Source organism: Clarias gariepinus, chromosome 21, assembly GCF_024256425.1.
Source record: "Clarias gariepinus isolate MV-2021 ecotype Netherlands chromosome 21, CGAR_prim_01v2, whole genome shotgun sequence".
Taxonomy (NCBI): Eukaryota; Metazoa; Chordata; class Actinopteri; order Siluriformes; family Clariidae; genus Clarias; species Clarias gariepinus.
This window is the reverse complement of record NC_071120.1, coordinates 10,392,063-10,536,241: the sequence shown is the minus strand read 5'-3', so window position 1 is coordinate 10,536,241 and position 144,179 is coordinate 10,392,063. Positions and strand designations below refer to the sequence as shown.

Genomic DNA, 144,179 nt, shown 5'->3' with positions numbered 1-144,179 from the left:
GATTTCTTCTTTACAATATCAGAAGAATTCGCCCATTTCTTTCTTCACAGGCTACTCAGGTGCTTGTTCAGTCCCTTGTTATTTCAAGACTGGACTACTGCAACTCACTCCTGGCAGGCCTGCCTCTGTCCACGATTCGTCCTTTGCAACTGATCCAGAATGCAGCAGCACGTCTTGTTTTTAACCTCCCCAATTTCTCCCACACCACCACACTCCTCCGCTCCCTGCACTGGCTTCCTGTAGCTGCCCGCATCAAATTCAAAACACTGATGCTTGCCTACAAAGCTAAAAATAGCCCAGCACCCACTTACCTCTCTGCGCTAATTACACCACGCACTGCACCACGTTCCCTCCAATCCTCCAGCACTGCTCGCCTCATCCCACCATCTCTCAGGGATCGAGGGCGGCATTCATCCAGGCTCTTTTCTGTTCTGGCACCTAGGTGGTGGAATGAACTTCCTCTAGATGTCCGTACATCAGAGACTTTGACTATCTTTAAACGACGACTCAAGACTCATCTGTTTCTCCAGTACTTGGACTAACCCCCCCCCCCCCCCCCCCCCCAAAAAAAAAAAACTCTTCTTAGTTGTGTTGGTCTAATGGCACTTAGTTATTAACCTAGTTAACCCAGTGTAAGTATGTATCCAATTATGTAAACATTAAAGCACTTTTTGTAAGTCGCTCTGGATAAGAGCGTCTGCCAAATGCCTAAATGTAAATGTAAATGTAGATTAAAAAATTACAAAATAATTAATGATAGCAATTAAATCAGACTTAATAGTTGGATTTAATACTTTCCTTTTTATTTAATGTTTGGACAGTCATATTATGCTTTCTCTATGTTATTTCTTTCTCTCTATATATATTCTCTTATTATGACTTGAACAAATCAGCTCACATCGGAGCACGCTGGTGTGTTGGAAAAGCCAGCGTTTATCTAGCAATTAGCCTATATATTTGTGTTTGTTGTATTTTTGGGGGTTAGGGTTATGTCTGCATTTTTATAGATAAATTTATAAAATTAAATAGCCAGGTGTATTACGAAGTGAAGACCTGTTGTTCAGTTGTTCCCTGGACGGTGTATCTGCACGAAGAGATTGTGTGTGTCCGCGCATGGGTCTCATACTGTAGGTGTGTATGCACGAAGAGTTTGTGTGTGTGTTCGTGATGTTATCTTCTCCTTCAAACGTGCTTTCAACCAACCAACCCTGGCCTCCAAATTTAGAAGGCTATGTGTCATAGCTGATAACTGCCCCTTTGATCTGCTACTGTAGTTACAACGGGATGCTGACTGTTGATCAGTGTAAAGTAGCCTGTACAAGCCAATTCCTTCCACCAAAAATAGTTTGAATGTCTGCAACAAACACTAACCATTAAAATGTTATGAATTTATTTAAAAACGAATATATAAATTAGATTTTCTTTTTACATAATATTTTCTTTATATATATATATATATATATATATATATATATATATATATATATATATATATATATATATACATACTACCGTTCAAAAGTTTGGGGTCACTTTCCAACTCTATGATAAGTCAGGAAAGCTAAAGACGTGCAAAAAAATGCACTAATCTCCTTTGAACAGTTAATTGTAGGATGTGTCTGCTACTTATGCTTTGTAAAGATTTCATAACGCCTCTAATCTGAGGTGCTGTTAATTTTCGGGCTGATAACTCTAAATGAACTTCTTGTCTGCGACAGAGGTAGGTTTTGGTCTCGCCCTCCTGGGATGGCCTACATGAGAGCCAGTTTTATTATGGTGCTTAACGGATTTTGCACTTGACAATACTGTTCTTGCAAGAACTATTACAGAAAGGCTGACCTCTGTGTTTTAAAATAACAACTAACTGTTGTAATTATCCAATTCCATGTGTTATTTTATAGTTTTAAAATCCTCAGTATTGTTGTAAAATGTAGAAAATAAATCTGCAAGTGAAAAGAAATTCGCAAGTGACCATAAACTTTTGAACGGTAGTATATATATATATATATATATATATACTGTATATATATATATGTATTACAGAATGTGCGAATTGACGCCCATGCACCAATCACTGACCATTAAAATGTTAGATTTAAATTATAATGCGACTTATATATATTCGTGTTTAATTAAATTCTTAAATCATCGTGTTTACCCATGGGTTTACTGCATAAACACCGGAACAAAAGGTCTGGAGAGGAAATTGAGACATTTCTTTTTCTGTTTTTTGCATTGAGTTTAATCATGCAGCTCTTTTAGTATTCATAGCAAAAGCAACCCAACAGTGTGATTAAAGTACCCGAAATAACACAGATTTTTGACCCAGCATAAACAACCCAACGATGTGTTTACATAAACCCAGCATTTTTTTGTGTATAAATAGAGAAAGCGCAGTCAAAGCCCAGGGATTCTGCGTGCTGACGCCTTGTATTCAGCGGGTAGCACATATTTTTGTATTTGTTTCATTTTATGTCTGTAGTTTTATCAAAAATCTGCTCATATTTGCACACGCGTTTATCAGCCTTTTGATCAAAAAGCCGCACACTTAGCAAAAGGCAGTGTTAATTGTTTAGTGTATATTTAAAGCGCATAAACACAATAAAACAATAATGTTTTAGGCTAACATATCATACATTTTTGGATTTTTTGTTATACCTTGTCTTTTGGCACACACATGCGGGTGCGTTAAAATAATAATAGGAATAACAATAATAATAAATTCGGAGCACTACTACTACTAATAATAATAATACTGAATGGAGAAAGCGCAGTCAAAGAATTATCATCATTGAAGGAGAGAAGAAAATGAAGAATAAATACATATCAGTATTTACAGTTTGAGCTTGACATGTCTATGAGCTCTGCCACTTGCTGTCAATAGCCGCATAAGGGAGATAACACATTTTTGGCTTCAGTAGACACGCAATACTTCAGATTGAAACACGAGTGCCCCCTACAGGTAATGAAGGGCATTTTCACAGGTTGCCATGGCAAGTCGCGGGATCCCTTTTTTTGAAACATGCGTTTTTAATGGCCAGATCTGTATGTTGTGTTTTGGTGCTGGTATGTTGGGCACCAGCATCAGTAAGGCATAACAGCACCAGCATCATGGTCGCTATAATGCTGGTCACCAGCACCTACATCAGCATTATGATGCTGGTCACTTGCATCAGCAGGGTTATTAGCATTCTAGCACCAGCATCATGGGGCCAGCTGTTCCAGCGGTGGGACCACTTGCATTTTTTATGGTAACCGTGAAAATAATTTTTAATGCTCCATCATTTTTTTTAATACACATAAGTGTAATACATTATTTGCATCTGTAAAGGGTCTTTATTTGTTAATGTACACTCACATATTAATAAAACATTGTGCTTTTGTAAAATAAACAGGGTGCGTTTTCTGCTGTTTTATGTTATGGTAGCTATTTCAGTTTTTGGTTAGCTTATGACACTGCTATCTATATGCTATTTAGCACAAACACTTTAGCTATGTATCTTACAGATGTTTGTGATATTAAAGTGTAAATGTAAATCATCATGCAATAAGTATAAATTGTTGTATAACATTAGAAAAAGCTTTTGTTAATAATGCATGTAAAATAAATTGTTCTCTTTATCCATGGTCAATAGTTATTGATGATAATATACAGTAATTTTATTGTTATCATGCTTATGTTTCTTTTTCCTGTTTTTTATAAACAGTTGTGACCCTGAAAATGTTCAGCCACCTGTTTTTATAGAGACCAAATGCAAACAAGCAGGCAAGATACAGCAGGATACCATCACTATGTCATCGAAAACACAGACTCTGCGATTCCTGCCTGCATGGGAACCTGAACCAAGGTTTTAACTGTGACTGCGCACAACCAGCACATGGATTGACCTCAGATGCCAGGAATGTTACCACTGCTGGTTACAGGGTCTGTGTGCATTGCAAATCCGTTTATGGTAAGCAGCAAAAAACACCATAGAAATGCCAGGTACGCAATGTTCACTTATGGCTTGAGTTATACTGTGTATAGGGTGTAAAACACCCCTTCTTTGTAGTGCACTGTTCCTGTTTACACTATTTTGTCCTGAACGTCTGTTTGCACTGCCATATTTACAGGATGCCATAAATCTGCCTTTTGTGTATAAGATTATCTGTGTCTCTCTTCCCTCAATCCTGGACATTTACTTTGCACTAGGTGAAGGAGGTTACATTTATATGTAAGAAAATTACACAAATTTCAGGACATGTCAGAACTACTTCAGGGCTCACAAACCTGCAGACCCCTAAATAATGAGTAAGGGCCAAGCTCACTCATTTACACTACTGTGGTGTGAAAGTAAATGTGTCCCTGAGAGGTTGGTCTCATGTTTTGTTTATGTTATTTTTTTTTATTATCATAACTTGTTTGCTGTTCATTGGGAAATGATCATATTGTTACAAATGCGCATGTTGTATATACTGTTACATATTACACATTGTACTGTTTGTATTGGCCATTAAAGCTGATTATTTACTGATTTTATTTTATATTTTACAGAGTTACTTGATGACCATCTTGTAAAACCTGAATTTTATATCTTACTTAACTTTACTTTAGTTACTAGGGAGTTTTTAGCATCCCTGAAGCAAAAGAAGCATTATAATATTTGCATGTATTTCTGACTTTTATATCATACCAACATTTGATGGTGATTTTGATGGTTAATCACACTGTTTATTAAAAGTAAATTGGGACAAACTATGGCCGAGTCCGATGCATGAGCTGAGGAAGGGTTGGTAGCTTACAACTTTACAGCAGGCCCTTTAGTGATGCAGCAACTGTGTCAGACAGTAAAAAAGCATTGTTAGGAGAAGTTGAACAACGTAGGCTATTCCATGGTGGAGTGCATGAAGAGGCGAGACTCACAGTTAAAAGCCATAATAAGTAAGCAACCAGTCGCTACCTCCACTCCTCATCCTCCCTCCCCTAACAGCTGCTCACACCCTCCTGCTTTCTAGGCAACTGTCTCCCTTTATGTAGTCAATCCGTTGCCCCAAGTGTCTGATGTCGCCAAATCCACCATCTTTAGTCTGGTTAGCAACGCCTCCCTGTCAAAAGAACACAAATATCAGTTTCAGGAGCTCTTGTTAGAGTGGCCGACTGATGAAATGTGTGAACTGATTGGCCACACCAAGGCAATAAACCACCACATGTGGTGTACTCCACCACATCTGGCAATACGCCACCGACGAAAGACCGGTCAGAAAGTAGACTTACCCTGTCCACAAGCAGCAGGTTGTGGAGGAGGAGGTCGCCAAAATGCTGGCAGCAGGGATAATCAGACCATTGGCTTCCGCCGTCATGCTAGTGGGTAAAAAGTAAGGTGGGTGGTGAAATCGCTGACAGCTGCGCGCCGGTCCTTTTCCTGCCTTTTCCAAACTGCGATTCTCATTTCTCTCAGCAGATGGCGCAAGGGAATGCGCATACTATCTATGCGTCATTCAGTGTGTACTATGTAACTATCTCAGGTTTCATTCCATATATGCAGTTTATATATATAAACTATTCGGGAATGTGGAAATGTGGGAAAGATGTGTGGCCTCTCAATGAGAACTAAACCTAAGATTTCGGTAATCACACATAGTGACACTAAACAGGCTAGTCGTGTATAGTTGGCACTCAGTGACAGCCAATAAAATTAAAGCATTTTTGCTGCTTTCCAAGGTGCTGAACCACACCAAGGCGTTGCTTAAATAATATTATAAAATCGTCCAGACCCCAGTTTGAATCCCGCGCTGGGTGAACTTTTAATTAATTTTAATCCTATGATGTTTTGCACTTTTTGCATATGATCATTATAATCAAATTATAGCAACTGTGAGGTGAGTGCTAATGTGTTTTATAGCTTAAGAAATTGCTATCTCAATTGCTAACATGCATTTAGTACTGAAGCATAACTTGATAATGTGATTCAATGGCATGATTATATCCAAAACTTGGTTTGTAGCTATTAAATAATAAGACTGACTTCACCTATTCAGCTGAAACACTTTTAATTGAAATTGCAATTACTTGTTACAATCTCCACACTCAATAATTTGTTTTACTTCTCACTATACATTATTCACTTTTCTTAATAAAGCATGCAGAAATTATATATATATATATATATATATTATATATATATAATAATTATTATTATATATATACACTCTTGGCAACAATAACAAAAACTATAAAGAACAAGAAGAAGAAAAAAATACACACTTGAGAAACCACTGTCAGTCTCCCCCTTTCTTACATTATCATTTCTGTCTTTTCCCATCTTTGTCTTTTCATCTCATTGAATGTATAGTCCTGAATTTCTCTCCATTTCATCTTTTTCTCCATGCCCAGATCCTTCCTTTTCCATAATTCTACAGATTGATGAAGATTTGTGGGATGCACATCCAGGACACGAAGCTCTGGTTCCACCACATCCCAAAGATGCTCTATTGGGTTAAGATCTGGTGACTGTGGGGGCCATTTTAGTGCACTGAACTCATTGTCATGTTCAAGAAACCAATTTAAAATGATTCGAGCTTTGTAACATGGTGCATTATCCTACTGGAAGTAGCCATCAGAGAATGGGTACATGGTGGTCATAAAGGGATGGACATAGTCAGAAACAATGCTCAGGTAGCCCGCGGCATTTCAACGATGCCCAATTGGCACTAAGGGACCTAAAGTGTGCCAAGAAAACACCCCCACACCATTACACCACCACCACCACCACCACCAGCCTTCACGTGGTAACAAGGCATGATGAATCCATGTTCTGATTCTGTTTACGCCGAATTCTGACTCTACCATTTGATTGTCCCAAAAGAAATCGAGACTCATCAGACCAGGCCACATTTTTACAGTCTTTAACTGGCCAATTTTGGTGAGCTCATGCAAATTGTAGCTTATTTTTCCTATTTGTAGTGAAGGTGAGTGGTACCCGTGGGGTCTTCTGCTGTTGTAGCCCATCTGCCTTAAGGTTGTGCGTGTTGTGGCTTCACAAATGCTTTGCTGCATACCTCGGTTGTAATGAGTGGTTATTTCAGTCAAAGTTGCTCTTCTATCAGCTTGATTCAGTCGGCCATGCCACGCTCAAAATTGCTTAAATCACCTTTCTTTTCCATTCTGACATTCAGTTTGGAGTTCAGGAGATTGTCTTGACCAGGACCACACCCCTAAATGCATTGAAGCAACTGCCATGTGATTGGTTGATTAGATAATTGCATTAATGATAAATTGAACAGGTGTACCTAATAATGCTTTAGGTGAGTGTATTTTGTTTCATTAAGCATCACAGACAAGCATAGTTTTTATAACAGATGTTGACAACAAGGATTATAAAGATTAAATATCAGTACAGGTATTTTACTGTCTGCACTATCTAATTCTAACTGTCTAGGTTCCCTTCTACACAAATTAAACAAACAAATTATCTGTAATGCTGGCAAAGGCCTGACACTGGCATGAAAATCCCTCGGATACATAGGAGCTTTCACGAAAACTATATATTTTTCACAATACAGTTTAACTTACTGTGCACAAACAGTACAGTTATGTTTATGTTATGGTTTTCTGTGAATACCATGGTACTACTAAAGTTCAGTGGGTATTTAATATGATACTGCTTGTGCTTTGTGTACATATCTACTGTGGTACTGTATGAACAAAAATACCATATTAGGTACCTGCTGAACTAAAGTAAGTACCATGAAATTCACCCAAAGTGGATAAATATACTATAGTTTACAACAATAACATTTCTTATGGGATAAACACATTAGAGTTAGATGTAACAGAATGAAATTTAGCGTTTTTTAATTAAATTTAGCGTTTTTGTCTCATTGCTACTTTATCTAAATGACCTTTAACTAAATGAATGAATTATGTCTTCAGTGTGTTTAGACGTGAACACAAGCGGTCAGTGAATGATAAAGGTTAACGCACACGATAAACTTTGCAAAAACAAAAAGATTACAGCGATCGCGGCGAGAAATGTATAGGAAGAGCTAAGATAAGGTCTATTCATCTGTTCGTGTCTTGTTCAAGTTAAAATTAATAATAATTGTACGCATGGGCGTCGCTAGGCCATTTTTAGGGGGGCTTAGCCCCCCTAACATTTGTACTCAGCCCCCCTAAAAATTCTCTATAAACTTCACACAAACTGCTGGTCGCCCATCGTCCCCTTTAAATTTTATTTAAAAGCGGCGGCAGACCTAGGCTCCTTCCGCTCCTCCCCATTTTTCAGCGTGGTCTAAGGATTAAGGTGTGTGGTTCGATAAATTGTTATAACTGCATCAGTGCAGTCCTTTTTCAAAAATAAAGTTTACAAAATGTCATGACGGATGAATCAGTTAAATCTTCGCTGTGTTCACCCTCATCACACCAGCTGTTTCCTCTAGTAAAAATGAAGCCCCTAATACACACTCTATGAACCTATAGTCTACTTTATAAAACAATCATGCCTTTTCTTTATCTTCCAGTCGAACTCCTTCCATATTTGACTATTTATACCCTTATAACAACTGGCACATATTCTTTCCCACATCTCATTCTCTATGATAGTGTTTAACTCTACTGTAATTCCCTATTTCTTTTGATATAGTAGGACTCATCAAATTTATCCTGCATTCATTTTAATTATATCCCATTGTTTATGGTTTGTGATATAGTGTCATAGTTGTAAATATCAAAAGAAATCATTCAATTTCAGAGTAAATCTGCTGGATAATTGAGAGAAGGATATTAAGGTCTTCCCATCAAAAAGTTGATTAATCATCTTTAATCCATTCTTTTCCCATCTGCTGAAGAGACTATCCCTTATAGATGGTCGAAAATCTTGGTTATCTTTAATTGGTATTGCATGTGATAAGGCTATTGTTCCTCTGAATGTTTTTTGTACTGTTGACCAAATTTTTACAATGTGTTTTATCCATATACTGTATTTGTTTTTTTCACTCCCTTTTGTGCGTGCAAATCCATGAATGGCAGGATTTTCAGAGATATGTGATATTTTTACATTGACACGTCATTGTCTAACTGCGATGGCCAGTATCCTGATATCATCATTGCTTGAGACTTATCTGCATCTACTTTTTTATCCAGAGACAGATACATAATCTTCAAGGCATTCTAATAGGGCTGGTATAGAAGTAAGAGGGTTTTTAATAAATAATAACACATCATCTGCATATAACGATATCTTGTGACATTTTCCTCCTTTATCTTTTATCCCCTGTATTCTACTATTACTCCTTATTAATTCTGCCAGTGGTTTGATACTAAGTGCAAATAATACTGGGGACATTGCGTCTCCCTGACGAGTTTCCCTACCTAAATAAAACAATTCTGAAAAATGACCATTGACTTGAACTCTTGATTTAGGATTCTTATAAAAAAACATTACTCATTTAACAAAAGTGTCATGAAATCCCATGTATTTTAAAGTCTGTTTCAAAAACACCCAGTCTACCCTATCAAATGCCTTTTCAGCATCTAAGCTAAGAAACATTGAAGGTGTTTACTATCTTTTCCAATCGGCTGTAGATTTAAGGTTTTTCTTATATTATTTATTGCATACCTTTCATTGATAAATCCAGTCTGATCTGGACTTTAATATGTTTTTGAATTCTAATTGCTAATATTGAAGTTAACATTTTTATATCTTGACATAATAAGCTTATTGGTCTGTAAGCCATACATTGTGTAGGATCCTTTCCGTTTTTTATGAATTACAGTAATGATTGCATCAGACCATGAATGTGGTGAATCTTTATTCCGTAATACATAAATATATACCTTGCATAAATTTGGAACCAATTAATTTACAAATGCCTTATAAAATTCCCTGGGTAGTCCATCTACACCTGGCGACTTATTATTTTTTCATTTTATTATACTGTAGTTTCTCTTATTTCTTCTTCTGTAATAGGGGATATCATTTGCTTTGCCTCTTCTTCTGTTAATTTATTGAAATTAATTGGTTGCAAAGATTTTTTTTACTTTTTCTTCCTTATTTGCAAGGTTCTGACATCTTCCCTTTTTTCATTCATGGAAATTATTATTAATTTGCTTAGAGAAATTTGCTGTATCGAGAAAGGATCAATATCTCTCCCTTCATAAATTAAAAGTGAAGAGGTGGTGTTTCAAAACACGGATGGAATAGACCAAACTAATTAATATTGAGGGAGGGCAATACATCCGCATGCGAGGTTACATTAACACACGCTCTTTGATCGACGCACTCATCTATATGCGTAGTTAAAACTGAGTATATGTTTAATGTTAGCCGATAACTGCTAATTGCTAATGGCTAATCTAGCCCTTTTAAGAGCTAAAGAAGGCTTTTAAGAGCTGTTTCCTCTAGTAAAAATGAAGCCCCTAATACACACTCTATGAACCTATAGTCTACTTAAAAAACAATCATGCCTTACTGTTTTAATTGGAAAACCTAACTGTCTATATAAATTATTGCACAGTTAATTACCATAGAGTTATGCACATAAATGATTAAAAATAGTGGCAGACAGCATTCAGTGCACTCGCTTTAACTGCATAGCAGTGTGATTTACAGAGATAGAAAAATACTTTTTTTTGTAATAAATGTATTGTATTAAATAATGTCCTAAATCGTAAAATACATTTGTTAGCCTTAGAATAGGGGCTTTGTCACTTTGATTTAGAAAAAGTTACTTTTTTTTATTAATAGTAACAAAAAAAGAATTATATTAAAAAGATGCTTTGTGTAATTATATAAAACAATGTTTGTCTATATTAATGAACTTGAATAAATAGCCTAGTAGCTATGAATGTATGTAGCTAAAACACTGAATTAAACTAGATAACATGATTATCAAAGTTTCAATAGGTATATTTAACTGTAGATGGAAGGTTTTTCAAGTCACATGAAAAAAAAAAAAGATGTTCTATTCTTACCTGCTGCTCATTTGGAGACCTGCTCCCATGTGACTTAAAAAACCTTCAATTGTCAAAGAATTAACAGATAAATGTTTGCCATTATTGGCACCCACACAGTTTATTCCCTTGTCAATCCTCATAGGTGTGTTGTTTATATTGCTAATCAATGTAAGTTTAAAGTTATATGCTGTTTTCTGGTTACATTTTTCTGATTGTACCTGTACTTTAAAAAAAAGTTTATACGGTAAACAGAGTGTGTGATCAAGAAGACTCATTTGAGTACTGATTCTGAACAAGCCAAATATGTGTTAAACCTCTATGGGGACTGGGCCCCCCTTAACTGAAAATCCTAGAAACGCCCCTGCTGTGGTGCATTAGTGATGATCAGATAGACATTTTATTATGCAAATAATTAATTAAAGTGCAAAAAATCTTTTTATTAATAAAAAATGTTATTGGTTAATATTAGTCATTAATATCTAATCAAAACTATACTGGCTCTTTATCGTTTGACACTGTAGGCCTGTAACTGTGGCGGCGGGTCACTAGAGGGCGCTCGGGAACCTTCCAAGAGATTTTGAGTGTAGATTTTGTCTGCAGTTGTTGGGGCTTTAAACATTAGTTTATTTCTTTCTTTTTTAAACATACCGGTGTTAAGTCAGTGTAGCACATCCCTACATACAACATTTTCCACGAGCCGCCACTGCTGTACACACAGTACTAAGATAATATTTACTATTTATATATTGTTAAAATATAAATATGCTACATACTGTGAATAAAAAAATATACAATAAAATATAAAAACCCAAGGGAAACATGTTTTTTTATGTTAATAACTGAATAGAAGATAATATGAAGGAACAGCGCGTGCCGCTTGTCAGGTTGCCATGGTGACGGCGTCAGTTCTGCGTCTTGTTTATTTTCTAACTGCCGTGACGCGCTATATCAAGCCGAGTTTGACTTTGTGAGCATTTCTGCAGAGACGTTACTACACCGTATACGAGATTTTCTGCGCCGACTACAATTTATCAGTGAAATTAATCTTTAGATTACTGAGATTTAACAGCAACCGAGATGAGCGTGTGGAGGTGGAGAGACTCCCCGCGACTCCGGCAGGAGGAGAAGAAACCTCAGACCTCAGGTGAGTTTATTACCGAGTTCTGTTTGCTCTCTCTCTCTCTCTCTCTGTAGCACAAAAAGGGTTAAAACAGGAAACTAATCAGGAAAATGAAAAAGAGGGATAATTTTGTGTAGAAATAAAGCACTCGGCTAATGTTGGTGATAATGATTATGGCTTGCTTATATTGTATATAGTTTTATTTTGTTCAAAATATATATGTATATGTTCTTTTGTACTGGTCTTAAAAATAAATTCAACAATGTAACAATGATATTACATAGAGTAAGTGCACTGTACTTTTGTTATAATTTTAAACAACTTGCATTTGTTTTCTAATAAATATAATTTTTGTAAGCATGCTGCTTCTTTATTTATTAAAAGAGAATAAGTAGTGAGATTTAATGGGTTGAAGTTTACAGGGTTTGTAATGACATCTGTCAGCTATTCTCTGCTACTTCACTATGCAGGTGAAAAAAAATTACCAAAGGCACACTGTAAAAGCAACCCAAGAAGTGGACTGTTATACAATGACTAAGTCTGTCACTTGACATGGATAAAAGATGCCAGTTTTAGGTACATCTGGCTAAAAGTGTAATTATTCTGTTCCCTTTCAAAAGCTACACTCGATGCTGCGCGAAAGCGCTATGGGAAACGATTCCTCGTGACCGGTTGTGAAGCACGTGTGTGTCAAACACGCCAAATATTTTGGCATCTATAACCTCAGGCAGGTGACGTCAACCGATGAGGTGCACCTGGAGGTTATAAATAGGCATGAACCGGAAACACCCTCAGATCATTTTCTCTTCAGGATCCATGTTGTGTGTGTGCGTGTGTGCAAGCATTTGAACAGAAAGCGAAAATAGAAGTGTCTTACTACTCACCAGAAAGATGGCCGAGTAAGACACGAGTCCGTCCCTCCGTGTAGAAGAATATCTCGCTGAGGGCGATCTTCGCGTTTCTGTCTGAGTGTTTGGGGGAGGAGCACGCTATCTCGGGCTTCAGGGAGCAGGTAAGTATTGCGATTTTTTTCCCTATTAAAGTCCCGCGCGCTCGGGTTCGCCGTCTTAAAGTGAAACCGCGACCCGCAGCGCATTTCTGGCGTGCAATCTGGCCGAGGTGCGCGAGACAGGATTTTCCTTTTCTCTCGCTCTCTCGCCGGATTATGAGTCTTTTACCTTCCACTTCTCCAGCGCGCTTCGGCGCTTCTGGTGAAGGGGTAAAAAAAAAAAAAAAAAAACTTTCTCTCTCGCTCCCGCGGAGATGGAAACTATCACTCCAGACCGCTCCTCTAGTGATGAGCCGGTGTGTTAGTTTGTGTTAGAGGTGGTACGCGCGGTCCGACGCGTACACCTCGATTCGCGAAAAATAAAAATAAATTAATTAAATAAATCCCCCAAACGCTCACGGTCAGCCGACAGGTGTCTGTCGGGTGGCCGGAGGAGGAGGGGCCTCAGTGATGGCCCCTCCCCTCCTGGCGACCTCCATGAGTTAACTCTTTCATGGAATAAGCCATATTTATCCTGTGTTTTTGTGCTATTGACATTTGGTTTGTTCCAATGTCATGGATGAAAGCGCGGTCCTTTATGATGATGTCCCAGATCAGAGAGACGCTCACGGGCTATCTCTCCCCTGGGAGCTCATCCTCTTGGGAAAAATCCACACTCCCTACCAAGCGTGTAGACTAACATCTTCGTTGGTGGGAGAAGATTTTTCAGGCAGCGGGTCAGCCTGGTGCAGCCCTGCACACGATGGCTTTGCAGGCAGACCAGACTGACCTACTGAGAGCTGCACCTTTTAGAGCGGCTGGCAGCGGGGAACCTACTGCCAGCTATGTCTCTTTAGGTACGAAGCTATGAAGAGGACCAGCATCCTTAGGAGGCCGTGGTTCAATCTCCGCCACCATTGGTGTTTCGGAGAGCAGCGGTCTCCAGTGACACACCCATCTAGCCGAGGTGGTAAAGTTCGTGCACCTTTAGAGAGGCTGGCAGCGGGGAACCTACTGCCAGCTATGTCTCTTTAAGCACGAGGCACTATAAAAGACCACCACTCTCAGGAGACCGGTGTTCAATTCCCGCCGCCACTGGTGTTTCGGGAGATAGCGGTTTCCAACAAAGTGTTAGGTGCTCGGTTCCCTCCTGTCGTGTTTTCAGGACACCAAACACCTAACAGCCACCACCATCACCACCACTCCTCTGCCTAGCTGAGCAAAAAGCTACCGCCCCTTTGGAGAAGCTGGCAGCGTGAAAGCTACTGCCAAGCATGTTTCCTGGACTACAGGATTCAGCCATTGTGTTTCTACGGCGTGGGTTTCCACCTCCGTGAAACCACAGTGAGCACCTCTGTTAATTCAAATCACAGGCTGGCTGGCAAAGGGGGCCATAGCGCATGTTCCCCTCCCAGACGAAGCCATCCGGCGCCAACACGTCGCCCTAGCTCACCTATCTTTCTCTTCAGGGCAGAGTTCTAACGCCCAAAAGCGTTCTCCTTCCTGCACGAGATATGAGCTTGAGTGTCATGCGGAATCCGAGCGCAAGGCCGGCACAGCTGTTTCCTGCGTGCGCCGAATTCCATACAGCACTCCAAAAGAGTATAAGCTAGGCCAGGTGGTAACATTACTGCTCCCAGAGTGGTTTCAGTGGTGGCTCAGTGCCGGGGGATTTCACCCAAGGGCCAATCCCCAGAGGCAACAAGGGTTACGCGCCGGGAGCTTCGTACCCTTTCTATGTGGTTCAGACCCTCGTCCTTGACTCTGGGTCCCACTCTAGGTCCGTGCTGTCGTCGCGAGTTGCTAACAGCAGACATTTTTCCCTTAGGGGCCGGAGCGCGACCTTAGATGGCCGCCCAGCCCAAGGGAGCTGGAGAGGTCATCTTCTCGTGTGGCACACTAATTGCCCCGAAACGATGACTCTATTTCTGGCCCTGAAATACTCCCTCCAGCAACTGAGAGGCAACAAGGGTTACGCGCCGAGAGCTTCGTACCCTCTTCATGGAGCTAGCGCCTTGGCATTAACATGTCATCGTAGCTCACCTTGTTTTCTTTAGGATCGAGTCTCAACGCCATGGAAAGCGTTCTCTTTCCTACACAAAGCATACATTGAGTGTCATGTGAGATCCGACCGCACTGCGGGCACAGCTGTCTCCTGCGCGCGTCAAGTCCATTCTGAACACTCTAAAGGAGTTCAAGCTAAGCAGGAAGTAACTTTCACCGCTTCTGTGGTGGCTAAGTGCCTGGGGATTTCATCCAAGGGCCAATCCCCAGAGGTAATAAGGGTTACGCGCCGGGAGCTTCGTACCCTTTTTATGTGGTTCAGACCCTCGTCCTTGACTCTGGGTCCCACTCTAGGTCCGTCCTGTCGTCGCAAGTTGCTAACGGCAGACGTTTTTCCCTTAGGGGCCGGAGTGCGGCCTTAGATGGCCACCCAGCCCAAGGGATCTGGAGAGGTCATCTGCTCGTGTTGCACATCATTTGCCCCGAAACGATGACTCTATTTCTGGCCCTGAAATACTCCCTCCAGCAGTCAGGAGGTTAACATGTCCTAGCGTGGAAAACTACACTAGGACATGGCAAAACATGCAGACCCAGTCCACTGCCGAACTGCTTCAGTGCTGGAGCTTCTGCAAGAAAATTGACCTCAGGCTTTTGCCCTAGTGCACTCAGAACATACGTAGCCGCTCCTCGCCTACGTCCTGACTGATGGGGCTGGTGGAAAGCACCCCTTAGTTGCAGGCTTATTCACGGGCCTCATCAGCCTTCTTATTGTGCTTAGGCTTTGCCATTGGCTAGCTTGAGCTATTCTGCATCCTCACCCAGCTATCTTCTGCAGTTGTCTTCGAAGCTTCTGTTCTCCGCCGTTACAGCTACGGGGCAGTAAGACTTCATTAACTGCGTCTAGTTCATGCTCATTAGGATTTACAGTACACCACCGCACTAGCCAGTGGCGTAAATCAGAGCAGATTTCATATGTCTTGGGGCCGCAGCCGGAGGGCAGCCGCCATTAGACGAGTTGGGTTAAAGATGCTAGCGCTCTAGCCTAGGAGTACAGGAGAAATTCTGTCCCTCGGGACCTTTTACACTCCAGCCCAACTATCTTCCACAGTCGAAGCCTTCTGTCCTCCGCCGCTAGCTCCGGAGCAGTTAAGACTTCAGTCGCTGTGTCCAGCTCATGCTCTTCAATTTACAGCGCACCTCTGCATTAAGCCAGGGCCGTAAATTAGAGCAGGGTTTCATACGTCTTGGGGGCGCGGCCGAAGGGCAGCCGCCATTAGACGAGTTGGGTTGGAAATGCTAGTGCCCTAGCCTAGGAGGACAGGACAAATTCTGTCCTTCAGGATCTTTTACATTCCAGGACATAAAACATGTAGACCCAGTCCACTGCCAAACTGTTACAGTGCTGGAAGTTTCTGCAAAAAAAAAAAAAAAAAAAAGCCGTTCTGCATTTTTACCCAACTATCTCCCACAGTTGAAGCCTTCGGTCCTCCGCCGTTAGCTCCGGAGCAGTAAGTCTTCATTCGCTGTGTCCAGCTCATGCTCTTCAATTTACAGCGCACCTCTGCATTAAGCCGGGGCCGTAAATTAGAGCAGGGTCTCATATGTCGTGGGGCCGCGGCCCAAGGGCCGCCGCCATTAGACGAGTTGGGTTAAAGATGCTAGTGCTCTAGCCTATGAGACGCGTGGCATACTTCGCCTCTAGTGCTTAGGGCCGTTCGACCAGGAAGCTTGCCTTTGTCTATTGCTCCGGCAAGAGGGGCTTCCAAAGATGGCATGCGGCAGGCTGCCTTTCCGCAAGACATCGGTCAGGCGTCATGGTTTGATGCCATGCTTACGGGGTCTAGGACTCCTTGGGGGTACTGTGCGCACACGACACAACCCTGGGGGTCCAGACACTTGCAGTGCGGCGGAGTGGGTATTCTCGTTCCCATAGCGCTTTCGCGCAGCATCGAGTGTAGCTTTTGAAAGGGAACGTCTCGGGTTACTTTGCTGTAACCCTGTTCCCTGAAAAAGCGGGAACGAGATGCTGCGCTACAATGCCGCACTGCATGCGTGACTGGACATCCTTCAGACAAAATTGACCTGAGGGTGTTTCCGGTTCATGCCTATTTATAACCTCCAGGTGCACCTCATCGGTTGACGTCACCTGCCTGAGGTTATAGATGCCAAAATATTTGGCGTGTTTGACACACACGTGCTTCACAACCGGTCACGAGGAATCGTTTCCCATAGCGCTTTCGCGCAGCATCTCGTTCCCGCTTTTTCAGGGAACAGGGTTACAGCAAAGTAACCCGAGACGTTCTGCAGCAAATCCTCCTATAAGAAAGTGATGTTCAGGATTAGGTAGAACTGTATGATCATTTAGGAGGCTGTAGTTTGTGCTGCTGTTGAACTGAACTCTTATTACTCATTAGAAATACAGTTGATTCCAAAAAACCATAAACAACTGTTTACGCTTGTAGGAGGTTTCTGGATGTACTGTAGTGCTGTCTTTAAAGATTTTGTCTATGCTTTTGTCTGGATAAATTATGTTTAAAAAAAAAACTCAAACCAGCAGTCACCTCTGACCCGGTCCCACAGTCCATAGGAAAGCACAACAGTCCTGTGAATAAATCACAGATAAACATAACCTTTATAAAACCATTAAACACACAGTATTAGTACTACATCCCTAAAGTGACAACAAAACATTAATTGAGTGAAGTAAATGTAAAATACTGTACACCTTCATATCTTGTGGACTTCATAAGCATGACAAAAAAAAGGATTAAAAATGTTTGTTTGCCAAATAAATTCTGTAATAATTTCCCGCTAATGTTTTTATAAAGGTATTTTTAAGGGTTTGTATCCTAAGGACCCAACACTGGGTTCCACCCTTAAAAGTCTGGCAACCACTAATATAAGTATTTCAAATCAGCACATTCTCATGAACAGTTTGGGAGTAATGTGGGAGTAAAAGCCTCCAAGTGTCACTGCCACACAGCTCCAAAGCCTTTGCTTTGATCCTAAGCTCAGTTTATTGTCTGTGTGCACATTTACATGTTCTTCCCCTTTTCTGTGATGTTTCCTCTGGGTTTTCTGCTTTCCTTAGACTTGTACACATGGAATGTGACTCTGATCCACCTCTCTGTATGAATTTGTGTGTGTGGTGCCCAGTGATTCACTGATTTCCCATTCAGGGTGTATTCCTACCTGTACCTCCCACCTGCTCTTTCTGGGATAGACATGTTATTCACCCCCACACTAGGATTGCTACTGTAACTGTCCCATAAAGTAAGGACTCGCCCCATGTTTGGAAACTAAAAGATCAGTAAAATAAAATAATCTAAAACTAAAATAATCAGTTCAGTGAAATCTGTGGGAGAGAAGGTTAGCCGACAATGTCTACCAAAGCTTATCATCTGAGGATGAACTTGGCAGCAACACTGTAGCATTCCCGGCTGAACATAAGCACTTTACTCTCTTGACTGATGTTTAAAAAGATATTTTAATATCCAAAACACCGTAAGAGCTGAATAAATAAAAACAAAGACAAACAACAAACAAACAAACAATAGACATTGCTTGTAAATGGTATGAATCATCACCAATGTTAACAATAAACATGTACAATAATGTATACGTATTTACCATAAATTAAATGAAAATGTCATCCCTTTTTAATATATATTAAATTATATCCTTACCTTACAATATTTTAATTAGACTTATTTTAACACTGATGATTTATTTTTAAATGTATATAAAGCATTTGCAACATGTAACAAAATGTACATATTTATAAATTTGAAACATTGACAACCTCTGCTTAGGAGTGCAATTAAGAAACATAAAATATACTAATGTTGAAATTAACTATGAACTACTGTAAACAATATAACAGCCAAAAACTGTACCTTGTGCCCTTTATCAGCCAGGTGCTGAGAGGTAGGAGAAAGCCTTAAATCTAGCAAGGTAATATATGCTCCTTTGTGCACACCAGCCAGACGCTTATCACATGTGAAGTACATATAAAGTGCGCATTCACAAACAGCGCCACTGCACTTCCTTTTATGAACGTCAAAATAAAAGTCTGTGATATAAAACGCAAACACAAATGTAAAACAAATAAGAATAAAGTCTCCATATTTTAATTAACGTCAAGTAAGAAACAAAACACAACCATTAAAGAGTTTCTCTTATAAATGTTCTTAAATAAAAGGCCTTCTTTGTGAAACTTTTAAGTCATTTATGGCAACACTGCCCTCTATTCCTGGAGGTAAAGATGACGTCCCACTTCTGTGCTTGGGGGTTTAATGGTCATTTACACTCCCACCAAATCATGAGGAATTTGTATGACGTTAAGGAATATAAATTACAAATGATTTTTAAATAAAGTAAGAAAAAATGACCTTTATTTCTGAAACGGACAAAAGTGTCCATACTACTGTAATACTAGAATTTAAGTAATATGATAAGGATACACTTGGTTGCTTCCGAAATCAGCTAGATGGCCTCTAGCAACAGGATCAGCTTCTGGACTGGGCGTTCCATGACGGATAGCTTGTTGAGACGACGACCATCCCTTTCCAGATTCCGGTCACCAAAGCATACCTTGACCTTTCTCACAAGCCCATCTTTATCTGTTGCAGTCTCCGTGACTCTGGCCAGCCGCCACTCACTTCTGGGAAGATCATCAGCCCTTTCCATGACGATATCTCCTACTTTCAGGTTTCGCTTTGCTGTGTGCCAGCGCTGTCTGGTGGCAATGTTAGATAGATATTCCCTTCGCCAACGACTCCAAAACTGCTCTGCTAGGTACTGAACATGACGCCACCTTTTTCTTGCATAGATGTCTTCTTTAACGAATCTGCCTGGCGGTGGTAATGCTGGAACAGACTTCATAGTGAGCAAGTTATTAGGGGTGAGAGGTACCAGACTGTTGGGGTCGTTTAGGTTGTCAACTGAGAGTGGTCTACTGTTTACAATTGCCATGGCTTCATAAAACAGTGTTCGCAGTGAAGCATCATCCAGTCTGTCAGAAGAAAGTGAGAGAGTTGAGCGAAGAACATTTCTCACTGTCCTGATTTGCCTTTCCCATACCCCTCCTGCATGACTTGAATGGGGTGCATTTAGGACAAAGTCGCACTGCCTTTCAGCTAAGAACACTGTCAAACGATCTGCATCCATTTCCTTGAGAGCATTTGTCAGCTCATTTTTGGCTCCTACAAAGTTGGTGCCTTGATCGCATTTGATTTGGCGCACTGCTCCCCGTAATGCAATAAAACAGCGCAGGCTATTGATGAAGGCATCTGTAGACATGTTATCTAGCATTTCTATATGAATCGCTCTGGAGCTGAAACATGTGAAGAGGAGGCCATACCTCTTGTGCTCTTTTCGTCCCTGTTTAATGATAAAGGGACCAAAGCAGTCCATACCACAGTATGTGAACGGTGGGGAAGGACTAGTGCGCTCTGAAGGTAGGTCGGCCATTCTTTGCTCTTCTGTGGGTCTCCTGAGCTTTCGACATGTCACACAGTGATGTACATAGGATGCCACTGCTCTGCTGATTCCTGGAATCCAGTAGCCTTGTGATCGGATCTCATTCATTGTGAGTCCCTTCCCTTGATGCTTGACATTCTCATGACATTGAGAGATGATCAACTTTGTTATATGGTGATCTTTGGGAATGATTACTGGGTGTTTGACTGAGCTGGGTAGGGGTGCATTGCAAAGTCTTCCTCCCACCTTGAGTAACCCTTCTAGATCTAGGAAGGCATCAAGGTGATACAGCTTGCTGTTAGGTGACAGTTGGGCACCCTTGCTCAACAACTTGATATCCTTCGCATAGGTGTTACCTTGTAAATCCTTAAGGATGATACACGTAGCATGTTCTCGTTCAGCTACTGTGCTGTAACTGCTGGACTTATTTCCTTTAGCTCGGCGAATGAGGCGAGCCACAGCTTGGACAGCTCCAGACCATGAAGAAAGCTTTGACAAGCGGTCTGAGAGTCTGATTTCTGTTGTTTCTGTACTCAGAACCTGAGCCTGTCTCACTTCAGGATCTCCAACCTTTAGTGCTGTGTCAATATCTGCAACAGGAGGTATATCCTTTTCCCATAAGAAACTCGGCCCGGTCAACCAATTGGTTTTAAGAATCTCATCAACGTTTAAACCTCTTGACGCATGGTCAGCAGGATTTTCATTGGTGGAAACATATCTCCACTGTTGAGGAGAAGTGCTGAGATGTATCTTCTGCACTCTGTTCGCCACAAATGTGTGAAAACGACGTGCTTCATTGTTGATGTATCCTAAAACCACTTGTGAATCAGTCCAAAAGTAATTTTGTATGTCTGCATACTCCAGCTCCTGTTTAAGCATATTGCTCATGGCAACTGAGACGACAGCGGCTGTCAGTTCAAGCCTAGGAATAGTCTGGACCTTAATGGGAGCGACTCTGGATTCACCTATTACCAAGGCACAATGAATGTTTCCTTCTTCGTTTGTAAGTCTTAAATAGGAACACTGGCCATATCCCCTGTTGCTGGCATCGGAGAAGTGATGCAGTTCTCTTTTGCTCACCTTACCAAAGTTGGCAGGTACATAGCAGCGGGGTATATTAATACTTTCCAACTTTAAAAGATCAACTGTCCAATGCTCCCACCTTGGCTGCAATTCTCTCGGAAGGGGGTCATCCCAGCCTGTTCCATGTCTGCACATTTCCTGAAGCACCAATTTTCCAATGAGCAAGAAAGGAGCAATAAAGCCCAAAGGATCATACAGGGATGCAACTGTCGATAGTATGCCACGACGTGTTGCGGGTTGGGTTTTGAGGTCAACAGAGAATCTGAATCTGTCAGAATCAACATGCCAGTGGATGCCTAAAGCTCTCTCTAAAGGTGTGCCGTCGAAGTTGAGGTCCAGTGATTTGACATCAATAGCTCGTTCAGACATAGGAATGCTATCCAGGACAACTCTGTCATTTGAGACAAATTTGTGCAGTCTAAGACCACCTGAGGCACACAATTGGCGAGCCTCCCTTGCTAACTGAACAGCTTCCTCTGTGCTGACTACACTGGTGACACCATCATCTACATAAAAATCTGTTGTGATGAATTTTGAGCCAAGAGGATACATACATTCATTCTCTTTAGCGAGATGTTTCAGACCATAGTTGGCGCATCCTGGTGATGAAGTTGCACCAAAAAGATGAACCTTCATGCGATATTCTTGTGGGTTTGAAGCTAAGTCTCCATTTTTCCACCAGAGAAAACGTAGATAGTTTCGATCTGCTTCTTCCACATGAAATTGGTGAAACATCTTTTCAACATCGCACATGAGGGCCACAGGATGTTTTCTAAATTTTACAAGGACGCCAATCAGATTATTAATTAAATCTGGACCTTGAAGCAAGTGGTCGTTAAGACTGGTTCCCTGGTACTTAGCTGAGCAGTCGAAGACGATGCGGAGCTTGTCCGGCTTCTTAGAATGATACACCCCATGATGAGGTATGTACCACCTTTCTCCCTCCTTTCCTTCATCATGCACTTCTTCTGCATCACCTCTCTTAATGACCTCTTCCATAAATGCCACATAGTGTTCCTTATACCTTTTATCTTTCAGCAATTTCCTTTTTAGATGATCGAGCCTTACAATGGCAAGCTGCTTATTGTTAAGCAAGTGAGGTCTCGCTTTGAAGGGAAGAGGCATCTCGTAATGCCCGTGGTTGTTCTTCCTTATGCACTGCTGCAGTTTAGTCAAGAAAAGGATGTCATCTTGTGACACGGTTCTATTATCTTCACCAGCATCTTTGAAGTCAGATTCCAATACTTTGATAAGATCTGCTGGAGTCACTGGGGGGAGTTCTTTAATGCTAACTCTATGACAAATGGTGTTCAAGCATTGAGATTCATGGTGTGAAGACTGGCGACCAACAATGCTCCATCCAAGATCTGTATGGACTGCATAAGGTTCGTCGTCTCCTCCCAAAATCACCTGTTTTGGTGCCAAAGCCCTTGGACAGCTGTAGCCTATCAGGAGACCAACCTCACATTCTTGCAGAGGTGGAATTTTGTCCACTACTGTAGAGAGATGCGTCCAGTTTCGTGCTGTTTCACAGGTAGGGATGTGAGTATGGTTTACAGGAATGGAGTCCTTAGTGTAGGCAGGAGGCAGATTAAGAACAACGGGAGAACTGTAGCCTCTTACTTTGAGCCCTGTTACCCTTTCACTTGGAATGACGACATCCTTTCCTGTCATAGTTGTCAACTTCAGTTTTACAGAACAAGAGTCAGCTTGTAACTTGTTGCTCAGCTCTCGGTCGACAAATACAGTATCGCTTTGGGTATCAAGCAGAGCATAAACAAGTGTTTCGGAGCATGGATTCCTATCGGTTGATACCCACACTGGTACGATCATTGATGTATTGGTGGACTGCTCATTATTTGTAATTTTGAGAGATGTAGAACTAGCAGTTTCTGTGTTACTTTGGTTTGGGACTGGTGTAGAGTTAACTTTCCTTGTGTAATTTTCATCATGCAGACATGTTGGGTGTCTACCCTTACACATGTCACAGGAGAGACGGTACCGGCAGTCCTTTGCACTGTGGCCTGGTCTCATGCACCCATAGCAGAGTTTGTTCTCCTTCACATATTTTCGTTTCTCTTCTAAAGATTTAACCACAAATTTAGGACAGTTGTAAATCTTATGTTTGCTATCTTTGCAGAAGAAACACATTTTAAAATTTGCTTTAGTGTGTCTTTGTTCATTCTCATGATTTTGTTTATTTTCCATATCTGCTTGAATATGAAAGACGTTTGCTCTGTTCCTTTTACTGTCCCTAAAGATCCGTTTTTCTGAAGTGGGGTCAGAGGCATGAAGAGCGCTAAAAGATGTGACCGGATTACATGCAATCTCTGCTTCCATAGACATGAAGGCCACAAAATCTTTAAATTTAGGAAAGTCACAAGTCTCAATCAGTGTCTGCGTGACCTGGCGCGCCGCTGCCCAATCTGGTAACTTGTGTACAAGTTTTTGATTCTCATCGCAGTCATTTAGTATTTCAAGCCCTTTAACATGTGGCATAGCTTGGTGACATGCATTTAAGAAGTCAGAGAATTCTCTGAAACCTTCGGAATCCTTAGGTTGAATCTTGGGCCATTTGGACAGTTTTTCTCTAAATGCCTTCTGTATGACGAATGGATGCCCATATCTTTGGTTCAGCTTGCCCCATGCATCTTTATAAGCCTCATCATCATTCCTGTAGAAGATGCCATCAAGAGACTTACGAGCTGGCCCACCAACATACCTTTTTAAATAGTGCAGTTTGTTAGCAGAAGAAAGGGCCTTTCCATCAATAAGTGATACAAAAGCAGCCTTCCACTCAATGAACTGGATAGGGTCACCACTGAAAACAGGTGGTTCTGTTGCAGGCAGCCTGTTCAGAGATATACTATCTTGTACAGCTTGAGCAAGATGAGATATATCAGATTTTAGAGATGAGGATGTCGCTGTGTTGTCAGTAGGATGTTGAATGGTACTCGGAACCACATGCTGCTGTAATATACCCCTTACATCCTGCTGTTCCCCTGTATTCAAGTCTAAAGAATGAATGCTGGCTTCCTGAGCTATTTCTTGATCATAGGCCTGCAGTCTGGCTCTAGCTGCCTTTAGATCCTTCTCTGCCTTTAGCTTTTCCAGTTCACATTTCCTAGCTTCTATCTCTTGTATCATTGAGTATTCCGCTTCTTTGGCAGCTAATTCAGCTGCTGCATCTGCTCGCTTAGCTGCAATGGAAGTATCTGTAGACCTTGATGACGTGGGGCGCGATACTGTGGATCCATACACAGAGCGAGCGTAATCATGATGGAGTAGCTCACGAAGGCTGTGTCTGACATTTTCTCGTTCAAAGTCCTCAAGGCATGCCATTCTGTCAAAAATGATCTTTGAAATATCCTTAGTTACAGCTTCACAAGTATCAACTCTGCGTCTAGTGTCACTGGATGGAGCAATGTAATCTCTGATTTCCAAGTATATGTGCATAACATCATCCCTTCCCTTCTCCAGTGTATTAATAAGCGTTACCAGTTGACTCTCGCTTACATCTGATTTTAGCTCCTCTCTTGTGCTGCGAGCTAGGTCCTTCCATTGTTCATACAACTGAATCAATCTTCTCTCCTTTTTTAGGGCCTCCTCCTTTTTATATGCACGCATCTTTTCCGTAGGTTTCCGTTGCCGACCAGAAACACAAAGCTCCTCCTCTTCCATTCCATTGTGAGGGGCCTCCAACTGCTGGTCAGGATCTTTATGTTCAGAAGCGTCCATTTTCTTTACAGGAGTACCACAGACTTAAATAATGACTGCAAGACCTTTGATGCTCATTAAACAACTTTCAGATGTGTGACAGGACTAATGACGTGAAGCTGTTCGTTTTCTATGTAAAGTGCTTACTCTCCAGAGTAAGGTGAAGCTCTTACTGTAGCATTCCCGGCTGAACATAAGCACTTTACTCTCTTGACTGATGTTTAAAAAGATATTTTAATATCCAAAACACCGTAAGAGCTGAATAAATAAAAACAAAGACAAACAACAAACAAACAAACAATAGACATTGCTTGTAAATGGTATGAATCATCACCAATGTTAACAATAAACATGTACAATAATGTATACGTATTTACCATAAATTAAATGAAAATGTCATCCCTTTTTAATATATATTAAATTATATCCTTACCTTACAATATTTTAATTAGACTTATTTTAACACTGATGATTTATTTTTAAATGTATATAAAGCATTTGCAACATGTAACAAAATGTACATATTTATAAATTTGAAACATTGACAACCTCTGCTTAGGAGTGCAATTAAGAAACATAAAATATACTAATGTTGAAATTAACTATGAACTACTGTAAACAATATAACAGCCAAAAACTGTACCTTGTGCCCTTTATCAGCCAGGTGCTGAGAGGTAGGAGAAAGCCTTAAATCTAGCAAGGTAATATATGCTCCTTTGTGCACACCAGCCAGACGCTTATCACATGTGAAGTACATATAAAGTGCGCATTCACAAACAGCGCCACTGCACTTCCTTTTATGAACGTCAAAATAAAAGTCTGTGATATAAAACGCAAACACAAATGTAAAACAAATAAGAATAAAGTCTCCATATTTTAATTAACGTCAAGTAAGAAACAAAACACAACCATTAAAGAGTTTCTCTTATAAATGTTCTTAAATAAAAGGCCTTCTTTGTGAAACTTTTAAGTCATTTATGGCAACACTGCCCTCTATTCCTGGAGGTAAAGATGACGTCCCACTTCTGTGCTTGGGGGTTTAATGGTCATTTACAAACACACTACATGTTCATGTTCAGGGGCGGACTGAGACCAAAAAGTGCCTTTGGACTTCCTGGCCCACAGCAGCCCACATCATAATACATTGGCTCATTCATGTAGAGATACATTTTTAACACCAGTTACTTGTATAAAAATCTAATACAATACAGAAATCAATGCTATTTAAACATATTATTCGAAGTAACACTAAATATATATATAGGGTCATATTAGTAAAACAAAGAAACAAGGGAAAGAACATCAAGACAAACAACATATAAATCTATAAAGATAATATTTTTAAAAGAATGGCAGCTGAAATAAAATCAGTAGCAGCATTAGCTCACTCTAGTAAACTAGTTACTTATCTTAATTATTATGGTAGTCAATATTAATTTAAAATAATGCTGAGAAACGTTATTTTGAATTAATATTGACGACCATAATAATTACTAGCACGAGTTAATGCTGCTACTGATTTTATTCCAGCTTACCTGTTCAGTTTGATTGCCATTCTTTTCACTCGGTTCTGGTAGATCAGGGGAGAGGTGTTGGTCATCATCAGCAGGCACTGGTTCATCATCACTGATGAGTGGTATATCTTACACTGCATGAAGATGATACCCCCTGCAGAATGTGCATGATATCTCACAAACAAAAAAGCCAATTTGTCTTTTCCTTATAAAGTGTTTAGGTGAAATTCCACCCATACAAGTGTGACAAATATGCAAAGAAAAAAATCAGAAAGGGGCAAATACTTTTTCATGGCACAGGTGGATTTATAGCACTTTCAAAATCATACTAACTTTACTCTGATCTAAAATATAAATAACTTTGAATGATGAATGCTTTTTAACACACCTGTGACTCAATAAGAGTCAATGTAGAGAACATTTTCTACCAGCCTGTAAATTATGCATTTTGCATCTTTTAAAATAAATAAATAAATAAATCACAATACTGCCAAAATGTCTCATTTTGCCTTCAAACTGTTTATAAGCCTCCTGGGTCTCTGTGAGACTGGTGCTACTGGACACTGAAAATATTGTCATCATACGTGGTTTTATACGTTGTTTGTCTTATTGTTCTTTTCTTTGTTTCTTTGTTTTACAAATATGACCCAATATATGTTCAGTGATACTTTTTTTTTTAACTTTTTTTTTATTGTGTTATATTTTTATACTAGTATGTGGTTTTAAAAATTAACCTCCACTTTAATGAGCCAATGTATCATGAGGAGAAATGTGGTGCGCTGCTGGATCCAGCCTCGCTGTTCCTGACCAGTTACAGGCAAAATCCGTTCATTTGAAGCATTTAACAGCATTTACCTCTAAAGCTTTTTCTTATTTTCGCATAACTTTTAGCTCCACCTTTTCTTCATCCTCCTTTTCTTTTTTTTAACTGTGTTTTTAAACTTTTTAACATATAGTACACATGACATTTAAAAATTGACAAATAATAAAATGAATGAATAAAGAATACAAACAACTTAGGAAAATAATACATAAAAAAGGTTAATAAATAAATAATAAATCTTTAATATAAAAATAATACCTATGACAAAGCCCTTGACAACATTTCAAAGATCAAGTAAATATGTTTCGATTAATGGCCAGGTCTGTTGGAAAAAGTCTAATTTCAAACTGCAAATCTTCCTAGCTGTTGTTAATAATATATGTAGTACGAAAAGGTGAGACTTAGGCCTTGTTCACACGGGCGTTAAGTTTTTGGATAAACGAACTTGCTCTGAACGTCCTAGACGTTTATGTTGCATTTTGTAGTGGCGATCGATTGACTTCTACACCGGCGTTCGTTTGTCTCTGTCTAACGTCAGCCTGCAGCCCAAATTGTAGTTTGTGTGTTAACCTGTGGGGCAGTGTGTCGGGAACTGGATATGAAAGCCAGCCGCTACCAGGTTCACTCTCTGACTGCACAACGTCGGATTAAAGGAATTTTTTTTTTTTTTGGTTTATGAAGAAATGAAAATTTCCGCGTAAGTTTTTCAACAATGATTTTCCGCATTTCCCTATGTATAGCATGTAGGATCATGGGATATATCCGGTCCCCTAAAGCGTAAAATGAACGCGCAGAAAACAAACTAGAAGCGGTTTTCTTGCTTTTGTTGGGTTTTGAACGCCAAGGAAAAGCTGCATGCAACGTTTTTTTAATGCCGTATAAACGCACAGCCGGACAAACGCACGTCACCAAAGCCCGTGTGAACACTCTCATTGACTCCTATGTGTAGAAAACACTCACTGCTTGATCCGCGCTTACCGGACGCTATAAACGCAAGAAAAACGCTCGATTTTAACGCCCGTGTGAACAAGGCCTTACTGAACTGATCAGGGGGGAAACCATCAAGCAGAAAAAATTCTGGACGCATTGGTATGTCATATCCTAAAACTTTACTAATCTCTCTTTTAACTTCCTGCCAATACACTTGTATTTTGGGACATTCCCAAAATATATGAACATAATCCCCCACTTCTCCACACTCTCTTCAGCATTGTGATAATTGTAAAGAACTATCGAATTTGGCAACCACTAATGGAACTCTGAAGAACCTCATCTTTATCTTCCAGTCGAACTCCTTCCATATTTGACTATTTATACCCTTATAACAACTGGCACATATTCTTTCCCACATCTCATTCTCTATGATAGTGTTTAACTCTACTGTAATTCCCTATTTCTTTTGATATAGTAGGACTCATCAAATTTATCCTGCATTCATTTTAATTATATCCCATTGTTTATGGTTTGTGATATAGTGTCATAGTTGTAAATATCAAAAGAAATCATTCAATTTCAGAGTAAATCTGCTGGATAATTGAGAGAAGGATATTAAGATTTTCCCATCAAAAAGTTGATTAATCATCTTTAATCCATTCTTTTCCCATCTGCTGAAGAGACTATCCCTTATAGATGGTCGAAAATCTTGGTTATCTTTAATTGGTATTGCATGTGATAAGGCTATTGTTCCTCTGAATGTTTTTTGTACTGTTGACCAAATTTTTACAGTGTGTTTTATCCATATACTGTATTTGTTTTTTTCACTCCCTTTTGTGCGTGCAAATCCATGAATGGCAGGATTTTTAGAGATATGTGATATTTTTACATTGACACGTCATTGTCTAACTGCGATGGCCAGTATCCTGATATCATCATTGCTTCAGACTTATCTGCATCTACTTTTTTATCCAGAGACAGATACATAATCTTCAAGGCATTCTAATAGGGCTGGTATAGAAGTAAGAGGGTTTTTAATAAATAATAACACATCATCTGCATATAACGATATCTTGTGACATTTTCCTCCTTTATCTTTTATCCCCTGTATTCTACTATTACTCCTTATTAATTCTGCCAGTGGTTTGATACTAAGTGCAAATAATACTGGGGACATTGCGTCTCCCTGACGAGTTTCCCTAGCTAAATAAAACAATTCTGAAAAATGACCATTGACTTGAACTCTTGATTTAGGATTCTTATAAAAAAACATTACTCATTTAACAAAAGTGTCATGAAATCCCATGTATTTTAAAGTCTGTTTCAAAAACACCCAGTCTACCCTATCAAATGCCTTTTCAGCATCTAAGCTAAGAAGCATTGAAGGTGTTTACTATCTTTTCCAATCGGCTGTAGATTTAAGGTTTTTCTTATATTATTTATTGCATACCTTTCATTGATAAATCCAGTCTGATCTGGACTTTAATATGTTTTTAAATTCTAATTGCTAATATTGAAGTTAACATTTTTATATCTTGACATAATAAGCTTATTGGTCTGTAAGCCATACATTGTGTAGGATCCTTTCCGTTTTTTATGAATTACAGTAATGATTGCATCAGACCATGAATGTGGTGAATCTTCATTCCGTAATACATAAATATATACCTTGCATAAATTTGGAACCAATTAATTTACAAATGCCTTATAAAATTTCCTGGGTAGTTCATCTACCTCTGGCGACTAATTATTTTTTTATTTTATTATAGTTTCTCTTATTTCTTCTTCTGTAATAGGGGATATCATTTGCTTTGCCTCTTCTTCTGTTAATTTATTGAAATTAATTGGTTGCAAAGATTTTTTTTACTTTTTCTTCCTTATTTGCAAGGTTCTGACATCTTCCCTTTTTTCATTCATGGAAATTATTATTAATTTGCTTAGAGAAATTTGCTGTATCGAGAAAGGATCAATATCTCTCCCTTCATAAATTAAAAGTGAAGAGGTGGTGTTTCAAAACACGGATGGAATAGACCAAACTAATTAATATTGAGGGAGGGCAATACATCCGCATGCGAGGTTACATTAACACACGCTCTTTGATCGACGCACTCATCTATATGCGTAGTTAAAACTGAGTATATGTTTAATGTTAGCCGATAACTGCTAATTGCTAATGGCTAATCTAGCCCTTTAAAGAGCTAAAGAAGGCTCAAGTTTAGTCATTAGCAGTTAGCATAGCCTCTACATGCTAGCCTAACCTGACGTACTGTAGTATCTAAAATGACACCCAGAGAACAGCTCTGCTGAACTGATAATGAGAAATGGTAATGACGTCATCGTGAATGAACGAACGAACACATCTATTTTGTTTATCAGAAATGCGGTGCATTCATAAAAATACAAGCCTGTTTCATCACAAAACTGTTAAGGACATTAAATGCATATGAATTTTTTGTAAACAATCATTAAGCCACTTATTGCACTCACTGAAGTTAGCAAAGCAGCATGTGGGACATGACAAGATTACACACATCCAGTCAACATGAAGTAAATAAAATTAGGGAAATATATATATATTTTTAAAAACTGATCATTAGACTGATGTGTGTGGAAATGTTTCATCATTTATAATAAAACCTCAAAATTAGTGTTGATGACTGAGGCAGTCCTGATCTACAGCAGCTTTTTTGCCTCCTGACAGGAAAAATAAAATAATAAAAAAGTTTTGATTTCCTTGTAATTCACCAGCGAAAGGATGGGATATGCTGATATTTTTATTTCTGTGGTGCATGGGCGTCGCTAGGCCATTTTTAACATTTGTACTCAGCCCCCCTAAAAATTCTCTATGAACTTCACACAAACTACTGGTCGCCCATCGTCCCCTTTAAATTTGATATGAAAGCGGCTGCAGACTTCGGCTCCTTCGGCTCCTCCCCGTTTTTAGCGCGGTTTTTAATTCGCCATCACAGAAGGAGGATTAAGGCAAGGTGTGTGTTTTTCGATAAATTGTTATAACTGCATCAGTGCAGTCCTTTCTCATACATAGAGTTTACAAAATGTCATGAGGGATGAATCAGTTAAATCTTCGCTGTGTTCACTCTCATCACACCAGCTGTTTCCTCTAGTGAAAATGAAGCCCCTAATACATACCCTATGAACCTATAGTCTACTTTATAAAACAATCATGCCTTACTGTTTTAATTGGAAAACATAACTGTCTATATAAAACATTGCACAGTGCATATGGCATTAACTACCATTATGCAATGAGGGAAAAAAAATAGTTATGCACATAAATAATTAAAACTAGTGACAGACAGCATTCAGTGCACTCGTTTTAACTGCATAGCAGTGTGATTTACAGAGATAGAAAAATCCATTTTTTGTAATAAATACATAGTAAAATACATTTATTAGTCTTAGAATAGGGTTTTCGTCACTTTGATTAAGAAAAATTACTTTTCTATTACTATTTAAAAGATGCTTTGTGTAATTATATAAAACAATGTTTGTCTATATTAATGAATTTGAATAAATAGCCTAGTAGCTATAAAAATTTAAGGGGTTAAATAGAGAACCTACTGTCTTATTTATGTATCTTAAACACTAAATTAAACTAGATAACATGATTATCAAAGTTTTAATATTTATATTTAACTGTAGATGCAAGGTTTCACATGAAAAAAAGAGATGTTCTATTCTTACCTGCTGCTCATTTGGAGACCTGCTCCCATGTGACTTTAAAAACCTTCAATTGTCAAAGAAATGTTTGGCATTATTGGCAACCACACAGTTTATTTTCTTGTCAATCTTCATAGGTGTGTTGTTTATATTGCTAATCAATGTAAGTTTAAAGTTATATGCTGTTTTCTGGTTACATTTTTCTGATTGTACTTGTACATAGAAAAAGGTTTATACGGTAAAAAGAGTGTGTGATCGAGAAGACTCATTTGAGTACTGATTCTGATCAAGCCAAAATGTGTTAAACATCTATGGGGGCTCAGCCCCCCTTAACTGAAAATCCTAGAAACGCCCCTGATTGTACGTGCATGTTATTCACAAGTTTTGACGCGTATTTTTCTTGTTACACATGGTTACTCACGACTCCAGACGTCCGTTGATTTCTTTGTCTCTTGTATTATTTTCAACATTAAAGTACAACGGTTGTTACAGTTTCTTGCATAAATCCACTGTAGTCACAACAAGTCATTTGCTATGTTCTGTAGCTTACAGTAGATTACGGTCAAAAGCTTGTGTTCTCCGCACTTCCATGTCTTGGACAACAACTGAGCAACTAAGGTGCGTGATAGACATGCAGCTACACAATGTGGAATGATGTCACAGAACAACTTATGAAATGATGTCACAATACAACTTACGAGTATAATACTAAATGCTAAACTAATAAACTTAATGGACTTAATGTACAGTATAATGCTAAACTAACAGACTTAATGCTTAATGCTTAAATAACAGACTTAATGCTTAATGCTTAACTAACAAATTGAGATGAAATAAACACAACAACAAATCACAAGAATGAAATATGGCCCTTACAGAATAAAAGAAACTTATCAATTAGCGTGGTCTCTGTGTCGCACGCCCTCCATCGTTCTCACTCAGGTTCCTGGCTCGACCAAGGTCGATCCGCCTGAAAAAAAAACCCTAAACCGTTTCCCATTTATTTTCAATGGTAGTGCTAAACCACTACCGATGTAATATACTTTCGGCCGCTGGTGGCGCTGTGTGGCCGCCGGCGTCATTCTGTGCGCTGATTGGTCGAGCCAGGAAACTGAGTGAGACGCTTTAGCCCTCGCATTTATGGATTTACTAAATTCCTTGAGGGTTAAACAAAATATAAATGGAACAACTCACCGCTTTAATCATACACTAGATTTTATTATATCCCATGGTATAGATGTCTCTAATAAAGAGATCTTACCTCAAAGTGATCTCACAGATCATCACCTCCTGATATATACTCTACCCATAGAACAGATTAGCTGTGTCTCCCCACGTTATCAATTTGTTAGAAATATGAATCTGACTACTAAAGACAAGGTAATCTGCCGAATCTGTCCCAATTTCTTATTAGACCCCTAAATGCAGATGATCTAGATGTGACTAGCAGCATGGGCACTATTTTTACCAGTATATTAGACACTGTTGCTCCCTTCAGATTAAAAACAGTCAGAGATAAAACACTTGCAACATGGTACGTTAGAAAAAAATCATACCAAATATGCACATTCTTGCAGGAAAACAACATCCTTGAAGAATTTCAGTTAAAAATATGATCATATAACCCCAATATTATCATCTGTTCATCAGTTTAGAATTAATTACAAAATAGTATTACCTACATACAAGGCCTTAAAATGGTTTAGCTCCCACATACCTAACCAGTCTTCTGATACGCTACAATTCACCATGCTCCTTAAGATCACAAAACTCTGGACTTCTGGTAATTTCCAGAATTTTAAAATCTACAAAAGGGGGTAGGTCATGTTCTTATTTAGCTCCAAAGCTTTGAAATAGCCTTCCAGACAGTGTTCGGGGAGCAGACACGGTTTCCCAATTCAAAAGTAGACTCAAGACGCATCTCTTTAATCTGGCATACGCGTAACTCATCCCATAACCTCATACTTCAGTACATCTATCCTGAATGGCAACTACGCTAATTCTCTTCATCTGTTTTGTATTTTTCTACCCATCCCGAGGCATCGGGAGATTGTGCCAGCTTCAGTAGACAAAGGCCAACCCTGCGAGGTTTCTGAGGCATCCAGAGAAGGACCAGCTCCAGCTAGATTCTGCTTTATGATGGTTAGAGCTACACATGCTGCTCCTGTGCTTCTAGTGACCCAGACCCCATCTGCCCTCTGCACCTACTGACTCCCTGTGCTGAACTGGACTTCATGTTAATTTAAATAACTTCTGTTATATTGAACTTTCACTTGCACAACACACATGATGTTATTTCCATCTGTTATCACCCAGATGAGGATGGGTTCCCTGATTGAGTCTGGTTCCTCTCAAGGTTTCTTCCTATTGCCATCTCAGGGAGGTTTTCCTTGTCACCGTCGCCATCACCCTTGGCTTGCTCATCAGAGACATTTCATTCATCATTCATTTATATCATTATTTAGACACATTTTTCTCACACATACACACTTCCAAATATTTTCTTTTCTTAAAAATTCTTTAATTTTTGTGAAGCTGCTTTAAGACAATGTCCATTGTTAAAAGCGCTATATAAATAAAATTGAATAAAAAAAAAAATTGAATTGAAATATATCTATTTGCTGAATACAATGTGACAGCGCGCTCCGAGGTTAACCCCCGCAGACCCCCAGTAATCCCTCTTCTCACCTTTCACGATAGGTGTGAAGTTATCAAACCGGTTTGGCTGATGGGGTAATTGGCTGTATTGGGGGTTTTAAAACAAATTAACAAGACCGAGCAGACGTCTTAACCTATAATATATTTCGCCAGCAAAACATAAAATGAATTGAAAATCAAATTGAAAACAAATCATATGATCAATAAAAAATAAAAGCTTAGAGATGACCATTTTATCATATTTTTGTGTTCATTTGATTAAATTACATTTATGATATGTACAGTACATATATGTTACAATAATGGTCGTTAAGGAATTTAGTTTCTCCATTCACGCTATTTATTTATTTATTATTTATATACAGTAAAGGCGTTTAAAAATAACCAAGTTTAGTAAGCTTCATTCTCTAAACAACAGGACAATGAGGTCTGCTGGAAGTGCCAGTTATTGACCTAAACCTTGCATGTGAACAGAGTGCTAAGCGCGGGGGTGGAGGAGCGCCCTGCCGTTTCATGCAGTACATGGCCAATAAGTTTGGTATCAAGTTCTGGGGGGCCGCTGATGTTAAAACAAAATGCATGTTGAACTCAATTTCCTATCTAGGGAAAGACCACAGTAGGGCGGCTGTTTAACGGTTATGCACAATGCATCAGGCAGTTTCAACTGATAATGGCGAAAAGAAACTGCCTGAAACAATTTCCTACTACAACAGCACTAAAATTGGTGTTGATGTTATGGATGAAATGGCGAGGCTGTATTCAGTAAAGAGAGTAAAGGTAGTCACTCGGCTGGCCTGTGGCTGTGTTTTACAACCTCTTACACCTGGCGGCAATTAATGCACATATTCTATATAAACAGTGACTATGAATGTGACCATAAGCAGGAGGTAAATGCTATGTGCGCACCAGAAAACATTTTGTAATCTTTCTCGTGTTTACCTTGTACTGTACAATGTATATAAATTTTTTTATGAATTACTGTGAATAAACTACATATGCAGTTGATTTACCAGAAAGGACTTTTCTGCTTTTTGTGTGCTAAACTAAACTTCAGGGACAATAATAGCGATGATTACAGATGTCGCCATTAAAAATGCACGTTTCGAGAAAAGGGATCTCGCGGCATTGCACAGCAAGCTGTGAAAATGCCCTTTATTACCTGTAGGGGGCAGTCGCGTTTTAGTCTGAAGTATTGCGTGTCTACTTAAGCCGAAAATGTGTTATCTCTCTTAGATTGACAGCAAGTGACGGAGCTCATAAACGTGTCGAGCTCAAACTGTAAATACTACTATGTATTTATTCTTCATTTTTTTCTCCTTCAATGATGATACTTCTTTGACTGCGCTTTCTTCATTGAGTATGTATAATTATTTTTAGTAGCAGTGCTCCGAATTTATTATTCTTATTATTCTTGTAACGCACCCGCGCGTGCGTTCATGCTGGGTTTCTGTAAACACATCGTTGGGTTGTTTATGCTGGGTTAAAATTCTGTGTTATTTCGGGTACTTTAATCACACTGTTGGGTTGCTTTTATGAATACTAAAAGTGCTGCATTCAAAAAGAAACTTCTCCATTTTGTCCCTAGACCTTTTGTTCTGGTGTTTATGCAGTAAACCCATGGGTAAACACAATGATTTAAGAATTTAATTAAACACGAATATGAGTGCCATTTTAATTCAAATCCAACATTTTAATGGTTAGTGACCGGTGCAAGGGCGATATTCCATTGTCCAAGTGTTACTGTGTGTGCTTTGCAATGTCAGACACATTCAAATGCAAATAATACCCCCTTCTCAGGTGTGAATTAGTTTCTCTACTGTGCATGGTTTCAGCAAAGTGGAGGATCTTGGATCTTGCTTCAGGCCTCTTCTTAAATTTGTGTAAATTTAAAGTCTTCTGGATTCTACATTCTAAAATTGACATTGTTACCGTTTTTAATCCCTGGAATACGATTTTTCTTATTATAACATGCATGCTTTTAAATACTTTACGATGTTTTAATTTTAGATTTTATTTAAAAATAAATAAAGAAACCAAATTAAATTATTTCATTTGTATTTACCCTTGTAAAATAGCATTGAAAAATGATGGGTTGTGTATCGAGTGATTAAAAACAATACCAGACATGTTAGGATAAGGACTATCTCTTCCATTCCAGTGATTAAAAAATGGCTCACCAGCCGTGCCTAATTCCGTCATGTCATGTGTCCTCCTCTTTAATTTCCTACGTAGTCTGAATTAGCGCTCAGCCGCACGCAAAAAGTTTTCCAGAGCGCACCGGCAGAAGTTGACTAATGACAGTGAATGCGTCGGGAAAAACAGCAGACAGACTGACTCTGACCATTTTAAAAAACGTTTGCGTTAATTTTTTGACGCGCTCAAGATTACCAAAAACAATACAGAACAGCGCACCTTATTATTGATAGCTTATTTGCTTTCAAACATTCAAAAAATTCTAACGTTTTTTCGTTATTGTGAGTGCGCTTAAATAAAAGTCTTATAAATTATTATTTTATATTAATTATTTTAATAATTATTACGGTTATTATATAGTTTTTGCACATTAATCAGAGTCCTCATCTGTTACATTTTTTGGAACAATGGGTTTTTTAGCCTGTCACGGCGTGCACCCAAATCAAATATCACTAGTTAGGCGTCCTCCCCTTCAGATATGCGAAGAAGCGGGCCTTAGTTAGAATTAGACACTGCTGGTGAGCTATCCTTGCTAATGATCCCGGGCTTGCACCCCGCGCTATAAAATCCTCAGGGTTTATTGGGTTACAGTGGATTTTACTACACAGTGCGAGTGCGACGTGCGCGCAACAACGCGGAAGTGTGGCATGCAAGCGGGGCAAATAAAACGCGCCCCAGGGACAAAGAAGCGAGAGAGGGGAGGGGCCGGTCCGGCCATCCGCGAAAAGCAGAGTCAGCGCGAGTGGACGGAGGCGGGAGTTGTCCTCGCGGGCCCACGCTGCCACTCTGTCCGCTGCTCACCGCTCTCCAGGCCGGGCCTGCATGCCAACCAAACCTGCACGTGCAAATTCTTCCCTTTCCATCCTCAGTCCTTTAACCATTTTCTTCTTATTTTTTTCCGTAAGACCTCGCCTCGAGTCCGTGCTTTATGGTGCCGCCCGTGCACTAAGAGTCAAACCCGTTACATGGCCCAAATGTAGTCAACAATATATATATAAAACATTTTATTCCTGTTTTAATGTTATTTGGACGTAAACGAAATAGTAAAAGCTAAAATAGTAAAATTAATAGTTGAAATATTAACAAGGGGAATGTTTGATGTAATAAAGAATAAATACATATCAGTATTTACAGTTTGAACTCGACACATTTATGAGCTCCATAGAGAGAACACATTTTCGGCTTCAGTAGACACACAACACTTTAGACTGAAACACGACTGCCCCCTCCAAGTGATAAATGGCATTTTCACAGCTTGCCGCACGCAGCCGCGGGATCCCTTTTCTCGAAACGTGCTTTGTACTGTATCATTTATCATACTAATTTCAGACTTAAATAACCACAAAAAAAACAACAACTGTATGCTAATTTATCATTTGTGGTGAAATGTTGGGAGTGTAATTACAGCTTTTTTAAATAATTTACATAAATAATACAAAAAAATCACACTTGTGAAATTTACATAACCCAAACAATTTTGCCATTTGAGCTTTGTAACACCCTTGTGACTTAAAGGAAACACTAACAAAATATTTTCTATTAATGTGCATTACGTCCTCTTATTTTGCTGTGAAACTGTTCATGTAGTTTTACTAAGAAAGACTTAAAAAGATGGGATAGTGTTCTAAGTGTTAGGGTTTTCTGACCTTGTATGGACTTTCTCATGCCTCTCTCTTTGCTTTCTGTCAAATGTCAATAAAGGAAACCCCACTTCCTCATTCCTTATATAGCAATACTTCTTAAAGCTCACTGAAACCTTTTTTTAACCCGAAAATGTTAATGACATTTTTTGGTTCATGCAACAAATAAACAATACTGTCTTAGGCACCATGTTATCTGTAGGAGAAAGTTTGTTCTACTACATTAAAGTTTGTTCTATAGAAAGTTTGCTCTACTACAAGTGTCATTAGAAAGACGATCCATGTTCTCTCTCTGTGTGTCAGCCTGCCGTTATGTGTGTGTTCGCGCGCGTCACCATGGCCTATCACATACACCCCTCCTCCCGCCTTTACACACACACACACACACACACACACACACACACACTGCTCTACATAGAAACACTGCTTTGACGTGATTCTTTTCAAAGGTAAAGTGCAGTTTAATTATTATTATTATTATTTTTTTACTTTACAGCAGTGATTGTAAGTGTGCGCTCACGCGAGAGTCATTAGCGATGTTCCTTGCTAATTTTCCTGATAAAACAGTCTTTCTGTTAATGTGTGTGTGTAAAAGCCTCCTGGGATAGGCTCTAGGCCACCCGTGACCCTGAGTAGAAATTTTTTGTAAGGGACCTTTCATTATGATTTTTTTATGACTTTTGCACTGTACTGTAAAAACAGCTAGTATGTGTTATTCTGGTAACTTTGTCTCCTGTTTAACAAGGGACAGAGCCACCTGCTAAGCATATCAGAATGTGTCAGACATTTCAAGCAGTTATTCCTCACACCACCTGGACACCCAGTAGTTCAACAACCAAAACATGCTGTAAGCTATGTCACCACATCTCGATGGAATGGGGCCAGAGCATATTACAGCATCATACATTGTCTTTGCTAATTTGAATACTTCTAATGCTAGCAGCGCTAAAGGCTGCAGACAGAAAGACACTGCTAGCAACGGTAGCGCGTTCATCATCACCGAGCACGACGTGAGGAGAGCCTTCAAGAGAGTGAACACCAGAAAAGCAGCAGGACCAGACGGCATCTTAGGACGTATATTCTCAGAGCCTGCGCAGACCAGCTAGCACTTGTGTTCACTGAGATATTCAACATATCTTTATCTCAGTCAGTGATCCCTACATGCTTCAAAGAGTCCATCATTGTTCCCGTTCCGAAGAAACCTTATCCTGTTTCCCTCAATGATTATTGCCCTGTAGCCCTCACCTCAGTAGTGATAAAGTGCTTTGAACGCCTGGTCAGAGACTTCATCATTTCTTCACTACCAGATACACTGGACCCACTACAATTAGCTTACCATCCAAACCGCTCTATGGATGATGCTATCTCTCATCTCCTTCATACATCTCTCACTCACCTGGACACTCGGAGGGGGAATTATGTAAAAATGCTCTTCATCGACTACAGCTCTGCATTTAATACCATAATTCACTCCACACTTACCACCAAGCTGGAGCACCTGGGACTCAGCTCATCAATGTGTCAGTGGATCTCTAATTTTCTGACTGGCAGACCACAGGCAGTAAGGATGGGCGGACATGTCTCAGCCTCCCTCACTCTCAGCACTGGAGCGCCCCAGGGTTGTGTTCTGAGCCCCCTGCTGTACTCTCTGTACACCGATGACTGCGTGGCCACTACCAACTCCACCACCGTCATCAAGTTTGCTGACGACACTGTCGTGGTGGGCCTGATCACGAACAACGATGGGACCTGGAGGAGGTTGGAAATCTGGAGAACTGGTGCCAGAGAAACAATCTCCTCCTGAACGTCAGCAAGACAAAGACGCTGATAGTGGACTTTAAGTCTCTCAAGCGTCTGTACCACCTCAGACGCTTGAGAGACTTCAGACTGCCTTCCAAGGCGCTCAGGAATTTCTACTCCTGCACCATAGAGAGCATCCTGACGGGAAACATCACGACCTGGTTCAGGAACATTACCATGCAGGACAGACGAGCTCTACAGAGGGTGGTGCGATCAGCTGAGCACATATTCCACATCGAGCTCCCTGACCTGCACTCAATCTACACCAAGCGGTGCTGGACCAAGGCCAGGAAGATCGTAAAGGACCTCAGCCACCCCAACAATGGACTGTTTACTCTGTTGCGGTCTGGGAAGCGATTTTGCTCCCTGAAGGCCAACACAGAGAGACTGAGGAGGAGCTTCTTCCCGCAGGCGATAAGGTCTCTCAACCACACCACTATGCAGTCTTTTCACAATCAATCAATCTTTTTACATTCATGGACACTATGGACAATTCCACGCACATCTACCTTCACATCTACACTACATGTTTACGTTCACATTCTGGACCATGGCACAAAGACACTTTAATAACCACTGCACAAAGACACTTTTTTTCTATGCATAGTTGCACACCATCTTTCTTTCAAAAATATCAAAATTTCTCAATTTCCTAAATGTTCTTGTACAGTATATTTCTGTTTGTACAGTATATTTCTATTTTTATGTACAGCATATTTCTATTTTTAGTTCTATTCTTCCTAGTTCAATTTAATTTTTCTATTTAATTTTTCTATCGTTTTTCTTTTATTCATATGTATTTCTTATTATAAGCTTTAATTCTCTTTTTAAGGTCACTGGCGGTCGTATAAGCATTTCACTCCATTTCGTACTGTGTATGACTGTGTATGTGACACATAAAATTTTAATTTGATGAGTCTCGATTTCTGTTGAGACATTCAAATGGTAGAGTCAGAATTTGGCGTAAACAGAATGAGAACATGGATCCATCATGCCTTGTTACCACTGTGCAGGCTGATGGTGGTGGTGTAATGGTGTGGAGGATGTTTCCTTGGTACATTTTAGGCTCCTTAGTGCCAATTGGGCATCGTTTAAATGCCACGGGCTATCTGACCATTGTTTCTGACCATGTCCATCCCTTTATGACCACCATGTACCCATCCTCTGATGGCTACTTCCAGCAGGATAATGCACCATGTCACAAAGCTCGAATCATTTCAAATTGGTTTTTTTGAACATGACAATGAGTCCACTGTACTAAAATGGCCCCCACAGTCACCAGATCTCAACCCAATAGAGCATCTTTGGGATGTGGTGGAACGGGAGCTTCGTGCCCTGGATGTGCATCCCACAAATCTCCATCAACTGCAAGATGCTATCCTATCAATTTGGGCCAACATTTCTAAAGAATGCTTTCAACACCATGTTGAATCAATGCCATGTGAAATGAAGGCAGTTCTGAAGGCGAAAGGGGGTCAAACACCGTATTAGTAGGGTGTTCCTAATAATCCTTTAGGTGAGTGTGTGTGTGTGTGTGTGTGTGATGTATATGTGTATATATATATATATATATATATATATATATATATATATATATATACACATGTTATATTATATTATGACTTGAATAAATCGGCTCACATCGGAGCGCGCTGGCGTGTTGGTGGCTGGCTGTTTGTGTTTATTGTGTTTCTGGAAGGGATGTCTGCATTTTTACGCCTTTATAATCCTTTTGATCAAAGCTCTGACTTTTGTTAAGTGAAAGTGCGAGCCGCGGGTTTACACACGCTGATGAATGAATTTTAGATGAATTTTAAAGCACGATTTGGTGCATCTCATTGCATTATTATAAACATAATTTATGAATTGCACTCAAGCAGGCGGTAGAGCTCTGATTAGACCACATAGGAAATAGCAAATCAATTAACAAATATTGTAAGTAAACAACTGTAGCACAAGTTATTTTAGCATCTATTTTAAATGTGCGGGTAGGTAAGCTTAGAGCACCTGGTGATCGAATTTAGATAAAACACACTACACTTGTCTATAAATAAAAATTATTATTTAGGCCCATACACAAAATATATTTTACTTAAATATTACAAATTCAAACAAGAAAAAAAATACATGCTATGCTTCAGTTCATTATGATGCAGACAAAAGGTCTAGGAAGGAAACGGAGACGTTTCTTTTTAATTTTTTGACATTGAGTTAAATCATGTAGCACTTTTATTATCCATAGCAAAAGCAACCAAACAGTGTGATTAAAGTACCCGAAATAACACAGAATTTTGACCCAGCATAAACAACTCAATGATGTAATTACAAAAACCCAGCATTTTTTTGTTTTAGTGTACTACCACTACTGATGAATGGAGAAAATGCAGTCAAAGCCCGGGGAGTCTGCATACTGTCACGTTATATTCAGCAAAAAGCATATATATATTTTTTGTGTTTGTTGCATTTCTGGGGGGAATGTCTGCAGTTTTACTGATAAATCTGCTCATATCTGCGCACGCATTTATCAGACTTTTGATCAAAAAGCGCGCATGTGGCATAAAAAACGCATAGGTATATAAAATAAAACAATATTGTTTTAGGCTAACTTATCATTCATTTTTGTATTCTTTGTGGTACTTTGTCTTTTTGCACACACGCGTGGGTGCGTTAAAATAATAATAACAATAATACTAATAATAACAATGATAACAATAATAATAACAACGTTGATTTAGACTGACTGACACTGAGAGTTAATATTTAATACTTATTATTATTCTTATTATTAGTAGTAGTAGTAGTAGCTGAGAGAAAGAGCGTAAAAAGAGAGCCATGTGTGGAAATACTGTGGTTAGCTAATTTGCTTGCTTTTTAAAACCTTTTTTTTAAAAACTGCATCTGTGTCCCTCCTCAAAGAGGAAGTAAAGATAAAAATCATCCAAAACATTTAACCCACACTATTCAGAAGACGCCTCTATCATAATTAACTGAAGGAAATGTTTAAAAGGTGAGTTACTGCTGATGATAAAATAAGAGATTTTAAAAAACCTGCCTTACTGCATGCTTTACTGTAAAAGTACTGTGTATGAGTTAAAAGATATGCTGGATGCTATGAGAATGCTCTGTGCTGCTCTATTTTATTTTCTCTCTGTGTAGCTAAATTTGTTTATAATAATTTTTTTGTGAAATTTATTTGTCGGTGGGAGCCAATTGAAAATTGGCTGAAAAGGTACCATTTACATTTTGCATAAACTCGTGTGAAGATACTGTGTTTTTCTCCCAATGAGAGGAAAAAAACAACATATCATACTTCAACATTCTTTAGACTGACTGACACTAAGAGTTAATATTTAATTAATATTTAATGACATTAACTAAACATTGGCTAAATTGCACTAGATTGGCATAGATTTTATTTAACCAATACTAGATTACACCGAATTCAAAACCAAGGAAAAATTTTAAAATTGAGTACAAATATATATATATATATATATATATATATATATATATATAATACAATTTATTTGTCTGCCTGATTTTAGGTGTGTGTGTGTGTGTGTGAGAGAGAGAGAGAGAGAGAGAGAGAGTTGGTGTGCATAGAACTACTGTAGTTGGCTGATCTGTGTGGTTATTTACTTATATTTGTTTTTCTACAACTGCATCTGTATCCCTCCGCGAAGCTGAACTAAAGATACAAATCACCCAATACATTTTATCCTCACCATTAAGAAGAAAACCAGCTCTAAAATACACTACAAAGAAGATTTTTAAAAGGTGAGTAACTGCTGATGAAAACACAGGATATTAATAAAAGAGAATCTCTTTCACACAAATACATGTGCGCACACACACAAATCCCTATAAACTGTGATTTGGTAAACAATATATGCGTGCAGGATGTAAACTATACAAGTGACACGTGTGCACTGAGCATGGGAGACAATTACCTACAGTACTGCTTGTATTTACTGAGTAAAAAATTTATTTAGGATTTCCATAACTACACAACATAACTTCCTTTTTACTACTGGAAACGTGTGGCTGGAGCTATGTACCGGCGCCAAACACACATGCGCATTCAAGATTTCAGTACTGTATATTTTGGCGCATTCTAATGATATATATATATTTATATATATATATATATATATATGTACAGTATGTCTATATATGTATATATGTATATATGTATATGTATATACACTCAACAAAAATATAAACGCAACACCTTTATTTCTGCTCCGATTTTTCATGAGATGGACTTAAAGATCTAAAATTCATTCCAGATACACAATATTACCATTTCTCTCAAACATTGTTCACAAATCAGTCTAAATGTGTGATAGTGAGCACTTCCGCTTTGCTGAGATAATCCATCCCACCTCACAGGTGTGCCACATCAAGATGCTGATCCGACATCATGAGTAGTGCACTGTAGGCTATATATATATATATATATATATATATATATATATATATATATATTATACAGTATGTGTGTGATATAAAATAAGAAAGTTCTATAATATAATGGGAATGGTGTATAAAGTTATATTTTGTTGCCAGAGACTCGGGTACAAAACTGTTTGTGGGAATTCTAGTCAAAATTTACCAAATTGGGTCAGAAGCCATCACAGAAAACTACCAGGCACGAATGGGTAGGACAGGTCTGGATGGCGGTAAGGGGTACTGATGCCCTAAAAAATGCTGGGGGATTTCTAATGCACGTAACATAATCCCAACAATGTAATTGAACTACAGGTAAGTAAAAGGCTCAAATTGGATTTGTCTGTGAAATTAAAGGGCTACTTTAAAACTTTAAAAGATCAGTTTGAAAGCCTGATATTTTGAGGAGGTGCACAGAGAAAATTCAAAGTATTGTAATATGCACATAATAGTAAATATATGTGTAAGTCTTGACCTATTATGTTTGTGCCTCCATTTTACAGATTTAAACAGGATCATGGACTCAGTCACAGGTTCTGCTAAAAATGAAGTAAACGCTTCATTGGAACAATCAGTGGCTCCAACACTTTGCACAGATGTGATGTGTGTTTTACTAGCAATAGCCATTATGATTATTATGGTTATTGGTGTCACTGGAAATGGTTTGGTGATCTGGATAGCAGGATTTAAAATTAAGAAAACAGTCAACACTGTCTGGTACCTCAGTCTCGCTGTGTCTGATTTCCTTTACTGTACGTTCCTGCCCTTACACATTGTCTATATTGTTAAAAGAGAATGGGTATTAGGGCTCTTTATGTGCAAGTTTATTTCCTTTAACTTGTTCCTTAACTGGTTCAGCAGCATCTTGCTCCTCGTCATCATCAGTGTAGATCGCTGTGTTGTGGTAATGTTTCCTGTATGGACACAAAACAAGCGCACCTTACGCAGGGCCTTGGTGATCATTTTACTATCCTGGATCATTTCAGCATTGCTAAGCGTGCCAGCAGCAATTTTTCGAGATATAAAAATAAATAACAAATTTCTAAAGGTGTGTTACTACAACTACAAAAAGGATGAACACACTACTGTAGTTGTATGCAGATTCATTTTTCTTTACATGATCCCCTTACTCATAATCACCATCTGCTCTGTTCTTATCACCAAAAAGCTAAAATCAAACCAAATGCAAAAGTCCAATAAACCATTTAAGATCATGACCGCACTGATAGTTGCTTTTTTCCTTAGCTGGATGCCTTACCACATTTTTAACTTAATGGAATTAAACCCAACTTATGCCAGTGTTCTCCCTACTGGGAAAAAAATTGCATTCATTGTTGCCAGTACCAACAGCTTTATAAACCCATTACTTTATGCATTTATGGGTAAGGATTTTAAGGGGAAATGTTATGAACTTCTGTCAAAGATTGAGAGCACATTTGAGGAGGAAGTCCAGAGTACACGCTTTAGGATGTCTATTACTAACTCAGGAGAAAGTTCAAAATTATAAAAAGTATGTAATTAATTTTTTTATGTATTTTGAACTATATACTGTAAAGACAAAATAATGCCTTTAAGATTCCTACAAAATAACTTGTACTTATATGTTAATGTAATGCTATTAATTTCTTTTCAGCTAAAATTCTTTTATAAAGAAGCTAATATACATATTATTGTTAGTTACATAAGGTGTAAAGTAGTATCATGTGCTGCAATACAAATATAAATGCATTGTTTGGATTCACAGGGAAACACATTGGTTATACTTTTTTCTTAATTGTTTTTTTATCAGGAAAAGACTCATAACACTCCCAACATGTCAACGTCAAGTTCTTTTTTGACTTTCAAAAGAAAAGACTGTGTCACATGATGATGCATGGCTGGCCTATCAAAATGTACAGTAATTAATGTTTGTAAGATATCGCAATTTAATTTGACTTAACTTATCAAATATGGACTAATCATATTTATGAATTCTCAAGAGCAAAAAAAATAAAATAATTACTAATGTATATAATAAAAAAAATTAATCAATGAGAAAAGCTAAAAAAAAAAAATGTCACAACAAACAGCAATGTATCCCCGAGAAGTCGTGCATGTAAACAATAGATTGTGTCATAGAAATCTAGTAAACATCACTTCAAATCACTGATCAGGAAAAGGGCACACAAGCTTTTCTTAAACACATAAAGCTTTAAAGCTTTTGGAACCACGCCTCTTAAGAATACTGCAACAGAGACAAATGACCATCAGTCATTATTTACTGTATCAATCTTTTATAAAAGTCATTTTAATGTTATAAAAATGCCTGCCATTTTTTGCATACTCATGTGTGTTAATAAATGTCAATAATTTTTTCATGCATTCTCAAAAAGGGTACAAAACTTTCCAGAGTACACAGTAATAAAAATTACAAATTCCAGCTAAACAGTGAAGGGTTTTTTCCCAAGCAGGGTTTGTCCTAAAGCTTCCAGTAATATAGTGCAGTTACTGCAGCATGTTCATCTTCCTGCTTTTATAGGGTGATAGTACTTTTTAATAAATGACTTGTTATATTTATTATATTTTTGTTAATTTTTGCATTATTCTTCAATTTCTTCCTTTTAAGTTATTAATATAAAAAATGTTTTCGTGTGAAATACAAATGAATTTCACAAAATGATCATTCAATTTTGAAAGAAATATGATTACCTTTTTTGTAAGATTTAAATATGAATTTGCAGTAACTTCAAAGCATTTAAATTATTACTAGTGTAGTACCAATTGTTACATAGCATGGTTTTCTGTACGGCAGAACTCTGCCTGTCTAATAAAATGTTTAAAGGTTGAGTATCTTATGCCTTGTTTAAGCCAAGTTTTACTTCTTTCATCGTCAGCCAATGACACACTGTTAAAAGTAGATTATTACATCCAGCGCATGACTGTTCATACCATCACTGTTACTCAATATTTTAATTTAAGGGGCTAACATTCTTAGTTAGGATATGTTACATGCCTTTGGAATGCTGTGGACATGGATACTCTAACAACTCTTGTTTAATCTCATAGTGGCATTCAACATTACTGCGTTAAATATCGGCAGAGTTTTGGAACATATGAGACAAACTGGTTTTATGTCCAATGACCTGTTTATTCATCTTGCTAATAACGTCCTTTGTACTCAACAGTTTGATTTAATTTATGAAGCAGATTTAACTGTAAGCAGATATTGAAAGACTATCAAAGTTTTATAAAATTTTGTAAACCAGTTTTGCGTGATGCTGTACCAAAATCGTCTGGACAGACATACAGTTATACAGACATATAAACAAAAATATAGAAATAAAGCCAGGTATACAGAAATATGGACAGAAATTTTAGACAAGGGTAATTACATCTTTGAAATGCTTGAAAAGAAGCCAGAAAAATCAGCTTTTTAGTGACCAAGTGGACAGGATAATTTACCAGGTAACTGTAAATCACTTTGATGCACTTACCAATCTGTGCTTTTATAATGACTTACAAGGTTTAAAAAAAAAAAACTTAAGTGCATCAACCATGTATTTGTATCTTTCCTGTGGTGGGGTGTATGATTGTTGGTGTTTAATTACAGTATGATGGATTTGTTGGGATGTATGTGGTCATATTTAACTTCTACGGTCCACCCAAAGAACTGTAAGAGACTGTTGTGTTTTTGTATTTACCGAAACATGGCTCAACAACAACATTCTGGATAGCACAATTCATCTTGACCAGCTAGCATGCTACCAAGCGGCCAGAGCTCTTGTTAAAACTGGTAAGACCGTGATGGCGGACTTTGTGTTTACATAAGTGATGCGTGGTGTTGCGACGCAGCTGTGGTCTGTAAGTACTCCTCTTTCCTGGTGGAGGTTATGATCATAAAGTGTCGACCGTTCTATCTACTGAGGGAAAAATCTACCAGCTCATCGGTGAGCAGCAGACAGCTCAACCAGATGCTTTTCTCATCTTGGCTGGGAACTTAAATCATGCAGATCTAAAAAGTGTGTTTCCAAAAAAAAAAAAAACAGCACATAAACTTTCCCGCACAAAGAAAACAATACACTGTACCCTGTCTACACAACTCAGAGAGGATCTTACAAGGCCCTACCCCTACCCCACCTCGGTGCCTCAGACCACATTACTGTCATGCTAATGCCTGTACCCTGGCAATGCTAGCAAGTCCTTAAACCCGGGAGGCGGCACAGGGATCTTTCAGTAGAACAAACCATCGTTAGAGCTCTCTGAGGTTAAGGTGTCCTCTAGGGGTTATCCCTGAGGATGCCAAAGGTGCTTTCCACAACAATCCACAAATTTTCTCCTAGATGTCCTGTAGTTGGTCATAAGCTCTTCATCTGTAAATCCACATCAACTGTAGGGCTTAATCAAATACAGTGGATATCGAAAGTTTGGGCACCCCAAGTAAAAATGTGTATTAATGTGCATAGAGAAGCCAAGGAAAGATGGAAACATCCCTAAAAGCCATCAACATGCAGATAAGACATTGATGTAAAAAAAAAAGTTGGATTTTATTTCCACCATTTACAGTTTCAAAATAACATAAAACCAAATAAAGGTGTCAGCAAAAGTTTGTGCACCCTGCAGAGTTACAGTAATACCTTGTACTGCCCCCTTTGGCAAGCTGAGACCTGACAGTGTCAGGAACTGTTCACAATTATTACGTGTAAATACCAGGTGTTGTCAATCTCAAAGGTTTTAAATGCCGAGACTCATCTGGCCTTTCTCCAACAATCAGCACCATGGGTTCTTCTAAGCAGTTGTCTAGAACACTAAAACTGAAAATTGTTGGCGCTCAAAAAGCAGGAGAAGATAAGGAAGATAGCAAAGGGTTTTCAAATGTCAATATCCTCTGTTCGCAATGCAATTAAGAAATGGCAGTCATCAGGAACAGTGGAAGTTAAGGCAAGAACTGGAAGACCAAGAAAAATATCAGACAAAACAGCTCGCAGGATTGTGAGAAAAGCAAATTTTCACAAGTAGAAGGAAAAATGGATTCAATAAAATTGCAACAAATTTTGGATGCAAACTTGATGCCATCTTTGAAAAAGCAGAAGTTAAAGAGAGGATGGCTTCTACAAATGAATAATGACACGAAACACACCTCAAAATCAATAGTGGATTAAATGAAGACCTTAACATAATTGAAAATCTATGGATAGACCTTAAAAGAGCAGTGGGTAATGGGCAGCCCAGAAATCTCAAACAACTGGAAGACTTTTGTAAGGCAGAATGGGCGAAGATCCTTTATACTTTATGTCCCATTTGCATTTTGATGGCTTTTGGGGATGTTTCCATTTTTCCTTGGCTTCTTTATGCACATTATTACACATTTTTACCTGGGGAGGCCAAACTTTCAATCTCCACTGTAGGTCCTCAGGGCAAAAGTGTCATCACCAAGAAAAAAATGGGGCATGGTCATCATTGGTCATGGATTCTGGTAAAGGAAGATTGGTGGTAATCCTCTATGCACATTAAATTTCACTATCAATTAATTATAATTTTGGTAACACCTCTGTAAAAGTTCTTAATAGTTGGTAGTGTTGTTGTAATTTTGCCTCATGTCAGAAATTAGTGTAATGTAGAGTGTCACTCTTAAGTCTTTAGGACTTACTATAATATTGGCAAATTCCTTAATGGCTTGCTATTAAAATGTTATCATGTTGCAAACACTTATTTATTGACTTATGTTAAATATTCGCTGTAGAGTTGTTGTCATGTCCTCACGAATTCATTAAATTGTTAACGACTCAAAATGAGGTCACTATGCTTAAAAAAAATAACCAAATTGTAACCAACCGCAATGACTTCAGAGCTGATTTTAAATCGGAAGGTTGGTAGCAAATTTGGAGTGGAATTAGGGTATAAGCTAGACAGACCTACTGTAGGAATGAGTGCAAAGTATGAGCACATGAGTACTCATACTACACATACAATGCCAAGTATGAGCACAAATTACACAAAAATTCTTAGGGAAATTCCTTTTTTAGTCTAAAATTGGCTTAATTGAGTTAAAAACCATACATTCTTCTGAGCATTATTATTTTGTGAAGGTTATTAGATATAGGTGGGAAGAGCAAAAATGTTAAATGTCAGTATTTGAAGAACAAGTATCCAGCATATCTTCTTTTAATGGTAATAGTCAAAGGCTTTGCATGATTTCTGTCTTTAGTTCCCCTTTGGGAAAGGATGTACGTAAGTAAAAAATTCTAAGAAAACACAGATCAGTTAACCACAGCATTTGCACAAATGCGAACTCACTCTCTCTTTCTCACACACATCTACCATCTATAGTTAGCATTTACTAATGTTACACATACATATTGTATGGAGGCCCCAAAGGGACTGACTGAAACTGAGAGTTAATATTTAATAAATATTATTTATTTATTTATTAATAATAATGAGAGAGACAGAGAGATGTGTGGAAATACTGTGGTTAGCTGATCTGTGTGCTTATTAAAACCTTTTTTTTAACTGCATCTGTATCATTTCTCATAGAGGAAGTAAAGATAGAAATCATCCAAAAAAAATGTAAGAAGACGTTTAAAATGTGAGTTACTGCTGATAATAAAAAAATATATTTATGTAAAAGCCTGCCTGTCATAGTACTGTATATGGTGTGTATAAGTTAAAAGATATGTTGAATGCTATGGGGATATTCTGTGCTGCTCTTTTTCATTTTCCTCAAAAAACAGTTATTATGTCTGTCTTTTAAGCAATTTATAGCTAAATCTTGGAAGAAATAGTACCGCACCACAAATTGTCAACCTGCGACCTTAACACACTTCCCACATCTTTTCTCAAAAGTGTGGTTAACTGTTTAGAAGCAGATTTTATAGAAGTGGTGAACACCTAATTTCTCTCTGGGACATTTTTGAACTCTCTGAAAACCACAGTTGTAAAGCTACTTCTGAAATAGAGCAATCTTGATAATACCATACACTTAAACACTTAAACTCAACAACCACTTAAACTCAAATGAATGCCTGAACAGTTGTTAATCTGGTTTCCGAGCACATCACAGTACAGAGACAGCGCTCATGAAGATAATAAATGATATTCATTTAAATTCTGATTTTGGCAAAATATCAGTGTTGGTACTGCTAGGTCTTAGTGCTGTGTTTGACACCATTGATCATAACATACTAATGGAAAGACTGGAAAACTGGGCCAGGCTTTCTGGAACGGTACTAAAATGGTTCAGATTATAATTAGAAGGAAGAGGTTATTACTTGAGTATAGGAGAGCATAAGACATGACATGCGGAGTCCCACAAGGCTCAATTCTTGCACCGCTTCTGTTTAGCCTGTATGTAGGCTCCCACTAAGTCAGATAATGTGAAAGAACCAAATTGCCTATCACAGCTATGCTGATGATACCCAGATTTACCTAGCCTTATCTCCAAATGACTACAGGCTCATTGACTCCCTCTGCCAATGCATTGATGAAATTAACAGTTAGATATGCCAAAATTTTCTTCGGTTAAACAAGTGGAGGTCATTGCATTTGGAAACAAAGATGAAGCTATGAGGATGAATGCAAGTCTTTACTCTAGGGGTCAAACAACTAAAAATCAAGTCAAGAATCTTAGGTTTAGTAGTCATGTCAAAGCAGTAACTAAATCAGCATACCATAATCTAAAAAATATTGCAAAAATTAGATGTTTTGTTTCCAATCAAGACTTGAAAAACTTGTCCATTCCTTTATTGCCAGCAGGGTAGATTATTGTAATGGTCTTGTCACCGGCCTTCCCAAAAAGACCATTAGACAGCTGCAGCTCATCCAGAATGCTGCTGCCAGAATTCTGACTAGAACCAGAAAATCTAAGGCGTCGCAGTTATTCACAATGATAATTTGACTATTATACAAAAACACGGACACAAATTTAATTCATTTGAAATTCTTTATAGTAACATAAGTGTATTTAACTATATTAAGTCAGCTCAGTCGATCCCGCTAATTGTCATTTACAGACCTCCAGGGCCGTACTCTGAATTTCTTAGTGAATTTGCAGATTTCCTCTCAAACCTAGTCGTTTCTGTAGACAAAGTGTTAATTGCTGGAGATTTTAATATTCATTTTGAAAACCCAGAAGACCCTCTGAGAACTGCATTTATGTCTATACTGGACTCGGTAGGAGTAAATCAGTGTGTAGTTGGACCCACTCATAAAGCAGGTCACACTTTAGATTTAATAATATTATTTGGATTAAGTATAAAAAATTTATTCACAATACCACTATCTGAAGTTATCTCAGATCACTATCTTGTCTCATTTCAAGTGTGTCACAATAATAATGTACACACAGCGCCGCGCTACCGTATGAAACGTACATTCACATCAACTACCAAACAGAGTTTTATCAGCAATCTCCCAGAGTTCCCAACTTCGATTAGATCACCGTCTGACCCCACAGAACTCGATCAGGCGACTGAATATTTAGAGTCGACATTTCGCTATACCCTAGATAATGTAGCTCCAGTCAAAAGAAAAATTATTAGAGATAAAAAACTTGCTCCCTGGTATAACGATCACACGCGCACTTTAAAACAGACCGCTCGGAAATTAGAACGTAAATGGCGTCAAACTAAATTACTAGTATTTCAAATAGCATGGAAGGAGAGCATCCTGAACTATAGAAAAGCTCTTAGTGTAGCTAGATCAACATATCTCTCCACTCTTATAGAAAATAACAAAAATAATCCTAGATTCTTATTTAATGCTGTAGCCAAATTAACCAGAAATAAGACCACTGCAGAAATCTCCACAACAACATCATGCAATAGTGAGGACTTCATGAACTTTTTTAATAATAAAATTGTAAATATTAGGCATAAAATTGAGGTTTTGAAACCGAACAATGTAATTGATGCAGATGTTAATCTAGCCATGTCAGACCAGAACCTAGAATACTTTACTCCCCTTGAAGAGAATGAACTAATTTCACTCATCTCTTCTGCAAATTCATCAACCTGTATATTAGATCCTGTACTGACACATTTTCTTAAACAGATAGTACCAGCAATAATAGAACCCCTGTTGAGAATAATTAATTCTTCACTCAGCATTGGTTATGTTCCAAAATCTTTTAAATTAGCAGTTATCAAACCAATAATTAAGAAACCTGACCTCGACCCGTGTCAGCTGTCCAGTTACAGACCAATATCAAACCTCCCCTTTATCTCTAAGATCCTGGAAAAGATAGTAGCGGAGCAGCTATGCTTATATATACATAGAAATGGCATACATGAACTGTATCAGTCAGGATTTAGGCCTCATCACAGTACAGAGACAGCGCTCGTTAAAGTAGTAAATGACATTCTATTGGCCTCTGATCAGGGTTGTGTAACTATGCTTGTATTACTTGACCTCAGTGCAGCTTTTGACACTGTTGATCACGCTATTCTTCTTCACAGATTAGAAAATGTAGTGGGAATTAAGGGTACAGCCCTCTCCTGGCTCAGATCCTATCTGACCCATCGTTATCAGTATGTAGACTTAAATGGTGATTATTCTGCATGTTCTCTAGTGGAGTTTGGCGTTCCGCAGGGTTCAGTTTTAGGTCCACTGCTTTTTTCCCTTTACATGCTTCCTCTGGGCAACATAATCCGTAAGCATGGTATTAGTTTTCATTGTTATGCCGACGATACACAGTTATATGTCTCAGCAAAACCTGATGAGAAAAAACAGCTTACTAAAATTGAGCAATGTGTGCAGGACATAAGAAATTGGATGCTAATTAACTTCCTTCTGCTAAATCCGGATAAGACAGAAGTTCTAGTCATAGGACCGCATACAGCTAGGAGTAAAATTTTAGATCACACCGTAACTTTAGATGGCCTTTCTGTTCCATCAAATGCAACAGTACAAGACCTTGGTGTGATTATTGATTCCAGCCTTTCATTTGAAGCACATGTAGATAATATTACCAGGATAGCATTCTTTCACCTCAAAAATATTGCCAGAATAAGAAATTTATTGTCGCTAAACGACGCAGAAAAACTAGTTCATGCTTTTATCACCTCTAGGTTGGACTATTGTAATGCCTTACTGTCTGGTTGTTCAGCTAGATGCATAAATAAGCTTCAGCTAGTCCAGAATGCAGCAGCGAGAGTCCTCACCAGAACCAGAAGATATGAGCACATCACCCCTATCTTATCTTCACTCCATTGGCTCCCTGTGAAATTTCGCATTGATTTCAAAATACTACTCTTGACATATAAAGCATTAAATGGTCTCGCGCCGCAGTACCTGAGCGAACTGCTAGTGTCTTACGATCCGCCACGCCTACTTCGATCAAAGGATGCAGGCTGCTTGTCAGTACCGCGTATTATGAAAAATACAGCTGGGGGCAGAGCTTTTTCTTACAAAGCCCCAAAGTTATGGAATAGTCTTCCAAATTGTGGTCGGGGCTCAGACACAGTCTCAGTGTTTAAGTCCAGGCTAAAAACCTATTTATTTAGCCAAGCATTTTTATAAATAGATTTTCCATAGGTAAAGGAGCAGATCTGGGGGACTCATGGACGTAGAGTATTATGGTGAACTGGTATGTTTGGATGCTGTCTTCCTCACTCTCATTGATCACTCAGGTTTGCTGACGGTGAGGTGATTGTTTGCTTTACATGTCAGGAAGCCCTCATGTTTGTGTTTCCTTCTGGCTCTCCCTTTTAGTTATGCTGTCATAGTTAGTCCTGCCGGAGTCTCTGCTTGCACTCTACAGTTAATATACATTCACATTATACATTGTGTGACTGTGACCATACCTAACTGCCATCTCTCCTCTTCTTCTCTTTCCCCCCCTCTTTCTTTTTCCTCTCTCCTCCTGTCCCCCCTTTCACTCTTTCTCTCTCTCTCTGTCGAGCTACACATGTCGTTCCTGAGCTGCCAGTGATCCAGACTCCCTCTGCCCTCCGGACCTGTCTGACCCATCCTGGTGCCCCGCTTCTGGCTGAAGATCTCGTCACATGGATGCCCCGTGTGTCTCTCTGGGATGCGTCTGGTGTCTGGGAATGAGTCTCTCTACCTAGAAAATGGTTCTGGCCTCGACTGGTGTTGGCAACTGTTTCTCTGGGGACTTGACAGTTCGTTAGTTTAGGACTGGAACTTCCTACAAGTCTACCTAGAGTCTTCAAAAACTACCTGGACTCCATATTAACATCAACTGTTATGCTAAACTGCCTGCCACCCTACACACTGTATAAATGAAGATCATTTACTGCTCTCTGTTTTACCCAAATGAGGATGGGTTCCCTGTTGAGTCTGGTTCCTCTCAAGGTTTTTTCCTTTTACCATCTCAGGGAGTTTTTCCTTGCCACTGTCGCCCTCGGCTTGCTCACCAGGGACAAACTGACCATTTTGATCCATACAAATTCACATTTCATACAAACCTAAATAATTCTTTTGACTATGTAAAGCTGCTTTGCGGCAATGAAAATTGCTAAAAGCGCTATACAAATAAAATTGAATTGAATTGAATTGAATTAAGTACATCATACCTATCCTCAGGTCCTTACACTGGCTTCCTATAACATTTAGAATAGATTTTAAAGTACTTTTACTCATTTGAAAATCAATCAATGGTCTATGCCATAAATTTTTAGATATGCAGATATACATTGCAGATATGCTTACTGAATATAAACCAGACCACTCAGATCGTTAGGATATAGTCAGTTAGAAATACCAAGGGTTCAACATGTAAAACATTAGTCACATTCAAATTTAGACTTAAAATTTATGTTTAGCTGTGCATTTATTGACTAAGCACTGTGTTACGTGCAACTGACTGCACTGTATTTTATGTATATCTTATATTTGTAACTGTTTTATTTTGATTCTAAATCAAACTTGAAATAATTTTAAAAGATTCATTGCAAACTGTTATTTTTATTTTTAATCAAATTTTAAATAATTTAAAAAGTTTTAATGCTATTTTTCTATTTCTTTTTATGATTATTTTCTTCTTTTTTATGGAAAGCACTTTTTTCATTACCATTGTGTATGAAACGTGCTATACAAATAAACTTGCCTTGCCTATGTTGAATGTATGATTGCTTAACAGTTTAATGTAAATACATTACAATTTCCAAATGTAATTTTGTAAAATGTAAAATTATTTTGTGATTTATAAACTGAAGCTTTAAAACAGCAAAATGTTTAGTTCAAATAAACTTATATAGCCCTTTTCACAAAGGTCATGTTGCAAATCAGCTTTAAAGAATTAATTATTAAAATGTGAGGAAAAAAGTATAAAATTTCGAATCTCTGTTTTCAATAATGTTGTGTGAACAGGGGAAACGGAGATATTGGCTTATTGTAACATCACATTGTGTGCCGATGATGTCATTGACATGCACTTTTGACAGGGATGTGCCCTGTTTTTTCACCCCTTGCTCACTCTGAAGGCTCCCCACATAGGCAGCCTCCCCTTTGCTGGTTTGTGAAGCGACGGGGCCCCTATATCGGGAAAGTCTGATGCAGAATGAGAAGGATGGATCAATGTTCAAAACCCTTGTATACCCTTATCTCACATACGCGGTTTTACGCGGTGGCCGTAATTACGGTTCATCATGATTCACCGCTGGTTTTGGCACTGTAAGTACGTTTCCATCTTTTCATGTTTAATTTTTTTGGCGGTCCTCTCGGAAGCTTGCGGACCTTGCAGAACTTTGTGGAATTTCAGCGGAATCGCGGCAGCTCACGGTGCCTAACCGCGCTTCTCACCGTGAGTCAAACCGCTTACAGTAGGTGAGATAGGGGTATTATGCGCTGACTATTACTCTACAGCCGCCCACATGCAAACTTACACGTTATATACATCGTTTCAGCATGACTTGTCCATGCCTTTTACATGTGCCCCAACCAGCTCATGAACTACAAAATTGATATCACCAAACATGCACAGTAAACAACATACATTATGAAAGTAAATTCACAATAAATGACTAACAAATAAATACAATTACGAAGATATATTTACACCATGAATTATTAATTATGTCTCTTACACTGCCTGAAGTTACACCTGATAAATGGAGCCATAATGTTGAATAAAAGCGATGTTATGAACAGTTATGTGCCGGAATTAATAAAAAGCTTCTAATAAGCTACTTGCTCAATGTAAAAACAAATCAATGAATATTAATTACAAAATCTAACGTGAATATATATACTGTATATATATATATATATATATATATATATATATATATGATTAGGTAATATTTGCACAGCTGAAATGAAAGTGCTGAATGTGTTATAAGTGAATTTTAATGCTCTGGAGACAAAATGTAATCTTTATTTGATCCATTTTAGCCTTTAAACTACCTTTTACCTATGTCTTCAAACTCTTTTCCCATTAATGTTGATTCATGAAACAGCATCAGCTAAACTGAAGAAAAAAAACATGTGATATGACTGTAATATTAACTAAACTGCAGTAAAACACAGCTGTTTATTTCTCAATTTAGTGCTCTATAATTTGGCTTACATTTAACACACAATAAAGATCACACCAATTATAGATTATAGAGCATTTTGAGCAAATTAGACAATTACAGTTAAAAAAAATCCCAAAATAAGTTGTCAAATTGGTTTTAGGTGTTTGTGTGAGAGAGAGAAAAAACATCTGTGGAAATACTGTGGCTAGCTATTTTGTAATTTCTTTGTTATACTAAGCATTTATGTTTTCTTAGAACTGCATATAAGAGGAACAAACAGAAATGATTCAAAACATTTCACCCTCATCATTAAGAAGAAAGCCATCTCTGAACGCTACTGAAGAAGGTGTTTAAGAGGTGAGTTGCTGCTGATTACGAAAAAAAAATATATATATATATAAGTAAAATCCTGCATGTCATAGTCTACAGGTATGGTGCTTATAAGTTAAAAGATTTGCTAAATGCTGTGAAGTGGTTTTCCACTTTCCCTCTCTGTATTGCTGCATTTAGTTGTAATAAATGCCTGGTGAGAGTGGAAAAAAAAACACCTAATTGCAGAAAAACATTGTATATCTATTGAACAATTTTTTTGCAGTGCTTGGTTTAACAGTAGTAACTTCATATTTTTTTGTTGAGGTATTGTGATCTTATAGGCTTCTGAAATCCAAATGATGGTGGATTTTTGGATTTTGCACTGGCATACATATGCTCTAACAAGCTTGCTGTGGAATATGAAGAGAGTGCTGGGGAACATCTATCTCGGCTTTTGTTAAAAAAAAATATGTCACAAAAATATGGAAAATGGAGCACAAGAGACCACTGTAGGTAAAAAATTAAAAAAATAAAATGACTAAATGATATAAGGCATCAGAACAGCACAAGCATAATTAATCAACATCTTCACATATCCTGATGATATAACCTTATTGGAAATTAGACTAAGCTAGAGGCTATACCTGCTGTCAATATTATCTGTAACATGATTATTTAGGATATCTGCATTGTATGTTGTATTTATCATGACTCATGAGCTGCATTCGTATACAGTGGAACCTTGGATTGCGAGCATAATTTGTTCCGGAAGCGGGCTCATATATCAAAACACTAGTAAATCAAAGCTAATTTTCCCATAAGAAATAATAATAATATTAATAAATAAAAATATTAACTCAAATTAGGCGGCACGGTGGTGTAATGGTTAGCACTGTCGCCTTGCGCCTCCAGGCTCCGGGTTCGATTCCCAGCCAGGCTCGATTCCCGTCTCTGTGTGCATGGAGTTCGCATGTTCTCCCTGTGCTTGGTGGGTTTCCTTCGGGTACTCCGGTTTCCTCCCACAGTCCAAAGTGGGTTAGGTTGATTGGCATTCCATGTGTGAATAAGTATGTATGTGCCCTGTGATGAATTGGCATTCTGTCCAGGGTGTACCCTGCCACGTGCCCTAAGCCTTCCGTGATAGGGTCCAGGTCCCTGCGACCTTGAATACAAGATAAAGCGGTATAGAAGATGAGTGAGTGAGATAAATTCAATTTATTCATTCCACAGCCCAAAGAAATAAATACATAAATATAATTAATACAAAATATAAACTAAAAATAAAACAAATTAACCAGCACTTTACCTTTTAAAAAAGTAAAAATAAATCCAGACAGATAAGTGTTTCTGTTTTTGCACGCAGGTGCTGTGTTTGTGTGTGAAAGAGGAGGAATGGGCCCCTCCCCTCTCCCGCCTCTAGTCTTACACTGTAAACCTTTTACCTCTCTTATTTAAGTTTCACACACATGCACACACACACACACACACACACACACACACACACACATTAACAAAAATACTGTTTTATTGGAAAAATTTACAAGGAACATCGCTAATGACACTCGATTGAGCAACACACTAACAGAATCTGCTGTAAAGTAAAAATTTAACAAAGGAATGTGCACTTTACCTTTGAAAAGAATCACGACAAAGCAGTGTTTTTATTAGAGAGAGAGAGTGTGTTTGTGAAAGCGGGAGGAGGGTGTGTGTGTAAAGGCGAGACGATGAGGGGTGTGTGTGGACGCGAGAAGAGGAGGGGTGTGTGTGAAGAGGCACAGTGTCCAATGTCATGCGCTCGCACACAGACACAAAGTGCATGCTGACACAGATAGAGAAAATGGATCTTTAACCTTTCTAATGACACTTGCTTTTGCTTTACAACGCTGTACACACACGCATGCAAACACAAAATAAAAGATGTTTACACGCAGATACGTGGTCACAGTGTTATAGTAAACAGTAAACGTGTGTATGGGTATTGATTATACCAATGTAAGTCATGTACTAAGACCAAGCAGGGGAGACAATTACCTGCAATTCCGCAAAACGCGCGAGAGAAAAACCATTGGCTCGGTTGTGATCACAGGATGCTTGGCGTCAAAACAAGAAGCGCATGCATGCTACATGATACTCTGTATTTGTAAACTAAGACTTGAATTTTTGTTTTTCAAGTAAAAATTTATTTAAAACCAGGTTACTCGCAATCCGAGGTTCCACTGTATAATTTTTTTGTGATGTACCATGATTTTAAGGCTATAGTAGCTTACACAAGCTCACGCCAATTGATACTTAAATACTTTTAAAGCTATGTATTTTTGTGTGTAATATTACTGTATTCATTCAGGTACAGGATTTATGTACTTTGTCTACGACACTCTTAAAAATAAAACTGTGCTGTGAAACATTTTTACACTTGAAAATATTAAGTAAATATACAGTAAATGCAAAATTATTTAAAATATAAGTCAGTAAAAAAAATAAGTAGACCTGAATAACTATATTTAGTACAATGATGTACAAAATTAAGTAAATGTAATAAAAAATCTGATTTAATGCAATGGTTACCCTACGTAAAAATGAGTAAAATAATTGAGTAGATATAATTGGAATGCAAGATAGAAGAAACTGAAAATTATACTATTATTTAACAAACAAATGTGCACATTTACTAAATATTTTAACTGAATTTAATTCATACTGCATAGAATTAATATGTTGCACTTAATTTTTTTTTAACTATATTTACCCTTTAATCAAGTGGTATTTAAATTCAGGTCAATGTCTCTAATGATCCCAAATTGTAAACACAGAAACAATTCACACGTTAGCATTTTAATTAAACTTTTATTTGCCAAATTTGACAAAACATGAAGTCTAAACTCAACCTGGTTTACTTTGCAAATGAAATGTAACAAGATTATAATCAATGTGCTAATGTCATGCACACTCGGAACGCGACCGGCACTAGGACCCGGAAGTCAAGCGGTCGCAAACCAGGAAGTATAAAAGAGGTAAACAAACCATAGCACCTCGCTCAGTCATTGAGTTTTGCCGATGCCACGTCTGATTCCTGCTTCTAACTGTGAGTACTCACCTTTTTGGTTTCAATTCCTGATCGAGTGTGTATTTATAGGACGCGGGTTAGATTGTGTCTTTCCCTTACTCCCCATCTGTGAGAGTCCTTAGACTAAAAGCGTGATTATCCTGCCTACTCGTGTTTCATCCGCGTTTGGGTTTACCATTCACGCTACAAAGGGCTAACCGCTAAAGCTACGTCTTCTGGTCATCTCAGGTTAGTTCTTGACAGAATGACTGAGCCATCCGCGGTGAACCCAGCGGATTACGCGCACCTCTGCGATGTGGTTGATCAGCACGCCAAGCTTATCAACACGCTAACCGGGGAGATCGCTAATCTGCGCCGGGAGAACGCGCATCTCCGGGCGGCTGTGGATAGCGCGGCTAGCCGGTCTCCCGTCGCGGCGGCCGCGGCGCCGCACCAACCCCCCCCTCCTTCTGATGTATTTTTGGCACTTCCGGATAAATGGGACGGCACGGACGGGAAGTGTAATGTGTTTCTAACAGCGCTTGATCTGGTGTTTGAGTTCAATCCCACCAGGTACTCCACCGATCGGCTACGCATCGCGCTTCTGATCTCGTTGCTATCCGGGCAGGCAGCTGAGTGGGCCACGGCAGTTCTCCGGGCGGATTCAGACACCGCGCACTCATATAACGAGTTCACCCGCCAACTCAGACTCACATTCGAACACCCAGCGGGCGAGGTGGAGACCGACACCAAGCTCTACCATCTGCGGCAGGGAGGATCGTCCGTGAGCCGGTACACTGCTGAGTTCCGGACCCTCGCTGTGCAGACCGACTGGGGAGATGCCGCGCTCCGGACATCCTTCTACGAGGGACTGGCTCCACGTATCAAAGACGAGCTCGCCGGGCGAGAGCTTCCTGCTACCCTGGAGGGGATGATCCAGCTCTCCCTCCGTATCGATCAACGCATCCTCTCTCGCCCAGAGCCAGCCCCTAGGACCCTGCCGCCTGCACCCACCTTCTCCTACACCACGCCACGACCACCTACTGCTCTCATCACCTCCACTACTGGACCTGTCGGATCTCCACCTCCTGCCGTGGTTGACACCGGAGCCGGGGAACCCATGCAATTAGGACGCGCCTCCCTGACCGTGGCGGAACGCGAACGACAGTATCGAGAGGGGCTGTGTGCCTACTGTGGGTCGGCGGCGCACCACCGAGCTATTTGTCCAATTCGCCCGGGAAACGCGCAGCCCCGGTGAGTGGAAGGAGAGACTCACCGGGCCCCCTCCACCTCTCCTCCACAATCGACGCCACCATCTCACGTTTCACGGTTCAGGTAAACCTCCAAATTGGCCACAAACGAGTTCGAAGCGCCGCGTTCATCGACTCCGGTGCCGCGGGTAACTTCATTGACTCTAATTATGCCAAAGATTTGGGGGTGAGGACTGAGGCGTTATCCCAGCCGGTAAACATCACTTCGGTCGACGGTCGGCCCTTATCATCCAGCCCTATCACCCATCAGACCCAACCCATCACGCTCGCCATAGACCAACACCAGGAGCAGATCCAATTTCACCTTACTACCATCTCATCACCGCCCATCATCCTCGGCTATCCCTGGCTGTTACAGCATGACCCGATCATTTCGTGGACCCGGAATCGGATTCTCCAGTGGGGGCCGACCTGCACCGAACTCTGCCTACAGGCACGGACTGGGACGTGTTCCAGGGAGTCCGAGGCCCCCGACGTCGACACCAACGCCATCCCTATCGCCTATCGAGACCTGGCTGAAGTTTTTTGTAAGAAACGAGCTACCCATCTCCCGCCTCATCGCCCTTACGACCTGGCGATAGAACTTCAGCCGGGCTCCGTCCCTCCCCGCGGCCATCTCTATTCGCTATCCACCTCGGAGACGCAGGCGATGGAGGAATACGTCACCAACGCCCTCCGTCAGGGAACCATCCGGCCCTCCACCTCGCCTGCCGCCGCGGGGTTCTTCTTCGTCAAGAAGAAAGGGGGCGAACTTCGCCCATGTGTCGACTATCGGGGGCTAAACAACATCACCATTAAGAACAGACATCCACTACCACTCACCAAATCAGCCCTGGACGCCCTCTCTGGTGCCACCGTATTCACCAAGTTGGACCTCCGGAGCGCCTACAACTTGGTGCGCATCAGAGAGGGTGATGAGTGGAAGACGGCATTCATCACACCCACCGGACATTATGAGAGCCTGGTCATACCATTTGGACTCTGCAACGCACCCTCGGCCTTCCAACAATTCATAAATGATGTCCTCCGAGACATGCTGGGCCGATGGGTGTTCGTCTACCTGGACGACATCCTCATCTACTCCCGCCACCTGGAAGAACATATCCAACACGTACGTGCTGTTTTAAAGAGATTGCTCGCTCACCAACTGTACTGCAAGCTGGAAAAATGTGCTTTTCACCAGCACTCCACCACGTTCCTGGGTTTTGTCATCTCGCCCCAGGGTGTGGCCATGGACCCTCAGAAGCTAGAAGCTGTACGTCACTGGCCCCTACCCAGGACACTCAAACAGCTTCAGCGGTTTCTCGGGTTTGCAAACTTCTATCGTCGCTTTATCCGGGGCTACAGTACAGTTGCAGCACCATTAACCACATTGACCAGGCCCTCACCTCACCCATTTCAGCTCAATCCTACCGCCATCTCAGCCTTCAAGGAACTCTGCCATCGCTTCACCACCGCCCCGATTCTTCTTCATCCGGATGCCAATAAACCCTTCGTTGTGGAGGTGGACGCGTCGGATGTGGGCGCCGGCGCGGTTCTCTCCCAGCGAGGTCCAGACCAGAAACTGCACCCTTGCAGTTTCTTCTCCAAAAAATTTGACCCCACTCAGCAGCGATACGGGGTAGGGGACCGCGAGCTGTTGGGCATAAAGTGGGCTTTGGAGGAATGGCGTCACTGGCTCCAGGGCGCCAGTGAGCCATTCATCGTCTGGACCGATCACCAAAACCTGATCACCGTCAAGAACCTCAAGCAGCTCAATCCACGACAGGCACGGTGGGCACTATTTTTCGAACAATATAATTTCCATCTTTCTTACCGTCCGGGGTCGAAGAACACCGAAGCCGACGCCCTATCACGCCAGTATGAGGACGACCTCCCCCGGGCGGAACCCGTGCCTGTCATCCACCCATCCCGAATCCTCGCACCCCTCCACTGGGATTTGGAGACCAGGGTCCGCCAGGCACAGGCGGCGGAGACCGAACCGGCAGGTGTGCCGCCTGGACGACTCTACGTACCCCAACAGCTGCGAGCGGAGGTTCTCCAATGGGGGCATTCGTCCACCATCGCCGGACATTCTGGGACGCGACGAACCTTATCATTTATCCAACGAGCGTTCTGGTGGCCCTCCTTGAGGAGAGACGTCCTCGAGTTCGTTCAGGCGTGCCCGGTGTGCGCCAGGGCAAAAGACACGAACCAACCAACTCCAGGAGAACTCCAACCACTCCCAGTTCCTCGACGGCCCTGGACGCACATCGCCCTGGATTTCATCACGGGCCTGCCGGTTTCAGAGGGTAAGGACACCATTTTAACCATCGTTGATCGGTTCTCCAAGGCCGTGCACCTGGTGGCCCTAGCCGGACTCCCATCAGCTAAAGACACCGCCGAATTGATTTTGGAACACGTAGTCCGACTGCATGGGTTCCCAAAGGACATCGTCTCGGACAGAGGGCCCCAGTTCACAGCCCGGTTCTGGAAGGCCTTCTGCCGTCTGATCAATTCCACCTGCAGTCTGTCATCCGGTTACCACCCCCAGACTAATGGTCAGACGGAACGGACCAACCAACAACTGGAGCGCTACCTGAGATGTTTCGTGTCCGATCGCCAGCGCTCCTGGGCCCGCTACCTCAAATGGGCCGAACTGTCCCACAACCTACACGTCTCCTCAGCCACCAACCTAAGCCCATTTGAGGTGTGCCATGGTTTCCATCCTCCCATGTTCGACCATCAAGAACCGGAGGTTGATGTACCATCGGCCCAACAGTTGGTCCGTAGGTGTCGGCGGATATGGAATCAAGCGAATCGCGCCATCCAGCGAGCCAACACCAGCTACGTCGCCCAGCATCGCCGCCGACACCCACCGGGACGGTTGTACCACGTAGGTGACAAGGTATGGCTATCAACTAAAAACCTCCATCTGCACACCGAATCAAGAAAACTATCACCAAGGTTCATCGGACCATACCGCATCACGTTACGGATTAACCCTGTCACCTACCGGCTCCAGCTGCCTGCGGCGCTCCGGATCCACCCAGTCTTCCATACATCACAGCTAAAACCCTTCATCACTTCACCTCTGGTTCCACCCACCCCCCCTGCTCCTCCTCCCCGAATCATTGACGGCGGTCCCGCTTACACCGTGCGACGAATCCTCGATTCGCGACCTCGGGGCAGGGGCACCCAGTACCTGGTCGATTGGGAAGGCTACGGCCCCGAGGAGCGATCTTGGGTCCCAGCACGGTTCATCCTCGATCCTGAGCTCATCCGGGACTACCGTCACAGGGTATCCTCCACCTCAGGACCGTCTGGAGGCGGTCCTGGACAGGGGGGTACTGTCATGCACACTCGGAACGCGACCGGCACTAGGACCCGGAAGTCAAGCGGTCGCAAACCAGGAAGTATAAAAGAGGTAAACAAACCATAGCACCTCGCTCAGTCATTGAGTTTTGCCGATGCCACGTCTGATTCCTGCTTCTAACTGTGAGTACTCACCTTTTTGGTTTCAATTTCTGATTGAGTGTGTATTTATAGGACGCGGGTTAGATTGTGTCTTTCCCTTACTCCCCATCTGTGAGAGTCCTTAGACTAAAAGCGTGATTATCCTGCCTACTCGTGTTTCATCCGCGTTTGGGTTTACCATTCACGCTACAAAGGGCTAACCGCTAAAGCTACGTCTTCTGGTCATCTCAGGTTAGTTCTTGACAGCTAAATTGATCTTATAAGTAAACAGTCTAAAAAACAATACATCTGCAACAAGTATTATACAGGTAACATGTGGAAAGGAGACTTTTGTATTAGAATCTAATGAGTCACATTTTACATCTGAAATATTGTACAGCATCACACTTCAGTTTCCTGCAAACTGGGATCCATACAAATGTGTGTGCAGACCTTCTCAGGTCTTAAAGAAGCAATGAAAGTCTAAATGAAGACAAGACACTAAATATTCATCACCAACAGTACCATGCTTCACTCAATAATGATCTCAATTCCTCTTGATGATGCAACAAATGCACACAGTTTACACTGCCATTACATAAGCTGGCACCTAAAAAAGGAATTATAGTACACAAGTAAGTACAAGTGTGACTGGTACTATATAGTCTACCAGACTTGTAAAATAGTACTTCCGTTCAAATACATACTTTTTGGACTAATATACATCATTATACTGATCTACAAGTGGTGTTCAAGTCAAAGCGGGACTTGTGATGAAAATTCTCTGAAACAAAGCCGTAAAACTAATTTGATTTTACAGAACCTATTGATGGTAAATATCCTGTGAACATTGCTTTTACAAAAAAAAAACGGACTGCTTTGGTCACCGACAGCATTTTGCTCTTGCAGAACCATACACAACCTCATACATAGGGAAAAATATAGAGAGAAATAAAGGGGAAGCTTTTACTCTTATAAGCTTGTTCTGTTATTTTGCACAATCAAAGGTCCCACTTTGACTTGAATGTCCCTTGTACATGTCTTTGTCCCTTGTATAAAAATGATACCCAACTCTATTTACTCATTACTATCAACTATATACATTTTTTACTTTAGTTAATGAAAAATTAGGAGAATGTCGCATAGATGTGTATGCAGCCAATGTCTTCCTGGCACATTTGAGAACTACCAGAGCTGGGCAAATGGGACAAAGACAAATTGCTCAAAAATGTAAAAGACAAGCTGCATGAGTGTGTCATGCAGAGATTTTCGAATCTGACAGAAGATCCATGGTTTTAAGTCAGAACTAAAACAAAAGAAAGACTGAGAAGCCCCGGTAAACCCGACCCTGAACAGCCACGGGCTGGCTTTAGCAATATTTGGTGATCGTGTTTATATTTATTTTTTTGTATATATTTGTTAAATGGTAAAAACGTGATTTTCAGTGTACATAACTTGTTGTGTCATCTGTTGGCTGATTTTGTGACTAAAACCCATGGGTTTAATTAAAATTATTTGTATTAGTAGTAGTAAGCCAGGCTTTAGTAACCTTGGAGAAATCAAAATATAAGCTCTCTCTCTCTCGCTCACACACACACACACACACACACACACAAATAGCACATGAAATTACATAAACCAAATGAAACTAGGGCAAAAAATATAAGCAGTGAAAAATAGATTGCTTTACTGTAGGTGACTATACACTTGTCATGGATCGCGGAGGGTCCCGCTATGGTCCAGGCAGCGGTTTAAAATAACTCCTACTATAAATAGGTTATTTTCAGAAGAATGGCACCTCAGAAACCATTAAGAAGAATACGACTTTTAACAAAGAAAATGCAGGAGATGGTTCTAAAGTCTCCATCACCACCACATCATAACATCATCAGGTAAGCACCTGCTCACCAGCAAGCTGAAGTCCACCTCTCACCCTTCAGATAGTTGGGAATAGAGTAGCTGAATTGTGTTAAATCTAAAATGTTTTGAATACATATTTGTTGTTTCGTATCGTCTCGTCTCCTGGTTCCACGTCTCGTCTCCTGGTCTGTGTGTCTACTCTGTGTCCCACGTCATTTCCACTCGTTCACCAGCTCCAGCATCCACACAGTTAAGACTAACCGGTTTCTTTATTCAGTGTTTTTCATTCCTTACAAACTGTCAATAAAACCATCAGTCTGTTGAGTCTGTCTATCCGTAACAAGCACACTCCCGCAAAGCAAACGAAACACAAAATCAACAATAGTACACCAGAAAAGCAACATAGATCGATTTTTTTTCCTTCATTCAAGCCCATGTTGTTCTGTTGGACACGGGCAAGCATTTCACCCCCCTCAAACAGCACAGAAATGAGCATTTACTTACATCTAAATAGAGTTGGTAAATAATAATTACGATTCAAAATAATATTATGATCCAACACTACATTAAGCCTTACATATGCTAACTGGGAATTAGACCTATCTATTACTCCTTGTTGATTTATGGAAACAAATTTAGAACAATATCTACTTCATGACAAATAATGCCAATCTGCAACTCATACAGTATAAAATACATATATTTCACTACACTGGACAAAAATATTTTAAAATAGGATTCAATTCAGAAATTTTTACACTAGGCACACAAAGCAGCCCAGACACCCATTTTCACCCATCTGTCACTGCACCCAAATAAAAAATTCTGGAAAGTTTTACTGTATTATTATCTGTATCTGTATTTATGAGCTGTCACATCCCCTGTCATAGCAACATGAGCTTTAACCCGCTCAGAAGCAGGTTTATTTCTTGTAAACACGATCTACAGTATGCTGCGCTCCTGGCGGGTTAGGATTGATTGAAATGGCGAGGTCACATCTGATTGGTTCCTGCATCCCGCCAGGAGCGCAGCATAAAATATATAGCCATGGATTGCCCCCCCACACACATACACACATAATTGCTATTAAATATTATATTATAACATAAATTCATAGGTTTATTATTAATAAATATGATATTACTATTGTAATAAACCCTAGGCATGAGACAGCCGTCAAGACCATTAATACAAATTCAATGTTTATTTTCTAACACATTTATTTTTCAGGGGTTTGTCATAAATATGACAAATAATCACCTTTTAAACTAACGCGCAAACTAGTAATAATCCTAGACAACTCAATCCAGCTATAGTAATTATCAACAACAGGTGTCCTCAAAGAACCAAATTAGCTAGATCGTAATTAGCACGATGATCTCATCTTATATGTGTCGATTTATCTCGGATGTGTCAAGCGAGGTACGAAGAACGGACCCCTGGTGGTGCTAATTAAATAACTAATTATTGCTAATAATGAACTAGAAAACCAGGAATAACATACAAATTGCAACTTGGAAATCCTTACTAACCAATTACATCTCCAGGGAAAACTTGTCCACTTACATACATGATAATACATTTTTGCTCAAACATCAGGTGCTTTCTTAGCGGCTTTTATGGATTCTTCTATATTTGCCTATAATGAAATCAGTGACTACATGAAGCCTGGTGTCTTTATCTCGGTTTTCACTTCTGGTTGCACAACTATTTTTGTCTCTGTTGCTCTCAACAAACAAAGAAACACTTAACAGATGGTGAATGAAAGATTTATAAGTTGTGTTTTAAAATTCATAATAAAAAGTTTGTTATACAGTTTTTGTATTGTCTTAACAGGGGCCAAACAATAAAAGACATGGCAATGTGTTTGAATAAATAGTCTTAAAATCTATTTTATTTCCTGATAGTAGGCTATCTGATAGTGTTATACTATACAAATAGTGTGATTCGTGAATGTCAAAAACAACATACTGTAATTGCATTGTAGCGCAGCCACATAAGGGGGTTGTTTTTAAAGTACAAATAAGATGGTACTGTAAATAAAAATAAAACCACCAGGTCTTATTAGCAACCCTACTATAGATTATTTTGTTCCCCAAAAAGACTGTGTTTGGTTCCAGGGTTAAGTTCTCGCGCACATGCACAGTGAGGGAGCCCCGATGACCTATCGGGTCACATGTGCCGGTGTAGAAAATATTTGATTTTGTGTGTTTCATGATATTCTGTGTGTGTGAGAACAGACTGTTTTTCTTTGTTTTACCACGACACAAGGTGCACTTTCAATAAACACATTCTATAGTAGTTTATGTTAAAGGTACTCCCAATGTTCTACCTTATATTTTATAAACATTCCAGACTAGACACCTTTTTGGTTCTGTGTGTGCGTGCATATATATACTCCTGTCTCCCACAATAAACTTTGAACGTCTCACTGAGCACTGACTTGTGTGTATCATTGAGGGGTTCCCTGGATCCAGATGGGACAGACAGAATACAGGCTGAGCACTGAGTAGACAAAAGGGGGTCTACCAAAATTTAAGAAATCCTTACAATCCTTACCGGCATAACACACGGGGTGGAGAGATGAGATAGTGCCCTGCATTTTGGATAAGAGAGAGAGAGAGATTGTGTGGATTTCCCAGTGGATTATTCTTTCCCTTGGACTCACAACAATAACAATCTTCTTTCGTTTTTCATGCTCCCAGATTAACCATCATATACCGGTGAGGCCGAGCCATCTCTCCCGATCACCAGTTCACACTCACAATAACACGGACTTGGACATTCATACATACGCACTCACACCCACGCATACATTACTGACATTGTTTATATTTGAATATATTGTTTGGTTGGTGCACCTTATTTGTTTGTTTGTCCTTTTAATTTTAAGAAATTATTTTAAGAAATCATTTATTGTAAATGAATTAATTTTAAGAAAAATAAAATTATTTTAAGAATATTGTGGCTAAATGACTTAATTTCATTATTAAATAAATAATTATTATGTTAAATAATTACATGTTAAAGTAGCATTCTACACTGCCTAATTTTAATTGGGCGGCGCCTCAGCACCCCTTATTGACCGGCCATCACTGGATGTGAGAGTGCTTCATATAGCACCCGTCTGAGAAAGCTCGCCCTATCAGCTCAATGCTCAATGCTCAGCTAAATGCCCCTAGCTGCGGGAGGCTACATCATCACTCGGAACTCGGAAATTTAACGGTAAAAAAAACGAAAGCTACAGTATGGTTGCCAGAATTTTACCATAAAAAATACAATAGCAATGTTTTTGGTTGTATGGGATTGCACTCATTATACTGTATATTTTACGGATTTTAATTTTTTTTCTTGGTTTATAACTGTCTAATTAACATGTTGTGGTTTACATTGTAACAAATACAGATCATAACCATGTTGTTTTTACAGCTCAGAACTGTCTAATTTAAAGATTTATATTGTAATAATAATGCTTTATTTCCATTCTATTTTACAATTCAGAACACACTTTACACTCTCACCCACTCATCATCTATACAGTTGTATCCTGTATTCAGGGTTGCGGGGGGCTAGAGCCTATCTCAGGAGACTTAAGGCATGAGGCGGGGTAAACCCTGGAAAGGGTGCCATTTCATTTGTAGGTCACACACACACACACACACACACACACATACACACACACATACACACACACATACACACACACTACAGGCAATTTGGGAACACCAATTAGCCTAATCTGCAGGTCTTTGAACTGTGGGAGGAAACCGGAGTACCTGGAAGAAACCCACCAAGCACGGGGAGAACATACAAACTCCATGCACATAGAGACAGGAATCGAGCCTGGCCGGGAATCGAACCTAGACCAAGGAGGTGCAAGTGCTAACCACTACAACACCGTGCTTGCTACACAATTTTTGTCGTTGGACTATTTTTTATTATGAATAATAACAGTGAATTCATTCAGCAATTTTGTGAAAGCATCATTTTATCACACTATCTGTGAGCTAAAAGAGATAGAAGTTACATTGCTAAGCATTCAGATTTTACTGTTAAGAAACTATTAAGAGTACTTTTATACTAATTGATGAATACAAACCTAAATAAAATAATTAATAAAAAATCTTGGACATCACCATGGTTCCATGTACAGTGGTGTGAAAAACTATTTGCCCCTTCCTGATTTCTTATTCTTTTGCATGTTTCTCACACAAAATTTTTCTGATAATCAAACACATTTAACTATTAGTCAAAGATAGCACAAGTAAACACAAAATGCTGTTTTTAAATGATGGTTTTTATTATTTAGGGAGAAAAAAAAAATCCAAACCTACATGGCCCTGTGTGAAAAAGTAATTGCCTCCTGAACCTAATAACTGCAACGAGTCTTTTACAGCGCTCTGGAGAAATTTGGGCCCACTCATCTTTGCAGAATTGTTGGAATTCAGCTTTATTTGAGGGTTTTCTAGCATGAACCACCTTTTTAAGGTCATGCCACAACATCTCAATAGGATTCAGGTCAGGACTTTGACTAGGCCACTCCAAAGTCTTCATTTTGTTTTTCTTCAGCCATTCAGAGGTGGATTTGCTGGTGTGTTTTGGGTCATTGTCCTGCTGCAGCACCCAAGATTGCTTCAGCTTGAGTTGACGAACAGATGGCCGGACATTCTCCTTCAGGATTTTTTAGTAGACAGTAGAATTCATGGTTCCATCTATCACAGCAAGCCTTCCAGGTCCTGAAGCAGTAAAACAACCCCAAACCATCACACTACCACCACCATATTTTACTGTTGGTATGATGTTTTTTTTCTGAAATGCTGTGTTACTTTTACGCCAGATGTAACGGGACACACACCTTTCAAAAAGTTCAACTTTTGTCTCGTCGGTCCACATGGTATTTTCCCAAAAGTCTTGGCAATCCTTGAGATGTTTTTTAGCAAAATTGAGACGAGCCTTAATGTTCTTTTTGCTTAAAAGTGGTTTGCGCCTTGGAAATCTGCCAGGCAGGCCGTTTTTGCCCAGTCTCTTTCTTATGGTGGAGTCGTGAACACTGACCTTAATTGAGGCAAGTGAGGCCTGCAGTTCTTTAGATGTTGTCCTGGGGTCTTTTGTGGCCTCTCGGATGAGTTGTCTCTGCGCTCTTGGGGTAATTTTGGTCGGCCGGCCACTCCTGGGAAGATTCACCACTGTTCCATGTTTTTGCCATTTGTGGATAATGGCTCGCACTGTGGTTCGCTGAAGTCCCAAAGCTTTGGAAACGGCTTTATAACCTTTACCAGACTGATAGATCTCAATTACTTTTGTTCTCATTTGTTCCTGAATTTCTTTGGATCTTGGCATGATGTCTAGCTTTTGAGGTGCTTTTGGTCTACTTCTCTGTGTCAGGTAGCTCCTATTTAAGTGTTTTATTAATTGAAACAGGTGTGGCAGTAATCAGGCCTGGGGGTGACTACAGAAATTTAACTCAGGTGTGATAAACCACAGTTATTTTTTAACAAGGGGGGCAATCACTTTTTCACACAGGACCATGTAGGTTTGGATTTTTTTTCTCCCTAAAACTATCATTTAAAAACTGCATTTTGTGTTTACTTGTGTTATCTTTGACTAATAGTTAAATGTGTTTGATAATCAAAAACATTTTGTGTGACAAACATGCAAAAGAATAAGAAATCAGGAAGGGGGCAAATAGTTTTTCACACAACTGTATTTTTTTTTTATAAAAACATCAAAACAATACTTAAATTCTCAAAATCAAATATACAAATGTCAGGGTGGACATTATAAAGCATTTTAGGCAGACAATCTAAGCATATAATTTTATAGAAGAGCTTTTATTGCAACTTTACACAGAAGAACATGATTTTATCATACACATGTTAAAATTGTTCATGTACTCTGTCCTGCATTGTGGTTTTTCAAGTGTACACTGCACAGGGGTGTCAAATATGTTAATGTATTTTGTAACGGGTTTGGCACAAGGGGGGCAATAACCCCACAGACATGAGGAGAGGTCTTACAGAAAAATGTTATTTAGGAAAGAAAAGGGTTAAAGGAGGAAGAAAGGGAAAAAGGGAAGAAAAGTTGTGCACATGCAGGTCTGGTTGGCAGTGCCCTGCTGGCATGCGGGCACAGACTGGTGAGCGATGGCGATGGGCAAAGTGGCGCAGGCTCGCAGCTGTCCTTGCTGCAGTTATCAAAGGGCGGAATACTATTCACAAGTTTAAAGTCCTTGGATCGTGTTCAATTGCCCCGCTCGCGTGCCACTTGCCCCCCGCATGACTTGCATGCTGTGTTTTATAGTGTGGGGAGTGTGATAGTGTAGTAGTGCATATGCACTTTCTATTTAAAAAAAGTCAGATTATTCAGATTTTTTAACTCTCTATCAACAAGGGTTTAGTAAAATATAAACTGATGATTCAGTATATTAGTAACAAATGGCCTATTGGACCTCAGCATCTGGTTATTTTTCAGCTTTTACGGTGATGAGAACAGAAGAGACAATAATGATCAGTAAGGGAATCACAAATCCAAAAATTAATAGGCAGGTCATTATAGTAGTTAATGTATTATAATGCATGTAGATGTAGAAACAGTTCTGGCTTTAGTTACGGCCTATAGCTATATCTTTCAAAATGGCTGCTGGTAAGCTAACCAGTAAGATGATCCAGGCTAGTAGAACAATCACCAAGGCCCTGCATGAGCTTGTTTTGTGCCCATACAGGAAACATCACCACAACAGCGATCCACACTGATGATGACGAGGAGGAAGATGCAGCTGAACCAGTTGAGGAACCTGAAGAAGAATGTAAGCTTGCACATGAAGTGCCCAAAGACCCATGTATTTTTAACAATATAAACCATGGATAATGGCAGGAAGGCACAGAAGAGGAAGTTGGACACAGCGAGGCTGAGGTACGAGAAATTGTTGACTATTTTCTTAATCTTAAACCCTGCAATCCAGATTACCAAACCATTTCCAGTGAGTGCATATGCACTTTCTATTTTAAAAAGTCAGATATTATTTAGATTTTTTAACTCTATCAACAAGGGTTTAGTAAAATATAAACTGAAGATTCAGTATATTAGTAACAAATACCTTCTCTGTGAGTTTATATGTTACATCCATAACGCATAATGTCATATCCATAATGCTTGAACTGACGAAGACAAAATAATGTTTTTCTTTTTATAAATACAGTATATCATAAATTTTTCTGCAATAAACCATATTTTCATGTTTTTAACTGTTAAATTTAGGGTCTTAAATTCTACACTGTAAATTCTATGGTTATTACAAGTTTTGTGAAATACGGTTTTATCCTGTAGAAGTTACAGTATATGGTATTTTACTGTTAAATTTACAGACATTTTTTACAGTGTATGTTTAAATAAAAAAAAAAAATAAAAAAAAAAAAAACAACATTCGCCATAGCATTTAGCTAATCTTTTTTTTTTATTAATTATTTACTTCAACTATTGTACAGTTCAGATCTATTTTTAGTTACATTTAATGATGTGGAACATCTCTGAAAGATGTTTTTGTCATTACTTATGTGTGAACAGCTACAAGCTGTTGTTCCCAAACCAATCTCTCTTTTTTTTTTTTATTAAACCCAGTCATGTTTTATCCCTTAATTAAAAAAAAAAATCCTTTCCTTAGCTGCAATAAAAGTAATACTACTGTGTAACCAAATAATCTCTTAAGGCAATGATTTTGCACTAATATTTCTATTTAATATTTTTCAGCATACTATTTATTTGTATTATTTAGCTTGCAGTAACTGAGCTGGCTGTTATAAACTGCTCCCAGTAGTGGTATGAAAGAAGCAGATTTGAACTTTCATTTATAATTTTATACAGTACTTGAAAGTACGTTGTCTCCTGAGTTCGTCATATCTGTCACTCTATGTGTACTCTGGGCTTCCTCCTCAAATTTGCTCTCAGTCTTAGACAGAAGTGCATAACATTTCTTCTTCAAGTCCTTTGCCATAAAAGCATAAAGTAATGGGTTAATAAAACTGTTAGCACTAGCAAGTATAAGTCCAATTTTTTGTCCAATCAAGGCAATACTGGCATATTTTGGCTTTATTATCAATATGTTAAAAAAATGGAAAGGCATCCAGCAAATGAAAAAAGCAGCTATTAGTGCTGTCATAATCTTAAATGGCCTATTGGACCTCAGCATCTGGTTATTTTTCAGCTTTACAGTGATGAGGACAGAAGAGACAATGATGATCAGTAAGGGAATCACAAATCCAAAAATTAATAGGCAGGTCATTAGAGTAGTTAATGTATTATAATGCATGGAAATGTAGGAACACTTCTGTTTTGAGTAATCGTCTATAGCTATATCTTTCAAAATGGCTGCTGGTAAGCTGAGCAGTGCTGAGACGATCCAGGCTAGTAGAACAATCACCAAGGCCCTGCGTGTGGTGCGCTTGTTTTGTGCCCATACAGGAAACATCACCACAACACAGCGATCCACACTGATGATGACGAGGAGGAAGATGCTGCTGAACCAGTTGAGGAACCAGAAGAAGAATGTAAGCTTGCACATGAAGCGCCCAAAGACCCATGTATTTTTAACAATATAAACAATGGATAATAGCAGGAAGGCACAGAAGAGGAAGTCGGACACAGCGAGGCTGAGGTACCAGAGATTTTGGACTGTTTTCTTAATCTTAAACCCTGCAATCCAGATTACCAAACCATTTCCAATGAGTCCAAGAACCACAATAATCACAAGAGCTGTTGCCTGAAATGCACACATCACATTTGTGCAATTTGCTGTAGGTTTAGGCACTGATCGTTCCAGTGAAGAGTTTGAATAATTCCTTGTAAAAGCTGCATCTGAAGCCATGATGCTGTTTAAATCTGTACAATAAACACAAATAAAATATGATTCAGAATGACATTTTAGTATTTTTTTTTTAAATAAAAGAGCTTGAGGAGCTGCAATATATTAAGGAAAGGATGTCTCAAGGATGTCTATAATAAAAAAAAACTTGTAACCTTCATTGTAAATGGTAAATGTCCATGACAGCACAATTTAAAGAAAAGTGAACAAGTACAGTTTGTTTGAAATGGATATCAGGAGAAAGCCAAATACCACACATCCTGTGGCGTAACACAGGCAGAAGGACGAATACCACACATCCTGTGGCGTAACACAGGCAGAAGGACGAATACCACACATCCTGTGGCGTAGCACAGGCAGAAGGACGAATACCACACATCCTGTGGCGTAACACAGCCAGAAGGACGAATACCACACATCCTGTGGCGTAGCACAGGCAGAAGGACGAATACCACACATCCTGTGGCGTAACACAGCCAGAAGGACGAATACCACACATCCTGTGGCGTAGCACAGGCAGAAGGACGAATACCACACATCCTGTGGCGAAACACAGGCAGGAGGACGAAACACAGGAAAGAACACACAAACTACACGTGGAGCTGAAACTGGACACAACAAGACAAGACACACGTAGAGACTGGGAGGGACACGTAGAGACTGGGAGGGACACGTAGAGACTGGGAGGGACACGTAGAGACTGGGAGGGACACGTGGAGACTGGGAGGGACACGTGGAGACTGGGAGGGACACGTGGAGACTGGGAGGGACACGTGGAGACTGGGAGGGACACAGGAGACTAGACACAGGAGACTAGAGACAGAGAGAGACGGGACTAGGGCTAAAGACATGGCAATCAGCTAGGCATGGCTTTTAGCTAAACATGGTTAAGCTATACTTAACCATGGCAGTTAGCTACACATTCACCTAGCTAAGAATGTCTTTAGCCCCAACATGCACTAAGCTACACTTACCTAATAGCTCTACACACACTAGAGAATTGGGGCACAGAAACACAGAGACAAGGGATACCCAGTGGCTAGGCTAGGGGACACTCAAAGGCTAGGCTCACTGGGACACTAGGGAGACAGGAAACACAGAATAGCTAAAGACACAAAGAGGCTATGGCTAGAAGCATGCTAGTTAGCTCAACCTAGATTTTAGCTACACACACTTTTAGCCAAACACACACCTAGCTACTTACCTGACTCTAGCTAAACACACAAAAAAACAGGAGGACAAAACCACAATACTCACATACACATATGACATGACCGATTCAGCTCCACACACACAAAACACCTACAGAAAACATTGCCAAACTGAGAGCCCAAGTCCAACTTAAATCAAAATATAAACAAAACAAACCAAACCAAAATGCCCACACAAATGACCGTGGTTAAACCAAAAATGCTCAACCCAGTTTCCAGTTAGATTAATCTCACCTCGGCTCAGGTGTGCACTCGCATCACCTGACCGAGGGTGCCTTCTGGGAAACTGAGTCAGCCAACAAAAACTACAACTAAAAAACAGCGACCTCTGGTGGTGGTCCCTTACAATTGATGCTTATATTTAGTGCAATTACTCTCGTTTTTGCACGCTGAATCTTTCTTTTACACATTCAAGATCATTTATGCTTGCCCTGTTTTTTTCTTCTGTGCACTCACTTGCACAAACTGCAGCAGCGTTATAACTCTGCAACTATTCCAGCCAACCAAAGACTAGAATCGGCGCCACACCTGCCAATCAGAAACTGAAGGCGACACATTCGGACTGTCTGTTTCCTAATTGGCTCCCCAGTCCTCCACTTCTAGTATGAATTCACGGCTGGAAGCTGCATCATTGCGTGCGTTAGTTCGTATAGTTATTTTTTTTTTCGACATAAGGTAAATTTATGGATTTTTGTTAGTAATGGTAATTTGTAATTAAGTACATACTTTAAGCTTTAGAATGTATTGTCTAATGTGTTGTTGCTAAATCTTATGTTCTTTGCTTTGCTAGCTCTCGGCCTGTTTTCAGTCTCTGTGTAACAGCTAGAATCAACACACCAGGTGTTTGTGAACACGTTTCGTTTTACATAAATAAACTATAGTAGTGCTTTTTTGTAACTTGTGCAAATTAAATCTGTTGAACTCATGAATAAGATCTGCCTCATAATAATTAATGTAATGTGTTTCAAAAACATGTATATAATGTAGAAAATGCATTTAGCATATATACATTATCCTAAAAAACAAATTAAATTTTTTCTGTAAGAAATAATGGAAACTTAATTTATTCGTTCTACAGCCCAAAAAAAAAAAAAATATAAAGATAGTTAATACAAAATATAAAGTAAAAATAAAACAAATTAACCTGCACTTTACCTTTAAAAAAAGTCAAAATAAATCCCAAGAGATAAGTGATCCGTTTGTACACGCAGGCGCTGTGTGTGTGTGTGTGTGCATGCACATTACACACATACATACACACACACACACACACACAATGCCAGACACATGCTCTCTGCTTTACACGGAAACTCTGCTTTGTTGCGATTCTTTTCAAAGGTAATGTCCTGGTTCATTTGTTTTTTTTTTTACTTTACAGCAGTGATGGCGGCGGTGAGGTCGGCTGCCGTCACAACTGCTTCGACCCCCTTTTTTTGTTTTTGTTTTTTAAGTTAGTTTTCAGCATTTCAAACCCGGCAAAATCACCACCATTAAGTACATTAGGTATTTTAGAGACTTTCTTGTTTCCATTGGTGTACAATGTACTCATAATTCGAAGTTTTTAACTGCGGATTCGAGCTGGCCGGGACTGGGACTTTAATAGTGCCAACCTCAAACGCGCAGCGCCAAACTTTTATCAGCACATCACCTGCCCCACCAGGGGCTAAAGGACACTGGACCTCTGTTACACGAAAGTCAAGGACGGCTACAAGGCACAATCTCATCCACCGTTTGTGAAATCCGACCATGCTGCCACCTTCCTCCTGCCAAAATACAAACAAAGGCTGAAACAGGAAGTTCCGGTTTAAAGAGGCGGACCAATTGGTGGCCGCAATACAGGATGCACTTGATGACGTAGACTAGGCCATGTTCAGAAACAGCTCCGATGATGACGTCAGCGTGTTTACGGAAGCGGTTGTGGGATTCATTGGGAAATTAGCGGATGATACCATCGAAAAAAATACTACAGATGTCGCCATTAGGACTGTGCATGTCTTTCCGCGAGATGCCGCAATTTACAATCCATGTTTTGTGCTTCACTGAACATCCGCCAGATGGCGCATGGAAGGACTTTATCTAAAAGCCGGACCAAGTACAACGATGAACTGTGTATAAAGTCAACCTTAAACAATATTGTTTCCAATGCTGAAGCAAACATGAATTTTTTTTCATTTTACAACAGAAATTTCATAATAAACGTGTGTATGTGTGCTTCATGTTATTTTTATAATAATGAAATGGGATGCCCAAATTCGTGCTTTAAAAGTTTCTTATATAGTTTTTGTAATGTCTTAACAGGGACAAAATAATGAAAGACACGGCAATGCCTCGGTTTAAATGGTATTATATCTTAGGGATAGATATAATGTAAAAATGTGTCGACATCCTCTAAAGACATGAATGAACAATATATATATATGTGTGTGTGTGTGTGTGTGTGTGTGTGTATACAACGCGACAGCGCGCTCAGTTACTTTAATGCCTTTTCTTACCTTCAATGTAGGTTATCAAACTGGTTTCGCGGATGGGGGAATTGGCAGAATTGAGGGGTTTAAGACTATTTAACAAGACAGAGCAGACGTCTCTGCCTAAAATGTATTTTGCCAGCAAAACATAGAATAAATAGAAATAAAATTTTTAATGGTACCAATCAAATCAGACTTCATACTTTGAGTGTAGTTCACAAATTTACTGAATATATTATGTTTTTATGTGTATACAGTATGTTTTTGTATGTGAATATATTATAAAGTATGTGTATGTGCGCGCGTCTAATACACTCAAAAAAATGAACATGGCTACCTGTACTAAAATGTAATATGTGTTTTGTACATAATAATTTCATGTTTCCAAGATGAACATGAATAATTTATGTTGTATTATCATGAAATTCAACAACTTAACATGTATTAGATTCAATCATGTTGAGATAAACCGAAAAGTTCTTGTCGCTATGAAAACCGGAAATCAAATCAAACATCGCGAGAAGATATCGCGAGAAGAGAGTTCGTTGAGAAGCCAAACGTTTGGCGGGCGTGTGGAAAAGGTAAGCAGGAATTAATTCCCATCTTTCTAAATAGAAACGGAATACTGAACATGAATGTCACCTGCGTTTTAGCGATGTTTAGTCACAGTATTTTGGTGTAAGTTATTTCTTGTATTTTCAATCACACTTAAACGGTTATATGCGCGTGCTTAATCTGTGGTTCGGTTCTGGTTTCGGTCTGTTCTCATGAGTTGTGAAGCGAGAGGAACAAAGTATAAATATTTTTTATTTGCTAAATTAAGGATCATAAATTTTAATGAAATATCTATCTGTATTTTTTCACAGGAGTTTGTGAGTGAAAGTGTCCTTTCTGCATCTGACTTCAGGGGTTTCCTGACCAACCGTCTCTAACGGTCATATTTAAAAGTCATAACGTACAGATATTAAGTACAAAAACGTTTCTGTTGGTGTTTATTACTATTTTTCTATGATTTATACTCATTTGTGATGTTTTATTTTTGTACATCTTTTCAAATTGAGACCTCATTTGTAATTTGCTGCTGGTGTAAAACAGTGTTTTTAATAAATATAAAATAAAAATCTCTGTTTTATCCCGTTTGTCTTATGCTTCCTTCCTTCACAGAATTCTGTTGACCAGGGCTTGAAGGTTAAATTTACTTGAGTTGGATCAACTTAATTTACAACTGAAAAATTTGTTGGTCCAAAGCTATTCATCTATGTTAACAGTATTAAATTATGTTGGACGCAGCTGTAGTAAATAAGTTAAATGAACCTAATAAAATTTATTTGACTGAACCTAAGAACATTAAGTTGGGCCAACAAAATTGCTTAATGCTGAAAGAAAGCCATTAAATCAGGTGGACATTCTTTCCATAATTTAATTATGTTCATTCAACGAGTTATTTCTTTGAGTGTATGTAACATTAATACATGCAATTCATAATAACTGTATGTTGTTAAAGTATTTGTGAATATGTAAGTAACGATGCGACTCGCGCGAGGGGCAGAGCCGCATATTAACTGTTAAGAACGGGCCGGGTCATGATACCGCGACACTCTGTGTGATCATTCGGTCGCACCAGTAAAAGGTGTCAGGGCCAAAGACAAAGAGCGCTGGAGAAGACACAGGCAAGGCCCAAGCCTCTGTCTGTCTAAGACACCGGCGAGAAAGTGAGGGCATCAGTTTAGCGTGCGCTCTCGAGTTAAAGTGCACAAAGCACAAACTCTACTCTCTCTCTTCCTATAAATCCATAAGGGCATAAGCCCCGAGCGCATCTTTAGTTTTTTTTTTTAGTTTCCAGAATCCCGTCCGTTCTCGCGTAGACACTGGAGCTCTGGTTATTTTGTGTTGTTAGTATTCTTTTGGTTTCCTTTTAAGTTTCTTAATTAATAATCCCACATTATCTTTAAACGGAAATGTCTTCCCGTGCCTGTCATAAGCAATCACAGCCAGGGCCGGTTCTAGACAGGCACATAGGGGGGGCAGTGAGTAATGTGAAGGGGGCATCATGTGTACACATCATGTTCAAGCACTTTTTTCCCTTGTGCTTATAGTAACAGTAATATCCTTGCTGAATTGTGTTGTTGGCTGCATCAGAAGCCTGGAGAAGTGGAATGCACTTTGTCAGGCCTCTACCTTCAGACCTGTCCAACTTGGGTGTCCCACTTGAAGACTAAGCTCCTGCCGGTATAGCTCTTGAGTTCACTGAGGCACGCAAACCCCCTGACCACAATAAGGTGGCAATGCCTCAGGGGGGAAACTGAAAAATAAAAATTTAATAAATAAAACAAAATAAAATAAAATATGCTTAATCCAGATTTTATCAATTAACGACATAACATCCAGCTGGATGGTCTAATTTTCAAAAACATTTAACCTAAAGAAAGACGTAACACACTAAAACTAGAATATTTACAAAACTGAAAGGTTGTCTTATGAATAATAAAAAAAAAACTAGGTTAAAGCAGATGGGCTATAGAACAGATCATATGTTTTTATATATTTTTTAGATTTGTTAGTTATTTTTTTTATAGTAAAAGAACTGCTCTTTTCTCTCCAATCCACTCCTTAACAACAGTCTCCTATTTCCCTGTGCGTGCGCTGCAGTCTGTAAATGAATACACGCAGCGGAGACATAAGGGAAATGTTATATAAATTTAAATGGTCTTAAATGAATTTAATTACCTGATAGTAGGCTACCTTATAATTTGATAGTGTTAACTACGAATGTCCTGATGCATGAATATGCCAACATATCTTATTTAAAAACGTAAAAATGTGTCGCTAATACAGTAGAAATAGAAATAGACATGAATGAATATTATAATTAATATATATATATATATATATATATATATATATATATATATATTATTCATATTTTATGAACACAAAAGTATTAGGTCTTTTCATCATGTTTTTTGCTGTTTGTGTCCAGCATTAAATAATTTTTTATCCATTATTTGACCACGGCTGGAAATAAGAGCTGGAATGTGATTGTGAATTTATGACTGAAATAAATAAAGCTGTTCTTTGCCGTGTGGAAACCCGCGGCTCGTACTTTTACTTTACAAATATATATTTGTATATTTTTATATATTATATATATATATATATATATATATATATATATATATAGAGAGAGAGAGAGAGAGAGAGAGAGAGATGCGTTTTGCTGGGGAAAAACATTATAGGCAGAGACGTCTGCTCGGTCTCGTGTTTTAAAACCCCTAATTCTGCAAATTCCCCCATCAGCGAAACCGGTTTGATAACTTCACACCTCTTATGAATAAAAGGTGAGAAGAGGCATAACTGGGGGTTCTGTGGGTGTGCTTCACCTCGGAGCGCGCTGTCGCATTGTATTCAAAGAATAGACTAAAACACAATCATGTTTGCTTCAGCATTGGAAACAATATTGTATTAGGCTAACTTTATGAAAGATTATACACTCTTTTATTCTTTGTAAAATGTCTATTTGCACTCACACGCGGGCATCTTTAAATTTGAACTGAAAATAATAGTGGGCTGGTAGGAACGTTATTTTTCCTATAACTTAAACGGCTGAATAAAGTTAAATATACACAATAAAATAATAATTGCGTTTGCTTTACATTTGAGCACTTATGTGTAAATAGCTTTTTCAGTGCATATATACTACTATATCATATTATATATTTAATTCATATTTTACAACAATACATGCCGTTTGTAATTTACTTACGATTGTACTTTTAAAATGTAACCTACATATCAGCATATTTACAGTATAAGCATATTTAACTACTTCAGCAGTGAATGAGAAATTTGGTCGGTCTAGCTTTTAGATATAGTTCTTATTTGATATAATTTAATTATTTAATTTATTATCTTATTATAAACATAATTGTTATTTTTTATACCGGTCCTTCTCAAAAAATTTGCATGTTGTGATAAAGTTTATTATTTTCTGTAATGTACTGATAAACATTAGACTTTTATATATTTTAGATTAATTACACACAACTGAACTAGTTCAAGCCTTTTAATTATTTTAATATTAATGATTTTGGCATACAGCTCATGAAAACCCAAAATTCCTATCTCAAAAAATTAGCATATCATGAAAAGGTTCTCTAAACGAGCTATTAACCTAATCATCTGAATCAACTAATTAACTTTAAACACCTGCAAAAGATTTCTGAGGCTTTTAAAACCTCCCAGCCTGGTTCATTACTTAAAACCGCAATCATGGGTAAGACTGCCGACCTGACTGCTGTCCAGAAGGCTATCATTGACACCCTCAAGCAAGAGGGTAAGACACAAAAAGAAATTTCGGAACAAATAGGCTGTTCCCAGAGTGCTGTATCAAGGCACCTCAGTGGGAAGTCTGTGGGAAGGAAAAAGTGTGGCAGAAAACGCTGCACAACAAGAAGAGGTGACCGGACCCTGAGGAAGATTGTGGAGAAGGACCGATTCCAGACCTTGGGGGACCTACGGAAGCAGTGGACTGAGTCTGGAGTAGAAACATCCAGAGCCACCGTGTACAGGCGTGTGCAGTAAATGGGCTAAAGGTGCCGCATTCCCTAGGTCAAGCCACTTTTGAAACAGAAACAGCGGCAGAAGCGCCTGACCTGGGCTACAGAGAAGCAGCACTGGACTGGTGCTCAGTGGTCCAAAGTATTTTGCATGTCATTCAGAAATCAAGGTGCACAGCTGCTGGTGTTGGTCCACTGTGTTTTATCAAGGGCAGGGTCAATGCAGCTAGCTATCAGGAGATTTTGGAGCACTTCATGCTTCCATCTGCTGAAAAGCTTTATGGAGATGAAGATTGAATTTTTTAGCACGACCTGGCACCTGTTTACAGTGCCAAAACCACTGGTAAATGGTTTACTGACCATGATATTACTGTGCTCAATTGGCCTGCCAACTCTGCTGACCTGAACCCCATAGAGAATCTGTGGGATATTGTGAGGAGAAAGTTGAGAGACGCAAGACCCAACACTCTGGATGAGCTTAAGGCAGCTATCGAAGGGCCTGGACCTCCATAACACCTCAGCAGTGCCACAGGCTGATTGCTTCCATGCCACGCCGCATTGAAGCAGTCATTTCTGCAAAAGGATTTCCGACCAAGTCTTGAGTGCATAACTGAACATAATTATTTGAAGGTTGACCATTTTTGTATTAAAAACACTTTTCTTTTATTGGTTGGATGAAATATGCTAATTTTTTGAGATAGGAATTTTGGGTTTTCATGAGCTGTATGCCAAAATCATCAATATTAAAACAATTAAAAGGCTTGAACTACTTCAGTTTTGTGTAATGAATCTGAAATATATGAAAGTCTAATGTTTATCAGTACATTACAGAAAATAGCCTTTTGTTAAAGCTGCGGATTTATACACGCCGATGAATGAATTTTAGATGAATTTTAAAGCATCTTTTTAGGCCTAAATATTCATTTTTATTCATGGCCAGGTGTATTACAAAGTGAAGTTGTTTTGTTGTGTATCTGCACGGAGAGATTGTGTGTGTGTGTGTGTGTGTGTGCGCACGTAGAGTTTGTGTGTGTGTTTGTGACGTTATCCTCTCCTTCAAACGTGTTTCCAACCAACCAACCCTGGCCTCCAAACTCAGAAGGCTACGTGTCATAGCAGATAACTCCTTTGATCTGCTGGTTACATTGGGGCGCCGACTGCCGATCAGCATATAGTAACCTGTACAACCCAAGCTCTTCCCCCAAAAAATAGTGTAAATGTCTGCAACAATCACTAACCATTCAAATGTGTAGAATTTAATTAAACACGAATATATAAATTATATTTTCTTTATACATATTATTTTCGTATATATTTTTCATATATATATATATATATATATATATATATATATATATATATATATTTGATGGATCCATGTTCTCATTCTGTTTATGCCAAATTCTGACTCTACCATTTGAATGTCTCAACATAAATTGAGACTCATCAGACCATGAAACATTTTTCCAGTCTTTAACTGTCCAATTTTGGTGAACTTGTGCAAATTGTAGCCTCTTTTTACTATTTGTAGTGGAGATGAGTGGTACCCAGTGGGGTCCTCTGGTGTTGTAGCCCATCCGCCTCAAGGTTGTGCGTGTTGTGGCTTAACAAATGCTTTGCTGCATTCCTCGGTTGTAATGAGTGGTTATTTCAGGCAAAGTTGCTCTTCTATCAGCTTGAATCAGTCGGTCCATTCTCCTTTGACCTCTAGCATCAACAAGGCATTTTTCGCCCACAGGACTGCTGCATACTGGATGTTTTTCCCTTTTCTCACCATTCTTTGTAAGCCCTAGAAATGGTTGTGCGTGAATAACTGGGCAGATTGTGAAATACTCAGACCGGCCCGTCTGGCACCAATAACCATGCCACGTTCAAAATTGTTTAAATCACCTTTCCTTCCCATTCTGACATTCAGTTTGGAGTTCAGGAGATTGTCTTGACCAGGACCACACCCCTAAATGCATTAAAGCAACTGCCATGTAATTGGTTGATTAGATAATTGCATTAATGAGAAATTAAACAGGTGTTCCTAATAATCCTTAAGGTGAGTGTGTATGTATATATATATATATATATATATATATATATATATATATGCTCAGCAAAAAAAAAAAAAGAAACGTCGTCTGACTTTCAACAGTTTTTACTTTCAGTAAACTTAATGTGAGAGTCAACACCATAAGACATAAACTAAAAATGTTTCACAATGTGTCCCTGAATGAAGGGAGGCTCAAAATCAAAAGTACCAGTCAGTATCTGGTGTGGCCACCAGCTGCTTGAAGTACTGCAGTGCATCTCCTCCTCATGGACTGCCTATTGCGGACAGTCTGAGCACTGATGGATGGATTGTGTGTTCCTGGTGTGACTCGCCAGTTGTTGTGGCCATCCTGTACCTCTCACGCAGGTGTGATATTCGGATGTACCGATCCTGTGCAGGTGTTGTTACACGTGGTCTTCCACTGCGAGGATGATCAGCTGTCCTTCCTGTCTCCCTGTAGCGCCGTCTTAGGCGTCTCACAGTGCGGACATGGCGATTTATTGCCCTAGCCACATCAGCAGTCCTCATGCCTCCCCGCAGCATGCCTAATGCACGTTCACGCAGGAGAGCAGGGACCCTGGGCATCTTTCTTTGGGTGTATTTCACAGTCGGTAGACAAGTCTCTTTAGTGTCCTGCGTTTTTAGAACTGTGACCTTAAATGCCTACTTTCTGTAAGCTGTTAAGTTCTTAACGACCATTCCACAGGTGCATGTTAATTAATTGATTATGGTTAATTGAACATGCATGGAAAACATTGTATAAACCCTTTACAATAAAGATCTGTAAAGTTATTTGGATTTTTACAACATTATTGTTGAAATACACAGTCCTGAAAAAGGGACGTTACTTTTTTTGCTGAGTATCCATTTTTTGTTCGTATTCTCTTTTAGTTTGAATTTTATTTCCCAGAATGCACCTTGGTCAGGTGATGAGAGCGCTCACCTGAACCAAGGTAGCTAATCAGTTCAGTTAAGTTCAGTTTCTTTGTATGTCATCTGTTTATGAACTGTTATGTTAAAGTGCTGTTTTAGTTCCATTGTGGTTTGTGTTTCTCCTGGTTGGTGTTTCTAATGTTTTGTTTATCTCCTAGTCTAGTGTATCTCCTAGCCTTTGTTTAAGTTTAGTTTAGCTCATGTTATGTTTAACTCCTTGTTTAGCTCCTGTTCACTTAAGTCCTGCAGTATTGATAAAGGTTATGGTTAATATGAATCCTTGTTGTTTTTCAGTGTAATGTTGAGTTTCCAGTTTCATTGTTTCATGTTCCTTAGTTCTATTGTGTGAGTGTTTATTTATTTTCCGTTTTCTTTATTAAAAACCCTTCCAAAGTTTCTTCACCTCTTGTAACATCTGTACCACCTCAGTCCGGGGGAAAAAGGTCTGGTTCACCGGATTACTGAGCCGCCGCTTTGTCTCCCCCTAGTGTGTTTACATGTGTACTTGTTCACCAGTATCTGTCTAATCCCTGCATCTGCAGTCTCTACAACGTGATAGACATGACACCTTTGCATATAATATAATATCATATTATATTACATTATAATGAATAATACACTTGGTACCAACCAGAAAGGAATTTTATTTCATATATAATTTGTGAATATATATATATATATATATATATATATATATATATATATATATATATATATATATATATATATATATATTATGGCAAGCCGTTTAGGAAAATATTCATGAGAGAATTGAATGAAAACTCGATATATATTGAATGAAAGTCTGAATATATTGAATGAAACTCGATATATATTGAATGAAACTCGATATATATTGAATGGATTCTGAATATATTGAATGAAAAGTCTGAATATATTGAATGAAAAGTCTGAATATATTGAATGAAACTCGATATATATTGAATGAAACTCGATATATATTGAATGGATTCTGAATATATTGAATGAAACTCGATATATATTGAATGGATTCTGAATATATTGAATGAAACTCGATATATATTGAATGGATTCTGAATATATTGAATGAAAAGTCTGAATATATTGAATGAAACATGACGTCATCAAAACACAGCGTCATCTTTAGAAAGAATGAGCGAGTCAGCGAGAAACTTGGTTGCTGCGATTATGAGAAATGCAGAGATGGTCAAGATGTTAGTGAGTTGCGTGTACGGCCCAAAGTCCATTTTCTTCTCCTTTCCCCGTCCGAGTACTTACACTAGTGTTGTATAAAGTGATGTTTGGTAGCGAGAGTAAAGACGGTTACACTCACTGATTCGTATTCAAGCCAAAAACAAAGGCAATCAAGCCGAAGCAGTTAAGAGTCCAGTTGATGTGCAAACAACAGAATTGGGCATAAGGCGAGCTCGTAGCCAAGAACATTCACAGAGGGCGAAATTAATTAGAGCTAGCCACAAAGAAACTGACCGCAATAGCCCACTTCACGACGAAACGCTGGGCTTAAATACAACGCAAATTAACTGGGAAAACCAAAGCAGCTGTGACACATTAGGGAGGAAAAAGTAATAACACGTGGCGGGTTTAAACGCATTCGAATGTGTAAATGTGATATTGAGTGAGGCTTACGGCACCACTTTGGCCCGTACACACACTCACTAACATGTTGACCATCTCTTCATTTCTCAGAATCGCAGCGACCAAGTTTCTCGCTGACTCACTCATCCTTCCTAAAGATGGCGCTGTGTTTCGATGATGTCATGTTTCATTCAATATATTCAGACTTTTCATTCAATATATTCAGAATCCATTCAATATATATCGAGTTTCATTCAATATATTCAGAATCCATTCAATATATATCAAGTTTCATTCAATATATATCGAGTTTCATTCAATATATTCAGAATCCATTCAATATATTCAGACTTTTCATTCAATATATTCAGAATCCACTCTATATATATCGAGTTTCATTCAATATATTCAGAATCCTTTCAATATATATCGAGTTTCATTCAATATATTCAGAATCCATTCAATATATTCAGACTTTCATTCAATATATGTAGAGTTTTCATTCAATTCTTTCATGAATATTTTCCTAAACGGCTTGCCATAATATATATATACACTCGTACAAGGGAGGGACTTTTGTAAGTTTGTCCAATGACAAAAAAAAAGGAAAAGTCTGAGAACAGTAAAATTTTAATGGTGGAATTATTTTAACAGTGACAGATAGCACATCAAAAGGAAAATTGAACAAATAACTTTAAATATATGATAGAAACTGATTTGCATTTCATTTAGTAAAATAAGTATTTGAACCCTCTAAAAAAAAAAAAGACTTAATACTTAGTGGCAAAACACTTGTTTGCAAGCACAGAGATCAAACGTTTCTTGTAATTAATGATGAAGTTTGCGCACATTTTAGAAGGAATTTTGGTCCACTCCTCTTTGCAGATCATCTCTTAATCACAGTTTCAAGGCTGTCTCTGTGCAACTTTGAGCTTCACCTCCTTCCATAGGTTTTCTATTGGATTAAGGGCCGGAGACTGACTAGGCCAATCCATGACTTAATTAGCTTCTACTTGAGCCACTCCTTTGTTGCTGTATGTTTTGGTCATTGTCGTGCTGAAACACCCATCCATAACCCATTTTCAGTTTCCTGACAGAGGAAAGGAGGTTGTCGCTCAGGATTTTACGATATTTGGCTCCGTCCATTTTCCCGTTAATGTGGTGAAGTTGTCCTGTGCCCTTAGAAAAGAAAAAAACACCCCCAAAGCAAAATGTTTCCACCTCCATGCTTGACGGCGGGGACGATGTTTTGAGGGTCATAGACAACATTTTTCATCCTCCAAACACGGCGAGTTGAGTTAATGCCAATGAAGTCTGCTTCATTGATTGATTCTGTGGACAGGTGTCTTTTATACAGGTGACTAGTTAAGACAGGTGTCTTTTATGAGGGGTACTGGTTTAAGTTCAAGTAGGCTTTATTGTTACTTCAACCATTTAGTACACAGTGAAACGAAACAAGATTCCTCCAGGACCAAGGTGCTACATGCAACCTAAATTTACAGGAAAATTAACAGAAAAACTAAACTAGCTAACTAAGAGGCCTAGTTGGCTGACTAGCAGAGACAAGACAGATTAACCTGACAACATAAATTAACAAAAACTAACTAGCTAAATCCTAATTAGCTAATTGAGTAGAAGTGTCTAACCACACTGTGGGAGCCAGAACTCTTAATGGTTGGTAGGGCTTCAAATACTTATTTCACTCAATGAAATGCCAATGTGTTTCTATCTTTTATTTAAAGTTTTTTTTTTCTTTACTGTATACATTTTGATGTAATCAATTTTACATAATATTATATAATATAATTATATAAATATTTTTATCAAATTATAATATAACTTAATTATTTATAATAACTTCTGGGATTTATAATAACTTATGGGACATGGTACTGTGTACAATACCGTAGTCTAGTTAATTACATATTCACATATTAAGTCAATAACTGACATAACTAACATGATGATCTATGCAAATTTTGCAGATTAAAATACATAGAACCCTACCTGCAAGATTGTTAGTTTGTTGGTTTGGGATGTAACAATCCAGAAATTGTGAAGAATTAAGCTGTTATCTTTCAAAAACTCTCAGCAAAAAATGAATGAAAAAAAAATAACTTATTTTGCTTTAAAAATGCCTATGAACGCTGTGGTCGTTTTGTGTGAACACCATATGAATATAGGTAAGACATGCACATGTTATCTAAAAAGGAACAGGATTTTTTAGTGCAGAGTATGAGCACACACATTGTTATTTGTTAGTGAAATAACAAGCATCCTCATAGCATTCAGCATATTTTTTTAACTTATTAGAATATATACCATAACACTTAGGCTTTTACATACCGTATATCTTTTGTTTTTATATCTTGGGTTTATTTTATTATAAGCAACAACTCACCTTATAAAAACGCTTCTTCAGTAGTGTATTTCAGGGCTTGTTTTTTTGTTTAATTTTATACGGTCAAAGGCTTTGAATGATTTCTGTCTTTAGTTCGTCTTTGGGAAAGGATGCAGAAGAAATTCTGTTAACTTAAGTGTGAGTTACAGTAATAACCACACATCAGCTAACCACAACTTATGTACACATGCCGAGTCATTCACACACACACACACACACACACACACACACACATACACACACACACACACACACACACACATCAGACAGACCATTGAATTTGTGAAAAAAAAACATTGTATCTCTACAATTCTCTACTTCATTTATGCGCCGCAATCCACACAAAAATGGTACACAGAAAGTTCCTTGAAACTACTAACCTTTCTTTCGAACTACAAAAAAACAACAACATTTTATTAGTTCTGTCATTGTACCTTCCATGCATTCAGTTCTTTCATTGTGTGTACCCAGTCTTAAATATTTTCACCAACTCTTCTCTCAGTGTGTTTATGTATTTTTGTAAATAAATTTATATTTAAAATTCAAGACAGGTTTTAGTGATTTGGAACTGTACAGTAAGTCTAATTACCTGTACAGTAAGTCTAATTACCTGTACAGTAAGTCTAATAGCTATAAGCGCTTGAGTTCATCACTTTCTACCCTTTTGCATTTTGAACAGGTAATGTATGTGGAGCCTTAAAGTAAGCAGACATGAGGAGCATGTTTTTGTTTGGCCAAATTTCATTTGGCAAAAAACACTTGTCTGTATGGCAATGGAATCAAATGGTGATTGTCACTTCCTCTTTTGAACATGAGTGCGTACACATGTCTTCTCTTTTAGTTTAAAATTGGCATAGCTGAGTTAAAAGCCATACATTCTTCTGAGCATTCTTATCCTATGTAATATTATTTTGTGAAGGTTAAATACAGCTGGGAAGTACAACAATTTAAAATATCATTATTTAAATAAAAAGCATCCAGCATATATTTTAACTTATGAGCAACATGTACAGAATTATAAGACGTTATAAAACGTCTCACATTATAAAACGTCTTCTTCAGTAGTGTATTTCGAAACTGTTTTTCTTTTTAATACTAAGGGTCAAAGGTTTTGGATGATTTCTGTCTTAGGTTCCCCTTTGGGAAAGGATGTAAGAAGAAATTCTAAGTAAACAAGCATAAGTCAATTACCACACCAATCAACTAACCACAGGATTTGCGCAAATGTGAACTCACTCTCTTTCTCTCTCTCACACACACGCACACACACACACACACACAAACACACACACACACACACACACAACCACCAAGTTGCCACTGTTGGGCTCTTGAGCAAGGCCCTTAACCCTCAACTGCTCAGATGTGTAATGAGATAAAAATGTAAGTCGCTCTGGAAAGAGCGTCTGCCAAATGCCTAAATGTAAATGTCATCTCCATCGCGTCTCTTCATCTACCAAATTCACTTAAAATGATATTTAAATATCTTTTAGACTGTCTGAGGTAATATTCAATACATTCTATTATTATTATTATTATTATTATTATTATTATTATTATTATTATAGGCTTCAAAGGACATAGAAGGAGAAAGGAGAAGAAAAATAGTTACACTGACACTGTAGTTACCATAATTAATGACAAACGTAATTGAGCATAAAATAACAAGTAACATAAAATAATATTTAAACACCCTTTAAACTGGCTGACACTAATATTTAATAAATATTTACGATGCAGCATCAGCTAAATTGCACTAGATTGGCTCAGATTTCATCCAACCAATCCAAGATTATACTTAATTCAGAACCAAGTAGAAAATTGCTGAGTTAGAATGCTTAAAAAATCGTTGTCTACCTGATTTTAGATGTGTGTGTGTGTGTGTGTGTGTGTGTGTGTGTGTGTGTGTGAGAGAGAGAGAGAGAGAGAGAGAGAGAGACAGAGAGAAAGGGAGGGTTGGTGTGCGCAGAAATACTGTGGTTAGCTGATCTGTTATTGTGATTTATTCATATTTGTTATTACTCATATAATATTTTTTACTCATATTTATTTGCTTACAAAATGCTGAAATAAAGATACAAATCATCCAAACCATTTGTTCCTCACCATTTAAAAGAAAGCCAGCTCTAAAATTGCTACTCAAGATTTTTTAAAAGTGAGTTACTGCTAATGTAATTGTAACACACGGAACTGTAATGATTGCAAAGGCTCTCAGTAAAGTGAAACAAAAAACAGGTGCAACTCTGAATCAATACTCTGTTTGATGCCTTAGCGCAGTGAGATCCAGCAGTGTACTTTAATGTGAGTGATCTCTGCACACTGGCGTTGGAATTTAACGTGCATAGGTCTGTGATGGCAAGTAGAGTTTGTGGATGTCTTGGCATGCAAAATCCATAAGCGATAGACGATAAAGATATTAAAGAGGCAAAGTGTGGGTCAAAGTCCTTAAAACAATCAGAACCAGGTCAAACTAATTCTAAGCAGTTTAACCCACATAACTGCTCACACTAGTGTTGATGCTAACAGTAATATACTCCTATTCCACACAGCTGAATTTGTCACAGAATCCACAACGATGCAAATTTGTTATGATCCTGGAGAGCTTGGCAAAGGTCTGTAATGGCTACTTACTTCCTCTTTTGGGCTTGGTGTGAATTCATGTTTGTTCAGCATTGGTATTGCCTCCTTACCTGTTTGGCAGCATTCTGCAGAAAAAAATCCTCATACTCTATATATGTTTTGTATTCTATACGGTATATACATATTGGTAAAATTCTCATATTCTACTAAATTAACAAAATAATTTGAGGAAAATAGTGATGATTAAACACAAATAAGATATATTATGTGTTGAAGTCTGATGCACAATAGACATGCTTTAATCTAAAATGTCTGTGTTAGATCATTTCTGTTAATTTTATAATAAAACCAAACATTTACACCTGAGCAGATATTTGTAAACACAAGCTAAATGAAATACATCAAAAACATTTATACCCCTATATTACCTACGCGGTTTGGTGCAGTGGCCATAAGTACGGTTCATCATGATTCACCACGAGTTTTGCCGCTTTGAGTACATTTCCTTCTATCCAGGCGAAAAATTGAACATGTTTAATTTTTTTGGCTGTCTTCGCGGAAGCTTGCGGACCTTGCAGAACTTCACGGAACGTCAGCGGAACGTCGGCGGGCAATCGCGGCAACTCACGGTGGTTATCACCGCATCTCACTGTGAGTCAAACCACATAGGTAGGAAAGGGACATTACACCAAAAGCTGATATTCACGAACAGCTGTACACTACATAAGGCAATATTTAAGCCACCGGGAATTAACATGTTTTTGTTAAATAACATTACCGATAGTAGTGTCAAAGTAAAATATATATTAGTTACAGTGGGCTAAAACTATGCAAAAATGTGGTTAAATACATTAAAACATTTACACCACAGCTGATATTCATAAACATCTGAAAGCTGCTTAAGGCATTAGCTTAGCCACTGTGAGCTAACACGTTTGTGCTAAGCTGCATGATGCAGTATGTAGCATGATAAGCAGTGTGATGTGAGCAAAAATTCTCCCACTGTCCAAAACATTCTGTATAGCTTCAGAAACCTGTACAGCATGTGACATAAATGTTCAGAAAACTCACTGAATCTGAGTGTATCCCTTACAAAAAAGAACTGCAGTTTCTGTGCAGTATAATGCAGTACAATGCAGTTGGAATACAGTACAATGCAGTTGTATTGAAACATAAAACATTCTGTAAGGTTGTCCATTATAAAAAATAACTGCAGTTTCTGGGACAAAAACTGCAGTTATACTGCAGTTTTGTAAAGTACAGTGAAGTACTTTTTATTCAGTACAGTTTATTCAGTAGCTGTAATAGGTGAGTACATTGAATCAATATTTTAATAATATTTGATCATTCCACATATAATCAACCAGAAGTTCCAGGCCACTGCCTCAGAAAATAAAGGTTAATAATAAACTTAGGGAGAAATAACAAATATAAGTCTGAATCTTTAAAAAATTTCTATTATAGCTGAACTGCCTCCCACCCTACACACTGTATAAATGCAGATGATTTACTGCTTTCTGTTTCACCCAGATGAGGATGGGCTCCCTGTTGAGTCTGGTTCCTCTCAAGGTTTCTTCCTATTACCATCTCAGGAAGTTTTTCCTTGCCACCGTCGCCCTCGGCTTGCTCACCAAGGACAAACTGACGATTTTGATTCATACAAATTCACATTTCATACAAACTTAAATAATTCTTTTGACTGTGTAAAGCTGCTTTGCGGCAATGAAAATTGCTAAAAGCGCTATACAAATAAAATTGAGTTGAATTGAATTGAATTAAATAAACCAATGCCCAATTCCAAAGTCAACAAATTCACATTACATTCTAAAATCCTAATTAATTAACAGGGTCGCTATCAAAAACAACAAACTCAAACAATCATTTAGCAATAGTTTAGAACATAATGACAGAAACAGATCCTTTCTAAGTAAAACATGGAGAAAGGGAGTTCTCACATGGGAAAAAAGCACACGCGCACAAACAGGAAAAAGCACACATTTACAAGGAAAAAAGCACAGATTTACAAGGGAAAAAACACATTTATAAGGGAAAAAGCACACATTTATAAGGGGAATAAAAAACCCATTACAAGGGGAAAAAAACATATTACAAGTGAAAAAGCACACATTTTCAAGGGAAAAACCCCATTTATAAGGTAAAAAGTACACATTTATGGGAAAAAACATACACATATATGAGAAAGATGATTTGCCCTTCTGGGCCACCGTATTTAATGCCCTACTGTCTGGTTGTTCAACTAGGTGCATAAATAAGCTTCAGCTAGTCCAGAATGCAGCAGCGAGAGTCCTCACTAGAACCAGATGATACGAGCACATCACCCCTATCTTATCTTCACTTCATTGGCTCCCTGTGAAATTTCGCATTGATTTTAAAATACTACTTTTGACATATAAAGCATTAAAAGGTCTCGCACCGCAGTATCTGAGTGAACTGCAAGTGTCTTATGATCCACCATGCCTACTTCGATCAAAGGATGTAGGCTGCTTATCAGTACCGCATATTATGAAAACTACAGCTGGGGGCAGAGCTTTTTCTTGCAAAGCCCCAAAATTATGGAATAGTCTTCCAAATAGTGTTTGGGACTCAGACACAGTCTCAGTGTTTAAGTCCAGGCTAAAAACCTATTTATTTAATCAAGCATTTTTATAAATAGATTTGCCTGTAAAGGAGCAGATCTGGGGGACTCATGGAGTATTAGGTGAACTGGTATGTTTAGATGCTGTCCTCCCCATTCTCATTGATCACTTAGGTTTGCTGACGGTGAGGTGATTGTTTGCTTTACATCTCAGGAAGCCCTCATGTTTGTGTTTCCTTCTGGCTCTCCCTTTTAATTATGCTGTCATAGTTAGTCCTGCCGGAGTCTCTGCATGCGTTCTACAGTAAATATACATTTACATTATACATTATATGACTCTGACCAGACCTAACTGTTATCTCTTCTCTCCTCCTCCCTCTGTCAAGCTACACATGTCGTTCCTGAGCTGCCAGTGATCCAGACTCCCTCTGCCCTCCGGACCTGTCTGACCCATCCTGGTGCCCCGCTTCTGGTTGGAGATCTCGTCACATGGATTCCCCGTGTGTCTCTTTGGGATGCGTCTCGTGTCTGGGGATGGTTTTCTTTACCTAGAAGACAGTTCAGGCCTTGACTGGTGTTGGCAGCTGTTTCTCTGAGGACTTTGTGATAGTTTCAGGACTGAAACTTCCTAAGTCTACCTGAGTTTTCAATACATAACTGGACTCCATATTAACATCAATTAACATCAACTGTTATGCTGAACTGCCTGCCAACCAACACACAGTATGAATGCAGATCATTTCCTGCTCTCTGTTTCACCCAAATGAGGATGGGTTTCCTGTTGAGTCTGGTTCCTCTCAGGTTTCTTCCTATTACCATCTCAGGGATTTTTTCCTTGCTACTGTCGCCTTAGGCTTGCTCACCAGGGACTATCTGACCATTTTGATTCATACACATTCATATTCCATACAAACTTAAATAATTCTTTTGATTGTGTAAAGCTGCTTTGGGACAATGCCAATTGTTAAAAGCGCTATACAAATAAAATTGAATTAAATTGAATTTCCCTTTACATTGATTCCTTGTTTTGTTCCCTCTCACTTTCACGATTTGGATTTGTCACTTCGCTTCTGTTCTAATGGCTTTGTGCTCTCACTTTTGCTCTCTGGATTAAGGCTCTGCTTACGACCTCGCTGATTGGACTTATGGCTTTGAAGTATCGTTTCCACTCTCTGGTTAAGACCAAGGCTTAGCGTAACGATTCAAACTGCAGCATGGACACATCTCACAGCCTCGAAATCACAATTTCACTCCGTTGACCACGCCTTTGCTTAGTTATTTCTGCTGATCACAATGCTGATGGATCTCACGGGCTCGGACTTACGCCTCCACACCTTCAAGCATGTCTCTGCCTACCGTCTTTTCTCTCAACCTCATTAAAGACATATAGGAAGATTAAAAACACTTTATACATCATGCATTAGAAGTGGTCTGTGACTTTTATCTCCATATAAACAGGCCACACAGTACTGTCAAAGACTACCTAGATAAAACCTAATATTCCTATTCTTAGGTTCACAAGGCAGCACATTTTATGCGGCAGCACATTTTAACAATTCCCCCTTATTCCCACCTTTTTGATTGTCCATCAGTAAACCTTTTCAGGAAAAAAATGGGCAATGGAGGATATATTTGGAGCCACCTTACCAACTAAAGGAGCTTTGTGCATGAGTAGCAAAAAGTTTAAGTCAACAATCAATGTATTTTCTTAGGAATAACGCAGGCTACACAGTATTGATGTCAAAGACTACAGTATGAGCCATTTCAAAAAGCTGCAAAAAAAGTTTTTTTCATGGCGGTCCATAAAAGCGGTCAGGTGGAGCAGAAAGGAAAAGGGCTCGCAAAAAGTAAGAACTTCAAGAAGAAGCAGCAAAATGTTGCACAATTTCAGATTTATTCAGGGTTTCAAGTGCAGTTAGTTATATCTGTAAATGACTGTAGCTTTTTTTTGCAAGTTTTTTTCATTTAAACTGCAAATAAATATTAGATGTAGCGTCATAATATCATTACTTAAAATATTATATGCTAAAAGACATTAATGTTATTTATTATAAAGTTACATGAGTATTTTATCAGACACATATATCACATTCTTATATATAGGTAGGAAGAGAGGGGTACATCTGTATAAATAAATAGTTTAAATGTATTATTGGGACTTACATACTATGCATACATACTATGCATACTTGCACAAAATATTATAGTTCTATGTATACAATATATTTCTATTTTCAGGTTCTATTTTTTCTAGTTAAATTTTTATTTAAATTTTTTTATCATATTTCTTCTATTGATATTTATTACTTATAAGTTTTAATTCTCTTTTTAAGGTCACTGGCGGTCATGTAAGCATTTCACTACATTTCGTACTGTGTATGACTGTGTATGTGACAAATAAAATTTGAATTTGAATTTGAATTTGACACTTTAGAACCTTGGTAAGTAGTGTCACGATGTAATTTACATTCATTTATAGTATGTGCTTCAACGTTCATCTTAAATAAATGTATGTATGCATGCATTGCCATTCTTGGAAGCTCAGTAGTGAGCGGGGTGAACAGGAAACGCAATGTAGCCAGTGCAAGCCAAAGTGCGAACGAATAACAAATTAGGAGACCTTGATTATACTGCATAAACATCATTCAGTACAACAAAAGCGCTGAAAAAAAATCTAGGGTAAAGAATTAAGATGACTTTACAGCAAAAATATTATTTAGTACAACAAAATCTCTGAATCCTTGATGATACTGCATAAATATTTAATACAACAAATCTCTTAAAAAATCCTCTAAAACATTTTCACAGATGTAAGATTATAATGCATAAATATTATTTTGCACACATAAATCTCTGAAAAAAAAATCATAGGATTTTTTTTTCACAAAAGTAAGACAATATATTTTGGTTCTCTGCCAGACGAAGTGCGAATGAATAACAAATTAAGAGGCCCTGATTATACGGCATACATATTTGTACAAGTATGAATTTCTCACTTTTGCTTTACACCTTTGTACTGTAAAAAAAAAAATATATATATAAGCTCTTGTGATATTGTTTGTGCTGTTTTCTTTAATAATAACAACATTAAACAGATACAGAGAGTCTGTCTAAATTAAATTAAACCAATGTTTTCTAACTCATTATCTGTAAGGGTTAACCCCTAGAGGGCGCCAAACACCCAGACTCTTTGTGTTTTCGATTGTTGTTTATTGAGTTGAATAACTCATAATGCACCTCTGGAATGGGAGCACTCACCTGAGCCAAGGTGACTCATTAGTTTAAATATTATAAATAGCCTTTTTAAGTTCAGTTTGACATCTTGCATTTATCATGGTTAAATTTGAGTGTTTTGTTTTTGTAAGAGTTGTTGCATTTAAGGATTTTGGTAGTGCTTGTGTCAATAATCATTAAAAGAACATTCTAAAATCGTCACTCTCTGCCTCTGCATTTATGCCACGTAAACCCAGACACCGGAAGCGTGACATCATTGTGTGGTTATGATTTTTCATGTTTGTTGAACACACTACTCAAATGTGGAAATTACCATAATTGTAGTATTTCTTCGATACAAGATATTGTTATGACTTTATTATGACTTAAGCTCTAATTATATTTTTAAACCAAGACGATGGAATATGTCACTTTGCACCACCTGGCGGTCATTTCACAAATTATTTTAAAATGTGACTGATTTATTTTGGCTGCTGTCGTTTTGTCTCGGCGATGAGCGCAGCGGTAATAGCCATTCCCCTTGTCTACCTACTGTACGTGTGTGTGTGTGTGTGTGTGTATAAATAACTGACAGTTGTCAATAATGAACGCTACCCTTACAAAAAATAACTACAGTTTACAACATATACAGGAAACGCAGTGATTTGGACATGAAACCACTGCATTTTGTATCTTTTACTGCAGTGATATTGCAGTAATACTGCAATCTAATGCAGTAATTCTGCAATCTTATGCAGTGCTCCTGCAATAATCCTGCAATATTATGCAGTAATCCTGCAATATACTGCTGTCATACTGCAGTAATACTGCGATATAATGCAGTAATACTGTGATACTACAGTTAATATTAAACAGCTACTGCAGTTAATATAGCACTTGTACTGCAAATAAAATGTACGGGTATATACTGTACAATTTAAATAAAGCTGAAAAATTACTTACAGTATTTCTATAATCACTAAATAAATGTGTGATGTAGTGTAATATAACTACATTACAACAAAATATTGCTAATAATTTTATTAATTAATTTGAAAAAAACAATAAAGCAACACACTTAAAACCATAAAAACAGACAGTGAAAGCACTTTTACACTTGTACAACAGTGCTGCAGCTAGGAAACATTGCTGTCAATCAGTATGACTGGTCGAGTATGTGAATATATTACAAGGCTTGAGGTGTGCAGTTGGAAGCCTGGAGAGGTTTGACGCCTCCTCCACATTTTCCCCTCATTCTTCAACTTTGTTTGAGTGAACACTTTCATCTCCCCTTCCTCCACCTTAAAGGCATTCTTAAAAAGCAAACAGCAAGACAAATATTCATTAAGAGTTGTGTAGAAAACACATTTAAATATTATTAATGGAATCATTCCATATATACTCAACCTTACATGTTTTACTGAGAAACGATCTGTTTCTGTTATTATGTTTTAAACTATTGCTAAATGATGGCTTGAGTTTGCTGTTCTTGATAGCAACCCTGTTAATTAATTAAGATTTCAAAATGTATTGTGAATTTGATGACTCTGGCATTGGACATTGGTTTAGAGATTCAGACTAATAATCACTCTGGTTGATTATTTGTGGAATGACCAAATATAATAAAAATATTAACTCAATTTACTCACCTATAACAGCTGCTGCTTGTTGGGCTGGAAGGGTCCCCTTACTGTCATGTGCGGAGTTTAAGGCTTTGCGGATTCTATTAACAAAAGACAACAAATAAAGCGAATGCTTATTAAGAAGAAAACTCAGAGAAGTGTTGTGTTGTCCAGATGGGCACCATAGAATTCATAAAAAGAAAGTGGACCATTGGTAGACTGTGTAAGATTTTAGATTAATATATTTTATTAAGTAAAATCCAACCACACCTTTGTTCCACAGAGTGATGTCCACCTTGTGAAGTCTTTCTGACACATGTAGACAAACAGGTTTAAGACTGACTAAGCAAACATATAAATGTATTCTGAGAATCCCACATTCCCCCCACAAATCTTATTAAGCGCCCAGCCTTATTTTATTTAGGAAAATAAAGGGAAGAGAAAAACTATGTTACCTACCAGGAGTGAAGTCTCCCAAGGGTCTAATGCTGACCTCTTGGCCTTCTCCCTCTTCCCCTTTCCCAGAGTCCGCTCTCAGGTGATAAAAGGAACACTGGAGAGGAACACAGCCTTCTCTTCAATCTTCTCTCTTGTGTAAGGGCTGACGGACGACTAAACAAAAACAGGACATTTACAGCCGAATCATTTTATTTGCTTCTTAATATCTCTCACATTGTGTAGTGTTACACATTAAGAAATCAACTTGCACTTATATGGTCTATAGTTAAACTGGGCTATACATTTACAACTGAATCCAATGCTAGCAGTGGGCTACCTCAGGTTAAACTACTTAGCATGCTAACAGTATAGCGGTTAACATTAGAAAACACGCACACATTTAGAACAATTCCATTAACACAGCATAGCGATACAATACAATAACCAGATAAACACCTTAAAAAATATATATCATGTTGTAAAATAATAAAAGTTACTTAAGGTCCCACTCACCACATAACTTAGTGGTTCTCAAACATTTTCTGTCATTCCCCACTTAAGTGTGAATAGTGGGTGAATTTTCAAGCTTGTCTTGTCAAAAAAATGATAATGAAATCGGCCAAGTTTACTATTTATTGAAATATTAATTTCTAAACCAATAAGTAGCTGCGTAAATAAACCTGCAAATAAGATAACCACATATATTTCCTCTCTACATTGTCTTTAAGCTACATCCGCCTTTAATTATACATGTTAAAAAGCATGTAAAGCAGGATAACTTCAGTTACTGCAGGTAATTACCTTAATATAAGACTATTTTAGCAATGAACTGTTTAATAGCTACAACATTACAGAATCATATTTTAATATGCATAAGCATTCCAACTACATGTAACTAAATTAGTACTGAATAAACAGCACTTTATTGTACCTCACAAAACTGCATTATTACTGCAGCTTTTATCATAGTCTACTATTAAATGTTTTACGTCTGACTGCAATAGTTTGAGCATTTGCACAGTGTTAGCCTACAAATCCTCCAGATGGTTTACTATTTAGTGAAGATGTAGGCTACACTTAACATTTTCATTGTTAATTCCATGGGCTATCATCATTCTGTGTGTGTGTAGGCCTACGTGTGTCTACCTAGAAATCCGATAGTCAGCCATGTCATTTATATAGCTCTGGGGGTTTATTTGTTGTACTGCGTGAAGACTGACAACAATTTCGATCAAACGTGACAGACGTAAGACCACTCGTTAATTTGATGTGGATGGCAATGTAGCCTAGCCTAATTGGCAGACGGTTAATTTGCGAGTAGCAGCTAGGTAGGCTAGTGGTGCAGGTTGTCGACAAAAACTCAAATGCATAAGTGACACACACACACAGACACACCACAAAAAGCCCTCTGTCTTCCCTACATACATGTCCCTCCCTTCAATCTGCCAACATTTCAGGTACTTCTTACCAGACTCGTAGCTATTTTGAAGCCTTCCTCAATCTGTCCCTGCTGGGTCACGTCTCTCACCACCTCCTCCTCCTCCTAATCAATTTTAATAGCTACTCCTTTTTCATCTGTGTAACTAACGTTGACATTACTCTGTTGTACACTCCCTTGTGCCACTTCAGCAGCCTAAGCACTCTGGACTGTCTCTGCACTGTTGCTAGATCTTGATGATCTACACCAGCAGCTGCAACTGAACATGTGGTGGTGGCAAACATTTCTGTGATTTTGGCACATTTTGCTGCTTCCACTTCCACAGGTTTTGCGTCTTTTCTCCCGCAGCTTCTCTGCACCCCCCGAACTCTAAATAGAAGATTTTGTCAAGGGGAGATGAGGGCTGGCCAGGAGGGAGGCAGGGCATGGCCTGAGATTTCATTGGACTAGCTCAATGTCCTTTCAGACAGTCAACCAATGCGTCACTATTCGTGTCTCAGATACTCTACCTTTGCCGTAATAGATAAATTGGCATAATAAACTTTAAAAAAAATATTAAATTATGACTGACAGCCCCAGCTCCAAAATGTACGTCATTGCCCGGTATGCTCTATGGTCAGTCCAGGCCTGCCTTAATTTATGTGACACAGACGTTTCTCATAATTACACATAATTAAGTATAAATGCGATGCTGTTTGGTTCAGAGAAAGCACAGTTTTGGTGTATTGCCAAACCTTTTCTTTACATGCTTTTAGAGAGAGTGGCAGAGCTTTATTATTATTATTTTTTGTTCCTTTGGAAACACAGGCTTCTAACTACTACTTCTGACTGGATTTATTTGTCTAAGGTAAGGGCTATAATTTCTTTGCATTGCATTCAGTAAAGATGTTATTAACATTATTTTAGTCCTGGTAATGATTTTATAAAGCTTTTCACAACCACAAATTAACTGATATTGTGCATGATGACTACATGTGTGTAACAGGTGCGACATAAAATTGTCACATGCCAGCCAGATCAACCCAGCACCTCCAGACCCTAAACTTCACTCCAGGTTTTTCCCCCCAGAAGAAACCAAGAGGATTCCCCGCGTCCGGGATTGTGGAGATCCCCTTGCATCATAGCCCCGCCTCCTCTCTCGTCACTAAAGGCCTTCCCAGTCACTAAGCACACAAAGCCACTGCTTCTCTCCTCTGCTCCTACTGCGCCTGCCCAAGCCTCAGTATGTAAAATAAAGGTTAGAAAATGGTGTTTATAATTTAATCACAGTTTGTCTGCTATTGGGTTCATTTCCGTTTAGCCACCTTTGAACCACCTCTGACAAAAATGGGATTTAATGGTTCACATCCTTCTTTTTGACCACTTGATATCGTAATAAACTCACATGAATGAGAGTAATTCAAATGACAGACCGCGCCTGTCCTCCCACCCTCAAAAATCATCGCACCTCTCCACTGGGATCCAGAGACCAGAGTCCGCCAGGCACAGGCAGCGGAGACCAAACCGGCAGGTGTGCCGCCTGGACGACTCTACGTGCCTCAAGCGGTCAGAAGCGACGTCATGGAGTGGGGTCACTTGCACCCATCTCGGGACATCCCGGCACCAGGCGCACCCTCCAGTTCGTCCAATTCTGGTGACCCTCCATGACCCAGGACATCGAAGAGTTCGTTCAGGCGTGCCCAGTGTGCGCCAGGGCCAAGACCACCAACCAGCCGATGCCTGAAGAGCTCCAGCCACTTCCGGTTCCTCGCCGACCCTGGACGCACATTGCCGTCGACTTCATCACGGGCCTGCCGGCTTCAGGAGAGAAGACGACCATTATGACCATCGTGGATTGGTTCTCCAAAGCTGTGCATCTGGTGGCTCTCTCCGGACTCCCGTCAGCTAAAGAGACAGCCGAGCTGATTCTAGAGCACGTAGTCCGCTTGCATGGGTTCCCAAAAGACATCGTCTGGACAGGGGGCCCCAGTTCACTGCCCGGTTCTGGAAGGCCTTCTGCCGTCTGATCAATTCCACCTGCAGTCTGTCATCCGGATATCACCCTCAGACTAACGGTCAGACGGAGCGGACCAACCAACAACTGGAGCGCTATCTAAGATGTTTTGGCGCTGATCGTCAGCGCTCCTGGGCCCGCTATCTCTTATGGGCTGAGCTATCTCACAACCTTCATGTATCTTCGGCCACAAATCTCAGTCCATTCGAGGTATGCCACAGTTTCCAGCCTTCGATGTTCGAACATCAAGAACCGGAGGTTGACGTACCGTCGGCCCAACAGTTGGTTCGCAGGTGTCGGCGGCTGTGGAGACAAGCCAATCAATCTATCCGAAGGGCCAACCACCGCTACGCTACCCAACATCGCCACCGACATCCACCGGGACGAATGTATAATGTAGGTGACAAGGTATGGCTGTCAACAAAGAATTTGCATCTCCACACAGAATCAAAGAAGTTGTCACCCAGATTCATCTGTCCATACCGCACCACCCTCCGCATCAACCCTGTCACCTACCGGCTCCAGCTGCCTGCGGCGCTCCGAATCCATCCGGTTTTCCACACGTCTCAGCTGAAACCCTTCACCACTTCTCCTATGGTTCCACCCTCCCCCCCTGCTCCTCCTCCCCGAATCATTGACGGTGGTCCTGCTTACACCGTACGTTGGATCCTCGATTCGCACCCTAGGGGCCGTGGCACCCAATACCTGGTCGACTGGGAAGGCTACGGTCCCGAGGAGCGATCTTAGATTCCGGCCCGGTTTATTCTCGGCCCGGAACTTATCAGGGACTACCGTCACCGGGTATCCTCCACCCCAGGACCGTCGGGAGTCGGTCCTGGACAGGGGGGTACTGTCACACACACCCGCTTTGCGACCGGCACTAGGAACCGGAAGTAAAACGGTCGCAAAACAGGAAGCATAAAAGGAGACAAGATGGCGCTTCACATCACTCAGTCATTGAGTTCGCCAGATGTTGGTTCAGATCGCCTGTCTGCCATTTTGTGAGCAAAATCTCATCTATTTTATGCAGTTCTTCCTGAAGCAAAGCACACTCACAATATGAAACTGGTGTTCTCTGGGTTGCAGCCAATCTCCCCCCCCCCCATTTTTTTTCTTCCAGACATAACAATGGTCATTATGGCCAAAAAGATATTTTGTTTTTGGTCCTCTATCAGACCAGAGGACAAATCTTGTCCCAATGTGCAGCTGCAAACCATACTATGGAGTTTTTGGTCAAAGTTAGCACAACATTGGTTCAGTAGATAACCATGATCAGTGATTCCATCACATCAGGAGCTCACATGAGGGTTGGTTACCAATCTAGTACATAAATAACATTGAAAGAACTATATATCTAACTCATTAGCGGAATACACAGTGTATTCCGCTGTTGGATCAACGATTGTTTGGTTAGGCGGCGACACTTCTTTGCGTTGGCTCTACTGGCTGACCAATGCTGTGAGTGAGTTTGCGCATGTCAGGAAGTATCACCACTTCCCATGTGTAAATTTAATTTCCAACCTTGCAATTATCTACTGAACCAATGTTGTGCCAACATTGGGCCAAACTTGTAATTATCTACTACTTTGGGAAATCTTTACTTTGGATGGAGTTTTCCATGCGCTCCATTTTCGACAACCAAAACTGCATTTAAATGTGGACAAAAGGGCAAAACTGCAGATTTTGGACTTTTGTTCCCATTTGGTCTGCAAAATTTTGGTTATTAAAAATACCCGGTTATGTGTGGACATAGTCTAAAACAGACATTTTTATTCAGCTTAGAGAACAGACACAGTCTTTGTGCATCTAGAAGATTATTGGTTTAACCTGTTTGTCTGCTTCTTGTCCTGAGAATAGTCTGGCTAGTCAATAGAAGAGTCTGACAATAAAATGACTCTGAATAGTCAATGATTAATTTGGCCTGCTCTGAGACTATGAGCTATACTGCTATACACTGTCCCTCCCTAACAAATCAGCTTTCTCCTCAAATATCCTGCAATTATTCATAAAGCCCACATAGTTGTCAGAGTACCATCTGGACATCCAGCAGATTGCTGTAAGCTATGTCGCCATGTCAAATTGGGATAGGGTGAAAGCATAGTAAGCACTTTACTTCATACAATAATGTGTATGGTAGTGTATGTGACAAATAAAATTCACATAAAAAAATTGTTTAGTACTTAATTGGACATCCCCTTCGCTTTGTAAACATCTCTACAAAGTTACTTTTACTAACCTCTGACTGTCAAAGGTATATATAGTTAGTTCCAGCATGTACAAATATCTTGAAAAACATATGCTGGCCTAAGAACCTAAATTGACCTGTTATTTTTAGCACCCTGGCTCTACATAATTACTGCTGCTGGTGCACCTACAGTACAGTAGCCTCGCTAATTTCACAGGCCTCAGTATAGTCTCCTATAACTAGAGCTCTTTCAGGTTCTCCTGCAGTGTTGTCTCCTGATTGCCTCCACTTTAGTCACACAGCAATGATTTGTTTAATAGTAGTACCTTCATATTCTTCTGATAAGGCATTGTGATCTAATTGTTGTTTTATTGCAGTACATGTTTTTCTGCATACAAATATAAGGGCTGGTTTAAACTTTAGATCAGTTTGATGTTCTTTTCATAGTCTCATATCCCCATATGAAGGGATAGTACTTTTTTGCACTTAATAAAACATCTGTGTGTAAGTCTTGAACTCTTTTGTGTCTTTATTTTACAGATGCAAACAGCATCATGGATTCAGTCACAGTTTCTGTTTTAGATGAAGCAAATGATTATTTCTATGATTGTTTTACAAACTTTTCATTGGAACAATCAGTGGAGCCATTTAGGGTAATGACAGCACTGATAGCTGTTTTCTTCCAATTTGTGGGATGTCTTATCACTTGTTTATCTTATTATTACTATATACAGAATATACCATGATTACTTTATTTGGGATCATATTTACCAAGTTTCTTGCCAGCTTTATAAACCCATTTCTTTATTCATTTATAGGAAAGGATTTTAAAATTAAATGTTATGCACTTCTGTCAAAAATTAAGAGGCAACCAGAGAGACCACACCAATGGATAAAGTTCATAACAGCCAGCTCAGGGCAAACTACACTGTAAAAAATAAATTGTGCATTTTACGGTAAAAAAAAAAACGGCAGCTGTGGTTGCCAGAATTCTACTAGAAAAAATATGGTAGCACCGTTATTGCACTGTAAAAAAAAAAAAAAACAAAAAAAAAAAACTTAATTTTACAGTAAAAAAAGGCAGCTGTGGTTGCCAGAAGTTTACCGTAAAAAATATGGTAGCAATGTTTTTGGTTGTACGGTATTGCACTCATTATACTGTATATTTTACAGATTTTAGGGTTTATAACTGTCTAATTAACATGTTTATGTTGTTATTAAAATATATCATGTTTATTCCGTCAAGTTCCTGGGTTTACATTGTAACAAATACGGATCATAACCATGTTTTTTACAGCACAGAACTGTCTAATTTAAAGATTTATGTTGTAATAATAATGGTTTGTTTCCCTCTTTTTACAGCTCAGAACTCACTTTTACTCATCATCTATACAGCTTTATCCTGTATATAGGGGGGGGGGGTGGGGTTGAGTGCCTGGAGGAAACCCACCTAGCACGGAGAGAACATACAAACTCCATGCACACAAAGACAGGAATCAAACCCGGACCCTGGAGGTGCAAGGCGACAGTACTAACCACTACACTACCATGCTTGCTACAAAATTGCTGTCGTTGTTGTACTATTTTTTTTTAAAATTATGAATAACCACAATTAATTCATTCAGCAATTCAGCAATTCAGAAAGCATAATTTTATCACACTAGCTGGGAGCTAAAAGAGATAGAAGTTACATTGCTAATCATTTGGATTTTACTGTTAAGAAATTATTAAGAGTACTTTTATACTAATTGATGAATACAAACCTAAATCAAATTATCAAAACCTATCAAAATTTATTCAAGACTTGGACATCAGCATGGCCCCATGTATTTTTTTTAATAAAGACAGCAAAACAAAATTAAAATTTTTTAAATCAAATATACAAATGTCAGCGTCGACATTTTTAAGCGTTTTGGGCAGACAATCTAAACATATAATTTTATAGAAGGGCTTTTATTACAACTTTAAACAAAATTATTTTATCACACACATGTTAAAATTGTTTATGTCCTCTGTCCTGCATTGTGGTTTTTAAGTGTACACTGGAGTGATAAATTTTCATGTATTTTGTAATGGGTTTGGCACAAGGGGGGCAACAACAAACACGGACATGTGGCGAGGTGTTACAGAAAAGGGGTAATTTTACTTAGGGAAGGATAGGGTTAAAGGAGGGAGGAAGAGAAAAAGGGAAAAAAAGGTGTGCATGTGCAGATCTGGTGGTGAGTGGTGGAAGCTCGCAAAGTGGTGCGTGCTAGCGGCTGTCCTTGCCACACAAATAAATACCATTTACGACTTTGAAGTCCTTGGTTAATGTAATTTTAACGGCTATAAACCGTAGAAAAATCGATTAAAATCTGTAAAATTTACAGTATAATGAGTGCAATTTTGTCAAACCAATAACGTTGTTACCGTATTTTTTATGGTAAATTTCTGGCAACCACAGCTGCCAGGTTTTTACCGTAAAATGTATGGTTTATTTTTTACAGATTTTTAAAAACTATCAACAAAGGTTTAGTAAAATATAAACTGATGCTTCATGATATTAGTAACAAATACCTTCTCTGAGAGTTTCCTTTTTATAAATACAGTATATAAAAAATCTGACTGCAATAAACCATATTTTCAAATGATTTTAACTGTTAAATTTAATGTCTTACTCTGTAAAACTATTTACAGTTTTTCACTGTAAATTCTATGGTTGTCGCAAGTTTTGTGAAATACAGTTTTATTCTGTAGCATTTATATGGTATTTTACTATTAAAATTACGAACATTTTTTACAGTGTAAATAATATGAAATAAATAATGTGCTGTAAAATATGAAATGTATGTTAAGTTATTGGATGAGTAAATAAAATAAATTAAAGTAAATAAAAGAATAAATTAAAATAACCACACACAAAATATTCTAAGCTAATTGCTATGGCTGTACTTCTGTTTATTTTGTAAAACTATACATAGATTTTATATGTTATATATAATTATTTATTTTATGCCTTTAATATTTTAAATTAAAATATTCCTGTTTTGCTGCATGCGATATTATTTTAAATCCAGTACATGGAGTATAATTTGTGAGTGTATGTCATTTTTGCTCATGAGATGGTGCAAACACCATGGATGACTCACCTTCATCAGATTTTGAAATACAAAAATACAAAAGAGCACCTTTAAGCTTTTTGACAAAACATTCGTTTGTTTATTGTAAAATAGTTACATATAGTGTACAGACATATGCTGTTTACTTAACAATGCATATTAGAATAAATGCCATAGGCTACCTGTAAAGAATAGGATCATATCATGAGCTGTTTATTACTGAGGACCCGTAGAGTATTTTAACATAATTCCCCATCCTAGTGTCCAGGTGAGTGAGTTATGTGTGGAGGAGCTGGGAGATGGCATCGTTAGTTAAACGATTTAGATGATCAACGAGTTGTAGTGGGTTAAGTGTGTCTGGTAGTGCAGAAATTATGAAGTCCTTGACCAACTGCTCAAAGCATGTCATCACTACTGAGGTAAGGGCTACAGGGCGATAGTCATTGAGAGAAGCAGGATGGGGTTTCTTTGAAACACGAAAAATGATGGACTCATTGAAGCATGTGGGGATTACAGACAGGGATAAAAACAGGGTTGAATATCTCTGTAAACACAGGTGCTAGCTGGTCTGTGCAGGCACTGGAGTCTCGACCCGAGATGTCGTCTGGTCCTGCTGCTTTCCTGGTGTTCACTCACCTGAAGGCTCTCCTCACATCATGCTCGGAGATGATGAACAGGTTTCCGGGACCAGCAGTGTCTTCATGTCTGCAGCCGTTAGCGCCGCTAGCATTAGCATCGCTAGCGTCTTTAGCTGCAGCCTTGAAGAGAGCGTAGACAGTGTTTAGCTCGTCTGCCAGAGACACGTTTGCGTTTGTCATCCTAAATGTTGTGACTCTAGTTTCCTTCCGGAAGGAGATTTCAACCGAGCTATGCCCACTTTAGACTAGAATTAATGAGTATTCATAATACAGTACTGTCTGTGTAGCATGTGCTACTGTATGCTAAATGGGAAATAAAGTTTTCAGAGCATTTAAAGGCTCCAAAAAACTGAAATATGCTAATGAAGAAGATAGCTGCTGGTTAAAAGTTTAAAAGACATGCTGGATGTCATGAGAATGTTCTGCGCTGCTCTTTTCACTTTCTCTCTGCACAGCTGAATTCAGTTTTTATATATGTTTGTAAAATGTAATCACCCGGTAAAAGTCAAAAACCACCTAATGAAAAAAAAAAACATTGTTAATTTGTTCCGTCAGATGTGATTAATATCAAAACTTGAGACTTGATCCAGTAATAATAGCCTATATTTAATCCTTATCTGTATCAATTTAATTGATCAAATTTGGATAAATGCTCACAAGTATGTATGGACTTTAAATTATTTCTTCCCATTTCAGACAAAAATTGTGGATTTTATAATTTTATAATGCAGTTTGTGTAGCGTGCGTATAGTGTACACTAAATGGGAGATGTCAGGTCATGTAATGGCTCCAAAAAATGTCCTACAAAGTCTGTCCTCGCTTTCTTTAACTTGATATGTGTGGAACATTGGTCATAACAGCCTAAAACTTAAAATGATGGGACAATTTGTATTTAACATTTACTAATTTTATAGGGACATGGAAGGAAAAAAAAAGTCACAAGTAGTTACACTATAAATGAGAAATACTGTGTTAAGGTTATCTGTATGCTTACTAACTTTTGTTTTTTTTTAGAACAGCATCTCCATCTCTTCTGCAAAAGGAAGTGTGTCACAAGCCAGTATGATCAGCCATGCACATCCAGGTCATGATTTCACCTAAGGGAGTTCCAACTAATTACCTCCGCGCACCTGTAACCCATCATTAATCCACCCCTGCCTTTAAAAGGACGCTTAGAACCTCATTCAGTGCTAAAGTATCTTACTTGCGTGCCTCTCGGCCATCTGTGATTTTTTTCTAGTGCCCTGTAGCTCTGCTTTTACCTTGGCTGTTTATGGATTACGTTTTTGTTTTTCTTCTTTGGGATATTTCTCGTTTGGATTCGCCTATGTGTATGACCTCGCCTGCTTATCGACTTCGATTGCGTTTCTGGATTTAAACTCTCTCGCTGCTGGACAATTGTTACCGACCCTGTCTGTCCCTTCAACCTCGATTTGCGCTATCTCCTGCAATTTGTGTGTGTGCTTGTGAGTGTTTTCGCTTGCATGGTCAAGCATTTACACTTCGCTGGATTCTCGCTCCAACCATTAGGCGCCGCGATTTATTGTTTGTAAAATGCAATAATCTAATGAGAACCAGAATCCAACTAATGAAAGAAGCACTGCATATCCAGTAAGACATTTCATGGATTTTATATATAAAGAAAAATGAAAATTTGGGTGTTTTCAAACTTTCTACAGCCAAGAATACATTTTCTTATGCAATGTGCTTGTTTAAAAAATGTAACAAATTTATATTCCAATATCCCAATTTAATTTTATAGTAGGTCTCACATTTGGTTGAGTTTTATTATTTAACGTTATTTAAATATCACATACCAAAATCTAATTGCTGCAATTTTCCTTCTGTCTGTCCTATCTTATAGCTGTTTTTATTTTTTTAATGCTATGGCATATATTAATATACATAACAGTTTTATACAATTAATGTCATACCTTTTAAATGTAACACATCTACTTACATAATTTCCAACAAGTATGGAATGCCAAAAAACATTTCTTATGGAAGAGCATGCATCAAAAGTGTTGTGGATCATGCAAATGTTTTGAGGTGTCATATGTCCCTGACTCCCTATGGCAAACTAATGTCCTAAACTAAACATATTGATAAGATACATGCTAGAATGATGGCAGCCCAAAAAGAGAAGAAAAGTCTCGAAGCTCTGTAAGGTTTTTGTAAGAGGTACTCATCTCAACTTAGAATTGGGGTGACAGAAAGAAGTTGCAATGAGAAGGGAAAAAAGTTGTGGGACTAGGACAGATGGTTAATGAAATCATTAGCACCTTGAATCTTCTGTGATTTCATCTAGTACTGTACATGGTCTGTCACATGAATATGTAAGTTGCTTGGTTCATAGATATTAGTTGCAGATGTTGCACTAAGGATGTTGCCATGTCTATATTATTTGCCTTTTGTGGTTGTAATCTGAGAGTCAACCCAAAGCCTGACTTATATGTCTGTTAATTTTCTGTGTAGGAAAGCACATCTCTGCAAAGTGCTTATGACCTTAAATGGTAAAAGCATGGCTTAGGGGAAAGCTGGAAAGGAAGTATGGTAAGAGCATAAGTCATAAGATCATAGTATATAGGGAGTTCTAACGTACTTCGATTTTTATTCTTAAATTGGAGGAATCTGGGAACATTGGTCCCTGTACAAAGTTTTTTCTTTAGAACCATTGTAACTTAGTTATCCACATCTAACTTGCATTGCTTTGTTTTGCTTAATTTGAACTTCACATATTAAATCAATAAATAAAGAAAAAACTCTTATTGTGAGGATAGTGCTACAAGTGTGGTGTCCCTGTAAAAAAAATTTGGAGATTGAGAAAAGACAACCTCTGGGGTTACATTGTCAAGGACCTTTTCTAAGGTAAGTTTTGAATTTTCCTCATACTGATCTTTAAAGAATCTGACAAAGAGTGGTTCACCCTAACCTAGTAGATATTACTTATTGATTGGGAATATTTATCACAGGCAGCAACCCAATAGCCACAAACAATATCAACTTAAAAATTCATTGTAATGAACTAAGAACATTTTTATGCAGTTTGGAATAAAATACCCATTTTCGGAATCTCTTCGGAATCTGGTCTCTGCTTATAATTCTGTTATGTTCAGAACTGTCCATATGTATATCCAAATGTTAATGTGCATTTTAAATGGTTGCCAGACATAACAGTGGTTATATAAGCAAGCAAGGGGAACCAAAAAAGATGGCACCATGTAAATATCTAGAAATCTTAATGTTATATCTGCATGGTTAAATACAGTCAAGTTTAATGTTAGAAAAGTAATAATTCTGCTAATTAGTTCCATCAGATGTTACTGACATTGATCAAATAATAATAATCTATCACCTAATAATAACCTATCCTTACCCTGATTTGATTTACATTTGGATCAGTGCTGAGAAGTATGTATGGATTTCAACTGAGCTATTTCCACTTCAGACTAAAAGAGGAAGTTCCATAATCCTGTTTGTGCAGTGCTTACATTGTATTTAAATCTTTTAGACTGACTGACACTGAAAGTTAATAATTAATACATTTTCATAACACAGCACCAGCTAAATTGAGCTAAAACCTCTTTCTCTGTAGAGAAAGTGGTTTTAGCTCAGAGTGATCTTTGCACTTTCAGGGAAAAAGCTTTCATTCAACAGGTCAGTTAGTCTCTGGCCTCTTTCTGTATTGGTAGGTATAGAACAGGTGCTTGTGTCTAGTGTTATCCATACCGGTGATTCGAGGACTGTGAATTTGTGCCAATATCCTTCCCTATAGAAAAACTCAGATACCTTTGTGTTTAGTGCCTGTTTTTAAAAGATAAGATAGATAGATACAGACACTAAAGTTTTCTTCAAGAAGTAGTGTCATCTGTGTTGCATTTCCAGTTTAATCTGTTGTTATTGTGAACTCCAAGGTATTTTGTAGTTCTCCACCACCTTCACCTAGTCATCTGAGAACATGTCAGGTTTCTAAATTCTGAGTATACTGAGTCTGCAGTGTCTAATGTAAAAAGGAAAGGAAAGAGTATTGTCGCCTGTTCGGTACTGCTGTTTACTTTTTCTGAAATACATTCCTGCAACCTTACAAACTGTGGTCTATCTGTCAGACAGTAAGTGATCCACCAGGTTGTGGAGGTGTCGACAGTAACGACAGTAAGGAGGTGTGTGTACGTGCAAGTCTGGTGACAGTGCCCAGCTGGCATGCGGGCACAGGCTGGTGAGTGATGGTGGCAGGCAGAGTTGCAGAGTGGTCCCGTGTAAGCAGCAGCTCCGCTAGGCAGCAACTTTTCTTCCCACTGATTTAACCAGCTCTCCACTGGAGGCGGCCCTAGACGGGAGTCCCTCTTGACTAGGCAGCTTTCTGTCACTTTTTTTTAAATTTTTTTTTATAAATGTTATAAAATTGAGTAGCTCTCTAACGAATATTGATGGCATTCGATACAATGTTTCTATTCTTAGAAAATATAAAATCTACATTTTTCTTTTTTAAACTAAAAAAAGTATTTGGAAGATGCATCCATTTAATTAACGTCTTGGAAGCATGCTCTTACTCGAGCACCTTGGATTGGTGGAGATCTGAGAGTTTCTGCTTTTTTGAGTGTCTAATTAAGAGTTATATCACGGGAAGCGGACAAGGAAGGATGTAATTTCTATTTTTAAATGAATTATTGAATAATTCCTACCTTTTGTGGTATTGAGAGTGTGCTGTTATTACAACTGCTTAATCTGAATCTTTTTACAAAGATTCACCCTTGTTGCAGACATTCAAAATCTTCATTCTTTAAAAATAATAATAATAATAAAATCCTCTCAAAAAGTAAAATCATCTCTAAAAGGTTTGTCAGCTGATAATGTATTACAAATCCAGTGTGCACTACTTGGTTTTATGTTGTTGACTGTTGCTTTACATAAAATTAAGCTGTGATCAAAGAATTCAATAAGGTTAATGTAACAAATAATAATGTCTTAATGATGTCTTAATGATGCTCAGTAGGTGTTTAAAAACATAAAGCCTGTCTAGCTGGGCAAGGGAGATGATATTATTACTTATATGTGCTCATGTGTATTGTTTATCTGAATTATGGAGAAACCAAGTATCACACAGCTGATGTTTTTCTATTATTTCTAAGAGGCGTCTTCAGGAGGGCATATAAGGTTCTTCATGGTTACAGTCAATGACTGTAGTGCTACAGTTAAAATCTCAACCCAAAAGTAAAAGATTTTCAGAATTACAGTTTTTTTTCCTACTTATGTATGAGTTCTGTTCTAGGAGCATGTTCATAAGTTGGATTTGTTCACAAGTTAGTACAAGGTAAGTCTTATACACCTTTGATGCAAATATACAATATAAAGCATACCAATCCACTTGACTAAATCTGTCCCCTTTTGCAAAACATCATGCGGCCAAAAACCGTAACTGTGGCTAGGGAAATTAATCTCACAGTGAAATGTTGTCTCTGTGTCACTACGGGAATCTACTTCTTCGCAAGGTTAGCCTGTGCACCTTTTTCTACTACATTTCTTTTCTTCCATTCGATTTTACACTAATGTTCTTAGATACAGCACTCTGTGAACAGCCAGCTTCTTCAGCAATAACTTTTTGTGTCATTTAATTGTTTTGTTTTAATTGTTTCAAATTGTTTTGAGTTAATTAGATAATATGGTGACTTCTGCTCTAGTGGGTAAGGTGATGACAGCATGGAGAAATAGGGCCCCAATGACAAGTAATAAATGTGCCTGAGATAACTTAAATGGATGAAGAGCCCGACAGATGGAGAGCCCGACCAGGAAGCCAACATGGGCCTAATACTAAAAGAGAATTTAGGAAGGATTTTAAACACCAGTTAAACAGTAGTCTGCAAAAGGGTGAAAAAACAGAAAAACACATCAACTCGGCTGAGATGCAGATTTAATCGTCGGAGGAAGTTTTGATGGAGCTGGTAAAATAAAAAATGCACATGGAACTGACTTTAAGGGGCATTCGCAAAGAAATAATATCAGAATATATGGAGTAAAGGAAGGAGCCAGGGATGATGCAGCATCTATGATCGGGTTTGTTGAAGAATTATTAACAAAAGGACTGGAGGTCTATTCAACAGCGATAAACATCGAGAGCTCATATCAGGGTTTTGCCCGAAAACCCTCGGCTCGTGCTCTGCCGAGATCAATAGTTTTAAATTTTTTAAGCCACAGGGTTAAAGAGAAAGTGCCTGCTTTTAAGTGTGTGTGTGTGTGTGTGTGTGTGTGTGTGTATGTGTGTGTGTAAGGGAGAGAGAGAGAAAGAGATCATGTGTGGAAATACAGTGGTTAATAATCTGTATAAATTACGCTACTGAAGAAATTTAAAAAGTGATTTAATGCTGATCACAGAAAAAACTAAAGATATGAATTCTGCGTTTTATAGTAGTATATTAGTATTCATAAGTTAAAAGACATGCTGGATTCCATAAGGGTGTTTTGCTCTTTGTCTTTCTCTCTGCAGAGCCAAATTATATGTTTTTTACTGTTTGTAAAATGCATTCATCAAAACCCACCCACACAAATCGTGAAAGAACAGGCACTGTACATAAATTTAAGCGTTTCATACATTTCTTATATGAAGAAAAAATACAGAAAATAATTTGTTTTCAAAATGCAGGCAAGAATCCCTTTGCTCACAAAATGTGCTTGTTTAAAAATGTAACAAATTTATATTACAATATTCCAATGTAATTTTCTAGTAGCTCTTACATGAGTGAGTTTTATTAATGTTATATATTATTCCTTAAATATAACTTATCTGTCATAAACAGGGTGTTACTGGCTAATTTGTTGCCAGAAAGGGCAGGCATAGGGGCAGAGGATTGGTTCTAACAAAAAGAGTCTTTAATAACAAAATATAGGACAAAACATGGAATATCAAAAACAGAAACATAAAAAGACTCTTTGAGGTACTATAGCAAACACAGGCTGTATGGCGAAACATAGGCTCTTTAGCTGTACAGAAGGAAACACAGGCGCTATGGTGAAACCTAGGCTCTTTAGCTGTACAGAAGGAAACACAGGCGCTATGGCGAAACATAGGCTCCTTAGCTGTACCAAAGAAAACATGGGCTCTATGGTGAAACAAGAGGCTAAGACGTCCAACAAACCACGCATGGAGCTGAAACAGGTCTAGACGAGACTAGTGACGGGACGAGACTAGAGAAAAAACTAGAGATGGGACTAGAGACACATAGAGACTAGAGACAGGACAGGACTAAAAACACGGAAACACTAAAGACAGGACTAGAGACGAAACTAGAGACAGGACGGAACTAGAAACATGGAGAAACTAAAGACAGGACTAGAGACACAGACACAGAGAGACTAAAGACAGGACTAGAGATAAGACTAGAGACACGGAGAGACTAGAGACGAGACTGGAGACACAGAGAGACTAGAGACAGGACTAGAGATAAGACTGGAGACACTGAGAGACTAGAGACAGGACTAGAGATGAGACTAGAGACATGGAGAGACTAGAGACACAGAGAGACTAGAGACAGGACGGGACTAGGGCAACGGAGAGACTAGAAAAAGAACGATATAATGAGCTACCTCGTTTCAGGTGAGCACCCGCATCACTTGACCGAGGTGCCTTCTGGGAAACTGCAAACAAAAACTACAAAAAAACCAAACAGTGCCCTCTAGTGGCGAACCCTTACATTATCAAAATCACACTGCTGCATTTTTCCCCTGTCTATCATACATTCTCATAGCTGTTTGCATTTCTTTAATGCTGTGGCATACTTCAAAATGCATGCATAAATAAAAATGCATGCACAATTTTTATGCAGTTAATACAGTTATAATGTTTAAATCTAAAAAAAATAAAAAGTAGTAAACATGTGATAACCGCCTGGTAAGTGCATGGTGCATTCTGCTAGGACACAGTGATAACTTTGTTTGATGTCATTGGACCTGGTAAATGCATGAATATGTGCATGATAGGAATTTGTAACACAGATCTGACAGGGACATGGCTAGGAATAAAATGCACATTTTTCCATTTTGACCTCATACCCTTGTGTTCTTAGATATCACATGAACAATTATACAATTATTGTTTCTGCTTATGGCAAATTTAAAATATTTCTACATCTGTAACCACAATTTAAGGTTTTTTAAATACACTTAAAGCATGGAAAATCATGCATTGTGGCACAAACACACAGTATAAAAAAATCTTAATAAACTGAGGCACCTTTTTTTTTTTTTTTTTAAGTTTTAGACAAAAAAGTGTTTTCTGGTCCTTTCAGCATTCCCTGGGTTGAACTCTTGAATTTATCTCAGAAATGTTCCGAAATGTTCATAGATCGACCCATATGTTAATGTGCATGTCAATCAGTTGTCAGAAATTAGTTACACAAGAAAACAAGAGGAAACAATAAAGACTAAAGATGGCTCCTGGTTAATGCCTGAAAACTGAAAATCTATACAGTAAAACCTTGGGTTGCATGTAACTTTGACTGCAAATGTTTTGCAAGATCAGCAAAATTTTAAAATAAATTTTAACTTGATTAATGAGCGAGATTTTCCATGCTGTTCTTTCTCTCTCTGAGATGCTGACTGTCTATGTAGACTTCAGCTAGGTCTTTGATTGTGGTCTTGATGCGAGCTTTGTCTTTTTCTTTTAGGCCCTGATACCATACATTAGGTAGGGTGATACCTAATGATCACATAAAGTGCACAGGTATTAGTGCGAAGGAATCATGACCCTATAATATACAAATAAGCAGAAACCGCACATCTAGATGGATCTGCCCGTTCTAAACAGTGTAGAGTTTTCTTTCGCGGTTCTGCTAGACGCACATTGTTACTGTCCTCTCCTCTATGGATTGCTCTTAATGTCCTCGAGTCAGTTATTTGAACCACATGGAACTCTCCAACAAGTTTGGGGTCCAGTGTGTGCCAAGCAGGGAGCGTACCGTTACACAGGCTTTTGTTTACTTTGGGTCTGGTGTACTGTGGTTCTTATTGGTCCTTGGAAGTGGGTCTACGGACCTGGAAGGTCTCCAGGGAGGCGCTCTTGAGCCTCTCCCTTGGAGAACACTTGCTTTCCATCTCAGTAGTCCTGAGGGGCAGTTGGAAGGGGTAATAAGCAGGAATAGAAATCAGGTGCTCTCAAGGCAGCTTATGGTGCATTGATGCCCCCCAGTTAAAGACAGATCGGGTCAGTCCTGTTGCAGCCAGAGAAACCCCAGCACTACTCTATATTCTGGGGCCAACAGCATTCTCTGGGATCTTGCATATGTTGTTTTTAGCTGTGCTGATTTCCCTTATTATTACACTACACATTTTTTTTTGATTGTCAACAATATTTCCTACCAAACCACATTTTCTATTCCCACACCATCAGCTTCATTAAATGTGGCTTCATCTCCATTTCCCTCTATTACACCACTGCTCTGTGTTCCTGTTCCATCACCTTCCTCAGCTACATTCAGGTACAAGCTCTTGGAGCTTGGAATTCGCCAGAGCCTCCCAAACACTCAAAGTCCGGTATTACTGCTTTCTCCTACCTGCTCTACCACTACAATAACGCCAGCACTGCTCTCAGTAATAGACTCAGTACCAGCAGCAGGATAACCAGTGGCCATGCCCTCTACATTAACTTCAGACTGTCAGGTATTTTCCCACACTGCTGCCCTCTATTCCCACACATTTGGCCCTCCTTTTACACTAGCCTGTGCTTTCTGGAGCCAAGTTATTCCATTCTCGATAAGTTGATCCACAAGTGTTTTTTCTTTGACAAACATGACAACAGCTTTGGCCACTCATGATGTCGACATTATGCTCCCAAATGTTGCTTCACAACATGCCCCGTGTTGGTGTTTTTTTTTTACTTTATATTGTCATATTTAGTTTTTATGTATTAAAAAATTATATATGTCTAATGTGATCCACCAGATGAAAAAAAAGATAAAATGAAAAAACTTCAAGTAGTTGCTTTCATGCTTCACACTTACACTCTCTATGCGGCATTCTCAACCACCAGCTCGCAGCATGCAACAGAAAGCGTGTGTGTGTGTAAGATAAAGAGAGAGAGATTACTCTCCTAAGAACTGTTTCTCTCCTCAAAAAGTAACTAAAGACAGGAATCATTCAAAACATTTAACCCTCAATGTTAAAAAGAAGGTCTGGAGAAGACCTTTAGAAGGTGAAAGTGGAGAAAACATTTAGATGGTAATTTACTGCTGATCACTTCATTAAGTGTGAGCCAAAAAGCAGCCAATGTAAGAAATAACATTTGATTTTTATTGAAGCATTTCAACTTGTTTACCCCAAAAAATGGGTATTCTCAAGCATTTCTATGTTGTACTGTATGTATGGCTGCTTAATAGTAAAACTGTAGATACATTACTATTTTTCAGTGTAATTTTCTAGTAGGTATCACATAATGGAGATTTATAAACATTGTACATTTTTTTATTTGCATTTTTCTTTTGTCTGTCTTACAGTCTCACAGCTGTTCGCATTTTTTTAATACTATGTTAACATTAATGCATAAATAAGTCTTCAATCTTCATACAATTAAAACAGTTATAATTGCCAAATGTAACACACCTATGGATGTGAATGGGTTTGAAATAGAAATTTTGACTTTTTTTGAGAATTACAAATTTAAGGCATTAGAACAGCACAAGCACAATTAATCACAATTTTTACATATGCATATAATACAACCTTATTCAAAATCAGACAGAAGTAGAAATACAACGTCTGACTGCGTTTAACTTCTGTCAATATTGCATGATTAATTGTGGTATACTCAATGTATATTTATAAGGTATAAATATATTTAAAGCTACAGTATAGTCAGCTAACAAGCTCAGTATATTTGATACTTACAGTAAGTACTTTTGAAGCAAGTGGAAAATTTACATGGAGGGTGTCTACTTTTGCTGGAGTAATATTTTTTAACTAGGGTATTCACTCAGGTACTTGTGTACTTCGTCCAGTACTGGTTGCAATGACACTATCTAATGGCAATGCACTTTGTGGTAATACTGATATTACAATCTAATTCATGTTTTGCATTTAGGTGGTACCTCAAATATGTTGGGGAGTATGTACAACTTTGCCTTTATCCAGAGAACTATACGATTTCCTTTTGAAAAAAAAATATAATAATTCTAAAAGTATGGTTACATGTGTGTCTATACTTCCTTAATGTGAAACAGTGAGCTTGCTACAACAAGGAGGTTTGGGGAAAATTATTTTGGGAAGGGCTATGAAGTGAAAAAGAGAACAGTTTAGGAACAAATATCTTCTAACATAAATATAATAAATATATATAATATAAATAATAATAATAAATAAGCCCTTTGTAAAAGTGAGAGGTTTGAGAAATATATATATTTTTTGCTGGAAGTCATGTCAAGGTGATATAGATTTGAAATTATTTTCAAGTTGTAAACACACACACACACACACACACACACACACACACACACACACACACACACACACACACACACACACAAGCAAAACAGGTTCCAAGAATATCTCATTTATGATTATTTAATTTGGAAGATATTCATCATAATGAATATGACCAGATCTGTGATTTATTTATTTATTTATTTTTGTGTCTATTTTTTTTTTTTCAGATTCAAACATCATCATGGATTCCATCACTATCTCTGCTATAGCTGAAGCAAGTGACTACCCAAAATTCAACTGCAACGATTTTAATTATGCAAACTCTTCAATGCTTTGCACAGATGTGGAGTGTGTTTTACTGGCAACATCATTTATAATTATTGCAGTTCTTGGTATTGCTGGAAATGGTTTGGTGATCTGGATTGCAGGGTTTAAGATTAAGAAAAAGGTCAACACTGTCTGGTACCTCAGCCTTGCTGTGTCTGACTTCCTCTTTTGTACATTCCTTTCCTTACACACTGTAGTTATTCTTAAAAATGATTGGATCTTTGGGAAATTCATGTGTAAGCTTGCATTCTTCTTCTGGTTCCTTAACTGGTTCAACAGCATCTTACTCCTTGTCATCATCAGTGTGGATCGCTGTGTTATGGTGATGTTTCCTATATGGGCACGAAACAAGCGCAGCATACGCAGGGCCTTAGTGATTGTTCTACTAGCCTGGATAACTGCAACATTAATCAGCTTGCCAGCAGCCATTTTCTTTGATACATACAAATGCAATGTTAAACACTTCTGTGACTACTTTGGGTCGGATAAAGAATATGTTGTTATATATATATGCATGCTTATTTTTCTATTTCTAATCCCCTTACTGATCATCATCATCTGCTCTGTCCTTATCATCCAAAAGTTAAAAAATAACCAAATGCTGAGGTCTAACAGGCCATTTAAGATTATGGCAACATTGATAGTTGCTTTTTTCATTTGCTGGATGCCTTATCACCTTTTTAACTTATTGGAATTAAACTCTGAATATTCATGGCCTGTATATTTAGGAGGAACTTTTGGAATTGTTCTTGCCTGTGCCAACAGTTTTATAAACCCTTTGCTTTTTGCTTTTATGGGAAAGGACGTTAAGAAGAAATGTTATGAACTTCTGTTTAAGATTGAGAGCACATTTGAGGAGGAAGCCCAGAATACATCTAGGGGGATGAATATTACAAGGGCCGGAGATGACAACTTTTCAACAACTGTTTAAAATTATTAACAGAAATTCATCTCTGCTTCTGTCATCACACTTCTGAGGCTTATAACAGACAGCTCAATAATTGCAAACTCACTCACTTATCTTCGATACTGCTTTATTGGGTATTCATGGTCGCAGGGACCTGGAGCCTATCCCAGGAGGCTTAGGGCATGAGGCAGGGTACACCCTGGACAGGGTGCCAATCCACTGCAAGGCACACACACATACACAAACTCACACACCCATTCATACACTACGGGCAATTTGGAAACGCAAATTAGCCTAACCTGCATATCTTTGGACTGTGGGAGGAAACCAGAGTACCCGGAGGAAACTAATTGCAACCTAAATAATAAAAATAAATACTACTCTGTAAATTATATAATAATCTCAATGCAAAATAATCCTTGCTTTAACCCTTATGCTCTGTTCCAGTCAAATTTGACTGATTTACAAGTTTCCTCTCTAAAAAAAAGTAGTAAATTTTATCCATTTATCATGAGGTTCAATGACTTTGTTCGCACATGGCATTTGAACACATAAAATTAATTTGAAATATTTGTATAATAATTTGTGTGTTTTATGGAACTTTTATACATTTATTGTGTTCCTGGTAAAAAATGACCAGCCATTGGAAATGAATGGGTAAGACTTTAATGAGTGTATAAAACAGAGTTCAAGCTCATGTCTATGCTCCTTTCCCACACCTAAACACACAGGTATCATTGAGCAGGCACACACACAAACAACTTCTTATGCCCCTTTTTGGCTTCCATGTGTTACAACCTGATCTGTATTTTTCTGTGTGTGTCTCCTTATTATTATTTTTTTCACATGCTCTTACCTCTTTGCTCTAATCACACCACGCACTGCATCACATATCCTTCGATCCCTCAGACCTGCCCATCTCATCCCACTGTCTCTCAGGATTGAGGGCGGCATATATCCAAAATCTTTTCTTTTCTGGCACCTAGGTGGTGACAAGAACTTCCTCTAGATGTCCGTACAGCTGAGTCAACTCTTCACAGTTGTGTTTGACTAATGGCACTTATGTAAATGTATTTTCTTTTTTTTCCCCTATTTGCCTTAAATCCAGTGTGTGAATGTTGTGCATGCATTTTGTTAGTATTAATTGTCTGTAAATATTGAGTCTGCTTGTTTAATTGTTAGTGTTGGTTTGGAATCAGTCTGTTTGCTTTACGAGCAATCTGAATTAAAGATAAACTGATTGATTTATCTTATTGTCTTCTTGTTTTTATGTCACATTGCCTTTCTTTGTTTCTCCATTTATGGAGATTAATTTATCCAACGGAAGGCCGTAAAAAAAATTGGGGGCTCATCCGGGATTGATATTGTTTCGTATTCATTGGTTTATGATAATCTTATAGTAGAAAACACGAGGTAAATTTGACTATATTCATTTACTTATGCTTTTACTATAGGCTTTACGTAGGGGTCTGTCAGACAACGGGAATTTGTCTTCAGTCTGTCGAATTCAGTGGACATGGACTCATCGCTGTGCTTGTTGTTACTGAAAAAAACGCTGCAATTTCTTCAAAGTCTTTTCACTCCATGACCGCTGAAATCTGACACGACACCATGTTAGGCTACATCTTGACTCATTTGTCACTCTCATTGAGTGGCCACACATCACTTCCAAATTTCCCTCGCTTTTATTACATGAATCTTATGTGACCATAAACAGTGAAACACTCCGCAGGTTTATAATACACCACGGCCAAATGAACCTCGTTCCCGCCGATTAGGCGCGTGGTCCGTTGCCTAGCAACACTGAATGAAACGAGACATAATCGTGGTGTTTGCTTCGGTTATGACATAGCATAGTTTATTATCTGCTGTGGTAAATCTGATTTTTTCAAATTCCATAGTTTTAGCGATAATTTCACGGAAGCAAATTCAGAACTAAATCGCTGCTCTGAGACGTTCAGAAGCTTCAAATAGAATGAACAAACTAAAAAATTTTCTCAAAACAGTATAAAACTAAGTAGAGCTAAATCTCCTTATAAAATATCGCTGATTATGAATGCGGGAATGAATAGCGAATATATATATATATATATATATATATATATATATATATATATATATATAAACCTGAGATGGTTACATATACGCACTGAATGACGCGTAGATAGTTCCCTTGCGCCATCTGCTGAGAGAAATTAGAATCGCAGGTTGGAAAAGGCAGAAAAAGGCATGACCGGCACACAGCTGTCAGCAATTTCACGTAAATAAGAGCAAAATGGCTTTATACTGGCTTTTACTGGGGCAATTTTGAAAATGTAAGCATGTAGAATGATTAAGCTCGCAGATCTAGGAAAAGTCATAAAAGAAGGGTCCTGGATTTTGATCGAGTGTGAAATTTTTTTTTGTTTTGTTTTTTTCACCCATTGCGGTCAAAATGACCGTGCTCGGTGCTTCTAGTGTTAAAGTGAAGGCATCCAGAGGGTAGATGGTCAGTCACTGAGCAAATAGATTGACAGTTAAAGCCAAAAAAAAAAAAATCACAGATAAAAACAGGGTGAAAGGTAAATATCAAGACATGACAAAAACTAATGCTTGGTAAAGTTAGGCAGTAGAAATGGGGCAAACAATTCTCAAAGAGCATAAGTTCAGAGGCCGTATATAAAGAGAGTGACTGGTTAGAAACAGGTGCATGATTAAAACTCAAGTGAATGTAAACATAGTGCAATGTTAGGAATTATAATGAGGTTTGATGCAGTCTCTGGCTGGGTTATAACAAGTAAGTGAGTTTGTGTTGTGGTAGGCGTGTATGTCCCACTGGATGCTAAGGTTAGCATAGTGTAACGTTGCATTTGATAAACTCCCTTATCACACACCCAAATAGGAAATATCTATCTGCAAAGGACGAACCATTACCGGTGTCAAATTCTGTAAAGGTCAGCGCAAGACTCGCCTTAGAAGATATCCTTGGAAATGTAGTCTCCAGAATCGTCTGTTCCCGAACACAAAGAACTTACAGCTGCGGCACAGTACTAGGCGCACTAACCTTGCAATGGGAGGCAGTCCTTTTATTATTTTATATTGCAAGCAACTAAATAGCAAAGAAAAGCAATAAATGGTAAATAAGTACATTTTGACTAAGCACAGGGTTCAAAGGAATATAACAGAACACAAAGTCTTGTGAACTTAAATGAACATTTCATGGTACCACTGCCTAAGAACACTATTGAAGTGCAACAGAACTCTTTTTATTCTGGTCCTGTGACTCATGTTCTAACAGCCTTGCTCTGCTAACAGCGGGTTTTAACCGTATAAGGCAAACACTGATAAACTAAGCTTCTTTCTACTGCTTCTAACTAGATTTAACATAATTAACAGAATACATATTGTCTTGCTGACTGTCGGACATTACATCACATCTTACATTACATCACATTACATTACATTCATTTTAGGTGAAGAACATTGCTAATAACATCAGCCTCGCTGTCTGCAGCCTTGCAAATGTCAACCGGTTCTTTCTCCACAGATGATGCAGCTATTTTAGGAGGAAGGGTCTTTGCAGCACTTCCTCTCACCAGAACTTTGTACATCTTAAGACTCTGTCGTTCTTGTCAAGCTGCGACTCACCCTGCTTTAATATCTAAAACATTTTTAGCTTCACACAATACATCTCCTATAGTGAGCTGGGACATATGACATATGACATATAACATTGGCACATTCCATAACAATAGCCATAAAAGAACTTAGAGTTGCTATTAACAATTTGCAGACAGTGCATTCTGATCAAGGCTTCATCCATAATGGGATTTTTTACGACTTAAACTTAAGAACACTTATGCCAATTTTATCTCCTGCTTCAGTAGAGAGCACAACATTTTGGAACATGTACACACTAATGTGACTCCTTAAACTTCTCTGGTATCTTTCATTGTTTAGGTAATTAAGTAACAACAACAATAATTTATTATTCTAGGACATAAAGGTCAGGTGTTCTGGAAAAGTCCCTACAAGAACAAGATTCTCAAGTGATTTTCAAAAACACCATGATGATTACCTCTGCTGCAGAGGAGAAGTTCAGTTTCCAGCCTCAAAAATCACCAATTAACCAACAGCACCTCAGATGAGAGTTATGAAGGCTTTACAACTCATAAGTAGAGGTATCTCAATATTAACTGTTCAAAGAAGGTTATTGCATATTTCGTATGCTTTTAGGGTTGAACAAATAGAAAGATAATTTGTCCAAACTTTTTACTGGTTGTTGTCACGAACGGGGCGATGTTGATCGCCGTGGGCGGAGAGAGCAGGCATAAAGGCAGAGGAGTTGTGTAACCAAAAAAGTCCTTTAATAATAATGGTTGTCCTTTAATAATAATGGTTGTCAATAGCTCAACACAACACTAGGGAATTGGGGCAGAGAAACACAGACAAGGGATACCCAGTGGCTAGGCTAGGGGACACTCAAAGGCAAGGCTAGGGGACACTCAAAGGCTAGGCTCACTGGGAAACTAGGGAGGCTAGAGACACAAAGGGGCTATGGCTAGAAGCATGATAGTTAGCTCAACATAGATTTTAGCTTAACACACTCCTAGCCAAACACACACCTATCTACTTATCTGCTCTAGCTAAACACACAATACACAATATATAAGGGAATCGTTAATTTACTTCACACATCTCTTGAAACCGCATATTGCAAATGTCACAAACCGTGGGTATGCGCTTAGCACAGAAAACATTCTGTACATAGCACCTCATTTTTTTGCGTCAGGGCATTTTTTTGTAAAATGTGGGCAATGCAGAGCATGTGGAAAAGGCAACTGTATGTCTGGCACTTAAATGCTTCTTACACACATTTCTACAGTTTCCTGGCCATAAACCTCTGCGTGGTATTAAAGAGGAATTCCACAGAGTAGCAGGTTTGTCCTTTCTAGTAAAATCGATGACGCATATTTAATATGTAGTCATACTATTTATATTTACTAGATACATGTATTCATCCTGCATACACACACTTGATCCTTCCATATAAGACTTAAAAAAAAGCACTTTACAGAGGTTTTAATGCACTCATATGAGAAATTAAAGCCAATAATAATGAAAAAAAGCGATAAGGCTGCACCGACTAAAGAAAGAGAGTTGGTTTGGCAAAAAAAACCCCGGACAGAGTAAATGCTTGAGTGTATTAAATAGCAAATTTGACATCGCCTCCCCTTTTATTAGAATGCAAAATAATTAAACACCCCTTTCGCATCCTTTTGACTGTTAGATGAAACGATTAACTTTTCCTGCCATTAATTTCTTTAGGTTAAAATACCAATGTACAGTGACTAGGAGTTTATGGTTTCTTATTTAATAAGTAATAATCCTTCTGGAGCCTGATGCCAAGTGAAAATTAAACACTAAAACATTCTGCAAAAAGATAATATTTGATTACATGATCACTGAACTGTTTATTAAAGACGGTTTAGTATATTCTTTCTGTCATGTAGCTTATGAAAAGAAGGCTGAAGCCCATCTGACTGGTGGGGGCCCAGCACCACCTCCCCTCACCCTATCTGAAGAGCTGGCTCTGTCCCTTTATAATGGGCGACCAGTGGTTGCTGGCATTCCAGGGGGCACTTCATCACACACACCATGCACCACAAGTAACATGGTATATTGTAAGTTTACCACTATGGTTTGTTTTTATTATATGACTTAATAAATTACTATCTCTTTCACTTAAAGGCTTTTGAACATGCTTAACGTTTTTATGCAGGCTTGCTTTATTTAACTGCATATGATGTATAGGCTACCGTGATTTTAGTTGTATTACTTTAACATGTTTTTTCCTGCATTATTGTTTTTTCTTTGATAATATTATTTCTTTGATAATTTATGGGTTGTATTTTCTTATAGATACTGATAGAGGGATTTTATTATTGGACCCCATAGAAAGAACACAGTCTGTTACAGTTGTAAGTGTTTTGGTGTCAGGTACCTTTAGTTGCTTTTAGATATTTTTTTTTCTTTTTGCCAGATAATGTATACCTGCATATTTCCACTGAAGGATGAAGATGAAGAGACCACATCTGCTGTGAGAGAAGTGGACAATGCTGGTAGATCCACTGAGGTAGGATGCATACCATTATAATCCATGCCTCCTTTTTACATTAGAGTAATAAACGGTCATTGTTATTTCACAGTACATACCTGGGGATTTACCCACAGATAAAGGTCCTTATGAAGATCCCTCAATGCACTATCTAAGAATTGTAAGGATTTGTGTGCAGTTGTCAATATTTAAATTTTATTGTCTGACAGAATCTTATTTATTTAATTATTTTTGCCTTTCTATTTCCAGCAAAGGAGCTGTATAAGGTCCATCTTCAAAAACAAATAAGAATAAGTGACATGGAGATGGACCTTATACAGCTTCAAATGGAAAAGAAAAGGCTATCGATTAAAAAAGCAACACTAGAAATGTAAATACTGGAGCATCACCTTAGGGTGAGAACTTGTGCGTATATTGATCTGTTGCATGTTAAAAGTGTTGTGTATATAAGCAATGTCATTAAAAAACACTTTTTTCCTTCATTTTACTTTCATTGTTTTTTAGGAAATAAAGAAATGATCTACACAGCAGACCAGTGCAAACAATTTAATCAAAGTAATTTTGACAAATCCCATCTTTCAAAATTCTTCCTGTTCATCTTCATCTCTGTTGTGTGCAAACATCTGTAGAGGTTCCTCTGGGCCATCCTTCTTCAATACAAGTAGGGTGGCTCTCTCCTCTTATAGTGGCAATGTTGTGAAGCACAACACAAGCCACTATGATGTCGCATTTCCTCTCTGGACTAACCAGGAGCCCACACGGAAACTGAAACCTAGTTTTGAGGATCCCTTTGGTCATCTCCCCCTTGGCCTGTGTTCGGCTATGAGCCAGATTAATGTGTGTCTGTGGTCCAGGATTAGGTTCTGGGTAGGGTGTCATTAAATAGGGCAGACAAGGGTATCCTCTGTCCCCCAGCAAGTAACCATTGTACTGTCCTGTAATGATTTAAGTGTACAATACAAATATAATAAAAAGGAAAAAAAAAAACATTGTATAAAGCAAAACATACCCTGCTTAATGATGACTAATGGCCATTTTGCCATTATTGACCGGCCGCCACTAGATGTGAGAGTACTTCCCATACCACCCGTCTGAGATAGCTCGCTCTAAAAGCTCTCTAAATGCCCCTGGCAGCAGGAGGCTACAACATCACATATCACCCAGGTAATCGGGCAAGTACTTGCTAAAAAAAACGGCAGCTGTGGTTGCTAGAATTTTACCATAAAAAAATATGTTACTCTTTATATGTTATGGATTTTAATTGTGTTTTTACGGTTTATAACTGTCTAATTAACATGTATTTGTCGTTATAAAAACAGTTTATACCCATCAAATTCCAGGGTTTACATTGTAACAAATACAGATCATAACCATGTTTTTACAGCTCAGAACTGTCTAATTTAAAGATTTATGTTGTAATAATAATGCTTTGTTTCCATTTTTTTACAGCTCCGAATTCACTTACTTTCACCCACTCATCATCTCAACAGACCGTGGAGGTCAAAATGCTACTACTGTGCTTGCTACACAATTGTTGTCGTTGTTGGACTATTTTTTATTATGAATAACAACAGTGAATTCATTCAACAATTCTGTAAAAGCATAATTTTATCACACTAGCTGGGAGCTAAAAGAGATAGAAGGTTACATTGCTAAGCATTCGCATTTTATTGTTAAGAAACTATTAAGAGTACATTTATACTATTGATTGTAGTATTATATTGATGAATACTAACCTAAATTAAATCATTAAAATCTATTCAAGACTAGAACATTATCATGGTCCCATGTCTTTTTTAAATAAAAACAGCAAAACAATATTTAAATTCTTAAAATCAAATATACAAATGTCAGGGTGGACATTTTTAGGTGTTTTACACGGACTGAAAAGGGGTAATTTTATTTAGGTCTGGTAGTCAGTGCCCTGCTGGCATGCGGGCACAGGCTGGTGAGCTATGGCAGCGGGCAAAGTGGCGTGTGTTCGTGGCTGTCCTTGCCGCAGTGATCAAAGGGCGGAATACTATTCACGACTTTGAAGTCCTTGGAGCATGTTCCATTGCCCTGCTCGCGTGCCACTCGCCCCTACTATGCACTTTCTATTTAAAAAAAGTCTAGTTTTTTTTAACTCTATCAATAAGGGTTTAGTAAAATATAAACTGATGCTTTAGTATATTAGTAGCAAATACCTTCTCTGTGAGTATATACAGTATGTTACTTTTATAATACATAATGTCATATCCATAATGCTTGAACTGACGAAGACAAAATAATGTTTTCCTTTTTATAAATACGGTATATCTTAAAATTTTACTGCAATAAACCATATTTTCATATGTTTTAACTGTTAAATTTAAGGTCTTACTCTGTAAAACTACAGTAATTACAAATTTTCACTGTAAATTCTACGGTTATTGCAAGTTTTGTGAAATACGGTTTTATCTTGTAGCATTTATAAGGTATTTTACTGTTAAATTTACAGACATTTTTTACATTGTATGTTTAAATGAAATAAAAAACATTCACCACAGCTTTTAATTAATATTTTTTATGAATTATTTATTTAGTTCAACTATTGTACAGTTAAGATCTATTTTTAGTTACATTTAATGATGTGGAACATCTGAAAGATGTTTCTGTCATCACTTATGTTAGAACAGCTACAAGCAAGCTCTTTTTTATTACAACCAGGAAGACATTTCATCATTTAATTATTAAAAAAATAATTTCCTTAGCTGCAGTAAAAGTAATACTACTGTATAGCCAAACACACTCTCTCAAGGTAATGATTTTGCACTGATATTACTATCTAATATTTAACAGCATGCTATTCATTTGGATTATTTAGCTTGCTGTTACTGAGTTGGCTGTTATGAACTTCATCCAGTAGTGGTATCAAAAAAGCCGATATGAACTTTTCTTGAAAGTATGTTGTCTCCAGTAATATCTGTCACTCTATTTGTACTCTGGGCTTTCTCCTTAAATTTGTTTTCAGTCTTAGACAGAAGTGCCTAACATTTCCTCTTCAAGTCCTTTCTCATAAAAGCATAAAGTAATGGGTTAATAAAACTTTTAGCACTAGCAAGAATGAGTCCAAATTTTTGTCCAATCAAGGCAATACTGGCATATTTTGGCTTTACTGTATTAACAAAATGGAAACAAAATGGAAAGGCATCCAGCAAATGAAGAAAGCAGCTATCAGTGCTGTCATAATCTTAAATGGCCTATTGGACTTCAGCATGTGGTTATTTTTCACCTTTAGGGTGATGAGGACAAAAGAGACAATGATGTTCAGTAAGGGAATCACAAATCCAAAAATTAATAGGCATGTCATTATCGAAGTTAATGTATTTGGTTACGGTACTGGTTTTACCGTCACGCCTCACGGTGGCGACATTTGGGTTTCTGCATTTGCTAGCTTCTACCGCTGAGTGGCGCTATATAACTATAGACTGACGCCTCGGGCATCAGTTCATTCTCTCAAGAATTAATGAGCCGCACGCCGTTAGAGCTGCACATAGTAGCGGATAAAATCAAGTGAAATGTTGTAGTTAAACGAAATTATAATCACAGTATTAAAAATACAGTACAAATGTAGAATTTAAATTAAATTAAATCTTATTAGGATCGAATTTAAGCAAAGTAAACGTTAACACAGTGAGCCTTTAGATTTTATCATGTGTAATTAGAAAAACTACACATGTATGTTTTTTCGTCATCTTATATTTTGTGTTCTTTAAATTTGTAGTAGATTTATTATCTGAAATAAACAAAAATTAATTACCATAAAAATTAAAACATTGTCAGGCCGTGTGACTGCGTCAGCAAATGTCGATGTGTTTTTGCGTTATTATAAGAATTAAGTGCATTAGGCTGTTATAATCATCATAATGTTATTTAATAAATAATAAAAACATTTTAACAAATTACATTTTCACATCCCAGCACCCCTGTTGCGCTGTACCACCGCCGGCAAAAACCTTATAAAATACAAGTGAAACATTAAACGAATTTATCATCACAGTACTAAAATTACAGTACAAATTTAGAACTTAAATATAGGGGTTTCTTAGTTCCATCGAATTTAAGCAAAGTAAATGTTAACACAGTGAGCCTTTATATTTTATCATGTGTAACACTCGCATAGCCAGAAAACTTTGGGTGTGTGTATCAGAAAACGTGGGTGAGTCACAGGTGTTGTCAGATTAATGGGCAAAAACTATATAATTAACCTATATAGGCTACATAGCCTTTATACAGTGGGAGCCACGTCAAACAGCCGCTTGGAGCATGATAGGTCCATGACAGGACCGTGACAGGACCATGATCGATCCGTGCACGGAATGTGATCCCCCGCGATGACGTAGTTAACGATGCCCCACCCCATAAACGCCCCCATGCGCTTTCTAAAAAGATGGTTGCAATGCTGTATAATTCCGCCAGATGGAGCATTGACTGCTTCTGCAGTGTCCAAGCAGCCGGTTACTATATTTAATATATATATATCATAACTTACGTCAACATAGTTTCATAAATAGATGATGTGGTAAAAAAGGGGGATAAAAAACGATTCATAAAACAGATTTAAATCACTCAATACACAACCCATGATGCTTATGCTATTTTAATTAATGATTAAATCAATTAATAAAACTACTTATTGCAATATTTTTCACGATATCCTTAATAATACTTAAAGACGGTAAAATCTGTAATTTATCTATACCAGTCGTTATAGGTACGAAATACAAATGCGGGCTATGTACAGTATTTTACATTACGGTGTTTTTATCTATTTCCGTTTAATAGACTGGTAGATCATATTTTACTGCAAAGTAAAGCTTGAAATTTAACTTCTGCTTGAGTTTGTTTTCGTTATATTTTTGATGTTTTCGCTGATGTTTTTTTCGCTGATAGTCAAAAATTGGCATAACAAATCGATTAATGGCGCATAATATCTGGAACAAATATCTGTTCATACGGATCAATCTGTCTTTAACCAGCATAACGTCTCCCCCATCAAAGATCTGATGGGACATTAATCACTTATCACTACGGTGAATAGATGCGGCAGCAGTGACAGACTGAATCCCCATAAACATTCACACCTGAACACAATACTAACAGAACTAAACAGTTCCAGAGGGTCAGTGTCTGTTATCAGGACAGGGATCACATACAGGATACAACTGTAATTTTTACTGCTTATATATTTTTGCCATAGTTTCATTTGGTTTTACGCGATTTCATGTTTTACTTGTTCGTGTGTGTACGTGTGTGTGTGTGAGAGAGAGAGCGTGCGTTAGAGAGGGCTTATATTGTGATTTATCCAGGGTTACTAAAGCCTGGCTTACTACTACTAATAAAAAATATTTCAATGTAACCCATGGGTCTCAATCACAAAATCAGCCAACGCTGTAAACAGATGACAAGACAAATTATATAGGCTACCCTGAAACGTTAATTCGAACATTAAAAAAAAAATATATATATATATATATATATAAACATAAATATAAGATCGACTATTATTGTCAGGGTCAAGTTTACGGGGCTTCTCAGTCTTTCGTTAATTTTACTACTGACTCGAAACCAATGTGGCTTATTAAAGATGCACTGTTTTATTGGACATGGCTGTTTTGTAATGTTCTGCAAAATAAACACTGTCTACGGTTCGAATATACTGTGAACGTCTCAAAGTCACGTCTCTAGATCCTTCTGCAGTAATGTTATCGTGGTGTAAATTATTAACGTATCGATGTATTTCACTTGCAGACAAAATAGACCATGTCTAGTAACGAAAGTAATGAATTTGTCACTACTCTTCTCTTACGCAGCACGGCTAAAAAGATAAGAAAAGTTACACCAATCCTGCCACGATGCTACCCTGCCCATACACAACACTGGCTGGGGAGATGAACTCATACCAAAACTCCAAAACTTACTATTATTTCATGAGATGAAATTAACAAAAATTAACTCCCCTCTGTGCAATATCTAAGTAGAGTGTAAGTGGAGCAGCCACAAAATGCCCCCTGTGTAACTCTGATTAGGAAAAGCTCACGGACACCAAACCTGCAGCACTTTGGTGTAATTTTTATTATCTTTTTAGCCGTGCTGCATAAGAGAAGAGTAGTGACAAATTCGTTACTTTTAATAACGTGATGTTTGATTTGATATTATATCATTTCCAAGTTTGATAGTGTCGATTTTAGAGTGCATTATACGTGCGATGCGAAAAGGAAGTAAATAAACACGTAGCAATGCAAAGAGGACAGAGCTGCGAAATATTTAAGCAATAAAAATCGTGTTACTGAACGCAACTGTGTTCACAAAACCGAGCGGAGGGAAAGAAAAAACACTCGCTAACACGTTTGAATGAAAAGGGGCGGCGGCTTTTCTTTGAAGATATCGATTGCGTAGTGGGGGGCAATCCGTGACGGGGGGGGGGGGCGTTTTAGGGCATAACACACCTCTGAACGTCTTTTGTCTTGTAAATGATTATCTTCGTTCACCTTCCAATCCCCCACAGCGCACAAACTCTCTACACTGTTGCTATGTCTGTTGGGGCACTTGGTTATACACAGCACCTTAATGTATGAAACACTTACTTCCTGGTTTGTTTTATTTTAAATATTGCTTATTACCTTTTCCCGCAAAATAAACATTAAACATAAACAACATGTTATCATTGTGTAAATTATTAACATATTGGTGTTTTTTAATTAAGGACAAAAACAGACCCTGCGCTTGTGTTTAGGACTGATGCTGAACAGCTGTGTTCATAGGTTTAATCAACGATTTACAAGACAACAGTTAAAGCGTTTGTGGATGAGAGGTGTGTGTGTGTGTGCGCGCGCTCCGGCATTTCTCCGTTGCTTTAACACAAACATTTGGGCAGAGACAAGTAAGTCTGAAGTACCCCTCCCCCCGCCAAACACACACACACACACACAGAGAGAGCAATTAGCACCATGTCACAGTCAGTATTCTCCACTGAGGTTTCTTACCTTCCACTCCTTCTAAGTTTGTCTTTGCTCTTTTAATGGAGTTCTTAAAAAAAAAAAAAAACTTTTATACTGAGAAAAAATTATTATGGGTCACATAGTCACAAACTAGCACAGATACATATGATCAAGTGTTTAACTGTTGTTTTAATTTGTTTCTATAACCAGTAATAATAATAATAATAATAATAATTATTATTATTATTATTATTATTATTATTATTATTATTATCCTAACTCTTTGACTATTTAAAACAACGTCGGGTCCCATTTTTGCACATTGAAGTTGTTGGTTTAAGTAAATGTATTTTTAAATACACAAACAATCCCCCAACAATTAAAATACGCACACATGACTTTAAAAATAAAATTTATTCTTCCAAAACTAGTCAAAGTTAAAACAATAATTTGTATAAAACAGGTAAAAACATGTTAAATTTTTGCTTAAAGGTCATTAAAATACCCGGATAACACCAGCTGCTTATCAGTCTCTATCTGGTTCTTTTATATTAAAATATCATTAAAAAAAAATATATATATATATATATATATAAAAGATGGAACTGTTTAATTCTTTGTTTTTCCCCTAAAGTATCAGACGTTTTGCAATTCTATGTTCAAAACATACAGTAGACCTGACCAAACATCATTCTAAAGCTGTTGCACTGTGACGTCATCCCTCCTACAGCTCCCTCAACAGCTTGTTCAGGCTCCACCAGTAGCTCCAAAAGGCCAACCGTCATCCGTCTGACCCCCCAATCCTCCACGGCGGAGCTCTGATTAAAGACAACAGGAGAATTTAGTAAAGACAAAGATAAATAAACGTTACAGAATATCTAGTTGTAATAAATATAAAAGATATTAGTAAACCTACACCACAGAGTGGGTGAAATACTGTTTTGGGGAATTCTGGAATGTAAATAAACTGGGATAACTTTAACCATTAAACTTTGTTAGTGTTAATCCCGGTCTGTCTGTATTATCGTCTGCATTAAATTAAAATGCGCTTTTCATACAAATAAGTTAGGCGATATAACACTCGTATATATTAGTTCATCTCTGAAGCCAAACTATAACTTACCCAGTACTGAAACCCCCCACACCTCCTCACACACCTCCCCACACACACACCTCCCCCTCCCCACACTCCTTAACTGATAAACACTTCAAAGTTTTTATCCAGCTCGGTAACTAAGCGCTCGCGCTACCGCGCAAAGTCACGGCCAAACTGAGAAAAATATAAACCGGGTTATGAGCGTTTAGCTCGCGAGCTCCTGTACATCTATCCTCAGCTTGTGTCCTTCATGAACTGCATCACATTATATTCACAGATATAACCTGCAGATTAACTCTTACCCAAAGAATAAATAAATGCTGAATTTATCCAGACACGCGGTCAGATTCTAAAGGCATTTTTATAGACCACAAACACTCCTCATCCGGTAGTGCAGCTTTTGTAATAGGGACATTAAGAGTATTTTCGAAGCTTTAGTGTCTTTTTAGTTAAAGAGGAGTGACATTGTGAGTTTGTGACACTGACAGTAAGCTGTAATGTTAACTCCAGACCTGGTAAACAGATCATTAAGTTATCTAAAGTTACATCTGACCGCTGCTGGTGCTGCCAGTGATTTTCAAAATGGCCGATAAAAAAACTAAACTGGGAAATAAACTTTAAACTAATCCCAAACAAATTTTATAAATTAAAACACCACTTACCGCGAATAGTCCATTAAGCCGCCATCTTCATCTCTAGTGCAGTTTGGCAGCGTCAGTTCGGCGGGGGTGGGAGCGGGTTGTTAAAATCACGTGATTGCAACTCAGCGCAGCTAAATTGCTGGCTTGTGTTAACGTGTCCTTGAGAACGAAGCGCCATCTAGTGGTGGAACCAGGTAAATGCATAAATAGGGCTTGAATGGGCGTGTTTACTGTGAAATCTTGACACGCCTTTCTCGAAGAAAAAGGAGGGGGGATTACGGCGTGCATAGGGCAGCCGTACGCCATTCGTACGCAATTCACACGCCCGCGGCTATTTGGCGTGGCTCCATCTGTAAGACTTTACTTTTATTTAAGTGCACGCACAATGACGACAAAACGTTATGATGTTGTAAAATAATGAAAGCAAACAGGGATACAGCACTATTGTGTATCGGTTTCGGTGAACTTGAGCGTGTCAAAAAATAAACCAAAACTCTTTGTCTACTCGTCTTACAGACGTGAAAAATATATACTTACATACTTTATGTAAAACAATGGGGAAAAAAATCAGCTTATGTAATTCGTATGAAACGTGGATTACTACAGCGCACCCACTCACAGCTGAAACGAAAAGACATCAACTTATCAATGAATTATTGATAAGTTCACGCGGGTTCACGCGAACATTTTACATTCACTAAAAGATTAATTCACAACCACATTTCGGCCATTTACACACATGCATTGTGCTATGTTGTTTGTAGACACTTTTACTTTTCCCCTCCTAATCTTCCATTTGATCAAAATGCTCCGTGTAAATTCATGCCACGAGTCATTTTATCATAGAAAGATTATTACGTTGTGCTGGGGCCACTAAGCGTCTGTGGATTCCAAAATTGACATTTTTACCGATTTTTAATCACTGGAGTAGAAGAGATAGAAAGTTTCCTTATCATAACATGCCTTGTATTGTTTTTAATCACTCGAAACACAACCATCTGAAATAAAGCGGATCACATCGGCGTGTGTTTCGCACAACGCAACAAAGACAGTGCTTTTTTAACACGTATAAATGTGTGTTTGTTATATTTCACTAAAAGGCTTATACACAACCACATTTCAGCCATTCACACACATGCATTGTGCTGTGTTGTTGTTACACACTTTCACTTTTCATCTCCACTTTGATCAAAATGCTCCCGATATGAGCCGACACAAACAGCTTCAAAAAATCTGATTATTCATCTATCATAAAGAGGGGCGACATATACTTGCTGATTAAACACTGCATTTTTTTTAAGTGAAAGTGCGCGATGTGAGCGGCTTTAATTATTAATAATTAAATAATTATTTATTGCTGGACATAAACAGCTAAAATCAAGATGAATGTTATTCTTTAGATTGTTATTATCATGTTCTTTTGCTGTTTGGGTTCAGCGATAAATGATTATTTAAAACTGATGCGCCTCATGTAGATTCATGCCACGGGTCATTTTATCATACAAAGATCATTACGTTGTGCTCGGACCACTGACTCCAAAATTGACATTTTTACAGTTAAAAATAAAAATGTTTTTACAAGCCCTTGAGCTGTTGTTTGTGCTATTTTCTTTAAAGGGGTCATACAGCACTACATGCACTATTTTAAGCTGTTTGGACTGAACTGTGTGTTAGGAGAGTGCGTACACAACCACTCTACGAAGATAAAGAGCCGCCCAGTGGTTTTCTTTTCGTTTATTACAGTAACATCCCCCTTCTGAAATCAGGCCAATCACAAATGCCTGTCGATGTGACGCCAAACCGACAGAGGCCGCTCCTACACAAGTTGATTGACACTGGTGTTTTAGCAAAGACCCGCCCCGAGTGAGAAGAAGCTGTCGGCCATTGTTTTTCGCCGCTGGAGCAAAATGGCACCTAAGCGAGTGTTGTGTACAGTTGTTGGGTGTAATAGCGAACACAGCAGTCGTCATTCACTACCTAGGGTTAGTGACCTAGGGTACCTACCTAGGGTTAGGTATCTGAGCCACTGAGGAGGCAGTGGCTGAATTTAGTTTTTTAAGCTAACGTCCCCGCTGATTTACCTAAATGCTTCCATGTTTGCAATAATCATTTTTCACCAGACTGCTTTATAAACGCGGGTCAATATAAAGCAGGTTTTACTAGGAAGCTGCTCCTAAAAAATGGATCTGTACTAACGCTTCGTGTTCCTGCTTCATCTTCACCAGGCTCGGTGAGTGTAATTTATTTTTCTATGAATCTTTGCAGATCGCCTTTTCTAATAATCACGATGAATGCGGAGTGTAAGTTAACTTATACTCTCATAGAACATGGTTATGGCTTCTTCTCTATGTACATCCGTCTCTATATAATCCCTAATCGCCCGTTTATAATAAACAATGCATTACTGTGATTGTCTAGTTGCAAACTGTGTACGTAGTCGGAAAACTATATTATGCTTACCTTTATAACGTTAGATGGTTTATAACGATGTCTGTCGAAGATTAAGAAGTCATGTAAACACATCAGTAAACACATCGTGTCCGTATCTCTCTCGGTAAGTTTCTCCGCTTTTTGTTGTTGTTGCTCGCGGCAGCGCAACAGCCCTTTAATTCATGCCCATGCAGTGATGAGAGACAAATCGAGTTGATGCATGTCCATTCTTTCAATTTCTGCGTTGTCATGCGATATTACAAACTTCCGCGTAGGTTCCGTACTTAAATCAAACCAAAAACGACTGAAGAAAACAGGCTCAGGCTCTATATTCCATAGTTTTCCAGTTTGGACTGCATTACCCACAAAGCGGGCTCAGCAGAGGTCATGGGGGCGGGCTCAGCAGAGGTCATGAGCATTTAAATTAGCATGTACTGAAACAGGTTGCTGAGAACAGAGCTAGTTTTTACCAGGTAAAAGTAGTGTTTTTTTTTTTACACAATCCTTTTGAATTTTTAATTAACGTATAATACAAACTTTTCATTAGGACCCTAAAGATCATATTAACATTTAATGGAAAAAAATATTATGTGTAGGACCTTTAATAATAACAATAACAGTAGACAGAGAGAAACATAGAGTCTGTCTAAACAAAATTAATTGTTTGAGGAAGATGCTGCTGAACCAGTTAAGGAACCACAAGAAGAATGTAAGCTTGCACATAAAGTGCCCAAAGACCCATGTATTTTTAACAATATAAACAATTGTGATAATGGCAGAAAGGCACAGAAGAGGAACTTGGACACAGCGAGGCTGAGGTATTAGAGATTGTTGTTTTCTTAATCTTAAACCCTGCAATCCAGATCACCAAACCATTTCCAGTGATTCCAAAAACCACAATAATTACAAGAGCTGTTGCCTGAAAAGCATATACCATATCTGCAATTTGATGAAGGTTCAGGCACTGATCGTTCCAGTTTGAATAATTCCTTGTAAAAGCTGCATCTAAATCCATGATGCTGTTTAAATCTGTAAAGTAAACACAAATAGAATATAATTCAAAATGACACAGGAAATATTTTTTTTTAATAAAAGAGCTTGAGGAGCTGCCATATATATTGAGATGTGGACGTCTCAGCATGTTTAGACTGTGCAATGCTCAATACAATACAAAAAAAATCTCACACCCTACAGCATTTACTGTGAATGTTAAATGTTCATGACGGCACAATTTCAAGCAGAGTGAACCAGTACAGTTTATTTGGAAGGGTTATCAGCAGAAAGCCTTTTCTGTCTGTTCATCAAACTGCATCCTAACAAACCAGAAGACTTCTGGAACAATTTCCTATTGGCAATTGAGACCAAAGTGGAGTTGGTGGGCCTTAATGAGCAGTGACATGTTTGGAATGGCCCAGTCAAAGATTTTACCAGATTCTGCAAGCTGTGCATAAATGAATGCCTATAAATCAACGAAGTAAAGCAATGTTGTAAAGAAGAATGGGTCAAAATCCCATCAAAATGACATGAAAGAATGATAAAATCATAAAGGAAATGATTCCATTAAGTAATTGTTGATAAAGGTAAAGCTACAAGCTATTGAATCATGCAGCATGTTTTTGTCTTAAATTTTGTTAAACAAATAATAGCACCGGGAAAAAAAATAATATGTTGTTTATCTAAGGTAGTATTTGTCCGATTCTAAGCAACACTATAATTAGTTGATTTTTATTTTGTTTGTACCTAAAACATAGAATTAAAGAGGGGTGGGGGTCATTGTCACCAAGCAGTTTTACAAAATCAAAAGAAATTATGGTAATTTGTATGAAATGTGAATGTGTTTAAATTGATTAAATAGTCCCTGATGACCAAGCCAACCCCAGTGAAAAAAAAATACACTTTAGTGAATTGCTGTCACGGTTAGCCACCAGAGGGTGCCATGCGCCCAGACACCATTTTAATTTTTTTTGTTTTTTTGTTTAAACTCCAGTTCCCAGAGTGCACATCAGTCAGGTGATGGAAGCGCTCACCTGAACCGAGGTGACTGATTACTTTAGTTATAAATAGCCTTTTGTTCAGTTGTT

General features: G+C 38.4%; 4 protein-coding genes and 1 pseudogene across 4 annotated transcripts; 2 read left to right on the top strand and 3 right to left on the bottom strand.

Annotated features, from left to right (window-relative positions):
* Window positions 1-44,257: 44,257 nt before the first annotated feature.
* Window positions 44,258-46,524, top strand: LOC128509067 (chemerin-like receptor 1). Its single transcript, XM_053480638.1, has 2 exons — window positions 44,258-44,345; window positions 45,521-46,524. The coding sequence occupies exon 2, from the start codon at window positions 45,535-45,537 to the stop codon at window positions 46,522-46,524; it is 990 nt and encodes a 329-aa protein (XP_053336613.1). The 5' UTR covers window positions 44,258-44,345; window positions 45,521-45,534.
* A 27,745-nt stretch (window positions 46,525-74,269) lies between these two features.
* LOC128509065 (fMet-Leu-Phe receptor-like) lies at window positions 74,270-75,525 on the bottom strand (annotated as a pseudogene).
* Window positions 75,526-76,021: 496 nt separating this feature from the next.
* Window positions 76,022-91,176, bottom strand: LOC128509064 (chemerin-like receptor 1). The gene is made up of 4 exons (XM_053480637.1): window positions 91,044-91,176; window positions 77,883-78,029; window positions 77,627-77,749; window positions 76,022-77,266 (listed from the first exon to the last, which is right to left on the bottom strand). Exons 1-4 carry the CDS (start codon window positions 91,174-91,176, stop codon window positions 76,245-76,247), a joined length of 1,425 nt encoding a protein of 474 aa, XP_053336612.1. The 3' UTR covers window positions 76,022-76,244.
* A 14,785-nt stretch (window positions 91,177-105,961) lies between these two features.
* LOC128509063 (chemerin-like receptor 1) lies at window positions 105,962-124,896 on the top strand. The gene is made up of 3 exons (XM_053480636.1): window positions 105,962-106,197; window positions 121,690-121,880; window positions 123,866-124,896. Exons 1-3 carry the CDS (start codon window positions 105,962-105,964, stop codon window positions 124,894-124,896), a joined length of 1,458 nt encoding a protein of 485 aa, XP_053336611.1.
* Window positions 124,897-133,845: 8,949 nt separating this feature from the next.
* Window positions 133,846-143,035, bottom strand: LOC128509062 (N-formyl peptide receptor 3-like). The gene is given in 5 exon segments (XM_053480635.1): window positions 133,846-134,108; window positions 134,111-134,222; window positions 140,280-140,289; window positions 142,861-142,919; window positions 142,922-143,035. Coding segments are annotated over 5 exon segments (558 nt in total).
* Between the last annotated feature and the right edge of the window lie 1,144 nt (window positions 143,036-144,179).

Coding starts and splice junctions, on each gene's coding strand:
- LOC128509067 (XM_053480638.1), top strand. CDS start 45,535: ATGGACTCAGTCACAGGTTCTGCTAAAAATGAAGTAAACGCTTCATTG.
- LOC128509064 (XM_053480637.1), bottom strand. CDS start 91,176: ATGGACGGAGCCAAATATCGTAAAATCCTGAGCGACAACCTCCTTTCC. Junction 77,750..77,882: donor GTGTCCCTCCCAGTCTCTAC/GTGTGTCTTGTC, acceptor GCTACGCCACAG/GATGTGTGGTATTCGTCCTT. Junction 77,267..77,626: donor GCTGTGTTACGCCACAGGAT/GTGTGGTATTCG, acceptor TTTATTGTACAG/ATTTAAACAGCATCATGGCT.
- LOC128509063 (XM_053480636.1), top strand. CDS start 105,962: ATGACCCAGGACATCGAAGAGTTCGTTCAGGCGTGCCCAGTGTGCGCC. Junction 106,198..121,689: donor GTGGCTCTCTCCGGACTCCC/GTCAGCTAAAGA, acceptor CACCTTCCTCAG/CTACATTCAGGTACAAGCTC. Junction 121,881..123,865: donor CATTAACTTCAGACTGTCAG/GTATTTTCCCAC, acceptor TTTTTTTTTCAG/ATTCAAACATCATCATGGAT.